This window comes from Molossus molossus, unplaced genomic scaffold (genome assembly GCF_014108415.1).
Source record: "Molossus molossus isolate mMolMol1 unplaced genomic scaffold, mMolMol1.p scaffold_m16_p_6, whole genome shotgun sequence".
In the NCBI taxonomy this organism is placed as follows: domain Eukaryota; kingdom Metazoa; phylum Chordata; class Mammalia; order Chiroptera; family Molossidae; genus Molossus; species Molossus molossus.
In genome coordinates this window covers 51,097,382-51,223,875 of record NW_023425399.1, presented here as the reverse complement: position 1 = coordinate 51,223,875, position 126,494 = coordinate 51,097,382, and the positions used below count along the sequence as shown (strand labels likewise).

At 42.5% G+C, this 126,494-nt stretch overlaps 2 protein-coding genes and 1 non-coding gene across 6 annotated transcripts; 1 reads left to right on the top strand and 2 right to left on the bottom strand.

Annotated features, from left to right (window-relative positions):
* The first annotated feature begins 5,187 nt into the window (after positions 1–5,187).
* Positions 5,188–67,668, top strand: LOC118618270 (adipocyte plasma membrane associated protein). 4 transcript variants are annotated; one of them, XM_036244429.1, is made up of 10 exons: positions 5,188–5,332; positions 31,527–31,643; positions 37,114–37,229; positions 55,613–55,663; positions 57,502–57,618; positions 58,773–58,947; positions 60,000–60,134; positions 60,587–60,779; positions 65,597–65,641; positions 65,905–67,668. In XM_036244429.1, exons 1-10 carry the CDS (start codon positions 5,241–5,243, stop codon positions 66,112–66,114), a joined length of 1,251 nt encoding a protein of 416 aa, XP_036100322.1. In that variant the 5' UTR covers positions 5,188–5,240; the 3' UTR covers positions 66,115–67,668. The 4 variants fall into 4 exon arrangements, with proteins under 4 accessions (XP_036100322.1, XP_036100321.1, XP_036100323.1 ...); XM_036244428.1 differs by having other exon boundaries at positions 55,613–55,705; positions 65,905–66,997; XM_036244430.1 differs by lacking the exon at positions 65,597–65,641 and having other exon boundaries at positions 5,190–5,332; positions 55,613–55,705; positions 65,905–66,114.
* LOC118619434 lies at positions 55,078–55,180 on the bottom strand. Its single transcript, XR_004957209.1, has one exon. It is a non-coding gene; the product is annotated as a U6 spliceosomal RNA (small nuclear RNA).
* A 20,272-nt stretch (positions 67,669–87,940) lies between the features above and the next one.
* CST7 (cystatin F) lies at positions 87,941–113,357 on the bottom strand. Its single transcript, XM_036245397.1, is given in 5 exon segments — positions 87,941–88,034; positions 88,812–88,928; positions 103,340–103,512; positions 113,161–113,246; positions 113,248–113,357. Coding segments are annotated over 5 exon segments (564 nt in total). The 3' UTR covers positions 87,941–87,956.
* Positions 113,358–126,494: the final 13,137 nt, after the last annotated feature.

The window sequence follows — 126,494 nt, the reverse complement described above, 5'->3', positions numbered from 1 at the left end:
CCCGGGTCTCTCAGGACCGCAGGCCGACGCTCTAACCGCTGAGCCAAACTGGCCAGGGCTGTAAATTATTATTATTTTTTTTGTTTCAATTTTTTTTATTGATATTAGAGAGAGAGGAAGTGGAAGGGAGAGAGAGAGATAGAAGCATCAATGAGAGAGAACATCGATTAGCCACCTCCTGCATGTCTCCCACTAGGGATCGGGCCCACAACCTGGGCATGTGTTCTGACTGGGGATCAAAGCGGCAACTTTTTGGTACGTGGGATGATGCTCAACCAGTGAGCCACACCGGCCGGACAATTCCTTGTAAATTCTTCTTTCTTTCTTTCTTTCTTTTTTTTTTTTTTTGTATGTGCTCCTAGTGGGAACTGAACCCAGTACTCTCTGGTCCACAGTCCTACTCTCCAAACGCCAAGCCAAACCAGCCAGGGCTGTAAATTATTCTTTATTTCAGTTAGTGCAGCCTTCATTTCTGACTGGTCCTTTTTTTGCTCTTGAGGTCCTCACTAACTTCCTTGACATTCTCACGAAGTCCCTTGAAATTCTCACTAAGTTCTTTGAGCATCCTTATAACCAGTGTTTTGAACTCTGCATCTGTTATATTGCTTATATCCATTTCATTTAGTTCTTTTTCTGGAGTTTTGTTCTGTTCTTTTATTGGCAACATGTTTCTTTGTCTCCTCATTTTGGCTGCTTCCCTGTGCTTGTTTCTCTGTATTAGGTAGAGTTGCTATATATCCTAAGCTTCTTAGGGTGTCCTATTATATAGTAGGTGTCCTGGATGGTCCAGTGGCACAGCCTCTCTGGTCACCCCACCTGGGCCCTTGAGGTGCACCCCTAGTGTGGACTGTACATCCTTCTTTTGTAATCGAGTCTTGATTGCTCTTGGCACATCAATGGGAGAGATTTACTCAAGATGATCAGCTGCAAGAACTGGCCATGCCCACTGATCACCAACTTCTGACTACCTTTGATGATCAGAGGTACAGGGTCCTACCACACAGAGCAAGACTTACTTCAGCAGGGCTCTGGTACCACTAAGTCCATTCCTTGAGTGTGTCACTTGTCGAGGTGGTTGGGTGGTTGTGCTTCGACGTGGTCTGAAACTGTCTTCTAAGTGTGCTGGCTCTGGGGCAAGGTCAGCCACTGCCTGTATTCTATCTGGGGCCACCAGGCATAAGCTGTAAAGCGATCTGATGATGGCTGCTTCTTGTGCTGGTCTTGGAGGTTCCCAGGCAAAGCCAAGCTGTGAACCAAGGCTGGCTGCTTTTATTGCCAGCCCTGGGACCACTTAGTGAGCGGTATGGGGCTCACTGTGGCCAGATGCTGCTTGTTTGAGAGAATTTAGGAAAATCTGAAGCAGGAACCAAAACAGGCCAATCCTATGGTAAAGCTACTGAAAATAGCTTGGGTGGGCCCAAAAGTTGCATGGGGCAGGGCTTCAGGGAATTACCAGGGTGGAGCAAGCAGTGTAAGCCAGGTTGCTTGTGTCCCAGATACGAGGCTGGTCTGTCAGCCTCATGGGAGAAAGGCTCATCAAAGGAACAAAGGCCTCTGCCAGTACATCTGTCCAGAAGAAAGCTGCCTCTCCAGCCATTCCCCCAGTGCCAAACAACTCAGTTCTTTCCCATATGTCTTTCAAGCTGCCCTTTAAAAGGAACTGCCTGGGGCTTCAGCAGCCTCAGCATCCCTCCGCCTCAATTCCCATTGGTTTTTTACAGCCAGAATTTATGAGGTCTTTTCTTTCTGGTACTAGAATCCTGAACTGGTGGCCTCAAGGTATCACTCCTGATTTTTATCTGCCACATGAGGGTGTTGGACCAACCCACCATGCCTCCGCCGCTCCTACTAATTTTGATGTGACCCCTTTTTAAATTTCATAGTTGTAAGATTTCCATTCAGATTGATTTCAGGTGTTTCTGAAGGATGCTTATTCTGTAGTTTAGTTGTAATTTTGATGTGGTTGTGGGCAGAGGTGAGTATCATATTTGCCTACGCCGCCACCTTGACTGGAAGTCCAAGAGCAAATTTCTTTGTTCAGGGGACTAAATATCCCAAATCTTCCTGTACTTGTAGAGGCCATTCCCATTCTCTCCAATTGATACCATTGTCACTAACCTAGTTATTAATAAAAGGAAAGGAGCAAAGGGATGGCCAAATATTATAGGCATGTCTTTTAAGCAGCTTACCAAGAAGCTAAATCTTTACACTCCCCAGAGAACCATTAGTACATTCCCCAGAGTTCATGGGGAGAAGAGATACCACAGGGAAAATAATAGATGCATGCCCAGTAAAGTTGGGGTGATGTTGGCACGGTACTTGTCTATCAGTCACACCTGGGAACAGGTCATTGGCCAGAATGGGCGTGGCCACTTAAGGGTACAACATTTGAGATATTTAATCCCCTAATCAAAGGATTTCTCCCTCTTGGTTTCTTTTACTCTCTTAGCGTGTTGGGCTTGATACTTGGCTTGCAGGGCTCTCTCCCCTGCTTCCTGGAATTCATTCATATGGTCCCTGGTCAAGTGGACACCCCACCCCACATGATGAACTGATGGACTGCAACTAGCCTGATGTTGAACTGGACCTGGCTGCAACATGGAACAGAAACTCTGGACACTGGCTTTGCTTCTGGCTCTACTGAAACCTCAGCTACATTACTTCTATAATTGCACTAAGGGAAATGAGACTTCAGAAATATAATTCCACACAAATAAAGATCACTCATCCTCCTGTGAGGGTCTTAGAAAATTCTTTTTCTCAAGATATCGTAAAGACCTCACTGCCAGCACCTAGTGTGGAAGACAATACCCCAGTTTCTCTGATAACACAGTGTCCTCTATTCCCAGGTGTGATTGACAGCAAGCACCTTCACTAGTCTCCCCAACTTTACTGGGCATGCCTCTATATTCCCTTTGCTCCTTTCCTGTTATTAATAACTAGGTTAATTACAAAGGTATCACCAGCAGCATGGCTAGGTAGAAAAAACAGCATGTTGGTGGTCCCAGAGTTTTGTGAGCATTTTATTTTATTTATTTTTATTAATCCTCACCCAAGGATATTTTTCCATTTATGTTTAGAGAGAGTGGATGGGAGGGAGGGAGGGAGAGGGAGAGGGGGGAGAGAGAAAGAGAGAGAGAGAGAGAGAGAGAGAGAGAGAGAGAGAGAGAGAGAGAAAGAGAAATGGGGCCGCCAGCTCTGGGATAGTTGCAGAGTTGGAATAAAGAAATGTCTGCTCCTGTAGATTGGCTGAGTGTAGCAAATCCGAAAAGCCCTTGTGTAACAAGCATGACTCCTGAAGTTAGATGTGTTAATGAAAAGGGGCCAAATAAGAAACCTGACAAGCTCGGGGGAGGACTCTGTGGCGGCCTTACAAACTCAGAGACCAAAAGTAACCCACATAGGGTGGTCTGAAATTAAAACTTTTTAACTAAAAGAGGTTTATGGTGAGTAGTTATATTCTAAGGCAGTATTTCTCCCCAACAAAGGTCAATCTTCACCTTAACTAAGCCTGTCTGTTTTCTTATTGGATCTAGGATAACATACTTGAAAAACATGCCTTTGCAGTAACAAAGTAATTTCCCTTTTTTTCTGGACTCCTCAAAGCACAGGTGCAGCACTGCACCAGAGCAGAGACCACAAATCTCCTCATTGTTACTGTTATCATGTTAATTGTTGACTCTTAACTATCCTGTACCCACCTATGTAAAAGAAGTATGTGTTTTATCATTTTACTTTTTATTCAATCCCAGAGGTTCTCTACATTTGCTTTCTCCTGCTTCCCTAATCCATCACGTGGATTTCATGTAACCCACTTACATCTTTTCTTTTGATTGTAATGTATAAAATAAGGTGCAAAACAGCCTTTTTTTTTTTTTTTTTTTTATGGAGCAATCTGTTGAGATTTGCTTCCCAGCAATAATCATCAGTTTGGCTCAAATAAACTCATAAAAATTCTCTATCACTTTGAATATTTTGCACCTTATTTTATACATTACAATAAAAAAGGAGAGGTAAGTGGGTTACATGAAATTCATTGGTGATAGATTAGGGAGACTGTAGAAAGTAAAGGGGGGGGCTCTGAGATTGGATAAAAAGTAAAATGGTAGATGCATGGTTTTATTACATAGGTGGGTACAGGACAATTAACAGTCAACGTAATAGTAACAATGAGGGGATTTGTGGTCTCTGCCCTGGTGCATTGGTTGTGCCATGAGGAGTCTGGAAAAAGGGAAGTCACCCTAACATTTCAAAGGTATGTTATCCTAGATGCAAAAAGACAAAAAAGGATCAATTAAGGTGAATGCTGACCTTTGTTAGGGAAGATACCAGTCTAGGATGTGACTATCCACCATAAACTGCTTTTAGTTAAACCATCCTTTGTGGTTATTTTAGGTCTCTGAGTTTGTAAGGTCCACAGGCAGGCCTCCCCTGAGATTGTTAGGTTTAGTATAGGGTCCTTTCCCTCCACAGTTGTAATCATCACAAAAAGATTTTAACATTTAACATCTGGCCTTAACCATAGGGACATTTTCTAGCCTGTATTCCCCTTCACTGGATCTGTTTGGAAAAAGTATAACTTTAGGTGGAGCTGGTCACTCTGCTGTACCTCTAAGAATATTAACTTATTTATTTATTTTTTAAATTTATTTTTCCTTTATTGATTTTAGAGAAGTGAGAGGGAGAGAGAAAAATGGATGAGAGAGAACATCCAATGGCCACCCCCTGAACACCCCCTACTAAGGACCAGGCCCACAACCCTAGGCATGTGTCCGGAAAATCTAACCGGGGACCTCCTGGTGCATGGGTTCACACTCAACCACTGAGCCACACCTTCAGGAATAAAGTTATTTTTTTATGCTACCTATAGCAACATAGGTCTCCTTCATCTAATAAACTGCACCATCCTCTTTACCAACACAAACCATCAACACCCCGGTCCAGCACTGCGACGTGCACACATTGTTCTTCACCTTCAGAAACGAAACGAAACGTAACGAAACAAAAGCAGGCAGCAGCTGTGCAGCGCCGCGAGCTTTTGGTTCCAGACAATCACTGCCCGGCTTCCAAGCGCCGCGCCCCGCCCCTCCCCGCCCCGCCCCTCCCGGTTTCTGGAAAAGGAGGGGTCAGAAACGTCACTTTCGTGCGCCTGCAAGAAAGGGGTTGGCGAGCGATTTCCTTCTGTGCCTGTGGTCTTCCGTTTTGGTGCTGGTGAGGAAGGCAGTGGTGGAAGTTTTAAAATGAGCGAGGCTGCCGGGCTGCGGCAGCGCCGACCCCTGCGGCCGCACGTCGTCACGGACAACGGCCAAAACCCGGAGGCCAAGGACGGCAGGTAGGCCCGGACCCCAAACTTGGTCTCGAGAGGTAGGGCCGACCCCTAAACACGATGGTGGCAATAACAGCAGCAGGGTAAAAGCGGTGCCGACGCTAGGCATGCCCCTTGTTATTTAATCCTCTCGACAAAACTCGTTTTACGGGGAGGAAACAGGCTCCTGTCAAGCCGATGCACCTGGAGGCTTTGGGCACACTGCGCCCTATCGCGGCGTTATCCCAGGCTCTAGGTCCCGAGGCTGCCTTGCGCCGCATCTGTCCCTCCTACCCCAGCTTCCAGAGCAGTGGTTTCCTTGCCTTTCCCTAGTTCCTCCCTCCTCAATGCGCTGCCCTTCCTGCTGGCTCACTGATCCCTGGGGTGAGACTCCTAGCCACTGCCCCACGTGTTCCCCATCCCGCGCTCGCACTGTCCTGAAGGGAGATCCAAAGAGATGTTCACGATGCTCCTGGAAATCCAGCTAAGAGCTACCTCTGCATCTGGCCCCTTCTCGCTGCGCGGAACCAGCCGTCACTGCGGTTTTCCGGAAAGAGGAGAGAACAGAAGTGACTTTGTTAGATAAGTTTTTTGTGAAAATTCAGGCTTGCAGATTTTTTGCCTAATAGGGACCGAGAAGCGTAGGAAGCTGTAGTTTATGCCTGATGAAAGAAATCTCAGATTTTTGGCCTTTGCTTCTTCTCCCAACCTTCCAGAATTGAAGTATGATGTCTTTTGTTAGCCAAAAACTGAAGCATGATCCTTAAACATCTATTTTAATATAAAATATTTAAAGTCCTGTTTTTAATTTTGTGTTTTGAGTTTCATAACTTTCAATATTTTGGTAGAACCACACAGCCCTGTATAGACCAAGCTCAGTTGTGGAACTGATTGACTTATAACTTGATAGAAATAATGGAAATGTTTTTTCTTTTGCTAAGGGGTGTGGTACATACTGAATGAAGGACATTTTTTGCCAGGACAGGCTGAATTTATTCACTGATAAAATAATAGGAGGAACACCTTTGAAGGAGAGCTATAGCAGAGAGCAGTGTTTTCTGCTGAGAAAGGTGATTCTCAGAGAAAACTTTCTGGCAATATCTGACTTGGCTCAGTGGAAAGATGGGGAATATGATATAGTCTTGACTGTAGGGTGACCAAAAATCCTGGTTTTCCCTGGACGCAGAGGCTTCCAAGTATGCAGGACCTTCAGTGCTAATCTTGGCAGACCAGGACAAGTTGGTCACTCTGTTGACTGTGGATACTGTTAAGTCATCCTCTGCTGGTGACTGAGGAACCTTTTATTTTTTTATTTTATTATTATTATTTTTTTAATCCTCACCCGAGGACATTTTTTCCATCTTTTGTACAGACAGAGTGGGAGGGAGAGAGAGAGGGAAACATCGATGTGAAAGGGACACATCTAGTGGCTGCCACCTGCACGACCAACCAGGGCCGGGGACAAACTGCAACCGAGGTACATGCCCTTAGCGGGAACCGAACCCAGGTCTCTCCGGACCGCAGGCGGATGCTCTAACCGCTGAGCCAAACTGGCCAGGGCACTGAGGAACCTTTTAGAATGGCCATGCAAAGACTGGCAGTACTTTACTATACTATAGAAACCATAAACAACATAAAAACAAGGCATTGCTACATACACTTATACATGAGTAATGAAAATGCAGCTGGCCCTGAGTTTGCTATGAGGTGCATTGTTTTGAAAACCAAGGCCCTTGTTGAATGGGCCCAACTTTCATCTAGCCTTCTCTGACACTCCTGGCCCTGGGGCCCAGGGTCAGAGTTAATTAAATTATATTTCATTTTCTCTAAGGATTTCTGACTTAATGGCAAGGTAAATTGGATTTTCCAAAGTTATCATCTGCTGCCGATCTTTTCCAGTGTGCCTTTTACATTGTGTTCATTGAAGATACTTTCTTGACTTCCCTGTCCATAAACACTGTTTTTATTTTTCCTGTGCTTTCCTCTTTCACTTGTTATTTGTTTGATCCTTTTTTTTATATGTCTGTAATGGTCTCTTTCATAGTAAGTTTTTGTCAGCCATCTTTCTACATTTATTATCATAATACTATAGTTGTTTTTTTAAAATTATTTTTCTCATGTGATTCTCCTCTATTTTTTTTACTTCTTTTGTGGTCATTTTTATTAGTTCATCTAATTGGCTTCTTGATTACCTTAAAAGTTGAGTATTCATCACAAGACAGAAAAGCATTGTGTATAGTGGGTGATGTAAAGGAATCTGAAGGAAGCAAAAATATTACAACTATAGAATAAACTTTATATGTGCTAAACAGAATAAAGAAAGCTTTGAAAGATACATTATTCAATTAACAGAAGTAGGACTACAGATTTTAGTAGAAGGGACACCTAACAATACCTTGGCTAACTCCTGACTCTTGGCATGAAAGGTGATGTTAGCTTTGTTTCACTGATGATGTTGTTGAGGTCTGTGTGAGTGAAGTTACAGAGTATTGGAGTCAAAAGAGAAATGAAAATGAATGAAGAAGAGTAGAATTGGCAGTTGGGCAGTGACTGGGAAGCATAGTGAAGAACACAGTCGTTAAAATCCTCTTATTCAGTGTGGAACATAGATAAATTAAATACTTTAACATACCATTGCAAGCTCATAATTAGTGTTATTTGGCATCAGTTTCCCCAGGTGCTTTAGAAACTTTATTGTTAGAATGACTGTAACACTGAAAAAAATATTCCTTCTTGTCTGAAACCTTGTTCTGTTTGGGAAGAGAGAATAGCTGTTTAATGTCCACCAATAACTGTTTAGGACTGAAGAGTAAATGCACTGGAAATTTAATAACTGCTTTTTCAATAGCTTTTCTAAGTAATTTTTACATTAATCAAATATCTCGGTCAGTTTCTCTTTTTCCTTTTTAAGACTGAACATTGAGAGAGGCGATGTGGAGAAACAGATGGGGCTGTCATAAATTCATGAAGTCGTGAGAATTTAGGAATCTGGAATTGTCTTCTCAGACCTTCCCCTGCCCCAGAGTGTGCTTTTAAGTGGCTCTTTTAACTTAGGTATTTTCAATGCTAAAATGAAGATATCTGTAGTCTAGGAGTCCCAGTATAAAGGAGTTCTTTGAACAAATTTAAGGTACAATCACTTAAAAAGACAGACTTTGTTGCTGTTTGACTTTACAGTTTCCAGAGATCACTTTGACACCTATGATTCTGGTTCCCATGGATTTGGGACTCAGATTTCCCACAAAAATCACAGGTTCTTAACCTCACAGGGTCAGTGGGTCAGGACTTCAGTCCATGACTTGAGGCTCTGATGTCCTGTGTACAGAAAGGGTTAGAGAATGTCTTTCACATTTGGCTGGTGAAAACACAGGATTTTGTAAATTGTGGTTGAGCTAACAGTAATTGTGTTATCATGTGATCATTTCAATAGATGCTGGAAAAAGCATTTGACAAAATCTAGCACCCATTTCTGAAAAAAAAAAAATGCTCAGAAAAGTGGGAATTGAGGGATCTGTCTCAACATAATAAAGTCCATATTTGAAAAACCTACAGCCAGGATTGTACTCAATTAGGACTCTGTGCTTCCTGGACTTGTATGTCTGTTTCCTTCACCAAGTTAGGGAAGTTTTCCCTTAAGAACAGGAACAATATAGGAATGTCCACTTTCATCACTCTTATTCAACATAGTACTGGAAGTCTTAGGTACAGCGATTAGATAGGAAGAAAAAATAAAAGGCATCCAAATCAGAAAGGAAGAAGTGAAATTGTCATTATTTGCAGATGACATGATACTGTACATAGAAAACCCTAATGACTCCATAAAAAATCCACTAGATTTAATAAATGAATTCATCAGTGTAGCTGGATACAAAATTAACATCTAGAAATTGATGGCATTCTTATACACCAATAATGAACACTCTGAAAGGGAAACTAAAAAAAAAAAAAATTCATTTACCATTGCAACAACAAAAGAATAAGATATATAGGAATAAACTTAATTAATGAAGTAAAAGACATTCTCAAAAAACTACAAGACATTGAAAAAAAATAGAACAACTTCCGGTCAAAATGGCAGGGGAGGTAAATGCAGTATCACGTCCTCCCACAACTACATCAAAGTTACAACTAAACTACAGAATAACCATCATTCAAAACTGCCAGAAATCAAGCTGAATGGAAGTCCTACAACTACACAACTAAAGAAGAAGCTGCATCGAGACTGGTAGGAGGGGCAGAGGCACAACGGCTGGTCCCACACCCACGTGTGGCAGATAAAAATTAGGAGGACACCTAGACTGGGAAGGTCCTCCCTGAGGACTAAGGGGTCCCTGTTCCACACCAGGTGCCCTGCTCAGGGTACCAGTGCCAGGAAGAGAAGTCCCTATAACTTCGGGTTGGAGAAACTGGTGGGAACTGAGGCTCAGGAAGGCTGAGGTGGCTGGAGCCCCCAGGCAGCTCCTCTTAAAGGGCTCACGCATGGACTTACTTGGACTTGCTCTCTTTAAGCTCAGAGGGGAAGCAGCTTGAGGGGTGCCAGAGACATACAGGGAAGAACTGAGCTGTTTGGCATTGGAGCGAGGGCTGGAGAGGGGGATTTCTCCTGGACAAACATGCTGTCAGAGGCCTTTGTTCCTTTGGTGAGCCCTTCCCTGGGGTGGCAGACAGCCGCCATATCTGGGACTTCAGCAACCTGGCTCACGCTGTTTGCCCCACACTGGTGATTCCCTGAGGCCTTGCCCCATCCAACTTTCAGGCCCACTCAAACTGTTGCCAGTTGCTTTACGAAAGGATTGACCTGTCTTGGATACTGCTTCAGGTTTTCCTGAATTCTTTCAAACAAGTAGCATCTGGTCTCAGCTAGCCCTATACCTCTCCTTAAGTAATACATAGAAACAAACCCAGGGAGGCAGCCAAAATGAGGAGACAAAGAAACAGGTCTCGAATGAATGAACAGAACAAAACTCCAGGAAAAGAACTAAGTGAAATGGAGGTAAGCAACCTAACAGATGCTGAGTTCAAAACACTGCTTATAAGGATGCTCAATGAACTTAGTGAGAACCTCAGTGAACTTAGTGAGGGCCTCAAGAGCATAAAAAAGGATCAGTCAGAAATGAAGGATGCACAGTCAGAAATGAAGGAGCCATTAACTGAAATAAAGAATAATTTACACAGATTCAATAGTACAGTATGTAAATCCAAGAAGCAAACCATTGATTTGGAATATGAGGAAGCAAAAAACACCCAATCAGAACAGCAAAAAGACAAAAGAACCCCCCCCCCCAAAAATGAGGATAGTGTAAGGAGCCTCTGGGACAACTTCAAGCATGTCAACATTCACATCTTGGGGGTGCCAGAAGGAGAAGAGAGAGAACAAGAAATTGAAAACCTGTTTGAAACAATAATGGCAGAAAACTTTCCTAACTTGGTGAAGGAAACAGACATACAAGTTCAGGAAGCACAGAGAGTCCCAAACAAGGTGAACCCCAAGAGCCCCACACCAAGACACATCATGAGCAAAATGAAAAGGGTTCAAGATAAAGAGAGAATCTTTAAAGCAGCAAGAGAAAAGCAGTTAGTTACCTAGAAGGGAGTCCCTATAAGACTGTCAGCTGATTTCTCAAAAGATACTTTGCAGGCCAGAAGGGAGTGGCAAGAAACTCAGAGTGATGAAAACCAAAAACCTACAACCAAGATTACTCTATCCTGCAAAGCTGTCATTTAGAATCGATGGCCATATACAGAGTTTTCCAGACAAGAAAAAGTTAAAGGAGTTCATCACCACCAAACCATTATTATATGAATGTTGAAGGTTTTTTTTTGAAGAAAGAGAGAAAAAATATAAACAAACAAAATGGCAATGAATACATATGTATTAACAATTGAATCTACAAACAAAAGGAACAAGCAGAACAGAAACATTCTCATAGATACAGAGAACATTTTGTTGGTTGCCAGATGGGAGGGGGGTTGAGGGAATGGGTGAAGAAGGTGAAGGGATTAAGATGTACAAATTGGTTGCTAGACTGACAAACCTCAAAGGGAAGGGGGGTTGGGAGGTGCAAAGAAATAAACCAAAGAACTTATATGCATATATGCATAACTCATAGACATAGACAACAGTGTGGGAAAGGCAGGAGGGGGTGGGAGTGGGTAGGAGAGGGTCAGTGGGGGAAAAATGATGAACATCTGTAATATATTCAACAATAAAGTTAAGTTTAAGAAAAGAAAAAAGAAATAGTGGAAAATATTAAAAAGTAGAAGCATATACTATGTTCATGATTGGAAGAATCAATATCATTAAAATGTCCATACTACACAAAACAACTTATAGATTCAATGCAATCCCCATTAAAGTACCAATGGCATATTTCACAGATCTAGAACAAATACTCCAAAAGTTTATATGGAACAACAACAACAAAAACCAAATAGTTACAGCAATCATGAAAAAGAAGAACACAGTTGGAGGGATCACATTACTGAATATCAAGTTATACTACAAAGCCATCGAAATTGAAGCAGCCTAGTACTAGCAGAAGAACATGCATATTGATTAATGAAATAGAACAGAGAACCGAGAAATTGACCCAAGACATTATGTGCAATTAATATTGAACAAAAGAGACAAGAGTGTACAGCAGAGAAAAGATAGTTTTGTTGATAAATGGTGTTGGAAAAATAGGACAGGTACATGCAAAAAAAATGAAACCAGACCACCAACTTACATTATACACAAGAATAAACTAAAAATGGATAAAAGACTTACATCTAAGTTACAAAACCATAACAATCCTAGAAGAAAATTTAGGCAGCAAAATTTCAGACATCACACAGCAGAATTCTCACTGATACATCGCCTAGGGCAAGAGGAACAAAGGAAAAACTATAAAATGGAATACATCAAGTTAAAAACCTGCATAACAAAAGAAACCAGCATCAAAATGAAAAGGGAACCCACCCTCTGGAGGAACATAGTTGCTAATGATATATTGTATAAGGGGTTAATATCCAAACTATATAGAGTACTTATACAAGTTAACAAAAGGAAGATATTCCAATTGAAAAATGGTCAGAGGACCTGAATAGACACTTCTCTAAACAGGAGATACAAATGGCTGAGAGACAGGAAAAAATGCTCTATGTCACTAATCATATGAGAGATGCAAATTAAAATGACTAGGAGATATTGTCTTGCACCTGCCAGAGTGGCTGCCATCAACAAATCTTCAAATGGTTGCTGGTGAAGATGTGGAGAAAGGAGTACTGTAGTACACTGATGATGGGAATGAAGATTGGTACAGGTATTATGAAAAACAATATGGTGTTTCCTCAAAAAATTAAAAATGGAACTGACATTTAACCCAGTATTTCCACTTCTGGGAATATATCCTAAGAAGCTTGAAACACTGATCGAAAGAATATATGTACCCCTATGTTCATAGCAGTGCTATGTATAATAGCTAAGATCTTGAAACAACCCAAGTATCTATCAGTTGGTGAATGGATAAAAAATTGTACATTTACACAATGGAATAATATGCAACTGTAAGAGAAAGATCTCGCACCCTTTCAGATGACATGGAGGGAACTGGTGAGTATTGTGCTGAGTGAAATAAGCCAGTCAGAGGAAGACAAGTACCACATGATCTCATTTATGGAATATAATGAATAAAATAAGCTCACAATCAAAATAGATCTAGAACATGGATGTAGGGAACAGACTACAATTTTCAAGGGGGTCAGGGGATTGCGAAGAAATAAACTAAAGAATTTATATGCATATATACATAACCAATGGACACAGATAATAGTTTGGGGAAAGCAGGAGGTGGGTGGGAGCAGGGAAGAGGGGGGTCAGTGGGAGAAAAGGGGGGCATTTGTAATAATTTCAACAATAAAGATAGGAAAGAAAGACAAAGAGTAGCTGAATGGATAAGGAAGCATGGCTCATATATATGCTGTTTACAAGAGACCCAACAAAGAACAAAAGACTTAAACAGGATGAAAGTGAAGAGATGGAAAAAAATTTTCCAAGCAAATGGGGGAGGGGGGGGACTAGGGTAGCAATACTCATGTCTGATAAAGTAGACTTTAAAATGAAGGCCATAACAAGAGAGATAGAAGGCCACTACAAAATATTAAAAAGATCAATCCAACAAGAAGATATAACCTTGGTGAACATATATGCACCCAATATAGGAGCACCAAAATATATTAAAAATTTTTAAGAGGACTTCAAGGGAGAGATTGACAGCAATAACATCATAGTAGGGGACTTCAAGGCCCCACTGACATCACTGGATAGATCCTCTAGATGAAAAATTAACAAGGAAAATGTGACCCTATATGATGTACTAGATCAGATGGATTTAATTCAGATAGAAAATTACGTCCCCAGCCTGCAGATTATACATTCTTTTCAGGTGCACACAGGACAGTCTCAAAGATAGACCACATGTTAGGACACAGACTAAGTCTCTACAAGTTCAAGAAGATTGAAATTATATCAAGCATCTTCTCAGATCACAAGGACATGAAAATAGAAATTATTACAATAAAAAACACTAAAAAACATTCAAACATGGAACCTGAAGCATATTATTACACAATGAATGGGTTACCAAGGAGATCAAGGAAGAAATAAATGAAACTTCTGGAAATCAATGAAATTGAGCACACAACAACACAAAATCTATGGGACACAGCAAAAGCAGTTCCAAGAGGGAAGTTCATAGCATTATACACCTACCTCAAGAATCAAGAAAAATTCCTAAAAGACTATCTAACCCTACAACTTAAAGAACTAGAAAGTGAACAATAAGAAAAACCCAGAGTAAGTAGAAGGAAAGAAATAATAAAGGTCAGAATGGAAATAAATGAAAAAACAAAAAACAATGAAACCAAGAGCTGGTTCTTTGAAAAGATAAACAGGATTGATGAACCTTTAGCCAAACGCACCAAGAAACAGAGAGAAGACCCAAATAAACAAAATCAGAAATGAAAGGAAATAACAATGACACCACAGAAATACAAAGGATTGTTAGAAAATACTGTGAACAATTATACATCAACAAATTTCATAACCTAGGTAAAATGGACAAATTCCTAGAATCACACCGTCTCCCAAAACTGAACTGGGAACAGTCAGAAAACTTGGACAGACCAATAAGAACTAGAGAAATATTGGAATATTTGCTAAAAGTCACTTGTGAAGCCATGCTGTCCAGGACTTTTGCTTGCCCAATAAGAACTAGAGAAATATTGGAATATTTGCTAAAAGTCACTTGTGAAGCCATGCTGTCCAGGACTTTTGCTTGCGGGGAGTTTTTAAAATTATTGCCTCAATTTTGTTAGTTGTTATTTGTCTATTTAGGTTTTCTGATTCTTCCCTATTGAGTATTGGAAAATTGTATGTTTCTAGGAATTTGTCCATTGTTCTTGGTTGTTCATGTTGTTGGCATAAAGTAGTTTGTAGTATTTTCTTAAAAATCTTTGTATTTCTCTGGAGTCAGTTGTTACTTTTCCTCTTTCATTTTTGAATTTGCTTGTTTCGGTCTTCTCCCTTTGTTTCTTGGTGAGTCTGGCTAAAGGTTCGTCAATCTTGTTTATCTTTACAAAGAAGGTTCTTGGTTCCAGTGATCTTTTTGTATGGGTTTGTTTGTTTGTTTGTTTGTTTGTTTGTTTGTTTATTTATTTATTTATCTACTTTTAGTCTCTATGTAATTTATTTCCACTCTGATATTTGTAATTTCCTTCCATTTTGGTCTTTTTTCATTCTTATTCTAGTTCTTTTATTTGTAGGGATAGGTTGTTTACTTGAAATTATTTTTGCTTCTGTTAATGCAATGAACTTCCTTCTCAGGTCTGCTTTCACTGTGTTTCATAGATTTGGGATTGTTGTGTGTTCATTTTCATTGGTTTCCAGGAAGTTTTTTATTTTCTCCATGATCTCATTGGTAACCCATTCTTTGTTTAATAACATATTATTTAACCTCCATGTGTTTGAATTATTTGGACTTATTTACTTATTTATTTTGGGGGGGAATATTCTGGATAGCTAAAAAGATTAGTTTGCCTTTTTAATTGTGGTTGGTTTCTATTTTTATGCCTCTGCAACCTGGGAAGATGCTTGATACGATTTCTATAATCTAAAACTTGTTAAGACTTATTTTGTGTCTTAACATGAGGTCTGTCTTTGAGACTGTCTCATGTGCACTTGAGAAAAATGTGTGTTCGTCAGCTTTGTGATGAAATGATCTGTAAATATCAATTAAATCTATCTGACCCAGTGTGTTGTTTAAGGTCACTGTTTTCCTTGTTTTTTGTTTTTTTTTTTGTCCGAATGTTCTATCCAGTTATGCCAGTGGGCATTAAAGTTCTCTACCATGACTGTATTGCTGTCTGTCTCTCTCTTAAAGGCCACCAAGAATTTTCTTTACATATTTAGTTCTTCCTTTATTGACCATATATATGGTTACCATGGCTATATCCTCTTTTTGGATTGTTTTCTTTAGTATTTTGTGGTGGTCTTCTTTGTCTCTTGTTATGGCCTTTGTTTTTGTTTTGAAGTCTGTTTTGTCAATTTCTTTTTTTAATAATAAACTGGCAGAAATATTACTTTTATGTTTTTATTTTTTATTAATTAATTAATTTAGTTTTGTTACAGATGTTTCTCCTTTTACCCCCACAGATTACCCCCCCTCCCTGCCCTGTCTCCAGCTTTGTTGTCCATATCCATTGTTCATGCATACATGAATATAAGTTCTGTGGTTTATCTCTCCCCCACCACTGCCTCCTGTGGATTGTCAGTCTGTACCCGATTTCCACGTCTCTGGGACTACCTATTCCTAAGACTGTTATGTTCATTATATTCCACAAATAAGTGAGATCATATGATACTTGTCTTTTTCTGTTTGGCTTGTTTTGCTTGGGATAATACTTTCCAGGTCCCTCCATGTCGTCTCAAAGGTAAGAGATCTTTCTTTCTTACAGCTGTGTAATACTCCATTGTGTATATGTACCACAAGTTTTTTATCCATTCATTTACTGATGGACACTTGGGCTGTTTCCAGATCTTAGCTATTGTAAATAGTGCTGCTACAAACATGGGGATACATATATTCCTTCTGATTGGTGTTTCAGACTACTTAGGGTATATTCCTAGAAGTGGAATACCGGGTCAAATGGAAGTTCAATTCTTAATTTTTTGAGGTAACATCATATTGTTTTTCATAGTGGCTGCACCAGTCTGCATTCCCACCAGCAGTGTACTGGAGTCCCCTTTTCTCCACACCCTCGCCAACACTTGTTTGATGATTTGTTGATGGCGGCCATTCTGACAGGTGTGAGGTGATACCTCATTGTTGTTTTGATATGCCTCTCTCTGATGATTAGTGATGATGAGCATTTCTTCATATGTTTCTTAGCCATTTGTATGTCCTGTTTGGAGAGGTGTCTATTTAGTTCCTCTGCCCATTTTTTAATTGGATTCTTTGTCTTCCTTTTGTGGAATTGTATGAGTACTCCAGATATATTGGAAATTAATCCCTTATCTAATATATCATTGGCAATTATGCTCTCCCATACAGTGGGTAGCTTTTTTGTTTTGATAATTGTATCTTTCACTGTGCAGAAGTTCTTGAGTTTGATGTAGTCCCATGTGTTCATTTTTTCTTTTGCTTCTGTTGCCTTAGGTGATGTATCAGTGAAAATTCTGCTGTGTATGGTGTCTGAAATTTTGTTGCCTACAGTTTCTTCTAGGACTTTTATAGCTTCATGAGTCACATTTAAGTTTTTTATCCATTTTGAGTTTATTCTTATGTATGGTGTAAGTTGATGGTCTAGTTTCATTTTTTGGCATGTAGCTGTCCAGTTTTCCCAACACCATTTATTAAAGAGGCTGTCCTTACTCCACTGTATGCTCTTGCCACCTTTGTCAAATATTAATTGAGCATATAGCCTTGGGTCCATTTCTGGGTTCTTTGTTCTGTTCCACTGGTCTATATGCCTGTTCTTGTGCCAGTACCAGGCTGTTTTGATTACAGTGTCTTTGTAGTATAACCTGAAATCTGGTAATGTGATCCCTCCAACTTTGTTCTTCTTTTTCAAGATTGCTGTGGCTATTCGAGGTCTCTTTTGGTTCCATATGAACTTTTGTAGTACTTGTCCTAATTCTGTGAAGTATGTCGTTCGTATTTTGATGGGGATTGCATTGAACCTATAGATTGCTTTGGGTAGTATGGACATTTCAATGATGTGAATTCTTCCAATCCATGAACAGGGTATGTGCTTCCACTTTTTTATATCTTCCTCTATTTCTTTTTTCAATGACCTGTAGTTTTCTGCGAATAGGTCCTTTATTTCTTTGGTTAAGTTTATTCCTAGGTATCTTAATTTTTTTGCTGCAATGGTAAATGGGATTGTTTTTTCAGTTTCTCTTTCTGGGAGTTCATCATTGGTGTTTAAGAATGTCATCGTATTTTTGACAATAATTTTGTGTCCTGCTACTTTTTCAAATTCATTAAGTCTAGTAAATTTATGATGGAGTCTTTGGGGTTTTTTTATCTATAGTATCATGTCATCTGCAAATAATGACAGTTTCACTTCCTCTTTTCCAATTTGGATCCCTTTTATTTTTTCTTCCTGTCTGATTGATGTGGCTAAGACTTCCAGTAATATGTTAAATAAGAGTGGCAAAAGTGTGCATCCTTGCCTTGTTCTTAAGGGAAATGCTTTTAGTTTTTGCCCATTGAGTATGATGTTGGCTGTAGGTTTTTCATATATGGCCCTTGTTATGTCAAGATATGATCCCTCTATTCCCACATGGCTGAGCATTTTTATCAGAAATGGATGCTGGATTTTGTGGAAGGCTTTTTCGGCATCTATTGATATGATAATGTGGTTCTTATTCTTGATTTTATTTATGTGGTGTATCATGTTTATTGATTTGCGAATATTGTACCAGCCTTGCATCCCTGGGATGAATCCCACATGGTCATGGTGAATTATTTTTTTGGTGTATTGCTGGATCCGATTTGCTAGTATTTTGTTCAGGATTTTGGCATCTATGTTCATCAGGGATATTGGCCTGTAGTTTTTCTGTGTAGTGTCTTTTTCTGATATTGGAATTAGAATTATGCTTGCTTCATAAAATGAGTTTGGAAGTCTTCCTTCTTCTTGAATTTTCTGAAATAGTTTGAGGAGAATGGGTGTTAATTCTTCTTTGAATGTTCAGTAAAACTCCCCTGTGAAGCCATCCGGGCCTGGGTTTTGTTTGCTGGGAGAGTCTTGATTACCTCTTCCATTTCCTTAGTTGTTATTGGTCTGTTCAAGTTTTCTATCTCATCCTGGTCCAGTTTCGGGAGACTATGTGTTTCTAGAAATTTGTCCATTTTGCTTAGATTGTTGCATTTGTTGCCATATAATTGTTTATAGTAGTTGTTGACAATCTTTTGTATTTCTGTAGTGTCAGTTGTTACTTCTCTTTCATTTCTGATTTTGTATATTTGGGTTCTCTCTCTTTGTTTCTTGGTGAGTTTAGCTAAAGGCCCATCAGTCTTGTTTATCTTTAGAAAAAACAGCTCTTTGTTTCATTGATCCTTTGAATTTTTTTTTTTTGGACTCTATGTCATTTATTTTTCCTCTGATCTTTACTATTTCCTTTCTTCTACTTGCTCTGGGGTTTTCTATTTGTTTGATCTCTAGTTCTTTAGGTTGTGAGGTTAGATAGTCTGTTAGAGATTTTTCTAGTTTTTTGAGGTAGGCCTGTAGTGTTGTGAACTTCCCTCTCAGAACTGCTTTCGCTGCATCCCATATATTTTGTTTTGTTGTGTGTTCATTTTCATTGGTTTCCAGGAAGTTTTTAATTTCTTCCTTGATCTCCTCGGTAACCCAGTCATTGTTTAATAACATGCTATTTAGCTTTCATGTGTTTAAATGTCTTTGCATGTTCTTTTAGCAGTTGATTTCTAATTTCATGCCATTGTGATCTGAGAAGATGCTTGATATGATTTCAGTCTTCTTGAACTTGTAGAGACGTCGTTTGTGTCCTAACATGTGATTTATCTTTGAGAATGTCCCATGTGCACTTGAGAAGAATGTGAATTCTCTAATTTTGGGGTGTAATTCTCTGTAGATATCTATTAAATCCCTTTGGTCTTGTGCTTCATTTAGAGTCTCTGTTTCCTTGCTAATTTTTTTGTCTAGAGGATCTATCCAGTGATGTCAGCGGGGTGTTGAAGTCCCCTGCTATGATTGTATTGCTATCGATTTCTCCTTTGAAGTCCTGCAGAAGATTTTTAATATATTTTGGTGCTCCTATATTGGGTGCATATATGTTTATCGAGGTTATATCTTCCTGTTGGATAGATCCTTTCAATATTTTGTAGTGGCCTTCTTTGTCTCTAGTTATGGCTTTCATTTTGAAATCTATTTTATCAGATATGAGTATTGCTACCCCAGCTTTTTTTTCCTTTCCGTTTGCTTGAAAGATTTTTTTCCATCCCTTCACTTTCAACCTATGTGAGTCTTTTGTTGTGAGGTGGGTCTCTTGTAAACAACATATAGTTGAGTCATGCTTTCTTATACAATCAGCTACTCTGTGTCTTTTTATTGAGCATTCAGTCCATTTACATTTAAGGTGATTATTGATATGTACTTATTATTGCCATTTTTGTTTAGTGTGGTTTTATTTTTCTTCCTATTTCTCCTGGTAATTACAGCAGTCCTTTTAACATTTCTTGCAGTGCTGGTTTGGTGCTAATGTGTTCCCTTAGCCTTTTTTTGTTCTTCTTAATCCCTTCACCTTTTTCACCCATTCCTCCAACTCCCCTCCCATCTGGCAACCAACAAAATGTTTTCTGTATCTATGAGAATGTTTCTGTTCTACCTGTTCATTTTGTTTGTAGATTCCATTGTTGATAGATATGTGTTCATTGCCATTTTGTTCATATATTTTATCTTTTTCTTCAAAAAGACCCTTCATCATTTTATATAGTAACGGTTTGGTGGTGGTGAACTCCTGTAACTTTTTCTTGTCTGGGAAACTCTTTTTATGTCCATTTGTTCTAAATGACAGCTTTGCAGGATAGAGTAATCTTGGTTGTAGGTTCTTAGTTATCATCACTCTGAATATTTCTTTCCTCTCCTTTCTGGCCTGCAGTTTCTTATGAGAAATCAGCTGACAGCCTTATGGGAAGTGCCTTGTAGGTAACTTGCTGCCTTTCTCTTGCTGCTTTTAAGATTCTCTCTTTGTCTTGAACCTTTTGCATTTTAATGATGATGTGTCTTGCTGTGTGCCTCTTGGGGTTCATCTTGTTTGGGACTCTTTGTGCTTCCTGGACTTGTATGTCTGTTTCCCTCACCAAGTTAGGAAAGTTTTCTGCCATTATTGTTTCCAACAGGTTTTCTATTTCTTGTTCTCCCTCTTCTCCTTCTGGCATCCCCAAGATGCGAATGTTGGCACACTTGAAGTTGTCCCAGAGGCTCCTTACACTATCCTTATTTTTTTTGGATTCTTTTTTCTGTTCTGATTGGGCTTTTTTTGCTTCCTTATATTCCAAGTCAGTGGTTTGCTTCTTGGATTTACATACTGTAGTATTGAATCTGTGTAAGTTTTTCTTTATTTCAGTTAATGGCTCCTTCATTTCTGACTGTGCATCCATCATTTCTGACTGGTCCTTTTTTATGCTCTTGAGGCATTCACTAAATTCACTGAGGTTCTCACTAAGTTCATTGAGCATCCTTATAAGCAGTCTTTTGAACTCAGCATGTGTTAGGTTGCTTACTTCATTTCGCTTAGTTCTTTTCTTGTGGTTTTATTCTGTTCTCTCATATGAGACCTTTTTTTTTGTTTCCTCATTTTAGCTGCCTCCCTGTGTTTGATTCTGTGTATTACTTAACAAGAGGTATGTGGCTAGCTGAGACCTGATGCTGCTTGTTTGAAAGAATTTAGGAAAAACCTGAAGCAGTATCCAAGACAGGCCAATCCTTTTATTAAGCAAGTGGCAACAGCTTGGGTGTGCCTGATAGTTGGGTGGGGCGGGGCCTCAGGGAATCACCAGGGTGGGGCTACCAGTGTGAGCCAGGTTGCTGGAGTCCCAGATATGGTGGCTGCCTACTTCCTCAGGGAAGGGCTCACTAAAGGAACAAAGGCCTCTGACAGCATGTTGGTCCAGGAGAAATCCCCCTCTCCAGCCCTTGCGCCAATGCCAAATAGATCAGTTCTTTCCTGTATGTCTCTGGTGCCCATCGAGATGCCTCCCCTCCAAGCTTAGAGGGAGTGAGTTTGATTAGTCCGTGGGCAGTCCCTTTAAGGAGCTGCCTGGGGCTCCTGGGGCTCCAGCCGCTTCAGCTTCCCTGAGCTCAGTTCCTGCTGGTTTTTCCAGCCAGAAGTTAACTTCTCTTCCTGGCACTGGAACCCTGGGTGGGGCACCTGGTGTAGGATGGGGACCCCTCATTCCTCAGGGAGGACCTTTCTAGCCGAGGTATCCTTCTGATTTTTATCATCTACACGTGGGTGTGGGACCACTCCTTCTGCCTCTCCCCTCCTACCAGTCTGGATGCGGCTGCTGCTTTAATTTCGTAGTTGTAGGACTTCCATTCAGCTTGATTTCAGGCAGTTTTGAATGATGGTTGTTTTGTAGTTTAGTTGTAACTTTGATGTGGTTGTGGGACGACGCGATACCGCGTTTACCTACGCCCCCATCTTGATCGGAAGTCCCGTTTTGTCAATTATTAATATTGCTAACCCACAGCTTTTTTGTTTGTTTGTTTGTTTCTATTTGCATGAAGACATTTTTTCCATCCCTTTACTTTCATCCTGTGTGAGTCTTTTATTCTAGGGTTTCTTTTAGACAGCACATTTATTATGGGGTTATGTTTTCTCATCCATTCAGCTACTCTATGTATATTGAGTGGAGCATTTAACCCATTGTCATTCAAAGTTGTTACTGATAGGTACTTATTCATTTCTGTTTTTATTTTTATGCCTATGTTCCTCTCTTTATATATTTCTTCTTCTTATAGCAGTACCTTTAGCAGTTTTTGCTGTGCTGTGCTTTTGTAATAAACTTCTTTCGATTTTTTTTCTTTTGGCCTGGGAAGCTCTTTATTTCACCCTCAATTTTGAATGATATTCTTGCTATACAGAGTAGTCTTGGTTTCAGATCTTTGCTTTTCATTATTTTGAAAAGTTCATGTCATTCCCTTCTGGCCTACAGTGCTTCTCTTTAGAAATCAGCTGACTGCCTTATGGGAGCTCCCTTGTAGGTAACTGATATCTGTCTTCTGTTGCCATTAAGACTTTTTCTTTGTCTTTAACCTTTGACATTTCAGTTATAATATGTCTTGGTATGGGTCTCTTTGAGTTTATCTACATTGGGCCTTTCTGCTTCCTGAATTTGTGTGACTTGTTTTTTCACCAGATTAGGGAAGTTTTCTGTCACAATTTCTTCAAATATGTTTTCTTTCCCTTCCTCACTTTCTTCTCCCTCTGGTGCCCTTACAGTTTGGATTTTATGTTTTATGTTGTCCCTGTGTTCCCTTAAAATGCCCTTAGGCTATTTAAGTATTTTTTATTTTTGCTGCTCTAATTTAGTGTTATTTTTCTAGCTTGTTTTCTAATTTTCTGATTCAGTCTTCTGCTTTCTCTGACCTACTGTTTATTCCTTACAGTGTATTCTTTATTTCTGATATTTCATTCTTCATTTCTGACTGTTTGCTTTTAAAGGTTCCTATGTTCTTTTTCATGCTGTTGAGCATTCTTAAAACCATTACTTTATACTCTGTTTCTGATTAATGTCTTGCCTCCATTTCATTTAGTTTTTTTTTCTGGATATTCCTCCTGTTCTTTAATTTTGTGCCTGTTACTTTGTTTACCCATTTTTAATGTTTCTTTGTGTTTGTTTCTATGTATTGGATGGGACTGCCTTGACTCTTAGTCTTTGTGGGGTAGACATCTGTAGTGGGTGTCTTGTGGGACTCAGTTGTAGTATCCTTGATCTATTGAGCTGGGTGCCCTAGGATGTCCCTTGTATGGGTTATTTGGGCTCTCCTGTTGTAATTGGTTCTTGATTGCTGTTGTCCCATATTTGGATGCTCAGTCCTCTAGTTGGCTGATTGCGAGCCTTAACTGTGACATTCGTGCCTACTGTTGTACAGATGCTGACAGAACAAAATAAGACAAAACAAAATGTACCCAAAAGCAACTCGAGCAGAAAACTAACCAATAGTAATAACAAAAGCAAGAAAAGAATAAGAAAATAAACCAATTAACAAATAGAACAAAAAGAATGCTAAAAGACAAGAGACCATAAGAATTAGAGAAGAAAAAAATAAACCAAAAAAAAGATAATATGAAAGAAAGAAGAGAGAGAAAAAATAAGTATAAAAAGATAAGAAGCCCTGGCCGGTTTGGCTCAGTGGTTGGAGCATTGGCCTGCAGTCCAGAGAGACCCAGGTTCGGTTCCCGCTAAGAGCACGTACCTCGGTTGCAATTTGTCCCCGGCCCTGGTTGGGTTGTGTGGGTGGCAGCCACTCGATGTGTCCCTTTCACATTGATGTTTCTCTCTCTCTCTCCCTCCCTCCCTCTATCTGAATAAAAAATGGAAAAAATGTCCTTGTGTGAGGATTAAAAAAAAAAAAGATAAGAGAAACATAATAAGTGCACTGATAGTAAATTTAAAAACTAACAGTAATGAATAAAGCACAATAGAATGGGAAAAGAAAAATGGAAAACAAAAGAATAAAAAAAGAAAAGAGAAAGAAAAAATAAGGGAAGGAAAGAGAAGTAAGAGGCGAAAGAAAATAGAGAAGAAAACAATATGAAATAAAAAATAAAAACAACACACACATACTCCACACACAGAAGTAGACTCTGCTTCTGCAGATTTTAATGCCCATTGCATTTGCCCTTTGGATCTGCTATTTGTGCTGGTCACTGTATTTTGCTCCGTTGTTGCCTGAAGCTGGGCACTTCTTGTGCCAGTCTGGGCCTCCCAGGAGATTATCTTGTGCAAGTCATTGTCAGTTGCTGTCCCTGGCTGGCCTTTGGCAACCTGTTTGAAGGTTGGCAGGGCGAAGCCCCATGTAATCTAGTGGGCACGGCCTCCAGAGCCCAGAGGCTGGTTCTGCTTTGGGTCATGCACCTTGAATGTCCCTACTCTGAGCTGCTCTATGTTCCCCCATGGAACGGCACTCTGGGGGGGTATTTGGGATCTGGCTGGGATGGTTTAATCAGACTCATGTTGGGGATAGTGCCCTTAACCTGTAGAAGGGGAAGAGCTGGTCCTTTTCTTTCCAAGGCTGAGCTGGCTCAGCTTGCTGAGGACCTCGGATGTACGTGCTTCCCCACAATGCAACTATAGTGCCCTGCACACACCTATCTGTTTCCCCGCTACAAGCCCACCCAAAAGACACAGTCATAATATCTCAGCTCTGTCTGGCTCCTTGGTACCCTCTCACTGCCACACCAAGTAGTAAGGGATTAAAAAAATCAGTTCTGATTGGCACTACAATCTCTTTGCATGGCTTGTCCCATGCTGGGCTGGGCCTTCACCCAGGCTCCAACTGGACCAAATATCCAAGAACCCTACTCTGTATTGTTGAGCAGTATGGGCTCAGATTTCCAGGCCAGTGCTACTCCCCGTTGCTTCAGGTCACGGGGCAGGCATAGGAGCTCTGCAGGTGGTAGGAAGAGTGCAACCTGTACGTTTGAGGTAGGCAAGGCCATTCCTCTATCCCAAGTCACACAGACCAGCCCCTGTCCAGCTCTACCCAAAGTTCTTTCACAGAATAGAGAGCCCCTTCGAGTCACTGATGGGTGTACCAATTAGCTCTGAGCTTTGCTGCTTGGCCTCTCCAGTAGTCCTCAATCAATCCCCACTGATTCCCATCATCTGATTGCTAAGTGGGCTTCCCCTCCTTCTCTGTTGCTATGTATTGGGGATATTTCTGTGGGGCTGAGACCCCACACTCCCAGGGGACAGGGGCTGTGCTGCCACAGTATGGCTTTAGCTTCATAGCTGTGCATCTGCGTGAGTTGGCTCACCTTTCCTGCATCTCCTTTGTCTTTTCTTCAAATTCCCTGCTGTCAATATTTCAGATCAGCTACACTTCATCTGTATTTTTTTCAAAATGAATGTTCTGCAGTTTAGTCACAAGTCCAGTCTGGTGTTGGGAGCAAATGGAAGGGGCTTCCAGCTACTCTGCAATCATCTTCCAGAACTTTTCAATAGAGGTTAGCTGGTGGTCAGCCAGTGGGGTGTTGATAGACTTCTTTTGCTGGGGAGGGAGTTAGATAATGTTGGTGGTGTCCAGTTAAATATCAGGAATAACTAGGAAGAATGAAAAAAAAAAAGGTTTCCCAGGCCTATGTTGGACCTACCCAACCAGAATATCAGCCTTGTTTAAAGTTGCCCCAGTCATCTGGTATAGGCAATTCAGGGTCCAGACAGTCTTGGGAGCGCTGGACTGGATGGCTTGTATATTCTTCAAATTTTTATACTCTGTAAGAGGGTGTTAGCTAGAGTTTCAGCAAGGATGGGCCATGTGGGAGATAGGTCGTTGTCCCGGATCTCTGGTGGCCTTTTTAAAAGTTGTAAGCCCTGTCACTTTTAGTCCTAGCTTGACTTTATTGGGGGTGGGGTGGGTAGGTGGGTGGGATAAATGAGCTTTTTACCAGTGTGTGAAAGGGCAACCAAATATTTAAGCAGGGTGTCACAAGCTCTAAATCAGATTACTACTAAATTTAGATTGAAAAGATGTAAGCTACAGTGTGGTAAAAGAGAGTTCACTATAGGAGTGTAAGACAAATAAGAAGATTCTGGTTTATGTAGACTCATGTTGGGCAAGGAAAAGGTAAAGTAGCACTTTGATCATAGTGTCACCATTTTGTTAATAACAGCCCTATGGTGACAGATTGCATAATGCAGCTTCCCACAGGGGACTGTTCCTCTGCTAGGGTAGGGAGCGGTGATTACATCAGCATCCTTTAAGGACAGGGACCATACCAGAATGCCCACGTGGTCAGCACTCGACACTGATAGCCACATATCTTTACCATTTGTCTCTCTTTGGGATTCTGCTTTTAAAAGAACCACACAAAGTCTTTGCTGTCATTTTTACTTATACATAGTTATTTCCATTGTGTTGAAAGACTTTAGGCCACTTAAAGAAAATCACTTGAACCCTGGATGAGTGACTCAGTTGGAGCTTCATTTTGTACAGCAAATGTTGAGGGTTCAATTCCTGGTCAGGACACATACCCAGGTTGTGAGTTTGATCCCTGGTCAGGTTACATATGGGAGGCAACTGATAGACGTTTCTTTCTCACATTGATGTTTCCCTTTCTCTCTCAAATCAATAACATATCCTTGGGTGAGGATTTAAAAAAAAAAAGAAGAAAATCACTTGAAGTACTATTGTCCCAGCCTCTGGAGTAGCAGTTTACATAGTTGAGTCATTGACATTTTTTTTTTAAATGTCTTTGAGATATAATTCACATACCATAAAATCTATCCATTTAAATTGTTCAGTTCATTGGTATTTAGTATATTTACAGAATTTTGCAACAATCATCACAATCTAAGGTTAGAACATTTTTATCACTTTTAAAAAAAATGGAGGCAAAATTTATATAATATAAAATTATCCTCCTTAGAGCATACATACAGTTCAGTGGTGTTTAGTGTTGGGCAATTACCAGCTCTCTGGTTTCAAAACTTTTTAATCCTATTTCCACTAAGTAATCACTTCCCATTTTCCCCTCCCTCCAGAATGTCCATCAGCAGATGAGTGAATAACCAATGGAATATTGTTGAGCTATAAAACGTAAATTTAGTCCTGATATGTATTGCAACTTTGGTGAACCTCGAAACATTCTGAGTGAAAGAAGCCAGTCATGAAAGGTCACATCTTGTATGATCCCATTTGATCCCATAATATGAAATGTCCAGAATAGATAAATCACCATTAACTTTTGCAGACAGTGTTTTAGACCCTGACTCTGAGGGCTCTAGGTCCAGGTATCCTCTTTCTGACTTCTTGTTCTTGGCAGGCAGCGTTGCTAATGGTGACCTCAGGCTTAGAGTCAGACCTAGAGCTCAGTCATGTTCTTCCAGTTCTAGCAGTGGGCTGTGGGCAAGCCACCTGTGCTTTTTCTGTCCACTTCTTTTGTTTATAAAGTGGAAAGATATACAGTTCCACCTAGTTACCCATGTAAAGCACATTGCATGACACATTCTTATTGTCACTATCTTTATTATTACTTTTCTCATGGTCCTTACTTTCCTGCTGAGGACCTCTCAGGTTGTATTAGCCTGCTGTTGTGTGGGTTCATAACTGATCTATGCCAAGTATGCATTTTCATGCACTGTATAATCTTGTACCTTTGATTGCCATCAATCAGTCACCTTAGAAAGAGGTTGTGTGGTCCTGAGCTTTGGAGACAGGGCTGGGAAGGAGGGGTTGTCCTGTTTTTTGCTTTTTCTTCCTGGCCACCTGTCTTTATCCAGGATCCTGGGCTCTTTTGGCTTCTTTCTACCAGGTCCGTAGGACTGGACCACCTCCTTTCCCAGCTAGCAAAAGGGGTAAAGACTGACAACTTGGCAGTTTACCTGGACAAGGGTGTGAACCCTATATGACTGAACAGAAGGAATTTAGGAACACAATTTGTTTTTTCTTTTATGAGAAGTAAAACAGACATTGATTATGATTCTCACTGACAAAGGAGAAATATGAAAGGAAAATAGAACTGGTTAGCATGGTCCCTTATGCTGTCCTTCTCAGGAGGAGAAAGAAGCAAGAAGAAACCAGGCTGTACCTTCAAGTCTGCTTGTAAATTTTCTCAGCTAAATGTTCTGGTTCATTATTTACAAGTTCTGCTTTCCACATTACTGCAGGAAACAATTCAGCCAAGCTTTCTGCCACTATATAACAAGAATCTACTTCCCTCCAGTTTCCAGTAACTTATTCCTGACATCCTTTGGAGCTATCACCAGCAGCACATCCAGTGTTCATATTTCTGCTAACAGTCTGTTACTGATGATATAGGTATTCTTTAAGATGATAGTGTTTCTCTACCATGCTCCTTACTCATTTCCTTTGATCCTTTGCTAGCCAAGTCTGTAACATTCATTTTTATACCAACAGTCTGTTCAAGGAAATCTAGACTTTTTCTGTCCTGTTCCTCAGAATTCTTCTATCCTCTACCCACAGCCTGAATCCAAAGCTACTTCCACATTTCAGGTATTTGTTACAGCAGCGTCTCATTTTCAGGTAATAAAATCAGTTTACAGTAATGATAAAAATATATTAGTTTCTATTGCTCTGGTGATAAATGATCACATACTTAGTGACCTAAGCAACACATTGATTATCTTAGAATTCTGGAGTTCACAAGTCCTGGACAGGTCACCTTGCTCAAATCAAGGTGTTGCATGGCTCGGTTCCTTTATGGAGGTTCTAGGGGAGAACCTGTTTCCTGCCCAGTCAGATTGTTGGCGGAATTCAAACACTTTTTAGTTGCACTGTCCCAAATGTCATCAGGGTGACATGCTATGAAGGCCTCTCCCTCACCCTTCCTTTTTCTTTTATTCTCTTTTATTCCCACTTACCCCTGTAGAAACAGAATGGTTTATTTTATTTTCTGCTTTATTCATTTAATAAAATCATGCATGTTCAGAGCTGGGAAAAACTTTGAGGTTCTCTGCCCCACACACATTTACACATTGGGGGGTCTGTGGGCTTTGGGTGAAGAAACTCATGTACAGTGGCTTGACTGGTTGTTGGGAAGTTAGGACTGGTATCCAGGCCCCTACATTTCTATGTGGACAGGTTTATGCAGCAGAAGATTATCTTGTCAAAATCAAGCAAACACTGCCCTTAAGTCATTTGTTTTATTAAGTGTGAGTCTTGATTTTTTTCTTTCTTTGTTTTTCATCCTCACCTGAGGACATTTTTCCATATTTTGTTCAGATAGAGTGGGAGGGAGAGAGAGAGAGAAACATTGACGTGAAAGGGACACATCGAGTGGTTGCCACCATGACCCAACCAGGGCCGGGGACAAACTGCAATCGAGGTACATGCCCTTAGCAGGAACCAAACCCGGGTCTCTCTGGACCGCAGGCTGATGCTCTAACCGCTGAGCCAAACCGGCCAGGGCTTGATTTTTTTCTTTAACTCACTTTTTTTTTTATTCTCACCCGAGGACATTTTTTGATATTTTGTTCAGCTAGAGTGGGAGGGAGAGAGAGAGAGAGAGAGAGAGAGAGAGAAACATCAACGTGAAAGGGACACATCGAGTGGTCGCCACCCACATGACCCAATCAGGGCCGGGGACAAACTGCAAACGAGGTACGTGCCCTTAGCAGGAACCGAACCCGGGTCTCTCCAGACCGCAGGCCAATGCTCTAACCGCTGAGCCAAACTGGCCAGGGCTTTTTTTTTTTTTTTTTAAATAGGAAAAGATTCTCCATCTTAGGAGCTCGTGATTTTATTCACTTTAAGTTATCTTGATATCAAGTGTTTAGTAAATTTGAATCTACTTAATGTAAGCAAATAATGATCCTGTAAAGTTTATTTAGTAGCTAGAGGCTAAATGTGCTCACTTTTTTTTTTTTTTTTTTAATAAGATGAGTAATGATATATGTGAGGATTGTTTGAGAAACTTTTAGTCACTGTGGGTCATTTGTCCAAAAACTTAATGTAAGATTCCCAAGGCAGCTTTCAGATCTTCCCAGGGTTTTAGTAGTGATGACTTGAAATTGTAATTTTATAGATCTTTGGAAATAACTGTCAATATCTGTCAGACTCAGGTGGAAGAATTGGGATTGCCTTTTGAGTTCTTAAAAATGTGATCAGTAAATGACTGGGGAATCAGATGCTCAGGAAGTTGTTTTCTTCCTCTGTTTCATAAATTTGTTTCTGTCTCTTTTATTCACAGAATATGAGAGTCTTAGGGACACAGTGTACTGAGTGTTGCTGCTTTGAATCTATGTACAAAGAAATAGTGGCTTTTGGGAAACACCTGTCTTCTCTATAGTTGATGTATCTCCCTTCCTTTATTGTAACTCTTTATCCCATTACTTGTGGTGCTCATCAATGCTTTGAGTTTTCCCTCTTTAAAACTGCTGGAGGAGCCCTGGCCGATTTGGCTCAGTGGTTAGAGCGTCGGCCTGCGGTCCTGAGAGACCCGGGTTCGGTTCCCGCTAAGGGCGCGTACCTCGGCTGCAGTTTGTCCCCGGCCCTGGTCGGTTGTGTGGGTGGCAGCCACTTGATGTGTTCCTTTCACATCGATGTTTCTCTCTCTCTCTCTGTTCCTCTCTCTCCCTCCCACTCTACCTGAACAAAAAATGGAAAAATGTCCTTGGGTGAGGATAAAAAATAAATAAATAAATAAATAAAATAAAACTGCTGGAGGATTCAAGATATAGCCTTTCATACTATCTGGAAAATAAGAGTGTCCCACACAGCCCAGCTGATGTGGCTCAGTGGTTGAGCATCGACCCATGCACCAAGAGGTCGCCAGTTTGATTCCCAGCCAGGGCACATGCCCAGGTTGTGGGACCAATCCCCAGTGGGGGGCACTCAGGAGGCGCCAATCGATGTTCTTTCTCATCAGTGTTTCTATCTCTCTCTCCCTCTCCCTTCCTCTCTCTCTAAAAATCAATAAAGAAAAAAAAATTCTAAGAAAGATTTCTTTTTTTTAGATTTTTTTTTTCTTTATTGATTTTTAGAGAGAGAGGAAGGGAGAGGGAGAGATAGAAACATTGATGAGAAAGAACATTGATTGACTCCCTCCTGCATGCCCCTCACTGGGGATCGAGCCCACAACCTCGGCGTGTGTCCTGACTGGGAATCGAACTGGCAACCTCTCGGTGCATGGCTCAACGCTCAACCACTGAGACACACTGGCTGGACTAAGAAAGATTTTTATATATATACATATACATATATATATATATATATATATGTATATGTATATATATATAAAGAGTGCTCTACACAACTGGAATATTAAAAAAAAAGAACAAAATCTTGTTTGCCAATCCTAGCAAAGAGTGCTAAACTTTAATCAATCGCAAGCCATAGAAGTCGATGGCCCTATAGTGGGGACACTGGGTGAGAGGCCTGCTCCTGCTGAAAAGGCTGTAAAACCAGCCAAGCTTGTCATTGACTGACACTCTGCTGATTGCCTTTGTATATACTTCATTTCTGGCAGCTCCTTTAGCAGCAGAGTTTTCCGAGTGACCTTTTTGATGCTGGCTGTTTCCTTCACCGTTCCTCTGCTTGGAGCCATGATGCTGCTAGATTCTCCCATAGATCCACAGCCTCTCAGGTGAGCTGCCCCAGCAATTTTTGGGAGGGTTTGCTCAGCAAAATGTAATAGGCTACAATGATTTCTAGAATAATTAAACCAATCTCATCTGAAAGTTATAAGAACTAGCGATTTGTGATTTTTTTTGTGTGCCTGCATTTTATGTTGAATTAGTTGTTCCACAGAATATATGTATGGTACTGCCCTTGTTATTGTTTAAATAATAAAACTGGGAGGGGAGGGAAGAGGAGGGAGAGAAGGTAAATAAAATTAATTGATTGGTTAATTAATTAATTAAAAAAAAACTATATAAACCAAAAACAAAAATCAGAAAAATCCCAAATGATAGAAGCTTAAGTGTTAGACACAGTTAACCTGAATTTGTATGAAGTGGCAAAAGCACATACAAATGAAGATTAAATTTAAGTTATTTTGTTTAAATTTTCTAAGTAACTGATTAAAAAAAAAAAGCAACTTGTAATTAGCCACCTTTTTTCCCTAAGTTACCTTTCATCTTTGGGGATTTATGAATAAAGCAGTTCATTATAACTTGAAAAAGTAGTATATACCTAGGGGATCCCATGAAGTATATTCATATTTTTAATTATAATAATACCGATGTGATTTATGACATTGATGTCAAGGTGGTATAAGAGTGTTGTGCAGTCTGGTTCAGTAATTTTCTATTTTCCCTTGCAACTGCCTGGAGGGTTGAGCTGTCTAAAGTTTATTTTACGTGAGTTAGTCCATGTAAGATTTTAAAAACTTAAGAAAGAACCACATCTTATTATAGAGTAAATGTAACATATATACTGTATAGTGTGATGATGTTATGTAAATAAAACTTAAGGTTTTAAATTGGGTTTAATTCACTAAAAATGTATTCAGCACTAGTATGCTTGAGACAGGTATCAGTTAGGATACAAAGAGAACACAGTTCTGACCTTAAATTGATATACGTGTAGAAGAGTCAACATTTTGTTGTTGGATTTAGAATTAGTAAAGATATATGGTGTTAAAACACAATTAGCTTGTATACGATTGAGAATGGGTGAAGGCCTGGGCACTATAGACTCATAAACATGTTTGCTCTGTAATTTCTGGTGTGTCATTATTTCCTTGCAGATGTCTTTCCTCCCAAAGACATCCTGGATGTTCTTTCTGAGAGGGTTCTAGGAAACTCTGAGGGGAGGGGCCCCTTTCTTGCTAATAGAAACTGGCCTGGACTTTTCTGTTCAGTTGGCAAGGTGAGAAAATGAACTGAGTCCACAGCTGGGGATCAAAGTCTGGGCTGGGGAGCTAGTCCTGGGAAGGAGGAGGAAAGTGGAGCAGATAAAGATGGAGTTTTTGAGTTGGCGTGGGAGGGATGGAGCTTACGTGACTGAAGACCTTTGATCTTAATAAACGTGTGGAAAGAGTGGTGAAGAAATTCAGAGGAAAGATGGGTGTGTACTTATTGCCAGAAACTGAAAGGAAACATGGCCCAATAAGGATTTGAAGTTGTGCAAGTGAGGACTGCCTCCGGAGTAGAAGAGTCTGATGAGGAAGGAATGGGGGAGGGGAGGGAATCCTAGTGAAATCATTGTGGCTAACAGGATCTCTTCCACAGGCTCAGATTTAGGGAATGACTTGCTCAAAAATTGAAAGCATGGGCCCCAAAGTGCAGAACAAAAGCAGAAGAATGGCAGGACAGAAATTAACTGAGGTTTGGGAAAAATGCTAATGACAACAGCAAAAAAGCCTTCTTTAAAACTCTCTTCAGAGTGAAAAGAGTAAGGAAGTGGAAGATGCACTTTCTGGGTCTAGTGATTTAGTGTTGAGGACAGGAAAGCAAAGTTACTGGCTTATGCTCTGTCTCAGTTATCTCCCAGCCAAGGGGGAGCTCCATGGTCTATGGGATCAGGCCAAGTGGCAGGGTGGAAGGTCAGCAATGGCAGTACCTTGGGGAGTCTGCTTTTGTTAACGGATGAGATGGGGGGGGGGGTCCTCTTCTCCATTGGGTGCTGCTGGGTGTAAAGTCCTTATGATATCTTGAGAAAAAAAATTTTCTGAGACTCACATGGGAGAACGAGTGATTTTTTATTTACATGGAGTTAAATTCCTGGGTTTTCAAAGTTCTGTTTCCCTTCGTCCAGTCATAGAAGAAGTGTAGCTGGTGTTTTAGTAAAGGTAGAAGAGTGTTCAGAGTTTCCATTCCATGTTGCTTCCTGATCCAGTATAGCATAGGCTAGCTGCAATCCATTAGTCTAGTCCATTGTGTATGGGGGTCCAAATGGTGTGGGCCACCTGGGAGAATGGAGGAGAGTGTGCCCAAAACAACAAGAGTCTAAAAGGTACTGAAAGCACAAGAGAGCACATTGCTTTGTTCAGGGGATTAAATATCCCAAATCTTCATGCCCTTGTAGTGGCCATACCCATTCTGGCCAACCATCTCTGTCCCTAGGTGTGACTGACAGTAAGCCCCTTCCCTATGTCATCCCAACTCTACTGGGCATATGTCTGTCTTCCTTTTGTCCAGTCCCCTATGGAGTGTAAAGTTGTAGCTTCCTGGTGAAACTGTTCAAATGACATGCCTATAATGGCTGGCTTCCCCCTTTGCTCCTTTCCTGTTATTAATAACTAGGTTAGTTACAGCAGTATTACTTTCAGGGTGCTAAATGACCTCTGTGTGAACTTAGACCATACTTAGAAATCTCTGAGAAATCAGAGAACAGACAGACCAGGGACAAGGAAGGGCACCCTTCCAGAGCGGGTTGTTACGCAGTTGGTTTCAGTTCTAAAGGGAGTAAAGTCACCTGGAAGGCTGCAGGACTTTGGCAAAACTTGCCATGCAAAGCTACTTTCTTTTTCCTTTTAGAAGATTGGAGGACAATTATAGACACAACATATATGACATCTTCGTTTCTGGAGGATGTTGACTAGTGTCTTTCTGCATACATTTCACACATGGAATTAGTGGGAATTGATGAGTTAACAGGCGTTAATGAGTTAACAGAAGGTTAGTGTCCTTAACCAGAGTCTACATGGCTTGGCTGGCTATGAGTGCTGATTTGGGCTTCCTGGGGCCATACTTTTTGGTGCTTCTGCTGCATAGCTGCAGGAGTGGGGACCCTTTCTTGCCTGTCCTTTGCATTTTCTGAGATAAGTTTCCTTCTTGTTTCCTTATTGAGATAATACTTAGGCTCATTGTGGGCAGGGACAGTGTGTGTGATACACTGATTAGTTTGATTCTGAAAATATTTCGGAGGACTTACTGTGTGTAGGGAACTAAACAAGGTCCCAGGACTGGATGAGAGGGGCTGGTGTCAGGTGTACTCTCCTCTATCCCTGGGCTTTATGCGTTTATTTATTTTGTTTGATCTTCACATATACCTTTGGGAAATATGACCTTTCCAAGGTCAAAATTTAAAAGCAGATGTATCGAACTCCATAGCCCAGGCTTTTTTCACCAAACATGCAGGTTGCAATCTGTTGTATGTAACCTAGGAGAGTCAACCTCACTCGGACACAAAGTTGAGTGAATTAAAGGTGAGCTTTATTACCTGTGCAGGGACTGCAGCCAACCTACGCAGAGGAGAACTGCAGCCCCGAGCTCAGGGGGAGGGTTGCTTATATAGGGCAGGGGTTACTCAAAAGTTTAGCAGAGCAAGCGGGCTACGTGTACAGAAGCGTATATCAGCAGTTAGCCAGGTGCACTACATATATTTTTAACAGTTACAGTTTTATGGGGTAAAGGGAGCTTCAGTTTCTCCCTATCAGTTTATTTACAGAAAGAACATGCAGGACATTCTGGCCTTGGGGCCGTTTCTGTCCTCCCTTTTTCTGAAGGATGTTACTTTTCAAAATTTCAGTGAAAGCCGTCTATAATATCCCCATTGTTTCTCTTGATGTCCAAGGACAAGTTGTTTTTCTTTATTGAATTCCAAGGATAGTGAGCTATAACACAATCCTGCTTTTCTTTTGGAAATAAAACTTCTAGATAAATCAAGAATTATTTTAAAGCAGATTGAAAGTCATATTCTGGGAGTGAGTGGAGCATTTTAATTAGGGGGAAGTTCTGCTGTGTCCTGCATAGGTGCCCACTCAGAAGGGGTTGTAAAGGTGAAGTGCTTTGCTAGCAAGGTAGAGAGAATTTCCATCATTCCACATCCATAAATACCACCTCCCCCTTGGTTCTCCAACTCTGGTGGGCTGGCTATGAAACTGCCTTGGTGGAGGGCAGGGTGTAGAGGGAATTGGGAGATAACTCCCCACTCCCCACTCCTCCGACTCTCACTCCTATGGTGTTCATTGTATGCCAGGTGCTTAAGATACAGTAGCAAAAAGCACAGAACAAATTCCTGATCTCATGTACTCTAATGGGGATAGACAGACAAATAATAGAAGAAAGAAGCTGAAAAGCACTATGAACCATATAGAGTGGGTAGGGGGGACTATGCTTTTAGGGAAGGTGTTGAATATTAAATTGAACAGTCAGAGTAGGCCTCAGTAAGAAGGTAAGGATGGAAGGAACAGCCAGTGCAAAGGACTTAAGGTGGAAGATACCTTGTGCAGTCAAGAATTAGCAAGGAATGGCTCTTGTGAAGGGGCAGAGTGAACTCCTGGGAAAGGAGGAGAGAGTTGACAGGCCAGGTGGTGTAGGGCTAAGAGCCACAGCAAGGGTGAAATGGGGCTGTCACAGGTCTTTGAGCAGGTAGATGCTGTGATCTGACTGTTGTGCTCACATAGGCTGCTGGGTTGAGACTAGACTGCAGGGGACAGGGAGGAAACAGAGAAGAGAAGATGGTGACCTGGACCAGGGTGGTAGCAATGGACATGGGGCAAAGGTGTTCAATGGTCTGTCATTTGGAGGTGGCATCAACATGATTTGCTGGTGGATTGGGAGAAAGAGAATATTTGCATGTGGATGGGAAGGAGCCCAGAAGTGGGAAGAGTTCCTGAAGCCTAGTCTGAATGAAGCAGGGCCCAGTGGAGACTTTATTCAGAGAGAAGTCAGGTGGGTCTTGAGGAGGTGCTTATGCTGGCCTAAGGGGCGACAGAGCCAGTTCCCGGACTGCTTCCTCTTGTTTCTTCTGTGTTCTGTATGAAGCAAGGCCATATGAAATGTTGACATGGCTGCCCTCCATCTCCATTGGACTTGAATGGGAGGGCAACCTTTGGGAGTATAAGAGGGTGTGAGAAGGTCTAACGTGCTGTGACCAGTGATGAAAAGTTCAGGTGAGTGGAGTCTCTGGGGTGCTCTTAGATAGCAGGTGATTGCAAAAGTTCTTGCATTAGCTGTATTTATATTTTAATTTTGATTTAATACTATGACCTTTTCTAATATCCCAGGACAGTTTTTTTTCTCTTAACCTTTGTTTTCTGGCAAAGAAGGATATTATTAGAATGAACCCTCTTTATCAAATGGACTTATGCATGTTGTAGGTTCTCAGTAAATACTTTCTTCGTGTATTTTCTATAGACAAATCCTTATAATTGCATTATTTTACAGCTTTAAAGAACCCCCTCTCTTGCTTGGTGTTCTGCAACCAAATACAAAATTACGGCAAGCGGAAAGGCTATTTGAAAATCAACTTATTGGGCCTGAGTCCATAGCAAATATTGGGGGTAAGTAAACCCTTGGAACTGCAGAGTGGGGTGCCTTCCAGGCTGTCTGTTGCTTGAAGTGGGGATTCTGCAGGAGCAGCCACCATGGTACCCTGCTCCTGGTTGGGAGAGCTTTCTACATCCTTAGCTGTGGATGTAGGATGTGCATATGCTTGTTGAGCAGACACCCCATGGGAGCATCTTGGCTCTCTGAGTTGTGGGCCATTTTAGTACTAGGTGATTTTGAGTTTATATCTATGGAATACTGTATTCTGCTCAAAGTATTGAACCTATTAAAATTGGAGGAGAAATGAAAAATGCAGACATGATGTTTAGTTCATTTATCAAAGTTAGGTAGGTATTTCTTTTTTCTTTTATTTTTTTATTAATTAATTTTTGTTACAGATGTTTCTCCTTTTTCCCCAACTGATTCCCCCCTCCCCTTCCCTCCCTGCCCCTTCCCCAGTTTGTTGTCCATGTCCACTGTTCATGCATACATGCATGTAAGTTCTGTGGTTTATCTCTTCCCCACCACCCCCCATTTAGGGGATTGTCAGTCTGTATCCCATTTCCGCGTCTCTGGGACTACCCCTTCCTCAGGCTGTTATGTTCATTATATTCCACAAATAAGTGAGATCATATGAAACTTGTCTTTCTCTGTTTGGCTTGTTTCACTTAGGATGATACTTTCCAGATCCCTCCATGTAGTCTCAAAGGATAAGAGGTCTTTCTTTCTTACAGCTACGTAGTACTCCATTGTGTATATGTACCACAGCTTTTTTATCCATTCGTCTACTGATGGACACTTGGGCTGTTTCCAGATCTTAGCTATTGTAAATAGTGCTGCTACAAACATGGGGGTACATATATTCTTTCTGATTGGTGTTTCAGGCTTCTTAGGGTATATTCCTAGAAGCGGGATCACTGGTTGAAATGGAAGTTCAATTTTTAATTTTTTGAGGTAACACCATATTGTTTTCCATAGTGGCTGTACTCCCACCAACAGTGTACTAGAGTCCCCTTTTCTCCACACCCTCGCCAACACTTGTTGTTTGATGATTTGTTGATGGCCGCCATTCTGACAGGTGTGAGGTGATAGGTAGGTATTTCTTGACAGGACATTGTTTCTTAGCTTGGTTTGCCTTCATATAGATTTTACTTTTGAAAAGAATATGAACAGTTTTCAATATTTCCACTTTGTTTTTCTTCAGACTTGCTCAAACCAAGAACTAGAATTGGATCTAGTTCTAATCCTTGAGTTTCTAGCAACCGGAAATAAGTCATTTTCTATTAAAATGAGGATTAAGCTTTGGAATCAAAAGATGAAGTTGCTGTACTTAAAAAGGTATGAGGATTTCTGAGAAGCTTAACTTAAGTACTCTGCTCCTCATTCCAAAATACAGTATGTTTTCTGTGAAGTAGTGTGGACAGTTGCATTGGGGGTGCTCCTCTGTTTTATTTTGAAGACAGGTCAGGGCCTTCTCTGATATTGACCACTTGTCTTTCCCAGCCTTGCTGTTGGAGGCAGGAGTCAAAGACTGGTGCATTTCTGCAATTGTTTGGCTGGCAAAGTCAAAATTGTTTCAGGAGGGATAGGTACTTCATGATAGAACTTCATATTTCCTCTAAACAGATATTGACATTTATTAATAATACATTGTACAAATTTTGTGGGGGTTTTTTTGGTGAAAAATAAAATATTGGAAATAAAAACTGGAACTTGGAGGAGTTAAAGTGATTTTTTAAAAACTTTCAAAGATAATGCTTTTTTTTCCCCCTTTCCACTTGGACTAACGTCTCATTGTACTCTGTCACCAGATAAAGGAGTTGGTTATCTTCTTGGTGACATTTCTGGTTAGGTACAGAGGGGGCCTCTCTAGTTAGCCTCCTGCAGGTGTGAACCCCAGGAGGCCCCCACGGACCCTTTTCGGCTGCCTCATTTGAAAGTTGTCCGGAGGGATGGCTGGCATGTTGCTGACATTGGAGGGAGGCACCAGCCCCAGGAGGTACTTGCGTAATCAATCACCAGTTAATGTGTTTTAATTTTTTTTAAATAGACTTTATTTTTTAGAGCAATTTTAGGTTCACAGCATATACACAGCTTCCCCAATTATCAGTATGTCACACTAGATGCTGTATTTGTTACAGTTGACACATTATCATCACCTAAAGACCATAGTTTGCATTGGAGTTCACACTCTTGGTGTTGTATATTCTGTGGGTGTGGACAAATGTATAATGACATGTATCCATTAGTTTAGTATCATACAGAGTAGTTTCACTGTCCTAAAATTCCTTTGTGCTCTGCCTGTTCATTCCTCCTTTCCCTCAACTTGTCCTGGCAAGTACTAATCTTTTTACTGCTTCCATAGTTTTTGTCTTTGCCTGAATTTTATATAGTTGGAATCACACAGCATATACCTTTTTCAGATTGGCTTCTTTCACTTAGTCATATGCATTTAAGGTTCCTCTATGTCTTTTCATGCCTTCATAACTCTTTCCATTTTATTCCTAAATAATATTTCATTTTCTAGACATATTACAGTTTATCGAAGGACATCTTAGTTGCTTCCACGTTTTGACAATTATTAATAAACTGTTATAAATTTCTGCATCTAGATGTTTGTGTGGACATATTTTCAACTTATTTGGGCAAATACTAAGAGCACAATTGCTGGATCTTACGGTAGGAGTATATGTTGTTTTTTAAGAAACCACCAAACTGTCTTCTAGAGTGTCTGTAACATTTTGTATTTCCAGCAGAATTAAGTGAGAGTTTCAGTTGCTTTATATCCCGGCAAGCATTTGGGGTGCCAGTGCTGTGGATTTTGGCCAGTCTAATAGGTGTGCAATGAGACTTCCTGTTGGTCTACATTCTCATCAGCATTTGTGTTGTCATGTTCCCGATTTTGGCCATTCTAATCTGTATGTTGTGGTATGTCATTTTTTTAAATTTGTAGTTCCCTGATGATATACAATGTTGAATATCTTTTTTAATCAAACTTATTTTTATTGTTGAGTGTATTACAGCTGTCCCCCATTTTTGCCCCATTTAACCCCCCTTCTTTCTGCTTCCACCTTTCTCTCTCTTGCTTTCCCCACACTATTGTTTGTGTCCATTGGTTATGCCTATATGCATATAACTTCTTTGGTTTGTCTCTTCCTGCCAACCCCCTCCCCTTTGAGGTTCATCAGTCTAACAACCAATTTGTACTTCTTAATCCTTTCACCTTTTTCACCCATTAACCCCCCTCCCATCTGGTAACCAACAAAAAGTTCTCTGTATCTATGAGTCTGTTTCTGTTCTGCTTGTTCATTTGGTTTGTAGATTCAGTTGTTGATAGATATATATTTATTGTTCATATTTTTGATCTTCAAGAAGACCCTTTAACATTTCATATAATACTGGTTTTGTAGTGATGAACTCCTTTAGCTTTTTCTTATCTGGGAAACTCTGTATATGTCTATCAATTCTAAATGATATCTTTGCAGGATAGTGTAATCTTGGTTGTAGGTCCTTGCTTTTCATCACTTTGAATATTCCTTGCCACTCCCTTTTGGCCTAAAAAGTTTCTTTTGAGAAATCTGCTGACAGTCATATGGGAGCTATGTTGTCTTTAATACATGTAGATATGTTGTGTCCTGTAGCGTCCAGTGACAAAGACTTCCTGATCACCCCATCTGGTGATCAGGTGCACCCCTAGTGTGGACTGTATACCCTTCTATTGTAACTGAGTCTTGATTACTGTTGGCACATCAATGAGAAGGATTTACTGGGGCTGATAAGCTGCAATGATTGACTGTGCCCACTAACCACTGACCTTTGACTACCTTTGATGATAAGCGGTACAGGGGCCCACCACACAGAGCAAAACTTACTTCAGCAGGGCTCTGGTACCCACTGAGTTCATTTCTTGAGTGTGTCAGTTGTTCAGGTGGGTAGGTGGTATTGCTGCGATGTGGTCTGAAGCTGTCCACTGGGTGTGCTAGCTCTGGTTCAAGGTCAGCCACTACCTGTGTTCTACCCAGGACCACCAGGCATAAGCTACAAAGCCATCTGCAGGTAGCTGCTTCTTGTGCTGGGCTTGTAGGTGCCCAGGCAAAGCCATGCTGTGAACCAAGGCTGGCTGTTTCTAATGCCAGATGTGGGGCCACTTAGTGAGCGGTATGGGACTCACTGAGGCCAGATGCTATTTGTTTGAGAGAATTTAGGAAAATCTGAAGTGGGAACCAGGTCAGGCCAATCCTATGGTAAAATCTGGAAACAGCTTGGGTGGGCCTGAAAGTTGGGTGGGGCAGCACCTCAGGGAATCACCAGGTCTGGGCAAACAGTATGAGCCAGGTTGCTGGAGTCCCAGATGTGCCAATAATATGTAAAGAACTCTTAAAACTCAACAATAATAACACGATTTTAAAATGGCCAGAATATTTAAAAAGATGTCTCAACAAAGAAGAAATATATTTTCATGTCTCCTGGCCATTTGTATGTCCTGCTTGGAGGAGTGTCTAGGTCCTCAGCCTATTTTTTGAATGGATTCTTTGTCTTCCTTTTCTTGAGTTATATGCATACTCTATATATTTTGGATATTAACCCCTTTTTTGATGCATGGTTGGCAACTTTGTTCTCCCAAAGAGTGAGTTCCCTTTTCATTTTGATGCTGGTTTCTTTTTTTTAATCTTTATTGTTGGATGTAGAATGTATTACAGATGTTCCTTATTTCCCCCCCATTGACTCCCTCCTCCCCCCTCCCGCCCCCCTCCTGCCTTTTTCCACACTATTGTCTGTGTCCATTGGTTATGCCATCCTGGGGAAGGGTTCACCAAAGGAACAGTTGCTTCCCAACAGCACATCTGTCCAGGAGAAAGCTGCTCCTCCATCTCTTGCCCCAATACCAAACAATTCAGTTCTTCCCCGTATGTCTCTGGTGCCTTTCAAACTATGTCCCTCATGTTGGAGACTGGAGGGAGCGAGTCTGAGTATGTCTGTGTGCAGGCTCTTTAACAGGAACTGCCTGGGACTCCAGCTAAGTCTCCCTCTGCCTCAATTCCGGCTGGTTTTTACATCCAGAAGTTATGGGGACTTCTCTTCCTGGCCCTGGAACCCTGAACCTGGTGTAGGAAGGGGACCTCCACAGGGAGGACCTCACACCCAAGGTATCTCTCCTGATTCTTATCCACCACATGTGGGTGTGGAACCAGTCTGTCTGCACCTCTGCCCCTCCTACCAGTCACAGTGTGGCTTTAACTTTGTGGTTGTAGGACTTCTATTCAGCTCTATTTCAGGCGGTTCTGAATGATGGTTGTGTAGTTTAGTTGTAATTTGGATATAGTTGTGGGAGGAGGCGAGTACTGCGTTTATCTACGCTGCCATGTTGACTAGAAGTCTGAATGTGTTTTTATATGCTTATTTTCCCTCTATATTTCTTCTTTGTTGAGGCATCTTTTTAAATTTTCTGGCCATTTTAAAATTGTGTTATTATTGTTGAGTTTTAAGAGTTCTTTACATATTATGGATAACAGTCCTTTATCAGATGTGTTTTCTCAGAATGTTTTCCCCTATTTTGTGGCTTTTTTTCTCATTCTCTTGATAGTTTCTTTGTAGAGCAGAAGGTTTTACTTTTAATGAAATCCAGCTTATCAATTCTTTCTTTCAGGGATTGTGCCTTTACATTTGTATCTAAAATGTTATATCCACACCCAAGGTCAACTAGTTAACTCCTGTTATCTTGTAGGAGTTAATTGAGTTTTGCATTCTATATTTAAGTCCATTTGAGTAAATTTTTGTGAAGGGTGTAAGGTCTATAAGTCTGTGTCTACATTCTTTTTTTTTTTTTGCCTGTGGGTGTCTAGTTTTTCCAGCATCATTTGTAGAAAAGAATGTCTTTGCTCTGTCTTCATGTAGTTCTGTTTCTGGACTCTGTTCCATTGATCTGTTTGTCTGTTCTTTTTCCATTATCACATTGTCTTGATCACTGTAGCTTTATAATAAGTCTTGAAGTCAAGTAATGACAGTCATCTGATGTTCCTTAGTATTGGGTTGGCTATTCTGGGTCTTTTGCTTTTCCATATTTAAACTTTATAATCAGTTTGTGAATGTCTATAAAAGAATTTGCTGGGATTTTGATTGGAATTACTTTGAATATATAAATCAAGGTAGGAAGAACTGACATCTTGACAATATTGAATCTTCATATTCATAAACATGGGATATCTCTCCATTTATGTAGTCCTTTGATTTTTCATTAGTTTTATAGTTTTTCTCATATAGATCTTGTACATATTTTACTATTTTAGACTTGAATATTTTATTCTTTTGGATGCTAATATAAATGGTATTCTGTTTTTAATTTCAAATTTTACTTGTTCATTGATGGTATATAGGAAACCGGTTGACTTGCATATCCTTGTATCCTGCAACCTTGCTATAATTCTTTATTAGTTCTAGGAGGTTTTGTTGTTGATTCCTTTGGATTTTCTACATAGGGAATTATGTCATCTGTGAACACAGACAATTATATTTTTCCTTCCCAGCTAGTATAGATTTCTTATCTTATTGCATGAGCTAAGACTTCTAGTAGAGTATTGTAAGTGAATGGTGAGAAGGGATATTCTTGCTTTGTTTCCCATCTCAGTGGGAAAGCTTCTAGTTTGTCACCATTAAGTATGATGTTAGCTGTAGGTTTTTTGTTTGTTTTTTTGCTTTTTATAGATGTCCTCTATCAAGTTGAGGAAGTTCCCCTCTATTCCTAATTTGCTGAAAGTTTTATCATAAATGGCTGTGGGATTTTGTCAGATGCTTTTTCTGCGTCTATTGATATGATCATGCGATTTTTCTTTAGCTTGTTGATGTTATGGATTACTTCATTAATTTTCAAATGCTGAACTAGCCTTGCTGTTGATTGGGTATATAATTCTTTTTATATATTGATGGATTAGATTTGCTAATATTTTATTGAGGATTTTTGTATCTTTGTTCATGAGAAATATTGGTTCATAGTTTTCTTATAGTGACTTTGGTTTGGGTATTGTGGCAATGCTAACTTGATAGAATGAATTAGGAAGTATTCCTTTTGCTTCTGTCTTCTGTAATAGATTGTAGAAAATTAGTATCATATTTTCCTTAAATGTTTAGTAGTATTCACCGGTGACTCCATCTTAGCTTGGTGTTTTCTGTTTTGAAGGTTATGAATTATTGATTCTTTAATAGATGTAGGCTTAATCAAATTGTCTTATTTCTTCTTGTGTGAGTTTTGGCATTTTGGCTTTCAAAATTTTCATTTCATCTGGGTGATCAAATTTGTGGTCATAGGGTTGTTTCATAATATTCCTCTACTATTTTTTATTTATTTATTTTAAGTTGCTAATATATTTTTTTATTGTTGAAAGTATTACAGATGTCTCTCTTTTTTCCCCATTGACCCCCTCCTTCCTGCTTACACCCTCCTCCTGCCTTGCCCAGCCTGGTGTCCATGTTGATTGGTTGTGCATATAACTTCTTTGGTTTATCTCTTCCCTCCCCTCCCACACCCCATCCCTCTGAGGTTTCTCAGTTTGTTCCCTACTTCCATGATTCTGGATGTCTCTTGGTTGACAGCTTATTTTGTTCATTATGTTCTACATATAACTGAGATCATGTAGTACTTGTCTTTCTCTGATTGGCTTATTTTGCTTAGCATAATACTCTCCAGGTGCCTCCGTGTCATCTCAGAGGAAAAGAGATCTTTCTTACAGCTGCATATTTTTCCTTTGTGTATATGTACCACTCTTCTACTGATGGGCACTTGGACTGTTTCCAGATCTTAGCTATTGTAAATAGCACTGCTATGAACATAGGGGTGTATATATTCTCCCTGATTGGTGTTTCAGGCTTCTTAGGATATATTCCAAGAAGTGGGATCACTGGGTCAAATGTCGGTCCCATTTTTAATTTTTTGAGATAACACCATAGTGTTTTCCATAATGGCTGCACCAGTCTGCAGTCCCACCAGCTGCATGCTAGGGTACCCTTTTCTCCACATCCTCGCCAGCATTTATTGTTTGAAGATTTGTTGATGGCCACCATTCTGACAGGTGTGAGGTGATATCTCATAGTCATTTTAATTTACATCTCTCAGATGATTAGAGATGATGAGCATTTTTTCATGTCTCCTGGCCATTTGTATGTCCTGTTTGGAGAAGTGTCTAGGTCCTCAGCCTATTTTTTGAATGGATTCTTTGTCTTCCTTTTCTTGAGTTATATGCATACTCTATATATTTTGGATATTAACCCCTTTTTTGATGCATGGTTGGCAAATTTGTTCTCCCAAAGAGTGAGTTCCCTTTTCATTTTGATGCTGGTTTCTTTTTTTATTAAAAAAATCTTTATTGTTGAATGTAGAATGTATTACAGATGTTCCTCATTTTTCCCCCATTGACCCCCTCCTGCCTTTTTCCACACTATTGTCTGTGTCCATTGGTTATGCATATAAGTTCTTTGGTTTATTCCGCCCCCCCCCCCAACTCCTTTCCCTTTGAGGTTTGTCAGTCTAGCAATGAATTTGTACTTCTTAGTCCCTTCACCTTTTTCACCCATTCCCCCAACCCCCCTCCCATCTGGCAACCAACAAAATGTTCTCTGTATCTATGAGAATGTTTCTGGTCTACCTATTCATTTTGTTTGTAGATTCCATTGTTGATAGATATGTATTCATTGCCATTTTGTTTGTTCATATATTTTATCTTTTTCTTCAAAAAGACCCTTCATCATTTCATAGAATAACGGTTTGGTGGTGATGAACTCCTTTAACTTTTTCTTATCTGGGAAACTCTTTATATGGCCATCGATTCTAAATGATAGCTTTGCAGGATAGAGTAATCTTGGTTGTAGATTCTTGCTTTTCATCACTCTGAATATTTCTTGCCACTCCCTTCTGGCCTGCAAAGTTTCTTTTGAGAAATCAGCTGACAGCCTTATGGGAACTCCCTTGTAGGTAACTAGCTGCCTTTCTCTTGCTGCTTTTAAGATTCTTTGTCTTTAACTTTTTGCATTTTGATGATGATGTGTCTTGGTGTGGGGCTCTTGTAGTTACTCTTGTTTGGGACTCTCTGTGCTTCCTGAACTTGTATGTCTGTTTCCTTCACCAAGTTAGGAAAGTTTTCTGCCATTATTGTTTCAAACAGGTTTTCAATTTCTTGTTCTCTCTCTTCTCCTTCTGGCATCCCCAAGATGCGAATGTTGGCACGCTTGAAGTTGTCCCAAAGGCTCCTTACACTATCCTCATTTTTTTGGATTCTTTTTTCTTTTTGCTGTTCTGATTGGGCATTTTTTTGCTTCCTTATATTCCAAATCAATGGTTTGCTTCTTGGATTTACGTACTCTACTATTGAATCTGTAAATTATTCTTTATTTCAGTTAATGCCTCCTTCATTTCTGACTGTGCATCCATCATTTCTGACTGGTCCTTTTTTATGCTCTTGAGGCCCTCCCTAAGTTCACTGAAGTTCTCACTAAGTTCACTGCGCACCCTTGTAAGCAGTATTTTGAACTCAGCATCTGTTAAGTTGCTTATCTCCATTTCACTTAGTTCTTTTCTTGGGGTTTTGTTCTGTTCTTTCCTTTGGGACCTGTTTCTTTGTCTCCTCATTTTGGCTGCCTGCCTGTGTTTGTTTCTGTGTATTACTTAATGAGCAGTATGGGGCTAGCTGAGACCAGATGCTGCTTGTTTGAAAGAATTTAGGAAAAACCTGAAGCAGGATCCAAGACAGGCCAATCCTATGGTTAAGCAAGTGGCACCAGCTTGGGTGGACCTGAAAGTTGGATGGGGCAAGGCCTCAGGGAGTCACCACGGTGGGGCCAGCAGTGTGAGCCAGGTTGCTGGAGTCCCAGATATGGGGGCTGTCTGCCGCCCCAGGGAATGGCTCACCAAAGGAACAAAGGCCTCTGACAGTACGTTTGTCTTGGAGAAAGCCCCCTCTCCAGCCCTCGCTCCAGTGCCAAACAGCTGAGTTCTTTTCTGTATGTCTCTGGTACCCCTCAAGCTGCCTCCCCTCCAAGCTTAGAGGGAGTGAGTCTGATAAGTGCGTGGGCAGGCCCTTTAAGGAGCTTCCTGGGGTTCCAGCCGCTTCAGCTTCCCTGAGCTCAGTTCCTGCTGGATTTTCCAGGCAGAATTTATAGGGACTTCTCTTCCTGGCACTGGAACCCTGAATGGGGCACCTGGTGTGGGACGGGGACCCCTCAGTCCTCTGGGAGGACCTTCACAGCCGAGGTATCCTCCTGATTTTTATCCGCCACGCGTGGGTGTGGGACCAGCCTGTTGTGCTGCCGCATTTCGTGCCTCCACCCCTCCTACTAGTCTGGATGTTGCTGCTGCTTTAATTCCGTACTTGTAGGACTTCCATTCAGCTTGATTTCAGGCAGTTTTGAACAATGGTTGTTCTGTAGTTTAGTTGTAAGTTTGATGTGGTTGTGGGAGGACGTGATACTGCGTTTACCTATGCCGCCATCTTGACCGGAAGTCTCCCAGAGTTTGTTCAATGCTGGTTTCTTTTGCTGGGCAGAAGCTTTTAAGTTTGATATACAGTCAAATATAATATAGTATTTCAAAAAATCATGATAGAGTGAAGCTGCAAAAGTTGAAGCGCGAAGTGGCGAGGGACAACTGTATAGTAAACAAAGAATCCTACTTCGCAAAAATTTGTTTTTTGCACTAGAGTCTGGAACTGATTAACCGCGATAAACGAGGGCCAACTGTAGTCTCATTTATTAATTTTTTCCTTCGTTTCTCTTGCACTAGGTGATGTATTAGTGAAAATTTTGCTATGTATGATGTCTGAGATTTTTCTACCTACATTTTCTTCTAGGATTTTTATAGTTTCACAGTTTACATTTAAGTCTTTTATCCATTTCATGATTACATCTTCAATTTCCTTAGTTGTTATTGGTCTGTTCAAATTTTCTATCTCTTCCTGCTTCAGTTTTGGAGGCTATGTATTTCTAGACATTTGTCCATTTTGCTTAGATTGTCCATTTTATTGGCATGTAATTGTTTATAGTATTTTTTAATGATCCTTTGTATTCCTGTGGTGTCAGTTGTTATTTCTCCTGTTTCTTTTCTGGTTTTGTATATTTAGGTCTTCTCTCTTTGTGTCTTGGTGAGTTTTGCTAAGGGTCCTTCAATCTTGTTTATACTTTCAAAGAACTAGCTCTTTGTTTCATTGATCTTGTGAATTGTTTTTTTAGTCTCTGTCGTTTATTTCTCCTCTGATCTTTACTATTTCTTTCCTTCTACTTTTACTGGGGTTTTCTTTTTGTTTGCTTTCTAGTTCTTTAAGTTGTGAGGTTAGATAGTGATTTAGAAATTTTTCTTGTTTCTTTTTCTTAAATTATTTTTATTAATTGGTTTTTGTTACAGATGTTTCTCCTTTTTCCCCCATTGAACCCTCCTCCTCTTCCCCGTGGCCCCATCCCCAACTTTGTTGTCTATGTCCATTGGTTATGCATACATGCATATATGTTCTGTGTTTATCTCTTCCCCAGCAGAAACCCTCTTCTGGGGTTTGTCAGTCTGTACTCTATGTCTCTGGGTCAGTTTTGTTCATCATATTGTTACTTCATTCTATTCCACGAATAAGTGAGATCATGTGATATTTGTCTTTCTCTGCTTGGCTTGTTTTGCTTAGCATAATACTCTCCAGGTTCCTCTATGTTGTCTCAAAGGATAAGAGATCTTGCTTTCTTACAGCTGCATAGTATTTATTGTGTACATGTGCCATAGCTTTTTTATCCACTCATCTACTGATGGACACTTGGGTTGTTTTCAGATCTTAGCTATTGTAAATAGTGCTGCTATGAACATATGGGTACATATATTCTTTCTGATTGGTGTTTCAGGCTTCTTAGGGTATATTATTAGAACTGGGATCACTGGGTCAAATGGCAGTTCAATTTTTAACTTTTTGAGGTATCACCATAGTGTTTTCCATAGTGGTTGCACCAGTCTGCATTCCCACCAGCAGTGTACTAGAGTCCCCTTTTCTCCACACCCTGGCCAACATGTGTTATTTGATGATTTGTTGATAGTGGCCATTCTGACAGGTGTGAAGTGGTACCTCATTGTTGTTTTAATTTCTGTCTCTCTGATGATTAGTGATGTTGAGCATTTTTTCATATGTCTCTTGGACATTTGTATGTCCTGTTTGGTGAGGTGTCTATTTAGTTCCTCTGCCCATATTTTAATTGGGTTCTTTGTCTTCCTTTTGTTGAGTTGTATGAGTACTCTATATATTTTGGAAAATAATATCTTATGCATCATTGGCATTTATGATCTCCCATATAGTGGGTTCCCTTTCCATTTTGATAATTGTTTCTTTTGCTGTGCAGAAGCTTTTGAGTTTGATGTAGTCCCATGTGTTCATTTTTTCTTTTGTTTCTCTTGCCTTAGGTGTTGTATCAGTGAAAATTCTGCTATGTATGATGTCTGAAATTGTGTTGCGTACATTTTCTCCTAGAGTTTTTATGGATTCACGAGTTATATTTAAGTCTTTTATTCATTTTGAGTTTATTTTTGTGTATGGTGTAAGTTGGTGGTCTAGCTTCATTTTTTTTTTTGCAAGTAGCTGTCCAATTTTCTCAATACCATTTATCGAAGAGACTGTCTTGACTCCACTGTATGCTCTTGCCACCTTTGTCAAATATTGATTGAACATATTGTTTTGGGTCTATTTCTGGGTTCTCTGTTCTGTTCCATTGATCTATCTGCCTGTTCTTGTGCCAGTACCAGGCTGTTTTGATTACAGTGGCTTTGTAGTATAACCTAATATCTGGTAATGTAATCCCTCCTACTTTGTTCTTTTATTTCAAGATTGCTGTGGCTATTTGGTGTCTTTTTTGGTTTCATATAAACTTTAGACGTGTTTGTTCTGGTTCTGTGAAATATGTCATTGGTATTTTGCTGGGGATTGCATTGAATCTATAGATTGCTTTGGGTAGTATGGACATTTTAATGATGTTAATTTTTCCAATCCATGAACAAGGTTTGTGCTTCCGCTTTTTTATATCTTTCTTTATTTCTTTTTTCAATGATCTATAGTCTTCTGTGTAGAGCTCCTTTACTTCCTTTGTTAATTTTATTCTTAGGTATCTTAATTTTTTTTGCCACAATGGTAAATGGGATTTTTTTTTTTTTTAGTTTTTCTTTCTGTGAGTTCATCATTGGTGTAAAAAATACCATCGACTTCTTGACGTTAAATTTGTATCCTGCTACTTTGCCAAATTCATTTATTAAGTCTAGTAGTTTTTTGATGGAGTCTTTAGGGTTTTCTATGTACAATAACATGTCATCTGCAAATAATGAGTTTCACTTCCAACTTTCCAATTTGGATCCCTTTTATTTTTTGTTTTTGTCTAATTGCTGTGGTTAAGACTTCCAGTACTATGTTGAATAAGAGAGGCAAAAGTGGGCATCCCTGTCTTGTTCCTGTTCTTAAGGGGAATGCTTTTAGTTTTTGTCCATTGAGTATGATGTTGGCTGTAGGTTTTTCATATATGGCTTTTATTATGTTGAGATATGATTTCTCTATTCCCACATTGCTGAGTATTTTTATCAAAAATGGGTGCTGGATTTGCCGAATGTTTTTTTTTTAGCCTCTATTGATAGGATTATATGGTTTTTATCTTTCATTTTGTTTATGTGGTGTATCACATTTATTGATTTGCAAATATTGTACTAGCCTTGCATCCCTGTGATTAATCCCGCTTGGTCATGATGAATAATTTTTTTTATGTATTGCTGGATCCGATATGCAAATATTTTGTTAAGGATTTTAGCATCTGTGTTCATCAGGGATACTGGCCTGTAGTATTCTTTCTTTGTAGTGTCTTTACTCAGTTTTGGAATTAGGATTATGCTGGCCCCATAAAATGAGTTTGGAAAAGTTCCATTTTCTTGGATTTTTTGAAATAGTTTGAGGAGAATGGGTATTAGATTTTTTTTGAATGTTCGGTAAAGTTCCCCGTGAAGCCTTCCAGGCCTGGGCTTTTCTTAGCTGGGAGTTTCTCTTGTTTCTTGAGGTAGTCCTGTAGTGCTGTGAACTTTTCTCTCAGGACTGCTTTCACTGAGTCCCATAGATTTTATTTTGTTGTCTGTTCATTTTCGTTGTTTTCTAGGAAGTTTTCTTATTTCTTCTTTCGTCTCCTTGATAACCCATTTCTTGTTTAATACCATGCCATTTAGTCTTCATATATTGAATGTTTTTGTTGTAATTGATTTTTAGTTTAATGCCATTGTGATCTGAGAAGGTCATTGATATGATTTTATTCTCCTTGAAGTTGTACAGACTTAGTTTGTGTCCTCACATGTGGTCTGTCTTTGAGAATGTTCCATGTGCACTTGACAAGAATGTGAATTCTGCAATATTCAGTTAATTCTTTGTAGATACCTATTAAATCTATTTGATCTAGTGCATCATTTAGAGTCTCTGTTTCCTTGTTAAATTTTTGTCGGGAGGATCTATCCAGTGATGTCAGTGAGGTGTTAAAGTCCCCTGATATGATTATATTGGTATCGATTGCTATTTTGAAGTCCTTCCAAAGTTTTTTAATGTATTTTGGTGCTCCTATATATGGTTCATATATGTTTATCAAGGTTATATATTCCTGTTGAATAGATCTTTTCACTATTATTTGGTGGCTTTCTTTGTCTCTAGTTATGGCTTTTAATTTGAAGTCTGTTTTATCAGATATGAGTATAGCTTCCCCAGCTCTTTTTTATTTTTTGTTTGCTTGGAGGATTTTTTTCCATCACTTCACTTTCAATCTCTGTGAGTCTTTTGTTTTTTGGTAGGTCTCTTGTAAACAACATATTTATGAGTCATGCTTTCCTATTCGTTCAAGTACTCTGTGTATCTCTCTCTTTTTTTTTCATCCTCACCCAGGGACATTTTTCCATTTTTTGTTCAGATAGAATGGGAGGGAGAGAGAGGAAGAGAGAGAGAGAGAGAGAGAACCATCAACGCAAAAGTGATACATCGAGTGGTTGCCTCCTGCATAACCCAAACAGGGCCAGGGACAAACTGCAGCCAAGGTACATGCCCTTAGCAGGAACCAAACCCAGGTAAGGACTGCAGACTGACACTCTTACCACTGAGCCAAACTGGCCAGGGCTACTCTGTGTCTTTTTATTACAGAGTTTAGTCCATGTTATTATTGATTTGTGCTTATTTATTGCCATTTTTGTTTTTTGTTGTTGTATTTTCTTTCTATTCCTTCTGCTAATTACAACAGGCCTTTTAACATATCTTGCAGTGCCGGTTTGGTGCCAATATAGTGCCTTAGCCGTTTTTTGGTCTGGGAAGCTCTTTATTTCACCTTTTATTTTGAATGATAGTGTTGGCTAGAGTAGTCTTGGATTCAGATCCTTGTTTTTCATGACCTTGATTACCTCATGCCATTCCCTTCTGGCCTGTAGTGTTTCTGTTGAGAAGTCAGCGTATAGCCTTTTGGGGGTTGATTTGGAGGTAACCTGTTGCTTATCTCTTGCTGCCTTTAGGATTCTCTCTTTGTCTTTAATTTTTGGCATTTTAATTATGATCTGTTTTGGTGTTTGCCTCTTTGGTTTCTTCTTATTTGGGGCTCTCTGTGCTTCTTAAACTTCCATGCCTTTCCTTCACCAAGTTAGGGAAGTTTTCTCTCAGTATTTTTTTGAATATATTCTATAAGCCTTGCTCATTTTCTTCTTTCTCTGGGAATTCTATGATGTGGATGTTGTTATGTTTCATGTTTGCCCACAGTTCTCTTAAGCTGTGTCTTGTTTTTCCTTTTTGTTTTGTTTTGGTATGTGCCCCTAGCGGGAACCAAACCCGGGACTCTCTGGTCCACAGGCCAACTGTTCCAACTGCTAAGCCAAACTGGCCAGGGCTGTTCTTGTTTTTTGATTGTTTTTTCTTTTTGTTTCTCTGATTGGGTCGTTTTTTCTACTGTCTTCTAATCTAGTCATTGGTTCCTCGGCTTCCTATACATTGCTGGTTATTTTTTCTAATGTGTTATTTCTGCTGTGTTATTCTTCATTTCAGTTTGGTGTTTTTTCATTTTCAATTAGTTGATTTTCAGCATTTCCACTTTTTTTTTTTATCCTCACTCGAGTAAATTTTGCATTTATCTTCAAATAGAGCGGTAGGGAGAGTCGGAGGAAGAGAGAGAGACGGAAACATCTATGTGAAAGAAACATCTATGTGAGAGAGAAACATCGAGTGGTTGCCACCCACACAACCCCAACGGGGGGCCGGGGACAGAGTGTAACTAAGGTTCATGCCCTTAGGGGAAACCAAACCCAGGACTCTCTGGTCGGCAGGCTGATGCTTTAACCGCTGCGCCACACCAGCCATAGCTATTTCTATATCTTTACTAATGCTGTTGAGCTCTTTACTCATGCTGTTGAGCTTCCTTAAGATCATGGCTCTGAACTCTACCTCTGATAACTTGCTTAATTGCATTTAATTTATCTCTTGTGTAGAGTTCTGTTATTCTTTAATTTGGGATTTGTGTATTTTTTTCACCATTTTGGCTGTCTCATCAGTGCAGTTTGGATCCTGCCAAATTTTCCCTGTGTTGGTTGGTGTTACGCTGATTGTGGCTCCCTCTATTGGGTTTGGATGATTGTGGGAGAACCCATGTTAAACACCACTCTCACATCTTACTTTCCTGGGTGGATTTTCTGGCCAATCAGAGCTTCAGTTTTCCTCTAGTTTTTGCCTGCTAGCTATTTGTCTCAGTTACTTGATGAGCCTTGGGTTGTAGTCCTCAACGAATGAAAACATCCCTCAGGTGTTCAGGGTAAGTTGATTTCCTATAGGTGAGGCAGTTGCTTGCTGGACATCTGTTGCTGTTAATGAGCATCAATTTGCATTTCTCTGGCCTGGCCAGATGGTGTTAAGTTTCACAGGGAAGGGCTGTTACTTCTCCCTGGGGCTCTCAGCAAAGGCTTTTTGAGTAAAATGGCTACTGTCCTTTGGTGGAGTGATTTCAGCACAAAACTCCTGGTGCCCTCCTAGCTCTCTAAACTTCCAAGTCTCTCCCTACAGTTCCAATCCAGTCGGCCTTCCCTCTGCCAGAGCTCAAGGTTGGTGGCTATAGCTAATTTAGTTCTCTCTTCTGGCACTCTGCACTGTGGAGCTGACTTGGGATTTTAACTTTGAGGGAAATGCTCACAACGTAAACAGCCCTTAGCTGCTGTCCATGAGTTCCCATCCTGCCCCATCTTGCACCTCCACATTTCCTAACAGGGTCGATTTGGTGTCCTCTTTTTGTGCCTGGTTATATGGGTTCCCTCCAGCTGCTTTTCTGTTGGTTTTTCCCGATGGTTTGTTTTTATTTCAGTTGTAATTCCAGTTTGGTCCTAGGAGATGGTCTGTGTAGCTTTTATTCACTTTGTCACCATTTTTCTTAATCAAGACCATTGATGTTTAAAGTAAGAATTGATGCAGTTAGATTGGTAGCTACCATATTTGTTACTGTTTTCCATTCTTTGCTCTTATTTTTTGTTTCTAATTTTGTCTTCTATTCTCTACCTTTTGTAGTTTTTGTGATTATATTTTTTGTACTTAGCATATCAGTTACTTTAAAAAATGTTTTTATTGATTTTAGATAGAGATGAAGGGAGAAGGAGAAAGAAATTGAAACATCAATGAGAGAATAACATCGATTGGCTGCCTCCTGCACACCCACTACAGTGGATGGAGTCCAAAACCTTGGGCATGTGCCCTGACTGGGAATCGAGCTGGTGACCTCTTGGAGAATGGGATGATGCTCAACCACTGACTGAGTCACATCTGCTGGGCTCAGTTACTTCTATAAAGTTTTTTTAGTCATTGCCTTAGAATTTGTAATATATATTTAAAAAATAGGTAATGTCTCATGAATTTATATGTCATCCTTGTATGTGACCAAGACAATCTCTATATTTTTCCAATTTTAGTATATGTACTGTTGAAGTGAGCACCTAATGTGCTTTAGTTTTATCCTGAGGGACTTCCTTGCAGTTCTTTTTTAGTTGGATATGATCAGCCTCAACAGCAGACACTGATGTAAGGCTGACATGAACATGTGTCCCTGAGTGCCAGCCCAAGATCCCATATTCTTCTGAGAGTAGAAAATCCTCCTGGTTTTATCACTGACTGGTGTCTCCTACATCCTTGCTTTAGTTTTAGGTTGAACCCCACAGGCAGATGCTTCAGAATTCTACAATTTTACTGTTGCATGTTTTAAGGACATTTTTGTTCCCAGATATCACTGCTCCTTCATCTTCAGAACTGCCATTTCTTCTGTGGAGATGAAAAACACCAATAAGCCACGTATGTTGTAGAACATAATGTGATCACAGTTCTTAGGCTAACCAAGTAACATTGTTATTCTTTTTTATTTTTTTAAACAGATGTGATGTTTACTGGTACAGCAGATGGCCGGATCATAAAATTTGAGAATGGTGAAGTAGATACCATTGCCCAGTTTGGGTTGGGCCCGTGCAGTAAGTCAGTGACATCCCTCCCCCACCCAAGAAAATGTATGTCTCTTCTAGTCATTCAGAAAGAGGCCAGATGGCCTTGTGTAAGTCAGAGACTTACAGATTGTCGGAGAAAAAGAGCCCTGATCATCTGGCAGATAGCCTGATTTGGGTGTTATCACATGCTTTTTATTGGCCAGTGGTACTTGGACCTCATGGTACCTGATTGTCACCCTTCATTGAAGTTTCCCAGCTAGGCAGTGGCCATGGCACCTGCTGGTTACTTCTTAGCTCTACCCCTCGCCATTCTGAAGAGGCTTGTGCTGACTTTTGAGGTAACTTGAAGATTAATAGGTGTTGTCCAAGTGCTACTATGGCATAGCAGTCGGCTTTGTCATTACTTGGATGCTTAAATGTGATTCTTGCATCAGCTTCTTAGGAATTTCAGTAGTGCCATTCAAAGTGAAAATATCCTGAAGTCACTCCAACTTTAGAAGACTAGGGTAGAAGAATCTTACTGTTTAAACACTGGTAGTCCTGTTCTTATTGTTTTTTTAATAGCTGAAATCTTTTTGTAAAAATGATGCATTTTCAGTGGGAAATGTGAACAACACAAAGGTACAGAGAAGTAAAAGTCACCCCAGAGTCTACTCAGATGTAACTGTTATTAACATTTTAATGAGTAACTTTTCAGATATCTTTCTATTGGTGGGTACTTATAGCCACCCATGGTTATATGGATTAGGGTCATACTCTACATTTAGTTCTCTAGCCTGCCTTTTCCCACTCCGTATTTAGGCTGTAAGTGCCCTCTAGTAAGCACATTGTAGTAAGCATCCTGTTGTAAGCACTCCTGAACATTCTACTTTAAGCATTCCATAGTAAGCACCCCATAGTGGTCACCCTTCAGTAAGTACCCACAGTAAGCACCCTACAGTGGGTATTCTTCAGCAAGTACCCACAATAAGGACCCCAAAGTGGGCAGCTTGCAGGAAGCACCCCATAGTAGGCACCCTGGAGTAAGGATCTCCGCAGTAAGCAGCTAGCAGTGAACACCCTGTAGTAAATATGCACTGCTACACATTTTTATTTTTTTAATCCTCACCTGAGGATAAGTTTTACTGATTTTAGAGAGAGGGGAAGGGGAAGACAGAGAGAGAAACATCCATGTGAGAAACATCGATTGGTTTCCTCCCGCACATGCCTCAACCCAGGATCAAACCCACAACCTAGGCATGTGCCCTGACCAGGAATCTAACTGGCAACCTTTTGGTAGAATGAACAGTACTCAACCAACTGAACCACACTGGCCAAGGCCCCACAGGTTTTAAAAGAGTGTAGGTAGTAGAGCAAGAGAGTTAATCTAAGGAATAAAATAAACTCTCCTTTTATACCAGGCAGAGAGAAAACCATCATGTTCCTAGATAGACAGATTATCCAGATCAGGCTGTTGAGATTAACCTCCCAAGTCCTGAAGTTCTGTGGAGCTTCTGAAAATGAGGCCTGGGTCCTGATTATGCCCCTGAGTTAACTTAAGTTCAAGTCTCAGGATGCTGATGTGAACATGATTCTTTGGTACCCATTGCTGTGTATATGTCCGGGTCTGGATTCTCAAGTGGTCCATCTGAACGTGCTGGACAATTGTCCTTAATTCTAGGGGGCTGGAATACTGGGGGGCGGGTCTGCCTCCAATGTCATGGTCTTTTTTGTTCTCTAAAATATATTTAGGAAGGAATGGTTGGATGAGATGCTTGTCCACTAGTGGGGCCACAGACAGAATCTTAGACTAGTCACTGATTCTTGTCCGTTTGTTTCCCTAGAAACCCGAGATGATGAGCCTACTTGTGGGAGACCCCTGGGCATCCGGGTGGGGCCCAACAGGACCCTTTTTGTGGCCGATGCATACAAAGGACTATTTGAAGTAAATCCCTGGAAACGTATGTGACAATATCTTATTTTCTTCTTTGATGATTTCAGATTTTTTAAACAATATGTGCATAAGTGGATGTAATAGAATTTGTTCAATACATTCAACTAGAGACTCTAATATTTTCTTACTCGTTGAATAGTACTGAAAGCGTTGTTTTATAAATATCAAGTAGTATAAACTTTCAAATCTGTACTTGTGTGCATTTAGTCAGTATTCTAACTTTCTCTGGCATTTGTATTTTAGCCGTGGGTCTCAAGAGGACTTATTTTGAGGATATTAGACCTCCTCCTTTCCTCTTTATTTTTTTTGTGTTTCTCTTGATTTCCTGTCTTCCTGTTTGTTTCCTGCCTTTTAGTCTTCTCTTATCCTTACCCTTCATCTCTGATTTTTTATTTTCTTTCTCCAGCTCCTTCTTCTGTTCCTTTCCCCTGACTGGCCATGATGTCATCTTGACCAGCAGTATAACATTCGCTGTGTATGCTTTGACAGGGAGGGTCATACTATGGAGGAGTTAATAATCATGGGTGGTGCGTGAGACCCTGGGTTCAGGCACTGCAGACCCATTACATGAGTCTGCTGTGCCATTGGCTGGCGGTGTGACTATGCAAGTTACTTAGCCTCTCTGTGCACACTTTCCTCATCCATGATACAGATAATGTAGTTGCCTGCCTTGTGGGATTGTTGTGGAGGTTTAAATGATATATATGGAAAGAGCTTAGCACTCAATAAATATTTGTTCTACTATTTAAAAAATTACTCTTAGTTTTTATTTTAAAAGCAGATGAGTAGAACATTTTATATTTCTCTCAAGCAAACAAATAAAAATTTGCCTTTTTACCTAAGACTTCTAACAGACTTTTAAGTCAGTTGGTTTCGATAAAAGAAAGTTCTTCATTCTTAGAGGAAGGGTTTTGCTTTAATGTAGTTAGTTAAAAAAAAAAAAATCAGCTAACAGGTGAAAGAAAGGAAAGCAATGTACTTTACTGTGAGGAGGAATAAATCTGACATGGCATCGAGAAGGTCATTTTAGTTTTTCTTTTTAAATCAGGCTAATTAATATTTAGAAATTATTATGATGCAAGTTCTTAGAATGAAAGCAAGTCTCTCTCTTTTTTTCTTCTTTCTTCATTTCTTTCCTTCTTCTCTTCCTTGCTACTCCAGGTGAGGTGAAATTGTTGCTGTCCTCTGACACACCCATTGAGGGGAGGAAAATGTCCTTTGTGAATGATCTTACAATAACTCGGGATGGGAGGAAGATTTATTTTACGGATTCCAGCAGCAAATGGCAAAGACGAGATTATCTGTTTCTGTTTATGGAGGGAACGGATGATGGGCGGTAAGTGTATATTTCATATCTTCTGTTCAGTGAGATCATCAGTCAGGCAGAGTAACTTTAGCAGAGCTGATTACTCCTAGGAATCTTTGGAGTGTTTCTGAGCATAATATTTTAGCATTTAAGATAGGATCTTACTGGCTTCTGGAAACAAGTGATAGATGCAACCAAACAGAGCAAAGTGATCCAGCCCTGACCAGTTTTTCTCAGTGGTTAGAGCATCGGCCTGTGGACCAAAGGGCCAAGGGTTCAATTCCCGGTCAAGGGCACCTGCCTAGGTTGCAGATTTGATCCTTGACCCTGGTTAGGGTTATTTGGGAGGCAGCCAATCAATGTATCTCTCTCACATTGATATTTTTCTCTCTCCCTCACTCCCACCCTCCCTTCCACTCTAAAAATGAATGGGAAAATATCCTCAGGTGAGGATTAACAACAACAATAAAAATAGTCCAGTCCATGTGAAGGTGTAGTCTAGGCAGTCTGGGAGAGACCTGAGACCTACAAGTAGGCCTGGATTTTAGGTCACCTTTCTTTAAAAAAATTTTTTTTTCTTTATTGATTTGAGAGAGAGAGAGATATCGAAACATCGATGAGAGAGAACATCAACTGGTCGCTTCCTGCATGCTCCCCACTGGGGATTGGGCCCACAACTTGGGCATGTGTCCTGACAGGGAATCGAACTGGTGACCTCTTGGTGCATGGGTTGATGCTCAACCACTGAGCCACACCAGTTGTACTAGGTCGCCTTTCTAAAAGGGAACTCATGTGAGGCTGGAGCCATGGTGGTTCCCCTGGTGCCGAGCCAGCTCCCAGGTCAGTGAGAGAACTGACTGAGGGATGTCTAGAAGAGAATGCCTGGGCCTGCCCTGGATGGAGAAGGGCTCCTAGAAGCCAGCCTGAGATCAGATCTGGGCAGGGGACCACCAGGGTCTTGTCACTCCTGTGTGAGGCTGAGTCCCCTTCCTCAGGTCCCTGCCCAGAAAAGAGCAAGGCTCCAGCCCAGCAGAGGGGTTGTGGACTCTCCCTGTGTGACTCTTTGCTGTTGGCACCCACAGCCTGCTAGAGTATGATACTGAGACCAAGCAAGTAAAGGTTTTACTGGACCAGTTGCGGTTCCCTAATGGAGTGCAGCTTTCTCCTGCAGAAGACTTCATCCTGGTGGCAGAGACAACCATGGCAAGGATAAGAAGGTGCGTGTAGCATCTGCTGAGCTGTCAGTGTTCACCAGAGAGTGTTGTGCCTGAATGGGCATGGAGGTGTTGATTGAGAGAATATGAGAATCATCAGGGCACCTTTTTCTTTGTGTAAAAATGCTAAACATTAAACTCAAGGGTGTGTTTTCTTTTTCTTATTTCTCAGCCTACTTAAGCATCTTAGTCAGAGTCTTAATTTAATGCTGACTGCACATCCCAGGTCCCTTCCCTCCCAGTGGGTCTTGGTCTATCATCTTTTTCCTAAACTGGGTCTAGCTGGGCCCAGGGTTCGTGAGTATCTCTTTCAGCAACTGCACTTTTGTTCATAATGGACATGTTTCTAGTTGTTTCATAAACTTATTGGAACCATGACTAATTTAGTGTTTGGCTAAAAATTTTTTCATAAATTTAGGGGCTGCTGTTTATACCTGCTTGGGTGAATTTTTCAGATTCTACGTATCTGGCCTGATGAAGGGAGGGGCCGACCTATTTGTGGAGAACCTGCCTGGATTCCCAGACAACATCCGGCCCAGCAGCTCCGGGGGGTACTGGGTCTGCATGGCAAACATTCGCTCCAACCCTGGGTTTTCAATGTTGGATTTCTTATCCGAGAGACCTTGTATTAAAAGAATGATTTTTAAGGTAACTAAAACTACAATTTCCAAAACCAAAACTATAATTAGAAGATGCATCTAATTATGATCTCTTTTAATTTATAACTCTAAAAATTCTAGTATTTATAACATTTAGTATTTTTAATGACTTCTTTAAAACACCTTTTATTATTCAGCCTGACATGTAAACTTAAACATTTGGACCCTTTGATTTTTTTCTTCTGGTTTTATCGTCACCTTCAGCATACCTTTCGGGGGTCTCTACCTTGTCTGTCAACTTTACTCTTCCTGCTCTGAGATGACTTTTTCAGACCTTCTGCCTTCTCCACCAGATCCTGCAACATGGCCTTCTCCTCCCTGCCAGCAGATGACACTGCTCCTCCTCAAAAGGGTTATCCAGTATCTCTTCCTGTGGCCATACATGTAAACTCACCTTGGGCCCCCATTCTGCCTTGCTCCCTCCTGCCTTCTTGGAACCCTCCCGTCAGTCACCCCTCTCCATAGGTTTTTGCCCTTTTATATCTTAGCACACCAAAATATTTTCAATAAAAATCATCCACCCTCACCAACGGTGAGCAGACCCTTCTACACAGTCTTTAAATTGTTCATCATCCTACCTTTTTTTCCAGTGACTTTCATGAAATACCCCAAATGTAACTTAACACATTTTACAATGGGGATTAGTCACTTGCTGATATAGGTACTTCTGTCATAGAAATTTTATTTACCAAAAAGCTCCATTTTATGGGTTGAATGGTATTTGAAGTTGATATTGACCATTTGAATAGATATTAAAATATTTGTAACTTAAAGTTCTGAAAGGTACCCGGCAGCAATTACTGAGTCCATGCGGTACCAGGCCCTGTGTCTGGGCCCCAGCAAGGGACTGTATCCACCTTCTCAGTCAGGCTGTTCCATGGCCTTCAGTGTTGTTCTGAGTTTATTGGTCAGTATAGAAAATTCTGATATGTTCAGAAATAATACATTCCTCTTCTTTGTCTTGTTGGCCTCAGAGCCAATATCTGTTCCCATTGAAATCTAGGAGGAGGCAGAATGGTAGGGTGGTCAAGAAGAGGAGTTTTGAAGACCACATCAACTGATCCTGAGCAGATGTGGTCTCTCTGCTTTAACTTCCTCATTTGTCAAGTGGAAAGAATAATAGCATTTCATTAGGTGCTGAAAAATGTAATGAGAATATGCACATGGTGCCCTTAGCTGAGTGTAGTAAGTGTTCAGTTTCTGTACCTGTCAGTTTTTCTTCAGCAAGGATGTGATCTCTTGGTGGTATTTGTCTCTCTCCCTTCATAAGTGTGGGCTTCATTTGAGCAGGTATTTTTTTCTGTTTAATTTACTCCATTTTCCATAGCATCAAGAACAGTGTCTGGCACATAGTAGGCACTCAGTTACTGTTGAATAAATGAGTGAGCCCTGGCCAGTTTGGGTCAGTGGTTAGAGCATCAGCCCGTGGACCAGAGAGGCCCAAGTTCGGTTCCTGCTAGGGGCACATACCTCGGTTGCAGTTTGTCCCTGGCCCCGGTTGGGGTTGTGTGGGTGGCAACCAGTCGATATGTCTCTCTCACATCAATGTTTCTTTCTCTGTTTCTCTCTTCCTCCCTCTTTCCCTCTCACTCTATATGAAGATAAATGCAAAAAGTGTCCTCAGGTGAGAATAAATAAATAAATAAGTAAATGAGTGACACCATAAATATGAGATAGAATTGCAGTGGTGGGATGTATTCCTGGTGACAGAGAACATGGGTGAGTTCCCTGGGGCAGGAGAGACCTCAGCATCCACATATGACCAGAGATATGACAGACAGAGAACAGGTGGGAGAGTGGCTGAAGATCACTTGACTTGTAGGAGGTTAGATTTAATTCAAAATGTGATCGAAGTCATTGGGATTTTTTTTTTTTTAGTTTTGAGACAATATTAGACGTAGGAAAGTAGCAAGAATAGTACAAATAACTTTTTTCAAGAATTGTTTGCAAGTAATTTGTTGACTTGATGCTCCTCAGATACTGTAGTGTATTTCCTTCAACAAGGACATTCTCCCTCAAGACCACCTGCCCAAACAGGAAATTTACATGGATACCTACCTGCCGGCGTCTAACCCGCATACCCTACTCACAGTGCTCCAGTTACCCCAGCGGTGTCCTTTAGTTATTTAGCCCAGGATCAAGCATAGCCTCTAGTCAACACATCTCTTTATTCTCCTTCAGTCTGGAACTGCTCCTCAGTTTTGACCTGTTGGAAGACTGTGCAGGTCAGTTATATTTTAGGATGCCTCTCCATTTGAGTTAGGAGGTGTTTCTTATGGTTAGATTCAAGTTTGCTTCTCTGGCAGAGAGACCACAGAAGTGAAGTTGGGTTTTCAGTATAACCTGTCAGGAAGGGCATGATGTCACATTGTCCCTTGCTGGTAATGGCAGCATTCATTACCAGATTCAGTGGCAAATGCCAGAGACTTCTCCATTGTGATTTTTCCATTTGTAATTAATGAGTATTTTGGGGGGAGGTAGTTTATAACTTAAATATCAGTATGATCTCATAGTTGCCTATTTTACTCAATGGGTCATATAATCTGCTACTATTGTTATTTATTTTGATGCTCAAATTGTCCAGCTGTGGCCAGTGAAAGCTCCTTCAGTGTAGCTCCTTGACCTTTGGACATGTATTCTATCATTCTTGGAGTGGTTCCTTGCTTCCTGGCACCACATTGTTCAGTCTTATCTTATACTTTCCCTGCCCCAGCTCTAGAATCAACCATTTCCCCAAGGAGCCCTAGTTCCTTCTAAGGGGCTAGCCTTTCTCCTGAAGGACTCTGATACCTGCATAAGATGTCCCCCAGGTAAACACCCTCTTCGTCCTGCTTGAGCTCTGACACTGTACTCCATGTCACTGGCCTCTCCCTTCCCTCAGTATAGACTCTCCCTTACCCTCTTCATACTGACTCCCTGGTCTGGGCCACTGGGGTTCCCCCACTTTCTGCACATACCTACCCTGCTTGTCTCACAAGCTGCTTTTTGACTGAATCGATTGAGAGGAGAGTAATGCATTACAAAGAATGTTTTAAAAAGATAACTAGCTGCTGCATGGAGAACAGCCTGTAGCAGGGCTCCACTGGCTTGGGGAACCCGTTGTAGTGTTCAGGAGAGGTGCTGGGCAGATCCTAGAGAGGGGTTGGTAATGCACAGCAGATGACAAGACCCCCTCAGTGCTGGGGTGGGAGAGATAGGGATTAAGCATGAAGGCTGAGTTCCTGGCATCAGGAGATGGTGTCAGGAGCCCTATTTCCTGAGCTGGGGTGTCTATTGAGTTTGAAGAGCTGTTAGAAAATCCAGGTGGAGATGGGTCCCAGGCAGTGAGGAATTTAGCACTGGGCGTCAGAGACACAGGTAGAGATTTGAGAGCTTTCTAGGAAAGTGACTAGTTAAACTAAGGAGAAGGGATGAGATCTGTTAGGGATAAGATGGAGAGGGCAGGGGCGGGGGGGGGGGGGCTGTGGCCGAAGGCAGGTGGCATTTAATGGGTCCTGGGAAGCTTAATGGAATATTTTGAGCTATAATCCAACATTGATTGCTTTAGAACCTTCAAGAATACGGTTGGCTTGTATGTCTATTTGAACATTTCTAGTGACTAGGAGACATACTTATTGGACATTTAAATTGTGTGGCCCTTTCCCCTTATATAGAAGGTAGAACTCTGCCTTTTAATTTTCATCTGTTGATCTTATGCAGTGTTATCCTTTGCCATCATTTTCTAACTGGTACCAATCCTTCCACTCTGCCAGAAATTGCATGTTATTCTTTTCTTAAAACCTTTTATTTTTTTTTTTTATCCTCACCCGAGGACATTTTTTTTTTTTTTTTTTTTTTTTCAGATAGAGAGGGAGGGAGAGAGAGGAAGAGAGAGAGAGAGAGAAACATCGACGTGAAGGGACACATCGAGTGGCTGCCACCCGCACGACCAACCAGGGCCGGGGACAAACTGCAACCGAGGTACGTGCCCTTAGCGGGAACCGAACCCGGGTCTCTCAGGACCGCAGGCCGATGCTCTAACCGCTGAGCCAAACCGGCCAGGGCTTAAAACCTTTTAAATAGCCCTGTGGACCTCTTGGCCCGGCTGAGCCAGGGCCTAGGCTCCTAGAAGGTACCTGCTCAGCATGGGAGTGTTTGATCTTTTACACTGACTACAAGGAGAGCCTAAAGCTGTTTTCATGTCTCAGAGGGCAGTGACATGTTCATTTGATGTGCTGTGGTTTTTTCTTTAACATGAACTGCTTTCAGATCTCTATCATTTGCACCTTGCACAGTTGAAATATCTTAAATATAATCAGAGGGTTTTGTATTTATTCCCAACTGGATGCTGGTTTTAGCCCAGCATTCTGGAGTCGATGTCGCTCTAGGCCTTGTTGGCCTCATGTTGTATCTTCCTTGTACATAATTTGGCTTCTGTATTCAGCCAGGTCATCCAAAGAGGTACCTATGTTGCAGGATTGGGGGGTATCATATAAGGGCTGTTGGGTAGCTACTGTCCTTGTGCTGGGTTAGCCTTGCCTCTGCATGCAAGTGACAGGAGGGAGGCTCCTTGACCTGACTTCTCAGGAGGTGGGGGTGAGGGTGGGAGACACCTGCTGTGAGGCAGGCCCTATGCTGGGAATAGAGAGCTGGTTCAGCCTGGCTCTACCCTATATGGCTTTTCCATTACTGGAAGAGCTGGGCCCTTTTTAGACAGTGAGAAGCTATGGGATCTGTTAAAAAATACAATTTGAGTGATTCATGAACCTGGCATCATCCAATCTAACAGATAAAAAGCAGCTCCAATGAGCTGTATGTCTTTTACAGGTAGAAGAGTGCAGGAACAAGGATGTCACAGTAAACAAAAATCAGGTTGGTTGTTGCAAGTTCACTTTCCTTTATGGGATGGCAGGAGTCTGTCAGACAGATTGCCTCAGTAGTGCTGATCAGGGGATTCCTGATTAACTGGTTTAAGATTTCATTTCTGGGAGAACCTAAACTGTAAATAAGTGTTTGGTGACATGGGCTTACTTTCAGTGACTCCATTGTGGGCCTGTTGTCTTGTTTATAAAAGGTTGGAACTGCTCACATTCTCTTAGTAGGTAAACTCTCCTCGCACTGTGCTTCCCTTCCAGCTGTTTAGTCAGGAGACGGTGATGAAGTTTGTGCCACGGTATAGCCTCGTCCTAGAACTCAGCGACAGTGGGGCCTTCCGGAGAAGCCTGCATGATCCTGACGGGCAGGTGGCTGCCTACATCAGCGAAGTGCATGAGCATGATGGGCACCTATACCTGGGTTCCTTCAGGTCCCCCTTCCTCTGCAGACTCAGCCTTAAGTCTATCTAGCTGCCCAGATTGCAGCTCTGATCGCGGCTGTAACAAGAGTTGGCACACTGGGCACCACACCTGGTCCAGGAGGCACCATGGACACAGCCCTTTTCACCTGAAGTATGGTGTGACCCTGCGGATGTATGTGTCTTTGTAGGACAGCCCTCATTTGGATTTGACTTTGCATTTAGAGGGAAGCATAACATATGCTGTTGGAAGATAAGTTTATGTAAAGCCATTTTCTCTTTAAAAATTCTAAGTACAGTACTTCACGCACTTTTAGCAGGCATCAGGGTTTGATGGGTAGAGCAGTAGATGAGTTGTCCAGGGATCTTATTTAGCTACTGGCTCTGACCTTTCAGCCTCATTATCTTTATTATAAAATGGGGTGATGCCTGTCTTAGGGGGAGGAGCACAGGAAGGGCAAGGATTGCTCAGTGCAAAAGTGCTTGTGTAAGTGCAGACCTTAGCACTGTATTCTCCAGAGTTGTGTGGGACATAGACCTTTGACAGAAAAGCCCTGGGCTTTTCTTTCCTTTGCTTCCACTCTCCAACCTACTCCAGCTCATAACAGGGTTTTTAAAAAAAACTCCTGAATCCCGTCAGTCATATAAAGAGAAGGACTTGAATAAGTACATAAGGGAAGCATGTTGATTTCAAAAGCTCTGAGAGGGCTAGTTGGATTTCTCTCTGAACAACCTACCACATGAATTGAATGACCCAGCAGCTAGGTGAATTTAGGGCAGTCCTCACGTCCAGACCCACAGATGTGAATAGTGCACGTGTTAATGTCATATTTGCTTGAGAGTCACAAGCCCGAAAGTTGTATGTCTACACACTGGTCATAATTTTGTCAGGGAGACCCATGTAATGATGATAATGAAATAAACTTTTATTCTCATTAGCCTTTTCTGGTGGTGTTGCCTAGGAGTTTCTTCTCTCTTTAAATATAATTATCAGTGACTGAAATTTGATTTCATCCAGTGTTGCTATGAGGATTGTTGTGGCTAGGTTTTGTTTTAGGAACAAGCAGTTTATCTGTTTTGCTCAGGACTTCTCAGGAGGCAGCAGCTGGCTCAGCCCATTGCCTTCCCTCGTGCCTCCTGGCATTGATTCATTCTTGGGTAAGTTGATATTACACTGCTCTGTTTTCTAACTTACAAAATGGGGCTAATACCTGCTTCTGAAGAAAGAACAGAGAATAGTCCTAGAGAATAGTTTGTGCTTCTGAGATAGTTTTTAAGAACTTTTGATAAAGACAATATTTTAAATAGGTAATGATACTAAAATTCAAAGAGGATTGAGAACTGTGGTAAAATCTGAACCTTTGTGTCCTGTTGTACTGGCTGGCCTTCAACCCTTTCACTCCCTTTTCCAGCTGCAGCCACCCCACAACCCCATGCCCTGGTTAGCCTCATGTTTGGGGAAGGAAGTCTAGAGTCTAGTGGTCAGCTCATCTGGTGTCACCCTCCTGAGGCTGGCTTTATATGCAGCAACAGTAGAACAGAGCCAAAGAATGGCTTCAGTCTAGTTGATGCAACCCGTGTTGTCTCAGATGAATGACTTAATATTACTTATGAAACTTTATAGGAAATAAAATTAAATATTTTAAATAGATAATGGTATACCCCACATATCAAGATATAAGAATAATAGGGTGAAACCTCATCATTCTGCCACAAAAACCAATTTAAATGTGCTGGGCCTAAATAAGTCGACTTCTTGATCGAGAAGAGAGGGCTTTGTTTTTAGTGCTTGGTTTTTACTGTTACATAAAGAAGCTAGTAAGTTGCTTTTTTTCAGTTTTCAGCAAAATAGTCTTGATTTGACTCAGATACTGATTTTCTCTCTCAAAGTGTCAGTTCCTGCATTTTATTTGGTAGTTTGCCATGGTGAGGTGCAATGTAACAGTCTATGGGTTTAAATATGTGATATACTTTCATTGGAAACATAAAGTGGATTTGCTCTAATGTGAATTACTAACATAGTTTTAAAATTAAATCAAGTTGTTCATTTACTGTATGCATCTTTATTAACTATTATAAAAATTCCATCAAGATTCAGTTACTGCTTTTTATTGGACAGATGTCCCATTTTGATATTTTTATCATCAATATACTCTTGCAGAGTGGTCTGCAGTGTTTTTGTTTTTTTTCCAATTGATTTGTTTTTGTTACAGATGTTTCTCCTTTTCCCCCATTGACACCCTCCTCTCCATCCCCCCTCCCCACCCCGTCCCCAGCTTTGTTGTCTATGTCCTTCGGTTATGCATACATGCATATAAATTCTGTGATTTATCTCTTCCCTCTCTCTACCCCCTCTTCTGAGGATTGTCAGTCTGTACCCTACTTCTATGATTCTGGGCCTATTTTGTTCATCAGTTTGTTTAGTTCATTATATTCCAGAAATAAGTGAGATCATGTGATATTTGTCTTTCTTTGCTTGGCTTGTTTCACTTAGGATAATACTTTCTAGGTCCCTCCATGTCGTCTCAAAAGATAAGAGATCTTTCTTTCTTAGAGTTACATAATTTTTCATTGTGTACATGTACCACAGCTTTTTTTATCCACTTCTCTACTGATGGACACTTGGGCTGTTTCCACATCTTAGCTATTGTAAATAGTGCTTCTATGAACATAGGGGTACATATATTTTTTCTGATTGGTGTTTCAGGCTTTTTAGTGGTCTATAGTTTTGAAAGTAATTTCACGTACACTGACCTTTTAATAATGCAAGGAGATATGGCCTCATTTTACAAATAGGAGGCTAGTGAGGAAATGACTTGCCCTGAGTCACAGCTAGCATACAGTCTTCTGTGACTGTGGAATGTCCTGGGGAAGCGGGAGATGAGGCAGGGTGGTGTTGTGAGGACCTGGCGCTGAAGTGGCCACCTTCCAGCCTGATGGTCAGGTTTTGGCTGCATGTCAGAGTTTCCTGGGATACCCAGCTTACTGAGGTAGACTGGGCATCATTGTGGTTTAAATTTTAACAGGTGGTCTCCATGAGTAGTGGTCAGGCATTCATCATAATCTGAGCCCATCTGCAACCTCAAGAGGGCCTAGGCTGGGTGAATGTCTGGAGCAGGGGGCATTAGAGAATCTGTGTACAACTGGTGAGGTGAGGAGGGGCATGGCCAGGGGAAAGCTTAGAACACTTAGGACAGCACTGTCAGAATTTTGATGTTTTGTTGAAGTTTGAGAAAGTGCTTCTTTTTTGTGGTCATAGTTCTGGTATGTCTTAGAATAGTGGATACTTAGCTTTACATTTTCTACTTGACAGTAACATTAGATGATGGCACAGCTTCCCTCTGAGTCAGAGTAAAGCTGTTGCATTTTAAGAAACAGGTAGGCCCTGGCCAGTTTGGCTCAGCGGTTAGAGCGTTGGCCTGCGGTCCGCAGAGACCCGGGTTTGGTTCCCGCTAAGGGCACGTACTTCGGTTGCAGTTTGTCCCCGGCCCTGGTTGGTCGTGCGGGTGGCAGCCACTCGATGTGTCCCTTCACATCAATGTTTCTCTCTCTCTCTCCCTTCCTCTCTCTCCCTCCCACTCTATCTGTACAAAAAATGGAAAAATGTCCTCGGGTGAGGATAAAAAAAAAAAGAAAGAAACAGGTAGGATTGAGTTGGCAATATAGGACTTCAGTTCATCACTGGTTGATATCCACCACCTGCAGTAAGGTACACTCTCTCCATGTGAGTGTTTGGTTTCACCGCTCCGAACCTGCTGCAGGGCTCTCTTGCAGCTCCTTCTCAGGTGGGACTTCAGTGTGCTGAATGTAGTGAGAACAGTCTCTTAACAGCAGTCAGAGTTATGATAATGGAAAAAGCGAATGGAGCCACACAGTCAATGCATACTGTGCCTGCAGGGCCTGCTCTCCAAAAAGCTAGAGCAAAATGTCTACAGTGGGTTTGGTTGGTAGACACTTCTCTTCGGGGTTCAAAGGTATGCCAACTGTTGGCTTCCATATTTCAAGGTAGCTTGACATTGGCTTTGTAGGGATGGGGGCTTGGTGGATGAACAAATTGTAACCTTGTGATATGCATTCTCGTGACCTGGCCAGCCTAGGATCAAAGTGTGTGTGGATAGACAGGTTTGCCTGGAGGGCAGGAAGACCGCCCTGTTTGGAACTGGATGTTTTGTTTGCATGTGAATAGGTAAGGTTTGCATGTCAGTGGGTTGGAAGACCACCTGAAGAGGACAATGGGCTGTGGATGTCCAGGCAAGAATGGATTTGTTATTTTTTTTTTTTATCTTTGATATCTCTTTGCCAAAAAAAGCAAGAGACAGGGCAAGCTTGTATGGTCAGCAGTGGAACCATCTCAAGGAAGTAATTTACCTAATCAACATGTAACCTAGGGAGCCACTTTGCAGATAAATTGGGCTGCGTCTAGAGATCTGAAGCATTTTGCTCTTTTGTAATACTCCCCCTCACTCCTACCAGCGTGTGCTTGTAGTTTATTGCATTGCACTAACCCCTGGCTGGCCGAGAGAGACAGCAAGTAGTGACCCCGATGTGACTCGAATATGCAGCAACGTGATTCGACATGACCAGCAACATAGTGGTATGCAAAAGGGAATTAGTGATCCGGATCAAAAGTAAAAATACGCTCAAGTTTTCTGGAGTCAGTGGTACCCGGCTTGAGACAGCTGCCCACATATCTAGTGTTGTAAGGGATTTCCAATAAAACAGCATGGGATTGGGATTTTCTAAAGATCATCAACTTTATGTGAAAGTCTTATAACAGCTGCTGAAAGCAGCTCAGTGCTCTGTATCGGAATGGAGGCTCTTGCAGATTCTAAGGGATGTGCAGGAGTGCTGCCCATGGTTCCCTAAGGAGGGCACATTGGATTCTGATGTGTGGTTCAAAGTAGGGTGCACAAAAATTTAGTGAGTAATCTTTCCTAGACCCTTCTTTTATGGCGACTGTATTTTCAGCATTGCAGCTGCTAATTAAGGAAATCAGTCCCAGTAGAGCCGCAGCTCCAACCTCCCCTATGGAGGAGACACCGGAACTGACTGCCCCCCCCCATGGTCAGCAAAGGAGGAATGTTCTCCCCCTCCCCCACCTTTTGTGGAGGATTCCTCAGCCTCTCCAAGCCCAGCAATGGAAGGCTGTCTTAAAGAGGCCAGGAAAGCCAAAGATATTGAAGCTTTCACAGCTATAATACAGCCAGGTTAACAAACTGTGCATGAAAATTTGCCCTATCAGGTTTTTAAAGAATTCAGGCAAAGCATAATGGAAAATGGTTTGCAAAGTTCCTTTACTATAGGAATGTTGGAGGGAATAGCTGGTAGTTATCAGGTGACTCCCTGGGGTTGGAAGGCATGCATATAAACAGTGTTGACTCCCGCCCAATTCGAAGGGTGGAAGTTAGAATATTAGGAGGGAGCCATGATGCAACAGGCAATGGAAAATCTTGGAGCAGAGATTCCTATTGGACAAAACCTATTACTACGACAAGGAAACTATTTAAATTCCTGAGTACAGGTAAGGCAAGATGCTAGATTGTTTCGTCAGGCCTCATATTTAGCTACTACAGCTTGTTGAAGGGTTTGGGAGTCTGGAGGAAGGACAGGCTCTTTTGCAACATTTAGGCAAGAAGCACAGAATCTTATGTGTCATTCATTAATTGGTTGCAAGCAGCAGTAAGTAGATAGGTTGGTAATGCAGAAGTAGCTGATGCTTTGTTATTACAATTAGCCTATGAGAATACTAATGCAGATTGTTAGGTGGTACTCACTCCTTTGAAGGGAAAAACCTCAAATATAGGAAAATATATAAACACATGTCAGAATGTAGGGACAGAAGTGCATCAGTCCAGAGCATTAGCTGCTTCTCTCAGGATGTTGCAAATCGGAGGATTCAGTAAATGACAACAAGAGTCCAAATTATGTTTCTATTGTGGCAAGTCAGGACATTTTCAGAAGGAATGTAAAAAATGAAAGGTTGGAACCAGTGGCACTCCTACTAAACCTTGTCCTTGATGTGGCAAAGGGCTGCATTGGGCCAATCAGTATAAGTCTAAATTTGACAAAATTGGAAATCCCTTGTCAGAAACACAAGGAGGGGTGTGAGACAGACAGTTCCCTGGGTCCCTCAGCCTCACATTTTTCTCAGTTAATTAAGGGGAGGGTTGGAGACCTCCCAGCCTCCACAGCAGGAAGTACCGGCCTGGATCTTATCACCACCACAGAATTTTAAGGCAGTGGTTCTCAACCTTCCTAATGCTGCGACCCTTTAATAGAGTTCCTCATGTTGTGGTGACCCCAACCATAAAATTATTTTTGTTGCTGCTTCATAACTTTAATTTTGCTACTGTTATGAATCACCATTGGAAATATGTGTTTTCCGATGGTCTTAGGCAACCCCTGTGAAAGGGTCATTTGATCCCCAAAGGGGTCATGACCCACACAGGTTGAGAACTGCTGCCTTAAGGAGTCTGATGATATTTCTTACCTACTACAGGAATTTTTATGGCCCCTTGCTGGAGGGAAAGTTAGGTTTAGTGATTGGAAGATGTAGTTTAACAAGGAAAGGAATACAAGTGATGCCAGGGGTAATTAACTCAAATTTTGAAGGAGAAATTAAAATAATGCTTAAGGCGGTGGGCTTTTATGTATTAACGTGGGAACCCAAATAGCTAAACTCCTTTTGTTACTACTATACAGGGTGCCCAGAACTACCTCCAGAGTAAGAGGGAATGCAGGGTTTGGGAGCACTGGTCAGTGTGATGTTTTCTGGATGGCTGCTATTAACACCAAAAGCCCTTGCTCTCCATTAATATACAAGGGCAACTATTTTCAGGATTAGTGGATACAGCTAGGGAATTGCTTAAGAAATGGCCTAAATACCCAGTACCCCTGCTAGTAACAGGAGTGGGAGGAACTCAAGCTCCTCAACAAAGTACTCACTCCCTTTCCTTTGTAGGTCCAGATGGACAAAAAGGATGGATTCAACCTTATGTCACGGATTCTACCCTAAATTTGTGGAGAAGAGATCTTCTCAATGGGGAATGATTATTCAAACCCAGCCTTTTGGCTAGGGGTCACTGGTAAAATTTCCCTCCTTTCACTGGCCTGTGAAACAACAGAGCTGGTATGGGTTGATCATTGGCCCTTAAAAGGGGAAAAATTATTACAAGCAAATAAATTAGTGAAACAACAATTAGAAGCAGGTCATATAGAACCCTCAGTCAATCCCTGGAACACTCTCATTTTTGTTATTCCTAAAAAAGATGGTAAATGGAGATTACTATATGATTTGAAGGCCATTAATGCTATTATAGAATCCATGGGAGCCCTGCAGCCTGGGCTCCCCAATCCTCAACAATTTAAAGAAGAGCCTTTAAATATAGTTAATGATTCACAGTATGTAGTTAAAGTGTTACAAAAAATAGAACAAGGCTTTATTAGGCATTTAGCTAATCAACATCTATTAACCTTATTCTTGTCTCTCCAAGCTTTAATAGACCAACAAAATCATTCTATTTTTATAACCCACATTTAATCTCATTCCACACTCCCCAGACCTTTAACACGAGGAAATCAATAGGTGGATGCCATCATAGCCACAGCTCTTGCTTATCAGCAAGCACAGTGTTCGCATGCTTTTTTTCACCAGAATGCTCAAGCACTCATGAAAACCTTTCATTTGACCCTCTCACAAGCTCAAGATATTATTAAGGCTTACCCAGATTGCCAACTTTCGGGAGGGACTCCAATATCAATAGGAGTCAGTCCTTGGGGTTTAACCCCTAATGCCTTATGGCAAACATATGTAACACATATTCTATCATTTGGTCGATTTCAGTGGGTACGTGTTACTATAGATACCCATTCTAATTTTCTACATGCAACCGCTGCTATCGGGGGAAAACCACAAAGACATTAAGCATCACTGGCTGTCCTGTTTTGCACATATGGGGGTGCCACTGGAAATTAAAACAAATAATGGGCCAGTCTATACATCTTAAAGCATTAAATTATTTCTTCAACAATGGAACATTAGACATACAACTGGCATCCTCTATAACCCTATAGGACAAGCCACTGGTGAACATGCTCATGCCACTTTAAAATTAATTACAAAATAGCCCTGGCCGGTTAGGCTCAGCAGTTAGAGCGTTGGCCTGCGGTCCTGAGAGACCCGGGTTCGGTTCCCGCTAAGGGCGTGTACCTTGGTTGCAGTTTGTCCCTGGCCCTGGTCAGTTGTGCGGGTGGCAGCCACTTGATGTGTCCCTTTCACGTCGATGTTTCTCTCTCTCTCTCTCTGTTCCTCTCTCTCCCTCCCACTCTACCTGAACAAAAAATGGAAACATGTCCTCCGGTAAGGATAAAAAAAAAAAAAAAAAATTTAATTACAAAATAAAAGTGGGGAGTATGGGTAAACCCCCTGTAAATCAACTTTCTCTGGCAATCTATAGCCTTAATTTTTTAAATCAAGATTGCTTTGGCACTACAGCTGAGGAATGACATTTTCAACAAAAAGTTTCCACCACAGGGCCCAAACCTTTTGTCCAGTACAGAGATCTATAGCAAGGGCCTGAATGGCAAGGTCTTGCAGAGTTACTGGCTTGGGGGCGAGGGTATGCTTGTGTTTTGTCTCCTACAGGTCCTAAGTGGCTGGTGGCTCGGTGGATAAAACCTTACCAAGAACAGGAAGGACCTGCCCTTCAACCTGATTTCTTAGATGGCACAGTTGACCTTGGACACTAATTATAAAACTCACGCTGGGTCTCGGGGCCCCTCTTAAACCCCTCCTGGGGTTACCTGGGGAAACCTTAAGCAGTTGCAACAATGTTCTGAGGAAATACTAACTAGAGTGGGGGCTTTTTTTACCCCAGAGAATACTTTTTTGGTTTACTTATCTGTAATCTCACAATCTAAGGTAGACATTTTATGCTGCTTGCTTATATCATTGAGCCCTGCAGTGGCAGAACAACACTTACATTGAACTCATATTATAGACCCACCTTTATTCCACCCTGTCACTTGGTGGGATTTGGAGACCCCGTTATCTAGCAATGACACTTGCTGGACAGGAGGAACTTGGCCTCACCTAGATGGACCACTACAAGAGAATGAGGATTGGTTTCAGGCCAATGCCACTGTTTCATTTTTATCGGAGCACCCCCCCTCCCCCCATTTATTTGTTCATCCATGTGACGTAGGCCCTGAGGCTAAGATGACTAGATTCCATTCTTATGTAGGCCCCTTGGCTAAGGTGACTAAATGACTCCATTTTATCATCAGTGGACCTTCCTCAGTATTTTTTCAATAATAGGCTAATTACCCCTGGAAGTAAAGGAATTTTGCCTAAGGTTATAGTCTTCCTGCATGTTGGGAGGTATCTTGCAGTTTCCCAATATCGGAAACTGAAAATCATGAGCCCAGTGATTAATGCTAATTTTGACTTCTGTATTTGCTGTTACACCCACTATTGTACCGGTCCCCTGAGGGGGAGCCAAAGGGAATGGGGCTTCTGTCTTTAAAAGTGGATAAGCAAGAAGAATCGTGGCTGCTCATCTGAGGAGAGACCATGCCCCCTGCAGCTTGCTGGTGAAAATAAAGTGCTCCTTTACAATTCCGCTGTGCATCTCATCTCGTGGACATATTACACCATTTGGAGGCCCCAGCAAGATCCCTGGTGTTTTGCGACACCAAGGGCTAGGATGGGCAGCATCTCCATGTCTGGCTGTTGGACACCTAGAGGTCTAGAGGAGGTGCCCCCTGTGATGTTCCAGGGCCCCAAAAATCCTACTTGGGTTTCCAATGAGCGGCTGGGAGATGCCAAGACATTCCCAAAAGATTAAAGGAGACCTGGTAAAAGCCTCCAAAGGTAAGTTCTGGGTGACCGGTCTATCTGTATGAGAGTGAGAGGGCCGGACGTGGTACAGCCTTTCTTCTGGGAATCCCCCTGAGAGGTTAGAAAGGGGTTCAAGTCTGGAAAATTCTGGTTCAAATCTGATCAATTCTGGTTCAAATCTGGCAAATTCTGTTCATTCAGGCCCACCTCTGGGGCAGAAAGGAAGTCTGATCACCTCCTAAGTGGCATAGATGCCACTCTGGATAGGGAATTATTGTATGAAAGTTTGAATTGTGTGAGAGTTTGAATTGTGTGAGTGTGAAGTGTGTGTGAGTGACTGCTCCACAACACCAGTTACGAGCCTGCATGAGTCCTTATCTGTGGACAAAGTGAAAGTTTCTGTCTGTATGTTTTCTTTGTCTTCATTCCTTATATGTGGCCCATGTGCTTATTCTGTCACTTCAGCCTGTTTGTCTGTTGTCTCCGTGAGGATTTACTTTGGTTCTGGCCAGTCTTACTAGAGGTTGAGGATATTTTATTTTGGCTCACAGACCTTCTACTACAAGGGAGCATACAATTCTTCAGCCCTTGGCAATTTTTAGTTTTCTCCTTTTTTCTGTTTTTTTTTGTTTGTTTGTTTAATCTGAGTCTGGCTTGCTGCTCAATTTATCTGTCCCTGGAGAGGATGGGTAATGGGAAAAGTTCTCAAAAGACCCACCTCAGATGCTTATGGCATTTCAGGGAAGCTTTTGGAGAATATGGGTATGGGATTAAATTCTCAAAAGGTAAATTGTGCACTCTGTGAATTAGAATGGCCTACTTTGGGTAGGATGGCTTGATACAAGCTCCTTTGACCCTGAGTTAGTGCAGACAGTTTGGAATCAGGTCACAGGGCACCCAGGACATCCAGACCAATTTTTCTATATCACTCAATGGCTTGATTTAGTGAGATATCCACCCCCATGGTTAATGACCTTTGCACTGCAGGCTGGCACTAGAATACTGGTTGTAAAACAAAAACCTCATATTCCCACTCTTCCAAAGGCCAACTATCCAGTACTTCCCCCTTTCTCTGAGGAACCAGAATTCCCACCTTCCTACAATCCAAGAGCAAAGTCACCTTCAGGGGATTCAGGGCCACTCCCTTCACCACCCCATATCAGGAATGGATTGGAATACAGAAATTCCCCAAAGGAAGGGGGAGGGATGCAATACTACCCCTGAGGGAGGCACCTCTGACAGGGAAACATGCAGGGGGTCACCCCTTCTTGGTCTATGTTTATTTCTTCACCAGCGATCTTTATAACTGGAAGACCCCAAACCCCCCTTTTTCTGAAAAACCACAGGTACTTATTGGACTGTGTAAGGAATCGGGGGCGCCGCCGAATAAAACAGAGAAGAGACTGGAGAGCCAATCAGCCGAATAAACAGGGATCAGGCTTTATTGGGTACACTCCGGGCGGGTTCACAGACTCCAGGGGTCGAGTCATAGAAGCTGCGCTCAATGTAGGGGCTTGTGTCTTTTATATCTGCCTGTTGCAGCTGGAATTTGTCCCTTAGGGTTTGGCCCTGCGGGGGCTATGCATGGAGCCTCTGGAATGTGGATCGATAAGAGCAAGATGGGAGTTAATCTACAAGCTCGAGGCAGGCCGTTCAGGGTGGGATACAAGGCTGAACAAGGTGACAATGGTCGAGCACTTTGCCTGGCGCCAGTCCCCAGGCCATCGGACAGACTGAAAGAGTCCATTTTTCATACTCAGGCCAAATTGGGACGACTGCCAGCAGCTCTTGGCAGCCCTCTTCACCTCAGAAGAGAGGGAGAGAAACTAGAGGCCAGAAAGGCGGTTTTGAGCCCCAGTGGGGGATCTTTAGGGGAGAATAAGAATGAAATCGAGGGCATGTTTTCTACCCTCAGGCCCGATTAGGACCCCAATACCAGTGCGAGGAAAAAATTCACTGGACACTTTTCACTGGTACTTATTGAAAGGATTAAAGGTGGCTGCTAGAAAGCCTACTAATTTGTCCAAGGTGTCAGAGGTAATTCAGGGCCTGCAGGAATCTGCTGCTTTTCTGGAGCATCTCTGAAGCATACCAAGTGTACACTTTTATAGACCCAGATGCTCCAGAAAATCAGTGAGCAATAAACCTGGCCTTTCTTACCCAGTCAGCTCAAGATACTAGAAGAAAGCTCCAAAAGCTAGAAGGTTTTGAAGGAATAAATTGCTCCCATTTGGTTGAGATAGCTCAAAAAGGTATATAATAACAGGGAAAAACAAGGTAAAAAAATAGCAAAGGTGGTAGTAGCAGCTTTAAGGGAAACAGGGCCCCTGGGGAAAGATCACCCTAGGAAGGGAAGCATGAGGAAGGGTCAGGATGACAAGCTTACAACCCAACTAGAAAAGAACCAATGTGCCTACTGCAAAAAAGAAGGACATTGGAAGCGAGAGTACTCAAATAGAAGTACCCCAACCGTCCTTAACTTAGAAAAGTGACGGGGCCAGGGCTCCTTTCAACTCAGCCCCCAGGAGCCCAGGATCATTGCACAGGTAGGGGGCAAACCAGTTAATTTCTAAATAGATACAGGGGCTACACGTTCAGTCCTAACTGAGCCTCTGGATCCACTAACAACTAAGAAGACCTCAGTTCAAGGAGCAACAGGTCAGACTGCCCTCTATCCTTGGACCACTAACAACTGTAAATCTTGGAAAGGGCACCATTATACACTCTCTTAGTTATGCCTGAATGTCCATATCCTTTGTTGGGGTATGATCTCCGAAAGTTACAGGCTATAATATCATTTATTGGAGGAAAAGCACATTTTACTATAAACCGGAATGTCAGAATCAACTCCCAATTTACCCTTCAAAAATACTTGTAAGCTGCCTTTTGTTGGAGGATTATCTTTTACAGGAAGAAACCTCAGGCCCTCCAGAAACGGACCCTGAGACATCGGCTTACATGAAGGAATTACAACATCTCTTTCCTTCTGTCTGGGCTGAAAACAATCCTCCCAGGCTATCTGGCCACCAGCCACCAATTGTGGTTCAACTGCTTGCCAGGCAATTTCAGTCAGTGTAAGAAAATATTCCATGAGCCATGAAGCAAAGAAAGGCATTGCCCTTTATATTCATGGGCTCCAGGAGGTTGGGATTCTGGTTCTCTGTCAATCATCCTGGAATACATTCTTGCTTTCAGTTTTTAAACCTGGCACCAAAGACTTTAGACTGGTGCAAGATTTTAGGGAAGTAAACAAATGGATGGAGATCATACACCCCATGGTACCAAACCTTTATACTCTATTGAGCCTACTTTTACCAGAATACCTGTTTTATACAGTTCTGGATTTTTTAGCATTTCTTTAGCCCCTGTTAACCAGCCTATCTTTGCATTTGAATGGACAGACCCTGAAGAGGGATTTTTGGGTCAATTAACCTGGACAAGGTTGCCCCAGGGCTTTAAGAACTCTTCTACTCTATTTGATGAGGCCCTCTGTTCTGACTTACAGGCCTTCAGACAAGAGCACCCTGAATGTACCCTACTCCAATATGTAGATGACATTCTAGTGGCAAAAGACAAGAATTGCCAGAGGTACTGAGCACCTCCTGGGCACCTTACACACATTAGGGTACCAGGTCTCAGCCAGAAAGGCTAAATTATGTTCCCCGGAAGTTGCATATCTGGGATATAAGATCAGCAAGGGCCAACGGACTCTCCTCTAGCTGCATAGAGGCAATCTTGCAGATTCCAGACCCCAAAACCAAGAAAAATGTTCAGAAATTCCTAGAGGCAGTAGGATACTGCTGCATATGGATCACAGGATTTGCAGCCATTGCTAAGCCGCTGTATACATGTACAAGAGGGGCACTACCCCTTGGTCTGAGACAGAACAGAAGGCCTTCAAGACTTTAAAAAGGGCCTTAATTTTAGCAGCTGCTCTTGCCCTACTGGACATCACAAAACCCTTCCATTTGTATGTGAGGCTAGAGAAATACCAAAGGGAGTCCTCACTCAAAACTTGGGACCCTGAAAGAGACCGGTAGCCTACTTATCCAAAACTAGATCTGATAGAAACCAGATGGCCTGCCTGCCTCAGAGCAATAGCAGCTACTGCACTCCTAGTAAAGGAAGCAGACAAGTTAACTCTAGGGCAAGAGTTAGCTTTATCTGCACCCCATGTGGTCGAAGCCTTCCTTTGAAGTGCTCCAGAGTGCTGGATGTCAAACACCCAAGTCACCCAGCACTTCTCCTGGATCAACCCCCCTTCAAAATCCACAGAATGTTGGCCATAAATCCTGCTAGTTTGCTCCCTGATGATGACCCAAGGGAACCTCTACATGACTGCCTGGAGATAATTGACATAGTGCAGACAGCCCGCCTAGACCTCAAGGATGTGCCACTGCTATTATCAGGTGAGGTATTGTTCAGAGACGGGAGCAGCTATATCCAAGAAGGAATCAGGTATGGTGGGGCAGCAGTAGTAACTCTGGGCCATGTCATTTGGTCTCAATCATTATATAGGGGAACTTTAGCCCAAAGGGCTGAACTCATAGCCCCGATCCAGTCCTTACACTGGGGAAAGGATAAACCAATAACCATCTATACGAACAGTAGCTATGCCTTTGCTACGGTACATGTGCATAGTGCCATTTATTGTAAAAGAGGACTTCTGACCTCAGCAGGGAAGGATATTAAAATATGGAAGCAATTCTTGCCTTATTAGATGCAATTTGGTTACTAAAGGCTGTAGCTATAGCACATTGTAAAGGACATCAAAAGGGGCACTCCATAGAGGCTCAGGAAAACCATGCTGCTGACCAGGGAGCTCAAGAAGTAGCCCTAAAACCAGTGGTGCCTCTCCATATATTACTTGCCATGCCAAACCCAAGTTTGCCTTCGACTCCTATTTACACTGGGTCAGAAAATTACTTGGCTAAGCAGAAACAAGCCACAAAGGAAAACAATGGATGACAGATTCTGTCTGATGGGAGGTTGTTGGTCCCTGAGGCTCTAGGGAGGACTTTAGTTAATTAGCTGCACCAAATCACTCATTTAGGCCACACCAAGCTTACTGAACTCATTAGAGACAGTTACTTCATACCCAGGTTAGACAATATAGTGGATAGCACTGTGTCCATGTGCATGATCAGTGCCCAGGTTAAAGCTAAGCAGGGTAGAAAAGCTTCCTTGGGAATCTAGGCGTAGGGAGCTTCCCCAGGGGAACATTGGGAAGAAGATTTTACAGAAGTTAAGCTCTCAGCATCAGGATATAAATACCTTCTGGTATTTACTTAGACATTTTTCTCTGGGTGGGTTGAGGCTTACCTTACTAAAACAGAGACAGCCACCACTGTAGTTAAGAACTTACTCCAGGAAATCATTTCTAGATTTGGGTTACCTGTGACTAGGGTCAGACAATGGCCCTGCCTTTATAGAAAGAAATATCACAGGACATAGCCAAGGTCCTGAATATTAATTGGAAACTCCATTGTGCCTACCAATCCCAAAGCTCAAGGTGAGCAGAGGGCATGAATAGAACCTTAAAGGAAACCTTAACCAAATTTACTTTAGAAACTGGTGAAAACTGGACCACTCTGCTCCCCCTCACCCTCTTATGAGCAAAGTGCACCACATACCAAGAAGAGTTTTTTCTGTATGTAATTATGTATGGTAGGCCTCCTCCCATTCTTTCCAAGCTCAGGGAAGACTTGAAAGCCGAAATTCACAACTGCTCCTTACTCAAGTTCTTGCAGGCACTGTAGTCTGGTCAGAAGGCTATCCATAAGCACGTCTGTGACGCTCTGCCTGTGCCCACCTCAGACCCTGTGCACCCTTTCCAGCCTGGGGACTCTGTGTGGGTAAAGAAGTTTACCACCCAGGGACTAACTCCAACTTGGAAGGGACCATACACTGTCATCCTGACCACCCCTATGGCAGTAAAAGTTGACAGCATTCCAGCTGGCCACATCACCCTTCGCTGAAGGCAGAAAAGATAACATGGATAGCAGAAGAGACTCAGGACCCCCTAAAGATAAGACTCTTGCATTTATTGGGATTTTTATTTTTCTGATTATGACTTTTGAGGGGAATCCTTATAGACATGGGCCCCAGTGGAACTGGGAACTTAGAAATGGAGTATCAGGGGAGGTCTTAAGAAATGTTACTACAAAGGGAATAGAAAAACCTGCCTTCAACCTTGATCTATGTGACCTCTTAAGGGGGACTGTGGGGCTATAAAGGTCCCTGATGTCTGGGTCACATATGGAGGGATTAGCCCCCAACTAGAAGATACCCCAGTATGGAGCTGTGGAACATCTGCTGCAGAATGGGGATTACAAGGGATAGGAATTTACATTTGCCCAGGAGGTGGCAAGATTAAATTCTAATAAATATTTTTGTCCCTCTTGGGGTTGTGAAACAATATCTACTATTACAGGCTATCTAATAAATAAGGATCCATATATAAAGTTTAAAAGGCTGACCAACCCCAACTATCTACAGCTGTGGGCATTACTGCCCTAATCAAAAATGACCAGAATTTAAGGGACCTCAGCCTCCAAATAGATACAGATCTCAGCCACCTAGAAAACTCTGTAGCCAAAATGGTCCTACAGAACAGGAGAGGATTAGACCTCTTATTTTTTAAGGAAGGAGGATTATGTGTTGCACTGGGAGAAAAATGCTGTTTTTATGCAAATAATTCAGGGATTATTCATGAAAGTTTATCACTAGTTAGGAAAAATATTGAGGAACAAGAAAGAAAAAGGCATCAATCTGAAAATTGATTTACAAATCTATTATCCACCATTGCTGGCCCTCTTGCTGTATTATGTTTACTTCTAACCTTTGAGCCATGTCTAATAAACTGCCTCATCAAAATTAAGTTGAGTCAACGATTTGACTTGTCAGGAAAACCAGTGGGGAATGACCTGGGCTTCGAGGTTAAGGCGACCAGATTCCATTCTTATATAGGCCCCTTGGCTACGGCGACTAAATGACTCCATTTTTATCATCAATGGACCTCCCTCAGTATTTTTACAATAATAGGTTAATTACTCTTAAAAATAAAGAAATTTTGCCTAAGGTTATAGTCTTCCTATGTGTTGGGAGGTATCTTGCTGTTTACCAGTATCAGAAACTGAAAATCATGAGCCCAATGATTAATGCTAATTTTGACTTCTGTAATCGCTGTCACACCCACTATTGTACTAGTCCTTTGAGGGGGAGCCAAAGGGAATGGGGCTTCTATCTTTAAAAGTGGAGGAGCAAGAAATGTTGGGACTGCTGATCTGAAGGGAGACCATGCCCCATGCAGCTAACTGGTGAAAATAAAGTGCTCCTTTACAATTTGACTATGCATCTCAATTCATGGACACATTACAACACATGAAATCCCTGGTAGTGTTTCCATACAATTACAATGGCATTTGTACTATAAGCTGACCATATCGGGCCAGACTGCTAATTTTACCTTTATCACAGGTGTTGGGGTTAAAGCACAGAATGTTTCTCAAAATTCCTAACGCCCTGTGTCTATCCCCACCTGCACTACATTTCAAGGAACCAACCATGAGTCCCTGGCCCCATATTGGAAGCCTTGCCACTTGAAAGAAGGATGGTCCACAGCTAGCCCTAATTTGAGTCTTATTATTGAGGACCAGGGTCCTCAAGGATGTTTGTTCAGTAATTATCATGAGTTAAACTTTTTCAAACCCTCCAGTGCCTCTATTTCATGCACTAATGGAGGTCTCTCAGGACCTGTTCTCAGGGCTATCTATAAAAATTATATTGGCCCCTGGCACCCAGGAATTTGGAGACTGGGTTTGAGACTTTCTTTATGAGATATATATCTCATGGAAATTATACCCATAGTAACAATTTTACTATGTCGTTGACTACCAATCATATTGATTGGTAAAAATTTGCACCTCTCACCCATATACATTCTTGGCTGCCTCTTCTTTAACTATCTCTGAAAGTAATAATAGATTTAACATTTCTCTCAGTCAACCTAATTATCTAAGCTGCATTACTCATGAAAATATTACTACACTTAACATTACTAGAATTATTTCCTTGTGCTGTAGAGCAGAAGTATGGATACCAGTAAATCTTACTCGACCATGAGAAGGTGAATTTGGCCCAGCACAATTAGCTAAAGCATTTGGACACCCTGTAAAACAAGGTTTATTGGGTGATTAATAGCATTTATCATTTCAGCTATAGTCATTGCTTCTACTGCAGCTGTTTCAGTCACAGTCGACAGAATTAGTCCAAATGGCACATACAGTGGCTGAAGTAATGACCAATGTTATTAAAGATATGACTTCCCAGACAGAAATCAATCAAGAAATTCTGACTCAATTGGATGTTTTAGAGGCAGCTGTATTGTGGCTAGGAGAACATAAAGAGGCTTTACCTACTTGCTCTACATTACATTGTGATTGGGAATTTAGTCATAGTATGTGTGTAACTGCATTGCCTTTGAATGCCACCTCCCACAATTGGACAGTAGTCAAGCAACACTTACAAGGAGCTTTTGCTGGCAACATTGGAGGGCAAGTAGCTCATCTAAAAAAGGCTCTGGAAGCAGTTAGGAGATATACAACAACTTGCTCAACAAAATGTTTTAAAGGCAACCTTAGATAATGTCCAATGGCTTAAGCCAAAACATTGGTTTGAGGATTCAATCTTAGAATCTGGATTCCTACTGCTGTTGGTCATTTTCTTGTTTGTGTTGGCCTCACAGTACAGTGAGGACTCTGGTGAATGGTGTCCTTTGTGCAGAAGACTGAAAAGTGAGTGATGATGCTCCTGACCACCTCAGCCATGGCGATTCCTCAAATACAAGAAAAAACAAAGGGGGGAGCTCTGGCCAGTTTGGCTCAGCGGTTAGAGCATCAGCCTGTGGTCCAGGGAGACCCAGGCTTGGTTCCTGGTAAGGGCATTTACCTCGGTTGCAGTTTGTCCCTGGCCCTGGTTGGTTGTGCAGGTGGCAGCCACTTGATGTGTCTCTTTCACATTGATGTTTCTCTCTCTCTCTCTCTCTCTTCCTCTCTCTCTCTCCCACTCTACCTGAACAAAAAGTAGAGAAATGTCCTGGGTGAGGATTCAAAACAAAACAAAAAGGGGGAAGATGTAGGGATAGGGTTTTGGTGGATGAACAAATTGTAACCTTGTGATATACATTCTAGTGACCTGGCCAGCCTAGAATCAAAGTGTGTGTGGCAGGCAGGTTTTCCTGGAGGGAGGAAGATCACCCAGTTTGGAACTGAATGCTTTGTTTGCATGTGAATAGATAAGGTTTGCATGTCAATGGGTTGGAAGACCACCTCTAGAGGATAATGGGCCCGCAGATGCCCAAGCAAGGATGGATTTATTATTATTATTATTTTTTTATCTTTGATGTCTCTTTGCCATAAAAAGTGAGACAGGGCTTGAGATGGCAGAGGCGCCAACTCAAGAAAATAATTTACCTAATCAACATGTAACCTGGGGAACCACTCCGCAAATAACTTGGGCTGCATCCAGAGATCTGGAGCATTTTGTTCTCTTGAAATGTTCCCCCTCACTTCTACTAGTGTGTGTTTGTAGTTTATTGTATTGCGCTGACCCCCCCCGGCCGGCTGAGAGAGATGGTAGGTTTGCCATCCAGTCCCTTTCCTTTGGTGTCATCATGGTGGGTTTAAGAGTGTTTGAAGATAAGCATTTCCTTCTGTGAGGCACACTACATAAAACAGATTTGGATTGGGGGTGATAGAACTCTGGGTACCTTATAGGCTTCCTTTCAACCTGGAATTTAGGTCCTGAGGATCTCAAGGAGGGAAAGTTTGCAGAAGCCTGAGGTTGTGGGCTTCTGTGGTGGCTGGTTTGCAATAGTTCTAAGACTTCTCTTTGTTAACTTTATAAGAGACAATAAATACCTGGCCCCAAATGATGTTTTGAAAATCATGGGTGTAGGTTAGAGTTCAAACCTGAGAGTTTTGAGATGGGATTTGAGGCTTTCTCTTCCCTGCTGGGAGGGAAGGTTAGCTATAGCCTTCTGGCTGGGCAGAGGTGGTGGTGGGGTGGAGGTGTCAGGCTTGGGGGTTCAAATGCAACTGCAAGCAAGGGTGCTGTGTAGCTATGAGGCTGTGAGGCTGTTCACTCTCACAGCTATATGTGCATTCTCATTTCTGACCCTGCATGAAAGGCCAGTGGAGAAGGGGATTATCTGGAGCTCTAAGTAATTTTTAGGACAGGCCTGGCCTTGATGAGCTCTGTTCTGTACTTAAATGTTAATGAGGACTGACTGGGAGCTCAGAGTCTGGGATTCTCCCTTTATGTGCTGCATCATCTTGCATAAATCATGAAACCTCCCTTGAGCTGGTTTTGGTGTTTCTGCCATCTTGTTAATGTCAATAGCACTGAGTGAACATGTTTATCTTTATGAAAGGATTGGCTTCAGGGGCCTTTGGAATCACAGGATAAATTTAATGTCTTGTGTCATAGTTGCTACCACTGTTCCTGAATTAAATGACAAGGAGATAAATCAAGGCAGCAAAAAAATTTGAGGATTTGGAATTACAGTTTTACTGTCATCACTGAAGGAAGCTGAGGGTCATTCATTTTGATTATTCACATTAATCAAGTTTATGACAGTGTGCTAAATGGCCATACATATTTAATGCAGATTTTCTTTTTCCTGTGAATTATCAGGTCCATATTTTTTAAAGGCAGCAACATTTTTGTACTAATCCATAGTTTGAAGAGGGGCTGGAGAGGAAGAATTTCAAAGTGAGGGGCCCCTGCATTTGCACCAGGCTTACTGGTACAGGGTGTATGGAGCCATCTCTTTTCTGAGTGAAGACTTTGGCAACTCTTGGGTTTCTGCTCTGTGGTCCAGTCTTCCATGCTTCCAGTGCAAGCACAAGGCCTGTCTTTTACAAGGATCTTGGGTGGTCTCCTCCCCCTGAACCCTTGTCAGCATGTCCACCCTTGACCTTGTCTTCCCTCTCCTGGGAATATGGGGGGGGGGGGGGTATAGGCCTCCCTCTGCTTGGTGCATTTCTTTGGGATATTTTCCCCGCACTTTATCTTATCCCACTTGTCCAAGCACAGCTGTGCATAAGTTGATTCTCAAAGGCAGCAGAGAGAATTGAATGGACATCCCAAGTCAGAATAAAGCACTGCAGGATGTGCTGCCCACCCTGGCCACTCATGATATGGACATAGGCCTGTTTCTGACTGCTTTGATCTCCAGTATGTTGTATTCATTGACTAGCGGCTAGAAAAGCCCTGGAGTACTTTATAGAAGTAACTTAGATTGGTCAGACCACTCTGTAAGGGGGACTCCTCAATATTCACCTCATATTCCTTAATTGTCCTTTAACAGGTAAAGCAACAGCCATTGCTTTGAGATGGTCAGTTTTTTATTCATATTTATTTATAACTTTTTTCATCCATGAAAGGTCAAGATGCTCAATAGCAGACTTAGTCCCTTTGCCCAGTGCTGTAATTATTAAGATGAAAGGATAGATCTGTGGGCTTTCTTCAGGGACCTGGGACCGTGGGGTAATCAAGTGTGAACCACTGGGTAATTGGGTGGGAGGGGCTTTTATAGGGGTTGAGAACCCAAAATATTTCCATTGGAGGATTCAGTCCTATATGTTCAGGCTCTGAGACTAGTAGGTGTACAACATCAGTAAAATTCGTTAAATTTAGAAGTTAATTTGAAGTATTTAATTTAACTGTGGGTTGGTTATTCTTTCATCCCAATTACTCTGTAATGGCACTTCCATTCTGTTCTCTGGGAGATATTATTTTAAAAGTGACACCAGCTGGGCCAGTGTGGTTGAGTGGATTGAGTGCTGTCCCATTGACTGACAGGTCCTGGTTTTATTCCCAGTCAGGGCACATGCCCAGGTTGTGGGCTCAGTCCCTAGTAGGGGGCATATAGGAGGCAGCCTATTGATGTAGCTCTCACATCGATGTTTCTATCTCTCTCTCTAAAAAACAAAATCAATAAAAACTTAAAAAAAAAAAGTGCCAGAAGCTGTAGTATTGCTGAGAGGCAGAAGTCAGTGACAATGCAGAACAGACACCTCGAACCTCTGGAGCCAGGGGATGACCCAGACTTCAGAGTAGCAGCTGAGAATCTGAAACAAAGAAGAGCACCCTAAGAATCATGCTACCTGTCACAAAGGCCACCCATCCTATAGAGGCTGTCCACCTGAAGCTCTGCAGTTTCCAGTGCTGTGGCCTGTGGGCTGTTCCTGTGGTTGCATGCCACGTGTCTGTGTGTGAATGTGTGTGTTTTTATTACTGACGAATTCCCTTCTTTCCCTGAGGGTCCTTATAAAAAAAATTAAAGAATAATTCAAGAACATATACTTTTGTCTGGCCAGTGTGGCTCACTGGTTAAGTTTCGACCCATGCACCAAGAGGTCGCAGGTTTGATTCCTGGTCAGGACACATGCCCAGGTTGTGGGCCAAATCCCCAGTAAGGGGCATGCGGGAGGCAGCCAATTGATAATATGTTTCTATCTCTCTCTCTCTCTCTCCCTTCCTCTCTCTCTAAATCCAATAAAGGGGGGAAGAATATATACTTTTGCCTATATTTACAAATTACTAAATTTTGCCACACTTGCTTTCTCCCTGTGTGTGTATATACATTTGTGAATTCTTTGAAAGGTCTCTTTCTGCTCTAACCTACCCCTGAATGTAGTTGTGCCTCTCTGAGGAGGGGGTCTCCCCTCTATGTCTGCCCATGTTTGTAGGGTCCTGTTGGATGCTAAGAGGCCTGGCCTCAAGAGTGAAATCTGGAGTTGTGGGAATAGAGAAGGGATGAAGGAGTGTTTCCCAAAGCCCTGGAGAGAGTGGGTGGGGCTAGGAAAGCAGTGAGGGGTCTGAGGAGATGAGACCCTTTTGCTTACCTGCTTTAAGGTGTAGTTGGTCTGGAAGTCACAGTTGTCCAAACTGGGGTGCTTGGTTTTCTTGCAAGTAGTTCTGCCAATTTTCACATCCAGCATGTATTTCAGCCCTTTCACTATCTAAAGAGAACAGAAGGCAGGGCCTGGGTTACTTGGTTCAGGTCAGGAGGGATGGTAGCTCTTCTCCCAGCAGAAAGTGGCTTTAAGATAGGTGGTGAAGATGCCCTGATGACTGGTCCATGCCCTCTGGAAAGGGAGTGAATGGTGGAGAGGAAATGTCAAACGTCTTTAAACCACTGTGGTGAGAAAGCCTGTGACTGACTGCATCCAGACCCCTCCATGTTCTTTCCTTTCTTTGTTCACTCATCTTTTCATTTCTGCCCAGGGACTTAGCTCTTGGTTCCAGGGATGAAAGGTGTGCTCTGTGTCCTGCCTTAGGACATCTCATTCCTGCCCCCAGACACTCCATCAGGCATCAGGAGAGTGACAGACTAGGGTTGCCCTGGGGTCAGGGCAGCCTCAGGGCAAAGATGAACTCCTGCTCCCCACCCCATGTCCTAACCACCCACTATCACCTGCCCTGTGAGGCCTTTACATGGGATGAGTGTAAATACGATGTCTGCTGGCTCTCCTCACCATTGGTGGAGGTATTTTATTTTTCAGTTTCAAAAATAGCCCTTCTTGAGTAAATGGAAGATGGTGGCAGGCAGGACTGGAGGGGAAGTGAGTGTGTGAGAGAGTGCGCTAGTGTGTGAGAGAGTGTGAGTAGACGTGAAGGTGGACAACCAAACCCAAGCAGTGCAGAGCCACTGAGCAGAAAGTTCCTGTGCGGTGGACGGGAGCAACCAACTACCACGGTAAGCGGCTCTTCAGGGTGCTTCTCCCTGGACCACGAGGAGGTCCCACCATTTTGGAAGATCCTGGGTCTTCCCTGGGAGGCAGTGGGAGAGGCTAGGGCCCAGCAACCTGAGCCGACCAGCACACCTGACACCATTGGATCAGTGGACACTCTGTGTCAACACAGACCTGTGCACAGTAGTAGAGCTCCCAAGGTGCTGGTCACGGAAGCGATGGACATCCAGGAGCCCAGCACCATCCCCCATAGTAGCAGCCTGATCAAGTCGAGATATACCCCCAGCAACAGAGGCTGGGGAGCAGATATCCATCCCCAGGCAACAGAAGCACAGACCAGCAGCAGAGACCCATTCCCAAAAACTACAGCAAAAGCTGAGCAGGACTAAAGCCCCACGGGGCAGCAGCACTCCCCAGGCACCAGTGGTGGGACCTGGGTCTCCACAGAAGGCTGTGAGGTCCAGCAGCTCACAAGTGCAGTGGAAAGACGGAGCCAGAGAGGGACTGGTGTGATCCATGGGACCTGCAGGGTGTGAGGGCACCAGAGAGGCCTGTGGGACACAGCAGGGACTGTGTGATCCACCTACCCATGGGACCTGCATGGTGCTGAAGCACCAGAGAGGCCTGTGTAACCCGACAGGCACTGTGCATTCCAGTTACCCACAGGACCTGTGGGGTGCTGAAGCACCAGATAGACCTGTGCGACCCAGCACCCCATAACATAGGCATAGAGCCGGGTCCTCAAAGGGACTGTGCAATCCAGTTACCTGCAGGACCTGCAGGGTGCAGAGGCACCAAAGAGACCTGTGCAATCCAGCTGCACACAAGATAGGCAAAAAGAATTTGAAAATGGAGGCAAAGTGAATAGAAGTTATGCAGACAATTTCTCAAGACCAAACGGGAATTACAACTAAAATAAAGACAAACCCTCATAGAAAAAACAGCAGGATAGGACCATATAATCAGGGGCACGGGTAGGATCTATGAAGGTGGAAGAAGGTGGCAGGCTAGGAGCTCGTGTACAGCAGCATTCTTACTTGTGAGCAGCGCCCTTGGGGAATAATGAGCAAGCTCGCTCCACAGCGCAGAGAGCTGGACAGAGTGCTAAAATAGCCACAGCCACTCACCTGGGGGCTACGGCAGAGGGAGGGCAGACTGCGCTGGAACTCTGTGAGGACAACCGGGATTTGGAGGGCAGTCAGAGTTTATTCTGAGTTGTGGCCACAAAGGACGGTGGCCACTGTGCTTCTTCCCTGAGCTGTGGGGAAAAGCAGCAGCCCCCATCCCCCCCCCCCCCCACACACACACATACACACAGTTCGGAGATTCAGCCTTTCCCAGGAGAGGCACAGAAATTTAAAGTGAGGCTCATTAACAACCAGTATCTATCCCATCCTCTGGAAATCCTCTTATGCAAAACACCAGGGCTACAGTCCAAGGCACTGAGTAACACACTACTAGCCACCAGGGAAAAGCTAGATAGGATAACTAAACCTTTCCTGGGCTTGCAAATCTACCAGGAAAGTAGGACTTGACAGTGGTGTTTAACATGGGCCCACACAAGCTCATCCAAAACCAGTAGATAGAGCCACAAACAAGAACACCAACACCTACAGGGAAAATTTGGCAGGCTCCAAAACCTACTGAAAAGGCCAAAATGGTGAAACAAAGAAACAAATCACAAATGATAGAACAAGAGAACTCTATCCAAGATGAGATAAATGAAATGCAGCTAAGCAAATTATCAGAGGTAGAGTTCAGAGCCATGATCTTGAGGAAGCTCAACAGTAGGAGTAAGGACATTATCACCATGAGTAAACATATAAAAACACTGAAAATCAACCAAGTGGAAATGAGGAATGACATAGCAGAAATTAAGAACACATTGGAAGAACTAACCAGCAGAGTAGAGGAAGCTGAGGACCACATCAGTGAATTAGAAGACAGGGTAGAAAAAACCAACCAATCAGAAAATCAAAAGAAAAAACAATTAAAAAACAGGAAGACAGCTTAAGAGAACTGTGGGACAACTGGAAGTGTATTAACATTTGTAACATACCAGTCCCCAAAGAGGAAGAAAATGGGAAAGGGTTAGAGAATATATTTGAAAAAACAGTGACAGAAAACTTTCCTAACTTGGTGAAGGAAGAAGACATTCAAGTTCAAGAAGCACAGAGAGCCCCAAGTAAGAAGAACCAAAACATACCCACAGCAAGATACATAGTAATTAAAATGTTAAAAATTAAAGACAGAGAATCCTAAAGGCATCAAGAGATAAGCAACAGGTTCCCTACAAAGGAAACCCCATACATCTCTAAGCTGACTTCTCAACATAAACACTACAGGCCAGAAGGGAGTGGCGTGAAGTAATCAAGGTCATGAAAAACAAGGATCTCAATCCAAGACTACTCTATACAGCAAGGCTATCATTCAAAATAGAATGTCAAATAAAGAGCTATCCAGTCCAAAAAAAAAAAAAAAGGCTAAGGGAATATATATATATATATATATATATATATATATATATATATATAAAATAAATTATTTATTTATTTTTTTGTTACAGATATTTTACCTTTTTTACCACATTGGCACCCCCCTCACCACCCCACCCCCGCCCCGTCCCCGGCTTAGTTGTCCATGTCCATTGGTCATGCATACATGCATATAAGTTCTGTGGTTTCTCTCTTCCCACCCCCCCACCCCCTCTTCTGAGGGATGTCAGTAGGTGCCCTACTTCCATGTTTCTGGGTCTACTGTACTCCTCAGAATGTTATGTTCATTATATTCCATATATAAGTGAGATCATGTGGTATTTGTCTTTTTCTGCTTGGCTTATTTCACTTAGGATAATACTTTCCAGTTCCCTCCATGTCCTCTCAAAGGATAAGAGATCTTTCTTTCTCACCGCTGCATAGTACTCCATTTTGTATATGTACCACAGCTTTTTTATCCATTTCTCTACAGATGGACACTTGGGCTGCTTCCAGATCTTAGCTATTGTAAATAATGTTGCTATGAATATGGGGGTATATATATTCTTCCTTATTGGTGTTTCAGGCTTCTTAGGGTATATTCCTAGAAGTGGGATCACTAGGTCAAGTGGAAGTTTAATTTTTAATTTTTTGAGATAACACCATAGTGTTTTCCACAGCAGCTGCACCAGTCTGCATTCCCACCAACAGTGTACTAGAGTCCCCTTTTCTCCACACCCTCGCCAACACTTGTTGTTTGATGATTTGTTAATGGCGGCCATTCTGACAGGTGTGAGGTGATACCTCATTGTTGTTTTAATTTGCATCTCTCTAATGATTAGTGATGTTGAGCATTTCCTCATATGTCTCTTGGCCATTTGTATGTCCTGTTTGGAGAGGTGTCTATTCAGCTCCTCTGCCCATTTTTTAATTGGGTTCTTTGTCTTCCTTTTGTGGAGTTGTATGAGCACTCTATATATATTGGAAATTAACCCCTTATCTGATACATCATTGGCAATGATGTTCTCCCATACACTGGTTGCCTTTCCATTTTGATGATTGTTTCTTTTGCTGTGCAGAAGCTTTTTAGTTTGATGTAGTCCCATGTGTTCATTTTTTCCTTTGTTTCTGTTGCCTTAGGTGAGGTATCAGTGAAAATTCTGCTCCATATGATGTCTGAAATTTTATTGCCTACATTTTCTTCTAGAATTTTTATGGATTCACGGGTCACATTTAAGTCTTTTATACATTTTGAGTTTATTTTTGTGTATGGTGTAAGTTGATGGTCTAGTTTCATTTTTTTTTTGCATGTAGCTGTCCAATTTTCCCAACACCATTTATTAAAGAGGCTGTCTTTACTCCACTGTATGCTCTTGCCACCTTTGTCAAATATTAATTGAGCGTATTGCCTTGGGTCCATTTCTGGGTTCTCTGTTCTGTTCCACTGGTCTATGTGCTTGTTCTTGTGCCAGTACCAGGCTGTTTTGGTTACAGTCGCTTTGTAGTATAACCTGATATCTGGTATTGTGATCCCACCTACTTTGTTCTTCTTTTTCAAGATTGCTGTGGCTATTCGGGGTCTTTTTTGGTTCCATATGAACTTTTGAAGTATTTGTTCTAGTCTATAAAATATGTCGTTGGTATTTTAATGGGGATTGCATTGAATCTATAGATTGCTTTGAGTAGTATGGACATTTTAATGATGTTAATTCTTCCAATCCATGAACAGGGTATGTGCTTCCACTTTTTTATATCTTCCTCTATTTCTTTTTTCAATGACCTGTCGTTTTCTGAAAATAGGTCCTTTATTTCTTTGGTTAAATTTATTCCTAGGTATCTTAATTTTTTTTGCTGCAATGGTAAATGGGATTGTTTTTTCAGTTTCTCTTTCTGTGAGTTCATCATTGGTGTACAATAATGCCGTCGATTTCTTGACGTTAATTTTGTATCCTGCTACTTTGCCAAATTCATTTATTAAGTCTAGATTTTTGATGGATTCTTTAGGGTTTTCTACGTATAATATCATGTCATCTGCAAATAATGACAGTTTTACTTCCTCCTTTCGAATTTGGATCCCTTTGATTTTTTCTTCATGTCTGATTGCTGTGGCTAAGACTTCCAGTACAATGTTAAATAAGAGTGGCGAAAGTGAACATCCCTGTCTTGTTCCTGTTCTTAAAGGAAATGTTTTCAGTTTCTGCCCAATGAGTATGATGTTGGCTGTAGGTCTTTCATATATGTCCTTTATTATGTCTAGATAGGATCCCACTAATCCTACATTGCTGAGCGTTTTTATCAGAAATGGATCTGGATTTTGCCGAATGCTTTTTTAGCATCTATTGATATGATCATGTGGTTTTTATTCTTCATTTTGTTTATGTGGTGTATCACGTTTATTGATTTGCGAATATTGTACCAGCCTTGCATCCCTGGAATGAATCTCACTTGGTCATGGTGAATAATTTTTTTGATGTATTTCTGGATCCGATTTGCTAATATTTTGTTCAGGATTTTGGCGTCTATGTTCATCAGGGATATTGGCCTGTAGTTTTCTTTCTTCGTAGTGTCTTTTTCTGGTTTAGGAATTAGAATTATGCTGGCCTCATAGAACATGTTTGGAAGTCTTCCTTCTTCTTGAATTTTTTGAAATTGGTTGAGGAGAATGGGTGATAGTTCTTTTTTGAATGTTCGGTAAAACTCCCCCGTGAAGCCATCCTGGCCTGGGCTTTTGTTTGCTGGGAGAGTCTTGATTACCTCTTCAGTTTCCTTAGTTGTTATTGGTCTGTTCAAGTTTTCTATCTCTTCTGGGTCGAGTTTTGGGAGACTGTGTGTTTCTAGAAATTTGTCCATTTCGTTTAGTTTGTCGAATTTGTTGCCATATAGTTGTTCATAGTAGTTGTTAACGATCTTTTGTATTTCTGTGGTGTTGGTTATTACTTCTCCTCTTTCATTTCTGATTTTGTGTATTTGGGTTCTCTCTCTTTGTTTCTTGGTGAGTCTACCTAAGGGTTCATCAATCTTGTTTATCTTTTTGAAAAACCAGCTCTTTGTTTCATTGATCCTTTGAATTGTTTTTTTTGGTCTCTATGTCATTTTTTTTCTGCTCTGATCTTTACTATTTCCTTCCTTCTACTTGCTCTGGGGTTTTCTTTTTGTTTGCTTTCTAATTCTTTAAGTTGTGAGGTTAGACAGTCAATTAGAAATTTTTCTTGTTTTTTGAGGTAGGCCTGTAGTGCTATGAACTTCCCTCTCAGAACTGCTTTCGCTGCATCCCATAGATTTTGTGTTGTTGTGTGTTCATTTTCATTGGTTTCCAGGAAGTTTTTAATTTCTTCCTTGATCTCCTCGGTGACCCATTCATTGTTTAATAACATGCTATTTAGCCTCCATGTGTTGAAATGTCTTTGCATGTTCTTATTGCAATTGATTTCTAGTTTCATGCCATTGTGATCTGAGAAGATGCTTGATATGATTTCAATCTTCTTGAACTTGTAGAGGTTTAGTTTGTGTCCTATCATGTGGTCTATCTTTGAGAATGTCCCATGTGCACTTGAGAAGAATGTGTATTCTGTAGTTTTGGGTTGTAATTCTCTGTAGATATCTATTAAACCCATTTGGTCTAGTGCTTCATTTAGAGTCTCTGTTTCCTTGCTAATTTTTTGCCTAGAATATCTATCCATTGCTGTCAATGGGGTGTTGAAGTCCCCTGCTATGGTTGTATTGTTGTCGATTTCTCCTTGGAAGTCCTCCAGAAGATTTTTAATATATTTTGGTGCTCCTATATTGGGTGCATATATGTTTATCAAGGTTATATCTTCCTGTTGGATAGATCCTTTAAATATTATGTAGTGGCAGTCTTTGTCTCTAGTTGTGGTCTTCATTTTGAAATCTATTTTATCAGATATGAGAATTGCTACCCCAGCTTTTTTTTGCTTTCCATTTGCTTGGAAAATTTTTTTCCATCCCTTCACTTTCAACCTATGTGAATCTTTTGTTGTGAGGTGGGTCTCTTGTAAACAACATATAGATGAGTCATGCTTCCTTTCCAATCAGCTACTCTGTGTCTTTTTATGGGAGCATTCAATCCATTTACATTTAAGGTGATTATTGATATGTACTTATTTATGGCCATTTTTGTTTAGTGTGGTTCTAATTTTCTTCCCATTTCTACTGCTAATTACAGCAGTCCTTTTAACATTTCTTGCAGTGCTGGTTTGGTGCTAATTTATTCCCTTAGCCTTTTTTTTTGGTCTGGGAAGCTCTTTATTTGATCTTTTATTTTGAATGATAGCCTTGCTGGATAGAGTAGTCTTGGATTCAGATTCTTGTTTTTCATGACTTTGATTACTTCATGCCATTCCCTTCTGGCCTGCAGTGTTTCTTGTGAGAAGTCAGCTGAGAGCCTTATGGGGTTTCCTTTGTAGGTACCCTGTTGCTTCTCTCTTGCTGCTTTTAGGATTCTCTCTTTGTCTTTAATTTGTGACATTTTAATTACTATGTGTCTTGGTGTGGGCCTGTTTGGGTTCTTCTTACTTGGGACTCTCTGTGCTTCTTGAACTTGAATGCCTTCTTCCTTCACCAAATTAGGGAAGTTTTCTGTCACTATTTTTTTTTAATATATTCTCTATCCCTTGCTCCTTTTCTTCTTCTTCGGGGACTCCTATGATGTGAAAATTATTACGTTTCCAGTTGTCCCATTGTTTTCTTAAGCTGTCTTCCTGTTTTTTAATAGTTTGAATTCTAGCTCTGTTAACATGCCTAATTGCTCCACATTGATCTCATCTTCAGTGGAGGTCTCTTGCTCTTTCATTTGGCTTCTGTTTCTGTGTTTCCCCATTTTGGCTATCACTGTGGGCTTTGGAGCCTGTCAAGTTTTCCCTGTGGGTGTTGGTGTTCTGCTGTTTGTGGCTCCCTCTCCTGTGTTTAGATGAGCAAGGGAGGACCCACATTAAGCACCACTGTCAAGTCTTACTTTTCTGGTTAAAGTTGCCAGACCAGGAAAGGTACTGTTATCCTCTCACTTTTTGCCTGGAGGCTAACAGTTGAGGTTACTTGATGAGTTTTGGGTTGTCAGTTGATTGAAAAGCTCTCTCAGGTGCTCAGCACAAGGGGATTTCCCGAGGGTGGGGCAGATGCTGGTTGTTAATGAGCTTCAATTAGCACTTCAATGGCCCACAGGGTGGGGTTGGATCTCCGAGGGAGGGGCTGCAGCCTCTTCTCAGAGGCCTGGAAGGAGCAATATGCCCACCGTCCTGCGTGGCTGCAACTCAGCAAAAGCTGTGAGTGCCCTCCAAATCCCGAGTGTCCCGACAGTTCCAGTCCAGTCTGCCCTCCCTCTGCCGGAGCCCAAGGTGAGTGGCTGTGGCTTCTTTAGCCTCTGTCTCGGCTCTGCGCTGTGGAGCTGCTTGGCAGTGTAACCCGAGGGCGCTGCTCCCAGCTAAGGTTGCTGCCAAGCTGCCGACCGTGGGCTCCCATCCCCAGTCTCGCGCCTTCGCAAGCCTACCAGGATGGAGTCAGTGTCCCTGGTTATATGGTCCTCGCAAGCTGCTTTTCTGTTAGTTTTTCCTGTTGATTTGTCTGTGTTATAGTTGTAATTCCAGTTTGGTTCTGGGAGACAGTCTGTGTAGCTTCCGTTCACTCCGCCGCCATTTTTCCTCTCCCGGGAATATATTAACACCAAACCAGAACTGCTAAAACGACTGCTATAATTAGTAGCAGAAATAGAAAGAAAAATAGAACCACACTAAACAAAAATGGTAATAAATAAATACATATCGATTATCACCTTAAATGTGAATGGTTTGAATGCTCTGATAAAAAGACACAGAGTAGTTAACTGGATAATAAAAAATGACTCACATATATGTTGTTCACAAGAGACCCACCTCACAACAAAAGACTCACATGGGTTGAAAGTGAAGGGATGGAAAAAAATCTTTCAAGCAAATGAAAAGGAAAAAATCCCTGGGGTAGCAATACTCATATGTGATCAAGTAAATTTCAAAATGAAGGCCTTAACTAGAGACAAAGAAGGCCATTACATTATATTGAAAGGATCTATCCAACCGGAAGATGGTAAACATATTTGCACCTAATACAGGAACACCAACATAAATTAAAAATATTCTGGATATTTTAAAGGAGAAATCAACAGCAATACGATCATAGCAGGGGACTTCAACACCCCGCTGACATCACTAGATAGATCTTCTAGACAAAAAATTAGCAAGGAAACACAATCTGTAAATGAAGCGCTAGATTAAATGGATTTAATAAATATCTACAGATATTTATTAAACTGCAGAATTCACATTCTTCTCAAGTGCACATGGAACAGTCTCAAAGATAGACCATATGTTAGTGCACAAACTAAGTCTCTAAAAGTTCAAGAAGATTGAAATCATATTAAGCATCTTCTCAGATCACAATGACGTGAAACTAGAAATCATTTGTGACAAGAACATGCAAATACATTTGAACACGTGGAGGCTAACTGGCATGTTATTGACCAAAGGATGGGTTACCAGGGAGATCAAGGAAGAAATTAAAAGCTTCCTGGAACCAATGAAAATGAACACACAACAACACAAAATCTATGGAATGCAGCAAAAACAGTTCTGAGAGGGAAGTTCGTAGCACTACAGCCCTACCTCAAGAAGCAAGAAAAAATTCTGATAGACTATCTAACCTCACAAGTTAAAGAACTAGAAAGGAAACAAAAAGAAAACCCCAGAGCAAGTAGAAGGAAGAAAATAGTAAAGATCAGAGCAGAAATAAAAGACATGGAGAAAAAAAAATTGAAAGGATTAATAAAACAACGAACTGTTTCTTTGAAAAGACAAACAAGATTGATGGACCCTTAGCTAGAGTCACCAGGAAACAAAGAGAGAGAACCTAAATACACAAAATCAGAAATGAAAGAGGAGAAATAATAACTGACATCACAGAAATACAAAAAATTGTTAACAAATGTTATGAACAATTATACAAATTGTACAATCTAAGTGAAATGGACAAATTTCTAGAAACGTACAGTCTCCCAAAACTGAATTGGGAAGAGATAGAAAACCGAACATTCAACGAAGAACTAATAACCATTCTCCTGAAACTATTTTTAAAAGTTCAAGAAGAAGTAAGATTTGCAAACTCCTTTTATGAGACCAGCATGATTCTAATTCCAAAACCAAAAAAAGACACTACCAGGAAAGAAAACTACAGGTCAATATCCCTGATGAACATAAATGCAAAATCCTGAAAAAAAATACGAGGAAATCGAATCCAGTAATACATTAAAAAAATTATTCACCATAACCAAGTGCGATTCATCTGAGGGATGCAATTCCAGTACAGTATCCACAAATCAATAAATGTGATACACCACATAAACAAAATGAAAGATAAAAATCATATGATCATATCAATAGACGCTGAAAAAGCATTCAACAAATTCCACCACCCATTTCTGATAAAAATGTTCAGCAATGTGGGAATAGAGGGATCATATCTCGACATAATAAAGGCCATATATGAAAGACCTACTGCCAACATCATACTCAATGGACAAAAACTAATAGCATTTCTCTTAACAGGAACAAGACAAGGATACCCACTTTTGACACTCTTATTTAACATAGTACTGGAAGTCTTAGCCACAGCAATCAGACAGGAAGAAAAAATAAAAGAAATCCAAATGGGAAAGGAGGAAGTGAAACTGTCATTATTCACAGATGACATTATAGGATACGTAGAAAACCCCAAACACTCCATCCAATGTTTCCTAGACTTAATAAATGAATTTGGCAAAGTAGCAGGATACAAATTTAACATCAAGAAATTGATGGCATTCTTATACACCAATGATGAACTCACAGAAAGAGAAACTAAAAAAAAATGTCATTTACCATCGTGGCAAAAAAAAATTAAGATACCTAGGAATAAGCTTAACTAAATAACTTAAAGAAATAAAGGACCTATTTTCAGAAAAAGACAGGTCATTGAAAAAAGAAATAGAGGAAGATATAAAAACATGGAAGCACATACCTTGTTCATGGATTGGAAGAATTAACATCATTAAAATGTCCATACTACCCAAAGCAATCTATAGATTCAATGCAATCCTCATCAAAATACCAATATACTTCACAGAACTAGAGCAAATACTTCAAAAGTTCATATGGAACCAAAAAAGACCTCAAATAGCCACAGCAATCTTAAAAAAGAAGAAGAAAGTAGAAGGGATCACATTACCAGATTTCAGGTTATACTACAAAGCCACTGTAATCAAAAACAGCCTGGTGCTGGCACAAGAATGGGCATATAGACCAGTGGAACAGAACAGAGAACCCAGAAATAGACCCAAGGCAATATGCTCAATTAATATTTGACAAAGGTGGCAAGAGCATAGAGTGGAGTAAAGACAGATTCTTTAATAAATGGTGTTGGGAACATTGGACAGCTACATGCCAAAAAATGAAACTAGACCATCAACTTACACCATACAGAAGAATAAACTCAAAATGGATAAAAGACTTAAATGTGATTCATGAATCCATAAAAATTTTAGAAGACACAGTAGGCAGGAAAATTTCCGACATCATACGCCGCAGAATTTTCACTGATACATCACCTAAGGCAACAAAAACAAAGGAGAAAATGAACACATGGAACTACATCAAACTCAATAGCTTCTGCACAGTAAAAGATACAATCATCAAAATGCAAAGGCAACCCAATGTCTGGGAGAGCATAATTGCCAATGATGTATCAGATCAGGGGTTAATTTCCAATATATATAATGTGCTCATACAACTCCACAAAAGGAAGACAAAGAACCCAATTAAAAAATGGGCAGAGGAGCTGAATAGACACCTCTCCAAACGGGACATGCAAATGGCCAAGAGACATATGAAGAAATGCTCAACATCACTAATCATCAGAGAGATGCAAATTGAAACAACAATGAGGTATCACCTCACACCTGTCAGAATGTCCGCCATCAATAAAATTATCAAACAACAAGTGTTGGCCAGGGTGTGGAGAAAAGGGAACTCTAGTACACTGCTGGTGGGAATGCAGACTGGAGCAGCCGCTATGGAAAACACTATGGTGTTACCTCAAAAAATTAAAAATTGAACTGCTATTTCACTCAGTAATCCCACTTCTAGGAATATACCCTAAGAAGCCTGAAACACTAATCAGAAAGAATATATGTACTCCCATGTTCGTAGCAGCACTATTTACAATAGCTAAGATCTGGAAACAGCCCAAATGTCCAGCAGTGGACAGATGTATAAAAAAGCAGTGGTACATATACACAGTGGAGTACATATACACAGCTGTAGGAAAGAAAGATCTCTTATCCTTTGAGAGGACATGGAGGGACCTGGGAAGTATTATCATAAGTGAAACAAGCCAAACAGAGAAAGACAACTATCATATGGTCTCACTTATTTGTGGAATATTATGAACATAACAGTGTGAGTAATGACGTAGTCCCAGAGACATGGAATTGTTTTACAGACTGACAGTCCACAGAAGAGGGGGTTGTGGGGGAAAGATAAACCACAGAACTTATATGCATATATGCATGAACAATGGACCTGGAAAACAAAGCTGGGGACAGGGCAGAGAGGGAGGGGAGGAGGGAATCAGTGGGGGAAAAAGTAACAAAAATAAATTAATTAATAAAAAAAAAATAGCCCTTCTTTGCTTGGATGTGTCAACAATCGGGTTCCTTGCCCTCATTTGTGGTTTCAGAGGCGTTGGAGATAAAATCGTCAATTTTCAGTCTTACCCCACCAAGTACCAAGTGTAATTATGTCCCCAACATCACTGAGGGGTATTGCATCCTCTTCCCCCAAAGGCCCTTGGGCACTAGGCTTTGGACATCTTGCACTTGTTATGGATCTGCAGGAGGCCACAGCCTTACATGGTCACTGCAGCTGTGTCCTTGGAGTGATGATACTTGGGCTATTTCTATAGAAAACCTTATAAAATACCCTCCCCACACTGGATTGCCTTCTATATGACACTTCTAATTATAAAAATACACTGGCTGGTGTGGCTTAGTTGGTTCGGTGTCATTCTGTGCACTGAAAGGTTGCTGGTTTATTTCAGTCAGGGCACCTACCTGGGTTACAGCTTGATTCCCTCCCGGTAGGCAGGAGGCAGCTGACTGATGTTTTACTCTCTCATTGATGTTTCTCCCTCTCCTTTCCTCTTTCTCTGAAAATCAATTTAAAAAATCTTAAAAAAAAAAAAAAATACACTGTTCTTAAAAGGTTTGCCATTGCCAAAAATAAAGAACATTATGAAAATCACCTATAATTCTGTGATCCAAAGGTAACCAGGTACTTATAGTATGTAAAAGCTATCAGCATCTTTTTTCCTTCCCTCAGCATCCATCTGTGTGGATTTTGTCCAAAGTCAGCCTCCATCTCGGAATTTTCTTTTGAATGGCTGCATAGTATCCCTGGTTTTAACAAAGGCAGAGATTGCTGGCCAGCCACCTCTTGATTGTGCCTTATCATTCTTCTACATCTCTTATCCCAAGCTGACCCTGTGTTTTCAGTACACAGATGAGTAAGACCTGGCTCTGCCCCGTATGGTCTCCTCTAAGAGGGAGATCACTGAGTCATCTGTGTGACAGTTTCACAGGGTGTGACACTAAGGTAAGGGTGGACAAGGAGGGGTTTGTGTGTGGAGAAGGGGGTGTATTTTGGGCAAAGCTTTGATGTGAAAGAAGTTTCCAGGTGGAGAATGTTAAAAGGTCCTTTGGGGCTGTGGCTCTGGTGAGGAGGTGATGTGGGGAGAGGGTGGGGCTAGGCAGGGACAGCTCTGGCAGGTGGTGCATTAGGCCCCTCCAAGGGGGCAGCATCTTCATTAGGTTGGTTCCTGTTGTATAGCTTCTGGTTTCTCCCCACCTCTGGTCTCCATTCCACTCCTGCCTTCCTCTGTGCTACTTTTGGTGGCTCCACCCAAGAGAAGCTGGTTTCAGTAAGAGATGGCTCCAGGACATTTTGCTCAACTCTGGTGACACTGGTTTGGCCTGCTTGTGGGCTATCGGTGGCTCCTGCTATCAGCCTCCTGGCCTCTCCTGTGTTCTAGATGGCCAGGGCACTGGACAGGTGGGCCTGATAGGATAGGCGCCTCTGTAGCCTGGCCTCCTAGCCTTGAGATGCTGGCTGCCAGAACCCTGACCCTCACCTGGACCAGGGCTCTGCTGACATGGGACTCCTTGTACAAGAAGATATCATTCGTGCAGTTGTTGAACCTTTCAGCGCTGTGTCTGGCTGCTTTGAGGACTCCTGGGTTGTTGGTCTCAATTGTTTTAGGAAATCCTGGCTTCACACCTAAGTTAAAGGTCTGAAAACAAATACCTGAAAGAGAAACACAGAACCAGACAAGAAGATTGCAGTTAGTTGGGCCCTTTGTCATTCCTCACACCTTGGGGTTCAGTTCTCTTCTCTGTTCCCAGTGTGGTCCCTAGCCCATCTAGTTCATTGCTCATCTACCCTCCCCTTACTTGTCCATCGTCCCTTCACCCATCCACCCTCTGTTCTCCTGTCCACCCTCCCTGGTCTGTCCTGCTCTCATCCAACAGTGTTATTCTTTTGCATCCCCATGGTTGTCCCATGCTGAAAGCTGAGGACCAGGTGAGGTGGGTGATATAATGATGGAAAAGGTATAGTTCCTGTCCCCTGTCCCTGCCCACATAGCCTCCTTCAGAATCCAGGGTTATTTCCAAAGTGTGTTAAAGAAAACCTGGACATGTGTGAAGGTGGCAGAGCCTCCGGACAGGATGCAGCCTCAGAGTGTTAGGAGAAGTCACTGCAGCTGGACTTTAAAGCCAACATCTGGCTCCAACTCCTCAGCATGTCTCCAAGTGGAACATGGGAAAGTGCCCAAAGGCTGCTCCTGTCTTCTTATTTGTAATGCTAATGCTATCCTCCATCTCAGGGATTCTTGTTAGAATCTACCCAGCTTCCAGGCCATGCTTCTAGGGGCCCCCATAGCACCTGGTACTCCTCATGTGCTGTCTCCTGCACTGTTTTGGGTACAAGTCTGAGGATAGGGCCAGACCTGGCTGAATTTATCACACAAAACTCTATGGAACTAGCATATAGTGGAGGGAGGAAGGCCTGGATTTCTTCCACCCTTCTATGCTTTTTCTGCCCTGAGGAGGCCCATATTTTGATAAAAGATGGGGGAAGCAACATGAGTGGCTTCCCCTACCATCAGATACCCTGCCTCTGACAGCTAGGCAGAACCGGGGACCCTGATACACCTCCTCTGCTCTCCACATTCTCTTCCAGCTCCCACAGCAGCAGAGCCCAGGTGAACCCAAGGCCCTTCCTTGAAGAAGAACTTGACTTCACTCCTTTGTTCAGCTCTCCATGGGCTGAGTGCTCTTCATCCTGAATGTGCAAGAGCATGGAAGCTTATGTTGACTGGAGCTCACATTACACAAATAAACAGGCAAGAAAAATATTAGAGCAGCGGGTGAGGAAAGGCAGAAGCTGTGTAGGGATCTGTTGGCAGGGATGCAGGGCTCGTCTAAGCCATCTCCACAGATCTAGATAGAGGGACTGAGAGCCAGTTGTGGGCCATGGGGCAGAGGTGTCCCAGGGCTCCGGGGACCAAGTGGCCAAAGCAAGGAGGGCATGGGGAGAAGTGCTGAGAGGTAAGGCTGGCCCAATGTGGGTGTGTGCTAATTAAGGTTATGAACACTGGATTTTATTATAAGGAAAATAGGAATGTAAAAAATCCACAGTCTATGTTAATTTGAGCAAGTAAATATAGCCTTTTCTGGTTGGTGGCCCATCGTGAATTTTTCAATTTTTCTACAATGGTCATGTACTAGATGTATACTAAAATAAAAGGTTAAAGCCCTGGCTGGTTTAGGTCAGTGGTTAGAACATCGGCCTGCGAACTGGAGAGTCCCGGGTTCGGTTCCTGCTAAGTGCATGTACCTCGGTTGAAGTTTGTCCCTGGCCCTGGTTGGGGTTGTGTGGGTGGCAACCACTTGCTGTGTCTCTCTAATATCCATGTCTCCCCCCCCATAAAAAAAAAAGAGAGAGCGAGAGAGAGAGAGAATAAAAGGTTAAATATTTTTAGGGAAAACCTAAATAGGGAGGGAGGGACTGTGCGAAGAGGAATTTTAGGTCTGTGAACTGCTTCTCTTTACTAACACTTTCCCCCAGATTTTCCTGAAATGTTAGCATGCCAGACATGATTGAGAGCTGAGCTGTCCCACAAGGCTGGCAATAGCCCAGTTAGCAATTTTATTTCATTAACTAAAATGGAGTATAAAGTTCAGCTTTTCGGTGGCCCAGCTGGTATCAGGTGTTCTGTAGCCACACGTGGCAGTGACTGCATCTAGGCTTGTGCAGACAGGGACTTGTGTCCTGCAGAGGCAGGTAGGTTTAGCATGCAGCAGAGGTGCTCAAGCAACAGGAAGTGGAGATGGGGTGTGAGGGCAGCAGCAACGCTAACCAGACAAGCTTCCGGCTTAGAGATTCCTGCTGCCCTGGGCTCCCCTACTTGTTCCATACAGATAGGCTCTGGCTAAGATTAGAGAGACTCATGTGTATTTGGGTTGTAGACATGTGCTATCTGAGAAGATAATGCTGGCAAAGATATGGGCTTTTGTGGGAGTCAGGGTACCAGGTGGTGCCCTGGATTGTGAAGAAATCAAAACTTTGGGAGGAAAACAGCAGTATAACAAAGCTTGGGAGCTTTAATAGAAGCATTATGCCAGGGGCTGAACTAGTATGTCACACTAGGGATAAGGAGTTCTCCACTCATGAGGACTGACAAACAGGAGATATGAGAAGTGCCTTTTACCTTGTACTATGGGTGGGATTAGATAGAGTCAGTGGGCTGAAGAGGCTGAGGGAATTGGAAACCTAAACCACTTGATTTGTGTCTAGCAGGATATTGCCCTGTGCAGCTGTGTGCTAGCTGTGGCCTGCCAGTAAGACTGTGCCCAAGAACCCAGGGAACAGAGCCCTTGTGGAGGAAAGGGGATAGGCTTTATAGCTGGGTGCAGGATCTTTGAAATAGACCATATAGCCAAAGGATGGAGTTGTTCAAGCATGTTGGAACATTTCTTAGAGAACTGGTGTGGGTTACACACTGGTCACAGCAGAGGGTGAGAAGAGGGTAGAAGCTCAGCTCAATGGGGAGGAGGCCTTGCCCAGGGTGCCAGTAATCTCATCGGCTTAAAGTGAGGGGTCCCAGAGGAGGCCATTTTCACTGCCACAGGTTCTAGGCAGTGGAACCTGAATGCCTGATTTGATGGCGTGCACAGGAGACCCCCACTGATTGAGAACTAGGTTGGCTGGGTACTCAGCTTGATGGTCCCATGCAACCCGCCTGCTGGGTCTCCTCTCCCCTATGGGTGATGCAGTGGAAGGAGGCTGAGAGTGGGGCAGAGAAGGTGTGAATCCATGTGAGTTCCATGACCCTGGGGGGCGTCCCGCTGCCTTCGGAGGACCCACACTGCCTTACCAAAGGGACCCTGCTTGGCCAGTTGGTCTTCCCCAGCAGGTTCCCTGGGACCAAAGGCAAAATGTTAAGATTAACCTTACGATTCCTCTGCAGGGCTTCCTATGCTTTAGCAGCCAAAAAGACCTGGCCCTTCCCAACAGAGGATTATGGCCATCTGTTGGTCCAAGGTTTTCCCAGAGCTTTGTCCTCCACAAGCAGCCCCTGAGATTCTCCTTTGCAATAATCCAGATTTCAGATGACATCCTCACAGAAGCTGAAGACTTCATTTGAAGTGTCTGAAGACTGAAGCCACAAAAGCTATTTCTGTCCCTTGAGCTTCGTGAGCTGGGTTGATGAGGTTGCATCAGGCTCCAAAACCTTCATTTCATTGGCTCCTCACGCAGCTCTGACTCAGGTGGTGCTGAGAGGTCTTCTGACATCCATGCATACTGATGCTAACATAATGGGGAGGACTGCTCCTGGGGTACCTGTGCTTACTGATCATAGGAAGACAGGTATGGATGTTCGTTTTAACAAAAAACTGTTTTGGAAAACAGTTTGGTTTCTACTCATCACTGAAGTCTACACAGCAAAAAAGAAAAGCCCCTTTCTTTTGAGTTTCCAGTTATTACATGGTCTCCCATCCCCCACTGTGGATTAATACATTTATTGCTTTTTCTGATTATAAGCTTTACCTGTTTTTGGTGGGAAATTTGAAAAATATAGAACAGTTTAACAAAAATGTTAGAAATAATTCTCAATATCTCCAAGGTAACCACTATTAACTTTTTTAAACAAAATGTATCATATTTAATTTTGCTGGAATTTAGCAGAATTAAAACAATAAAGTAAAATCAGGTGAGGCTGAACCTCAGATGAAGGCAATGTTAGTTCCCAAGTGATTTTGGTAAAGTTACAAAAAAGTTATGAAAAAATTGAAGTTGCTTTATTTTTATTTAACTTCATGTTTCCTAGAATGTTGATTTCAAGTCAGCACAGGAGTCATAGTCCTGCCTGCTATCCTCTGGATTGAGTGGGATCTATGGTTTGTGCAGGGAAGCTGAAGTCTAGGGTAGTAGGAGAGGCCTGCTCTGCAATCCCTTCTCATCCCTCTGCAGGGATGATGCTTTCATCCCCATTCTACAGGTAAGGAAACAGGCATCAGTGGAGTGCAGGGCACATTTAAATGAAGGTTTGACTAATTCTAAAGACCACCTTTCCTCATTCAAGAAGTATTTTTTGGCAGCTTCTGTGGGCAGTGCCAAGATGACTCTGAGACTAAGGAGTCCACAGTACAAGAAGGGAAGCAGTATACAGACCTGGCCGGGGCAGGTTTCAGGAAGGTGACTAACCTGCCCATAAAGAGCGCTGAGGGAGGGGAGGTCGGTGAGGAGACCAGTGAGAAAGCAGTAGTAGGAAATGACCTAAGTGAGGAGGAGAGAGAGCTGAATGTGGATGCAGAACTGACAGCACTTAGTAGGAGGCACTAAGTGTTGTCACTTATCTGGGGGTGGCACTATGAAGGCCTGAGTGACATGCACTGAAAGAACAATCGGGAGAAGCAGGTTGGTGAGAAGAGACAAAACATTCTTCTGTAAAGGAACAATGCTGGGGTGGGCACAGGCCACTCACAGTTGGAAAGAAGTGAAGTTCTTCCAAATGAGGGGTGATTCCTCCCTGACCTTCCCTAACTCCCAGGACAGTACAGAGAACACATTAAGGCCCAGGGATTATACATACAATGCTAGGCCTGGCCCTGGGGATCTGAGCTGCACACGGCCTTATCAACAGTCAGGTGGGAAGTAAGGTTAAATGCACCCAGAAAGGAGGAAAGATGAGAAAATTTGCTCCCCACTGTGGCTCTGACAGACCATCTCAGGAGCAGGACTCTCCACAAAGGATTCCGCTACTGCTCATAGAAAAGAAATTGCTCTTCGGTTTTGAAAGTAATGACTCAAATGGCAGGAGATTGATGGGCCGGGAGGTGCAGCTGAGGAAGGAGCACCATCCACCCAGCTGGGTCCCCTTCCTGAAGCTGCTGGGGAATATGGAGAGAACATCAGGATGACCAAGGGGCTGGGCTGGGTGCTGAGCAGAGTAAGATGTGCTAGAGACCCAGGTGCTGCCTCCAGGGCACACAGTTGTAACAATAGGAGCGGACAAACACAATGTGCAGATGTAAAATGCTGAAGGACTTGGAGGAGGACAGCTGAGTTCCAGCCCTTAGGGTATTAGGATGTAGCCAACTTTCTGCCCCTGGGTGTGGACTCCTGCAGTTAGTGTTTTCAGACAGCAGGCCCTGGAGAGCTGGCACTGGGACCCAACATGTGACTAGGAACAACCCTCTGCCTTTGCCTGTTAACAGCCTTGCTGCAGGAACTGGGATGACTAGGGATCCCCTCAATTTCCTGGCTGGGCCAGGCCTGCACTAGTGGATCCCTGGGCCATGGTCTTTACAGTCACCCTTAGTTCTCTCTAACCTTCCATGTAGCAAAGACATTTAGGGGTCTCTATTCTCCCTGGTGATCAAAATGGGAAGCAAGCTGAATTCAAGGGGACAGTCTGATGTTTATCACTTAAAAATGTAATTTTTCTATACAAATCACAAGTGATTCCTATACTCCAGCATCCTATTCCTGTGTCTGTTGCATCCCCACACCCCCTTCAAAACTGATACTAACCCTGGATTTGCTTTTAGCATGCCCATAGGCACTGCCCTGTCCTCTGTGAGTGGAAGATTTAATTTATATGCCTGCTGGTGTGTGTTGACTCTTTGGGAAAACAGCTAAGAGTTTCATTCAAATCCACAGGTGAACAGATGACACCACAGCTTGGGAACACTGTCAATAACCAGAATGTTAGTTGTAGCAACAATTAATTGTTCTAGGGAGATTAAAGAAGGTATAATCTGCCCTCGAATTACCATGAACATACAGGCAAATGTTCCATAAGAGGCATGGGACAAGGACTTTCTGACAAAGAACAGTTGGTAAAATAATACAGTAATGAATGTTTTTGGTAAACAACACTTAATTTACTTCTCTGAAAAACTAAGACAAGCTGGATGTATATCCAGTAGGGGGCCCCAGAACCTGGGACACTGGCCTCATGTCCACATCCTGAAGCCATATGGTGGACCAGACCCTTTGGAGAGAGCTCCTGTTCCCTTCGGCCTGTCCACCCTGTACACTATCCTGTAGATGGAGGAAAAGGAGGTACTCAGGGGAGGCTGGGGTTCCCCACCACCTTCCTCTTTCAAGAGTGTTTTACATGTGGCCTGAAGGTGGAGGGAACCCCCCAGCATGTAAAATCATCCCTGAGAAGAGAACCCCAGGGTGCCCAAGAGTCAAATACTGGCAGCTCATGTTGGTGTCCTCCCTGTGTGACCTGGGCATAGTTACCTCCAGGTGGTTGTTTGGGCTTCCTCCACCAGCATCATGGAGCCCTTGCTGTGAGCAGGGTGTTGAAACCCTTAGTGAGGCAGCCCCCATTGGCCTTCTGCTCCTGAAGCTCACAGACTGGAGGTCTGGGCCTAAGGACTGGGGTGATGGGTGGTAACTGTCAGGCTCAGGGGGGCTGGTGTCCACTCTCTGCCTACCTGGAGATGACATCCTGAGTCCTGCACTCCTCTGATCCTCTCATATTGACACCAAAATTCAGTGAGTCATTGCTCTCATTAATTTCATGGAGCTGCTCCCCATCCAGCAGTGTTCTGATGGCTCTGACTGACGAATAGACCCATTCTTTTGAAGGCACATGTGCTCCTCTGGCATAAACAGGATGCTTGCTGGTTAGTCCTGGCCTTAACCCACTGGGATATGTCCTGAGTTTGAATCTTACAGGCTTTGGAGCTTTAGCAAGCTGCTTAACCTCTCTGAGCCTCTTATGTCCTCATCTGTAAAATGGGATGATGGCACCAACCTCACAGGGTAGTGGTGAGGATATATAAGATGTTATAGATGAAGATCCTACCAATAAATGGTATGCAATAATGTATTATCGAGTATTATATCAAATATGCAATATGGCTACAGTGGGGTCTCTGAAGGTAAATTGGTGTCCTCCATTGGGAAAAAAAAAATCTCAAGATGCAGAGAGTGCGTCAGTAGTCCCCACGATCCCAGACAGAGCCTGCAGCAGTTCCCAGAAGCCCTCCTGAGGATGCGGGACATTGTGATCCCTCTTGCTGCAAATAGTCTCTGGGTGTGACAGTGCTCCCAGCCCTTGCTACTAGTAACCGAGGACTGATGTCACCTTGCAGGTGGAAGGAGTGATGGCTTCTGGACCTGTGCCCAAGTGGCCCTGATGTGAGAAAATAGGCCATTGCCAGCTTGGTTGGTGAGGAGGGCAGAGTGTGACATGGTGGCCCAGTGGAGCTTTCCAGGAGAACTAGCAGGTTGAGAAAGAAGGGCTTTTCATTTTTCTAAGTTCTGCAGGGCTAGGAGGCAGAGCTGCTGGGGGCTCTGCATTTAAGTTAGTGTAGTTTAGTTTTTAGGCTTAGGGAGAAGCCAGATGTCCAGATGGTGCCACCCTAAGGGTCCCTGTCACCCACTCCCCCCACCACAGGAAATCTCTGGAATCTGTTCTCAGAAGGTGAGGGGGAGGCTGTGGGAACCGTGGGGCTGGGTGGGATCAGGGTGGAGGAGAGAACCAGGTCTGGGGCTGAGTTCCTATCTCTGTTGCACTACCAGAGAGAGAAGACTTAAAGTCCCTCATTCTGAGGCCCTTATCTGTCAAGTGAAGGAAGCACTTGAAAGGATCGAAGCTGGGGTAGGATGGGGTGAGGTGGTACAGCATGGCGTCTGCCAGGACAAAACAGACTTAGGAGCAGGGCTAGGGTGGGTGGCTGCAAACACCCCAGGCTCAGTAAGCATGTCTTCTGTGTCCACCCATCAAGCCTCTCCAGGCCCAAGGGGGATGGAGTTATTTACCCGTTTCATGGGTCATGAGACTGATTCTTAGGGAGGCTTCAAGCTCCACAATTACTAGGCTCAGGGAATCTGTGTGTCCCAAGGTCTTCTGCCTGTGAGTGTGGACTCTGGACCCTTCATCGGAGACTTGGTGGCAGAGACCAGGTTTAGCAGGAGGGCTCAGGCTGCCTGAGAAGGGCTTCTGCAGGGAGAGGTAGGTGTAGCTATGGATGGGGGAGTGCACTGGACAGGGCTCTGTTCAGTACGAAACAGCAGCAGAGAGGCGACAATTCTGCTGGTGAAAGAGCACTAATAGTTGGCTAAAGATTCTCCATGCAATCCTGGTACTGTCCCTAGTTTGTTAGGGGATGAAGCTGGAGTGAGCAGAAAGAACTTAGCAAATAATTGCCAATACTATGAACAAATTCCAGTACAGTTGAGAAGACAGGTACCACATCCATCCAGGAGCCCCTTCACTAAGGATTGAGAAGGAATGCTCTTCTCTGGTCTGAGCATCCACTTTCTTCTCCTGTCTTGTTTCCTCCTATGGGCACTAGGAGGGCACAGGAAGACAATGACATCCAATTAGTACAGGCTGGAAAGGGGGGTCAGGGCTTTACTGTGTGAGCTAAGAGCAAAGCTCTAGGAGTGGGGAGAGAGAGGAGGCAGAATACCCCATAGTTCCTAAGTGCAGCAGCCACCTGAAACTGTCCAAAGGCCTGAGTCAGTATCACCAAGAGGGGTGTGACCCCTCCACAGACTGAGAGGCTTAGGGGCTGTCCTCTTGTTACTGGTCCTTCCTGAATACCCTCTACCTGGCCTCCTGTGGACAGGTGCCAGCCCCCTTCCAAAGAGGAAGGAGGGCAGAAACCAGCCACCCCCTGGACATTGCCCCTGCTCCCTAGGCAGTGATTATGTGACTTGAGCATCACTTCAGTCCTCCAGTACCAGCTTCCTCAATGGTTAAGGAGGAGGTCAGATAGGGACCCGGTAGATCTTCACCATCATCCATGGCCTATGATTCTGGTGCTGGGAAGGCATCTCCAACTCTACTAGTGTGTGTGTGTGTGTGTGTGTGTGTGTGTGTGTGTGTGTGTAGGCAGGTATCCACTGGCTATATGAATTTGGCAAGTCACCTACTCTAGCTATGCCTCAGTTTCCAGGAGCAAAGGCTCTCTCTTCCCCTGCTTCCTCTCAGCACTGACCTGGCAGGAAGGATAACATCAGGCCAGTGCTGATCATCAGGGTCCCTAAAACTAAGTCACAGGACAGCAGCCAGCAGGCAAAAATGATTAGCCATATGATGGAAACTGCCTAACCACACCCAAAGCTCTGTCCCCATAGAGGGGAGACCCTCCCTTGGATCCAGGAGCAGCTGAGAACAGAGGTCCCTCCCCTCATCCCGAGGAGGCACTCCAACCCCCATTCCTGAACCCCTGGAAGGCAGCTATCCCCAGAACTGGGCCCTTGGTGCCTCGCAGCCCCACCTTCTACTGGAGTTGCCCAATCTGGACTGTGCTTCTGGGACTCTGCATAGGAGGAGAAACTCATGGCATGCTGGCTCCCTCCAGCAATCTTGGATTTGTGCCTGATAGTGGCAGAACCTTGGGGAGACCCTCCACTTACCTGGGGACACATCCCGTGTGGTGCTTAATACGAAGCTGCAGAAAGCAAGCAGCGCCCAGGCCGGCAGCATGGCTTCACGGAAAAGGCGGTGCTGAGGAGAGTGGTGGTGGTGGTGGGGGACCCTGAAAACTGCCCCACCTGGGTGGGGGCTGCCTGCCTTGTTCTTGGGTGACGGTGGTGGTTTCTTGCTAAATCATTTTGACCAAGAAGCTCTTCACCTCCACATCTATTGGCTACAAAGTCAACCACTTCCTTTATTCAAGTTTCTAAAATGCAATTCTTTGCAAGGGGAGGAGGAAGAGAAATGAAACCTGAGAACAAAACCACTATGATTTTCTACCTTGGAAACACATAGAAGAGACATTGCATTAAAAGAAAATTATGAGGGATTTTCAGAGGCAGAATCACTTGGATTTTCTTCTGCAAACCATACTTCACTAATTTTCTGAGGTTCTGAGTGCCTCCTGCAGGAGACTGCCTGCTGGTGTGAGTGGACATCCCCACTACCTAGAAATGGGCAGGCAGGAACCAGGGTGAAGAATGCAGTTTCAGAGGATGAACATGGTCAAGGCACATGTTGCCCCTGGTGATTTCTGCACCAGAAATCGGGAAAGGAGCAGTGTTTGCTGACTGATGGATCATGGCCTATTTTTGGCTCAAAGCTGGTGAAGGACAAGAAAGAACAGGTTCTAGTGTCCCAGCCGAGTACCTGTTTACATGCCAGCTCAGCAATTAGCAGTGGGGCTCTGGAGCCAGATGGCCCGAGTTTGTTTAAATTTAGCTCAGACTGTTAATATCCAGGTGACCTTAGGTGTGCGACAGCCTTTATGCTTCAGTATCCCTCTGATAGGATTGTGATGAGGATTTGGGGACTTTCTCAAGTAAATGCTCAGGGCCTGGGTAGAGCAAGCTGTATGGGCGGTTCATGGGCAACACAGGAAATGCCCAAGCCTCAGTGATCCCAGTGCCATCTGGACCAGGCATGCACCGCCTCCCCTATGTGGTTGGATGGGCAAACTCTCTGAATCAGGACCTGCATGGTAACACCATCCAGAGGAAGATCTGCCCCCAGATGGGTCCTATTGGATTCTACTGGATTTCAGGCAGGAATCTGGGTTTGTGACTCAGAAAAGCCATGTAACCTCTTGAAATCCTCTAGGATCCTGACTACCCTGAGGACTGATATCAGCAAAGTACATTTATCATAGCATATGGCAGATGGTGTCATTTGATAAAATGTGGCTGCTGTGAAAGCCAACATGTTCTGCTGGGCCTGCTCTGCCATCCTGGCCTCTCATCCTCTGTCTGTCAATGGCTGTGGCATGAGGACTCCAGGGTGGTGTCTCCTTGCCAAGCCCTGTGCCTTGATCACATGCGCCATGTCTGGGATTTGTCCCCAGGCAGGGGAGTAGGCTGGAGGAGAGGAAAGTATAACACAACTGGTGTCTGCCCAACTCAGGAGGCAGGCGGTCCTTAGTGCTGTTAGTGCTGTATGTTATTTTCGCTTTCAAAAGTATTGGGCAAGGCTCAGAGTGGTTTGGGGACTTCCCCTCAGTCATTATCTTCTCCGGGCTTTAGCCCTTTGATCTGTGAATGTGGGTACAGTCATCCATATCCCTAGCACCGTCACTTTCAACCTTGTGGGACAAAGGTACAGGAGAGCCCTCATTAAGTCACAAAGTGCCATGGCAGAAGGAGCTGATGTCTCACCAGCATTGTTATAGGGTTCTCTAGGGAAAGTGTGCATATGTGTGAGCATGCATGGATAGTGTCATATATCTAGATGTATGTCTCGGTGTTTGTGTCTCTGTGTGTATGCCTGTGTGTCCAGGAGTTTGTCTTTGTCTCAGTCTTTATATGGTTTAAAAGTGAATGTGTGTGTGTTTTTCTAAGTATGTTAAAAAGATGAGTGTGTACTTATGTGCATATGTGTATGTACTTGTATATGCATGTTGTAATGGTAAATTTTATGTGTCAACTTGACTGGCCCATGGAATGCTCAGATATCTGGTTAAACATGATTTCTGGGTGTGTCTGTGAGTGTGTTTCTGGAGGAAATTAACATTTGAATCTGTGCACTAAGTAAAGCAGATTGTCCTCCCCATTGTGGGTGGGATTCAGTTGCAGACCTGAGTAGAATAAAAGGCTAGGTAAGAAATGATTCTCTGCCTCATTGTATTCAAGCTAGGACATCAGTCTTCTTCTGCTTTCAGACACAGACTCAGATTGGAACATACACCATTGGCTCCTGCTTCTCAGGATTTTGGACTCAAACTGGAACTATACCTTTGGCTTTCCTGGATCTGGAATTTTTTAGCTTCCATAATTATGTGAGTCAGATCTTTATAGTAAAACTCTTTACACACACACACCCTATTGGTTCTGTTTCTCTGGAGAACCCTGACTGATACATTTGTGCACATGTATGTCTGTATGTATATGGGTGTCTATGTATGTAAGTATATATTGTTTGTGTATCTGTGTCTCTTTGCTTGTATGTTGTATGTTCATGCGTCTGTGTGTATTCCTGTAAATATGGGTGAAAATCTTTATATATGTGCCTGCATGTGAGTATATGTGTGCACATGTGCATGTATGTGATTGTGTATATGTGTGTTATGTGCACTACTTCTGTTCTATCCTAGACATGCCTGAAGTTCTGTGGAGGTGATGGGTTCTGTACTGAGTCTCATTCATTAATTCATTCATTCTTCAACTATCCTTCAACCCCTTACTACTTGAAGTATAGTCCCTGGATCAGTAGAGCCAACATTCCCTGGGAACTTTATGGAAATTCAGATTACCAGGCCTCCTCAGACCTTATGAATCAGACTCTGTGAGTGGAGCCCAGGAATCTGTTTTCATAAACTCTGTAGGAGACTTTTTGGCCTCTAAGGTTTATGAGGCAGTGATTGAACCCATTGTATTGCCTCTTCCATCCTTCTTTCTTATGGATATGCATAATATCCTTCTGGCCTCCATGCTGTGTCCACAGCTGGCTTTGGCCAGTTTTCATCCCACCATGTGAAGAACACGGCTTTGCCCACTAACTGGTCATAAAGCAGGGATCCTACATGAGATTCCTAGTCTCCAGGGGTATGAATGGATGCTGGAGGGACACAGGGTAGGTTAAGGAAGCCTGGTTAGGTGAAGTCAAGGCGTGTGCATGCTCTTCCTCTCCAGTGGATGTGGTCACACCCCCAGATCCATTCTTCTGCTGGTTGTGACACCATAGAGTGTGGTTTGACCATAATATCCAGAGCCAGGACCTCTAAGGCCCAACCCACACAGCTGGGGAGGCTCGTATTTCTGGCTTGGTGAGCAGAAAAGTGCTGTCTGTCTAATTTGAGAAGTTAACAGAATTATAGACGTTGGCAGGGACAGGGTGGTTTTGGGTCCTCTCTTCCCTAGGCTGAGTCATCTGGGAGCTCTTCTTTGCCTTCTCCTGGGGTGAAAATGAGGCAGGTACAGTTTACGTGGCAGGGACTCTAGGCACCTAGTCTCCTACGCACCCAGTCTCCTTGACTCCCTTCTACTGCTTCTCTTTCCTGCCATCCCTTTTTTTTTTTTATCCTCACCCAAGGACATTTTTGCATTTATCCACAGATAGAGCAGGAAGGAGAGAGAGAAAAGCATTGATGTGAGAGAGACACATCAACTGGTTGCCACCCACATGACCCTAATTGAGGACAGGGACAAACTGCAACCGAGGTATGTGCCCTTAGCAGGAACTGAACCCGGGACTCTCTGGTCCTTGGGCCAACGCTCTAACCGCTGAGCCAAACCGGCCAGGGCTGTCATCCCATTTTTTGAAGCTCATGGGACATAGCTGGAGGCCACACAGTCAATTTATACACATTAACTTTTACTACAGGGGGCATATCTTGGCACTGACAGCGTTGCTGTGTGAACTTTCTGTCAGACCCTGCTCTTAGCGTACTTGACTTATTGATTCCATTATGGATCTCTTGTAATTTAAAAAGAAAATTAAATGAGTTATTGGATGAGTTATCAACTGCTGCATAACAAATGACTGCAAATTTAGCAGTTTAAAACAGCACACATCTCATAATTGTGGGTCAGGATCTGGGCACAGCTGAGCTGGATTCTCTGCTTCAGACCTCATCACGCTGCAATCCAGGTGTCACCAGGGCTGCTGTCCCATTTGAGGGCTGAACCGGGGAAGACCGCCTTTCAAGTTCAAGTGTCTATTGGCAGCTGTCAGTTCCTTAAAGGTTATTCTTAGCCAAGTCGACCTTCCCAGTGTGGCCATGTGCTTCCTTAAAGCCAGCAAAGGAGAGAGAGTGTGTGTCTTAGAAAAATGGGTTACAATCTTAAGGTTATCGTGGAGGTGACCATTTGTCACCTTCGCCAAACTTTTGTTTAGAAGCCAGTCACAGATCCTGCACTCAGTCAAGGGGAGAGGGCCACAGGTCTGCATATAAGGGGGCAGGCATTGTAGGGGCCACCTTGGAATATGACTGCCACACTTACTAACACTAATACAGACACTCATTAACTCTCTCCACTGAAGATGCCTGCAAAAAATAACCAATGAGGAGGCAATAAGCACTTTTAAATGTACCTTCTCACTAGAAGGAGCCAAGGCTTCTTGTAGAAATGGTGGTTCCAGGCCAGCGCAGGAAATGTACAAGGTGAACCAGGAACATCTGGTTTTCTCTGAGAGCAGGGAAGACATTAAAGACCATGAGGACATGTCAAAAGAACACAGGTCTCTCAACAAACAAGTGTCCATGAGGATGTAGAGAAAAGGGAACCCTTGTGCACTGTTGGTGAGAGTGCAAATTGGTGCAGCCACTATGGAAAACATTATAAACAGCCCTCAAAAAATAAAAAATAGAACTGCCTTATGACAGCAATTTCACTTCTTGGTATATATCCAAAGAAACCCAAAACACTAATTCAAAAAAATATATGCATTTCAAGTACATCTCAATCATCTCAAAATTGTAGTTAAAAACTTACAATATACAAGGAAATAGCAGCAGGGAATCACTAATGTCAACGTAAGAACCATTGGGGTGGGTGAAGGAGGGAAGAGGGAAGAGATAAACCATAGAATTTATATGCATGTATGCCTAACCAAGGACATAGACAACAATGATGGGGTGGGAGTGGGGGTGAGGGGCTGGGAGGAGTGTGTCAATGAAAGAAAAAGGAGAAACATCTGTAACAAAACAAAACAAAATAGAAACATTCAAACCTGTGAAGAATTTTGTGAGCTTATTTGAGCCAAACTGTCAACAAATGCCGGGAAGCAAAACCTCAATGGATTGAGATAATGCTCTGGAGAATGGCAGTTTTGCACCTTAATTTATACATTACAATCAAAAGAGGGTTACATGAAATCCATTGTGATAGATTAGGGAGGAGGGAGAAGGCAAAGAAGCAAAGGAGGAAAGGGGGGGGGGCAATCTCTGGGATTGGATAAAAAGTAAAATGATAGATACATCCTTCTGTTACATATGTGGGTACAGGATACTTAACAGTCAACAATTAACATGATAATAACAATGAGGGGTTTGCCCTGGTGCATAGGTTGTGCCCTGAGGGGTCTGGAAAAAAAGGAAGTTACCCCACATTCCCAAGGTATGTTATCTTAGCTGCAAAAAGACAACAGGCTCTATTAAGGTAAACATTGACTTTTGTCAGGGAAGATGCAGGCCTAGGACATGACTACCTGCCAGAAACTGCTTTTAGTTAAAAAGTTTACATTTTAGACCATCCTTTGTGGTTACTTTAAGTCTTTGAGTTTGCAAGGCTATCATACAGGCCTTCCCTGAGCTTGTCAGGTTAGCATGTGGCCCCTTTTTATCCGCACAAATCTTAAACAAATACAAAATAAATAATAATAAAAAAAAGGCCAACCCTTTAAATAAATAATTTTAAAAAATGCTATTGCAGCATTATTTATAATAGCCAAGATATGGAAGCAACCCAAATACTCATCAATAAAGGAATAAATAAAGAAAACTGTGGTCCATGTATACAATGGAATATTACTTGGCAGTAAAAAGAATGAAATCTTACCATTTGCAACAGCATGGATGGACCTAGAGGGTAAAAGAACACAGTAGTCAACTTGAAGAGGCTCCCACTGGCCCAAGAGGACAATTTAGCATCAGTAAGAATATACCAACAGGTGGTTGAAATACACCAAATATTTTGTGAATAGTGAATTTATGGTGCTATAATGATGATGACACTCCCTCCCTATCTTCTGAGGGCCATGAGGACAGTGGGGTCCCTTCTCCAGCTGTTGGTCCCTGCTTTACAATCCTGCTGCATAAAGTTCCTTTCCTACCTTCACAAAGCTCCAGGAAGGAGAGTCAGTGTCCAGATGCTTGAAACTGCAGCCCTTCTTGACCTGCAGAATATTGTGTTTCTAAGGATGGACTTTCCTGGTGCTAGCTCTGGAATACTGGGGGGGAGGGGGGTGTCATTGAACATCTTCGACTTCAGTTTTTTTGTCTGTTACAAGAAAAATAAAAAAAAAAGGAAAGAAAAAGAGAGCTGTTCACCAATTAGAATTCTTATGGGGTTTAGATGAGGTGATGTGGAAAAGAGATGACCCAGAGTGCCTAATGACAGTAAGTTGTTTTGTCTACATCCTCATAGCTGGAGTAGTGTTTCCCAAACTATCAGATATCAGGTATGCACCAACAAGTTTCCTTGTACAAATATCCACAATGTATGTGGGGCTTCTCAGAGCCTCTAGGAAGCAGGTATAGTGTGCAGATGCCCAGATTTATTAGCAATGGCAACCTGGAGCCACCTCTGCCCGGAGAGTCTCTAACCACCTTATGGGGCTTGGGTTTGAGGGTTCTAGTGATGGAATGGCAGGGCTGTGGAGTGAAGGGCAAGCCCTTACAGGAAGCTGGGGGAGTGACTTGCTGCAGTCTACACTGGGGTTTTGAGTTTAACAAGGAAGCATTCCATTATAGGCCTCCTGCAAGGTTGGGCCTCAAGTAGTTGACTCTCTTGGTTGGCAGTGGTAGGCCATGGGTGGTGGGGCATGCTGTACAGCATACTGGCTTTGAGTTCCAGCTCAGTGGCTTCAGTGATTTGAGGCTCTCAGAGTCTTGGGATTCACATCTGCACAAAGGACACCATCCAGGCCCTGTGGTTTGTGAGGGTCCACCACCAGCTTATGGGAAAGTAGCCCCAGGCCTGTTGCCTCACCTTAAAAACAGAGGGCAAGGAAACATGCTCCTGGCACAATCCTTGCTAGAGTGAAAGGAGCCAATGTAAGTCAGGCACTTACAAGACTAGAAACACATGCCACAGGTGTGATTGCCTGGAGCTGCCAAGCTGGCAGCTGGGTTCCCGGGCTGTGGGTGGGTCAGGGTGCCAAGAGGAGGCAGAAAAGGTCTGAGGGTGGCCTGGGGTTGGTGTAGTTGGGTGGATGGAAATAATCACAACAGCTCTCATTTACTGACCACCTCCTATATGTACATGAACAAATCTACTCAGTTGATTGTCCTCATAACCCTTTAAGAAGGGCGTGAGTGACCCCACTTTAAAGATGAGAAAACGGAGGTTCAGGGAGGTGCAGTCACTTGGGTAAGCTCCTGTTTTTTGGGGCCAGGCTTAGCTCTCAGTCTGGGCTGAGGTCTGGATTGTCTGCCATGCTGTCCCTAGCAGAGGGGGCTATTCACCAATGCACCTGCTCAGCAATCAGGGACTTTATGCTTACCTCTGGAACATTCTGGAGCCCTGGCTTCCTAGGGGACACAGCTGGAGGCCATAGCCATGTCCAGAGGGAAGGGCCTGGCAGGCACTTTGAGGATACGTTTAAGATCTGACATTTGATGTCCCTGTGTTGTTTCCGTGGAGGCAGAACTAAATATGGGATCAGGCCAGTTTTGGTGGGTTGTACAACCTGAGCAAGTGCATTTTATCTAAGGAAAAATGACCTTCTGTTTTTGGATCCAGTGCCCTCTATCAGCCTGTGCCCCTCACTACAGGGCCCATGAGTCTGGGAAGTGGCCACAGGATAACCTCCCACACCTGGGAGGCCTGGCATCTCAGAAGGAGAAGCTGGCTGCCAGGAGGTGTCCAGGACCTTGGATGTAGGCAGTGAGGTGGGGGAGGGTGCCGCTCACCACTCTCCAGGCCACTGAACCCCTGAAATACAGGCTGGGTTCCCAGGAGTGCAGACCTGACTCCAGTGTGGGATTGGATAGGGTGGGGTGGAGGATATCCCAGAACCCTTGAAGGCCTGCCTATTCTGTGGCCGACCACCTACCCTGCCCCAGCTCGTGTTTGCACTAGGTGGGGCTCAGTTGACCAGGACCATCCAGTTCTCACACTCTCCTATCTCTGTGTGTCCTGCTACATGGCTAAGAAGCAAACTAGGCATCTGAGACATCCTGTTACCTTCAGAACCTGAGCTTTCTTCCTCATGTCACCTCTCTCAGCCACAACCAGGGTGCCTGGGGCTCTATCAGCAAATGCTGTCTATTAGTTACAATGATAGAAATGATAATAATGAGAGGGAAAGTACTTGGCAGTACTTACTATGTGTCACTTTCTCAGCACTATTTCTTCATTTAATCCTACACCGTCATTTTATACATAGAAAATAGGCACAGAGAAGGTGAGAAGTTGTGGGAAGTTCTTCCAAGTTGGAGTCCAGGTCCAGGCATTGTGGCTCTGGCTTTTGGGTCCTCCCCACTGTGCTCTGCCTGTCCTGCACTGGGCCCAGTGCCCTGTACCTGTAGCTTTTTGTGCAAGCCATGTGGGCATTGGCCAGACTGAGATTTGGTGAGAGGGACTCCAGAGCTCTGGACAACCTGCAGATGTCAGGTTGGCAATGGGAGTCCCTGTTGGTGGCCCCAGCTGACATAGATGGGAAACAGGTTTTTGGCTGGGTCAGTGTCAGGAGTATGTGCTTGCCAGTGACTAGCAAATCAAGAAGGGTAGAGAAGTCAGTACTGCTGTTTATCAGGAAAACTGAAAGTCTTTCCAGTGGTGCTCAAATCCCAGATCCAGGGATACAGCTGAATTCAGTTGTCATGGGCATGCTCAGTTTTCAGTATTGAATTGGTTCTTAGAGTCTGGACACAACCTGATTTACTTGTCCCCAGCACTGTGGCATCTGCCCCACAGGTGATGGCTTCGGACATCTTGTTATCTAAGGTTGACAGTTAAAATACAGGGGGTCCAGCTGAATTTTAATTTCAGAGAAACAACAAATAAATTTTTAGTATAGGTATATCTAAATATCGCATGGGATGTACTTATACTAAAATTATTTATTATCTGAAATTCAAATTTAACTGGGCATTCTGCTTTTCTATTTGCTAAATCTGGCAGCCCTGCCTTTTTGTAGCCTGGTGAACTGCAGAAGAACAGAGTTGCCAGCTCTTTATGTATGATTCTTCCATGTGGAATGGGGATGCTCTCAGTTCAGGGCTTTGGAGCTTAGGGCGACAGTGGGTCAACACGGTCAACTGACCACACTGGCCAACTCCTGGGTTCTGGTTCAGTCATGAGAGCAGGAGCAGAATCTGGTACTGACAAGATGCGTCGTGTTTTCTCTGCTTCTCTCTCTCTCTCACAATTTGTGGGTGAGAAGCGTCCTCAGAAGCCCTAATATAAGCTCACCTGTGTGGGGATGGAATCTGAACCTGGCCAGGTAGCTCTAGGAAGGCTAGGTTCACTTGCTTGGTAGCCCTCATTTCCTGCTGTGTTGTTCTGACAACAATCAACACAAGTTATTTATAAGTGTTTTGTTTGGAAGGAGGCAGCAGCCTCTCACTCTAATCCAGGTAGGTGTCTAGAGACCAGAGTTCTGCCTAAAGAATTATCTTTGCCTGCCCTGAGGGTACTGGGGCCCAGGCCTGAACCCAAGGAACTTACCCAGAGGGGAGCTCAGACAGCTATTGCTGCCCAGTAACAGCTGAGACTGAAGTTGTGCACTCTGCTGGGCTGCTTGGTGGGCATGGGGCACCTCCAGGCCCCACGGTAAGGCCGAGGCATTCAATTTCCCAGATGCTAGAAGGGTTCCCAAGTGACCCAGGGTCATGCCCTTTCCCAGGGCCAGCTTGAACCCCTTTAGCTCATGACAGATGTCTCTGCTCCAGAGTTCAAGCTGTGCTCACTCCCCAAGAGGCCCCTGTTCACCCAGCGCCATCTCACTTGTTCCCTGGGGAACTAATTCCCAAGTAAAATGTGCTGTCTCCACAGAAGGGCTATTTAAGTCTGGTTCTGATGACTAAGTAGGGGTTTTCTTGGAAGGAAAGGAGAGGTGTGAAAGCAGAGGAAACCGCATCAGCAAAGTGTGGTATGTAAATGTAAGGGTGCTCCTTGTTAGGACAGCCATGCTGCTTCTATGTGACTTCGGAGGAGGCAAATCCAGCCTCATGATGTGGTCCTTGATCTTTGGGGTCATCCTTGGAGCTGTCTGACTCTATAAAGGTTTGATTGAGGAGAACAAGTGGTGGTGTTGAGAGTGAACTTTGTTCTGCAATCATCAGCGAGGCACACCTCATTGTGGCTATTTAAGCGTCACCTACAGAACAGAGGCAGCAGTGTGAACTACAACCTGGTGTAGGGAGAACCAAAGGCTGTGTATAAATTTAGACTGTGTGTTCACCCAAAATTGCTTCCTACCTGCACTGCTGATATATCACCATGTGCTACTGCTCTAAATTTGTTTTTTATATCCAAGAACTGTCAGGGTAACCTCTCCTCTAGTGGTTTGGAATAGGAACCTTGAGCAATTTCTGGAAGAAGTTGGGGCAGAGGACAGGAGGAAGAAGTGCAAGGCAAGATGACTGAGTATCCTGAGCCTGGTGTGGCTCCAGGACAGGGACATGGAGGCTGTTGACCAAGGTTAGGCATCTTTCTGACCCACCTTCCCTTTTCATCCTTTCTGAAAGGATTCATGTGATTAAGTTTAGGGCCCCTCAGGTAGTCCAGGGGAATTCCCCATCATAAGGTCCTCAATCACATCTGCAAAATCTCTTTGTCCTGTAAAGTGCTATGTCACAGTTTTCAGGGTTAGGACATGGATATGTCTGGGGGCTATTATTGTGTTGGCCACAGGGTATGTCAGGAAGAGGAAGAAGACCCACTTCTGCTGCTCAGGCTGTTACTACCCTGATGGACCTGAGACAGGGCTTTCCTGTGGCTCTACAAAATGGTAGGCAGAGCTGGTGAGGCCTCTAGGGTACACCCCATGGCTCAGCTGACCTACAGTTCACTCGGCCTGCATCCTCATTCTCGGAAAAGGTCTTGGGCTGAGTCCCTAGAACAAACCTCGAGACAAATGCCGGAGTGCACCCAGCACATCTGGGAGGGAATCCCAGTGAGAGGCACGTATACTGACAGGCAATGTCCAGATCATATGTAACAGCAGAACCCTGACCCACCATTTACAATTCCAGCCCAAGAAGCTAGACCACAACCTCTGCAGTAACTGGCCCAGTGGTCAGTTAATAACCTGCAACTTCCCTAATTTGTCCCCAAATCCAACTTAGCATCAACCAGAGAAGTAAGCCAAATGTGTTCCCCTAACCAGTTAAATGGGATACCCTACTTCCAGCCGCCTGCCTCTGGCTTCTCCAGGCCAACCTAAAATTCTACCTTTTACCATCATAAACTTGCCCACTCCCTGGCTTGCATTTGAGTCTCTTCCACATTCAAGAGATGGTGGCTGACTTGCCTTGCTATAATAGCTCTATCAAGTAGCTTTTGCTTGTTTCCATTGGCGTGGTCTTTGTTTATATCTGCACCAGGAGACATAGGTGGTGGAATGGGGTAGATGCAGTCTGTACAGAGTATGCTTGTAAGCAGATTTTCACCAGGCATCTGGGAGTCTCAGTGCTGGTTCCTGGAGGGTCTCTGCTGGTCTGAGGACTGAGGGCTGCCCTTAGGATGGTAAGGAGAGCCCTGGGAAGAGACACAGTGTCCCTTCGTCATTAAGAGGCATTGAATGTGAGCGGGGCACCAGAAACACCTGCCTTTGGGCATAGGTAGCTTTGTTCTTATGATTGCTGCTCATCAGAATAGCCTTGCAAGCTTGGCAAAATGCAGACTGTTTGTTCCTCAATGGACCCCACTCTGTGGGTCTGCATGTGGATCTAGGAAGGAGCATTTAAAAGCTCCAGGAGTCCAAATAGACCTTTGTGTACTGCTGAGTCTCTACATAATTCTCAGACAGATAACTCACCTGACACATCTGTCCTGTGGCCCTAATCTGCCTCCTTCCATGTTTTCCCTGCTCATTTTTCACAGAAGTATGACTGATTTAAATGGTTGTTATCTCTGTCTCCATCCCCCTTCTGCATCTGACAACTCTGAGTATATCTTCCCTCAGCATTTATAACTCCTGGGTATCATTCATTTGGTTCAATGCTGACAGGGAACAGAGGGTAACATATTTCATTGGTTTTCCTTCTAACTAAATTTCTGTAGCCCTTGTATAAAGTTTTCAGATTGCAATTGCAGGATCTTCATTTGGTCCTTCTTGAACAAAGCTTCCCTCATCTTTGTCCCTTTCTTTTTTTTTTTTTTATCCTCACCTGAGGACATTTTTCTATTTTCTGTACAGACAGAGTGGGAGGGAGAGAGAGGAAGAGAGAAAGAGAGAGAAACATCGACGTGAAAGGGACACATCGAGTGGCTGCCACCCGCACGACCAACCAGGGCTGGGGACAAACTGCAACCGAAGGACGTGCCCTTAGCGGGAACCGAACCCGGGTCTCTCTGGACCACAGGCCTACGCTCTAACCGCAGAGCCAAACCGGCCAGGGCATCTTTGTCCCTTTCTTAGTGACCTTCTTACTCTTGCAGGTGAATCCACTGAGGTGTTTGCCCTCCCAATACCTCTCATATTGACCCAACCTAGCAGCTGGCTGGATTTACACATGGTTGTGTGTGGTAGGACTGGTGTCAGAGAACAATGAATCCAGGATTGAAGGATGGTCATCAAACTCAGATTGTTTGTTTATTTATTTCTTATTTATTTTTTTTGTTACAGATATTTCTCCTCCCCCCCCACTGACTCCCTCCTTTCTATCCTCTCCCACCCTGTCCCCAGTTTTGTTGTCTATGTCCATCGGTTATGCATACATGCATACAAGTTCTGTGGTTTATCCCTTTCCTCCCTCCCCTTCTGAGGAGTGTCAGTCTATACCTTACTTCTATGTCTCTGGGTCTATTTTGTTCATCAGTTTGTTTAGTTCATTAAATAAGTGAGATCATGTGATATTTGTCTTGCTCTGCTTAGCTTGTTTCATTTAGGATAATACTTTTCAGGTTCCTCCATGTCGTCTCGAAGGATAAGAGATCTTTCTTTCTTGCCG

Bases quoted from the DNA above. Each gene is read 5' to 3' on its own strand.
- LOC118618270 (XM_036244428.1), top strand. From the start codon at position 5,241: ATGAGCGAGGCTGCCGGGCTGCGGCAGCGCCGACCCCTGCGGCCGCAC. The intron at 37,230-55,612 runs GTAAGTAAACCC...TTTTTTAAACAG, and splicing joins GTCCATAGCAAATATTGGGG to ATGTGATGTTTACTGGTACA. The intron at 60,135-60,586 runs GTGCGTGTAGCA...TGAATTTTTCAG, and splicing joins ACCATGGCAAGGATAAGAAG to ATTCTACGTATCTGGCCTGA.